This window comes from Panthera leo, chromosome A2 (assembly GCF_018350215.1).
Source record: "Panthera leo isolate Ple1 chromosome A2, P.leo_Ple1_pat1.1, whole genome shotgun sequence".
Taxonomy (NCBI): Eukaryota; Metazoa; Chordata; class Mammalia; order Carnivora; family Felidae; genus Panthera; species Panthera leo.
In genome coordinates, this window is record NC_056680.1 from 83,120,035 (window position 1) to 83,264,213 (window position 144,179).

Sequence of the window (144,179 nt, forward strand, 5' to 3'; positions counted from 1 at the left end):
ATTTCATAAGATTTGAACTTATTCTTTGTCAGTTCCTTTCTGCGAGGATTCTAGGGAGGAGAATCATCCAATTTTCTGGTAAGATTTCCAAGAGAGGGAAACAGAAAAAGTGACAAGGAAGAGGGATAATTATGCTAGGGCTGGACACTGGGAAAAATTTCAGAGAGACAGAGAACCATTGCAGATCTGAGAGTGAGCAAAGAAGTCATACTAAGGGAGCTTGAATTGACTCCACTGTCCAGTTCCATGCCCATAGCTACCAGCTCACGTCAGGTTGCCGTTCACACCGTCGCCATATCTGATTGTGATCCAGAATCTCCCTCTTAAAATGTTTGACACAGAACTTTCAAAATAATCTTCCTATTGAATTATGTAACTTACCTTCTTGCAAGAAGGAAGGAGCCTTTCAGTATTCCTCCCTGTACTGGGGTACTTGTGTATAGGGTTTTAAATGAATGGATAGACACACCCAATCAAAACATATTAATGATGGAAGGTTTTTGTCCACATAAAACTTCTTTATCAAAACATGGCATGACTGTGGGATGGGTGAGAGGTTTTGTCAATGGTAGAAATTTTTTAAAGTGTATAACCTTTTATACTAGACATAGAAAACAGTCAGCTGTTTTTACTTTGCTATCTGAATACTCAATCATACTTAAAAGTTTCATAACTTAAATTTCATTTCTCTTTCTTGGTTTAATTTGTTTTAATGTTTATTTTTGAGAGAGAGAGAGAGAGAGAGAGCTAGCAGGGGAGGGGCAGAAAGAGAGGGAGACACAGAAACTGAAGCAGTTCCAGGCTCTGAGCTGTCAGCACAGAGCCTGACACAGGGCTCGAACTCACAGACCACGAGATCATGACCTGAGGTGAAGTCGGACGCTTAACCAACTGAATCACCCAGGTGCCCCTCTCTTTCTTGGCTTTTAGATAGGGGATGGTTTGGGGGAAGATAAGGGACCAAGTATGGACAAAATAAGATGAGAAGTAAGAAAGAGGTAGAGAGGAAAAGGAAAGGCTCCACAGAAAAGAAAGGCACAAGAGGGAAAAAAGAGAAAGCACTAGGAAAGCAAACGTTATTTTAAAATACAACTAAGATTGGGGCATCTGGATAGCTCAGTTGGTTAAGCTTCTCACTTTGGTTCAGGTCATGGTCTCACGGGTTTGTGGTTGGAGCCTGGCCTAGGGCTCTGTACTGACAGCTCAGAGCCTCGAGCCTGCTTCAGATTCTGTGTCTCCCTCTCTCTCTGCTCCTCCCCTGCTCACGCTGTGTCTCTCTTTCTCTAAAAAAAAATAATAAATTAAAATTAAATAAATAAATAAATAAATAAATAAAAACATTAAAATACAACTAGTATTGCAGTTAATAATGTTACAAAATAATAACAATACAAATAAAGTATTTTTAGTTTTATTCCACCTTGAGAGCATAAGACAGAATATAGTATATATTATTTGTGACCCTATCAAGCTAAGGTGCTGATAAGAGAGGTGGCAGGTATCATGAGAAGTAAAAGTAAAAAGATTAAGAACAAGGTATCCTTATCTGATCTAGATGGGAGCTTGATGGTAATTGATGGCATATGAAGAAAACATGTAAGCAAATTATATAAAGTTACACAACTAAGAAATAAAATAATTTAAATAATTATCAAATTATCAACATATTGGGAGAAGGGGATAATGAGAGATGGAACATAAGTTAAATGATAAATTTCTTGGCTTCTGTGAAGGAGAGTTCATAGCTAACATTTACCTTCCATAAAGCAAGAAATTGGCGAAATGTATACAAATAATTCAGGGTGAGAAATGACTAAAATATTTTATCTATGTGCAGTGGAAGAAGGAGGAAATAATGGCAAGGGTGCAAGGATTGCTACTATTTTTCTTTATGATGTCTGCTGTACTCTATGAATGCATAACATGCCATTATTTTGATTAAAGTACTTACTATTAATATAAAAAAATCATACATCAAAATTATTTTTGAAATAAGATTTCTCTGTTATGCAATATATTGAAAAATTCAAAGGTATCTAGAACTGAGAACAGTGGGAAATATGTTTTATTTTTTATGTTTACATTATTCATCAAGAGAAATGCCAGCTCATCAAATGTTATCAATTAATCAATGCATGGTCCAACTGTATCTCAATAGATGTTATTATATGTTATTTCAATCTTATCTACATACTTGCCTTAAGAAGGGAATGAGTGAAGGAATGCTCTGTCCAATTTTCACATATTTTGCCAGTTTAATACTGTACAAAACTCATGTATTAATCTCAAAAAGGAAAAAAAGAAAATCTAAATTTTCCTCATTAAAACATGTGGTATAGAAAAAACCAAATAGTTGAGATTAGGATCATTGTTCTGACACCTATATTTTTGTGCCCTCACTCCTTTGCTTCTCTGCATTATTTTTTCTATAAGTGTATACTATGAAATGTGAGAAGTTGGTACACAAACACACATAAAACTCTATGATCCACTCATTTTGAACTCTGAAATTCCATAACTTTAGAAGAATTTCTTTAAAGACTATCTTTTTTTTCTATTTAATTTTCAAATATTATTTTAAAACTTGCAAGACAAGAAAAACTGGTTCCATACCATCACCTCAAGTGGATTTTCAATACAATTCCTCACAGCTATTTCATGTCTCTGGGATAATAGTATGATCCATTCTGTGACAATACTTAATTGTGCAATGTTTGTTTTTCTTTTCTCTAATGTGTTTTTTTTTTGGGGGGGGGTATGTATATGGTAATGGATACTTTTTTTTAAAATATATGTATTTTAAAAATAGGCACTATTTTGAATATATACCATGGACATCCTTAGTTAACTGAGAAACAAAACCAGAATATATTAAGGGGACTAAATTAGTGTGCTCAATTTTAATGGGTCTCCAAATATTTGCTTGTTATAGCATACTGGGCTTATGGGGAAAAGTGTTCCAACTGCCGGCTTATTATTCAGGAGAATGTACGGGAAAACCTGTTTTTATTAGCACCTTTTCCCAAACACTAGCTTCAAGATATTAGAATAAAATAGCAATGTGTGAGTTTAAATGTTGAAAACTATGCTGGGTTGCTGGTAAAGAAATATGTTTAACAAAGTATTTGCCCTTTGAATTAGTATTATTTTCCCCCCAGGAAACCAGGTGGAGAATAAAGCAATATTCTTCCACTTTGTTACCAAATTACAGAATTCATTTGTGTCCTATGGGCAGAGGTAGACACAAAGTATTCACAGCTCAAAATCTTATTCAAGAAATGCCCATCAAGCACTCTAATGATGTCTTGTTTATCTTGATGGTTTATTGTTTTCCTCCAACACATCTGAGATGTTTTACCATTCAGCTGATTTTAGCAGTTTCTAAGCACATCCCCAGTCTCAGAGAGTTGTACTCGCCTTGCCTTCTGCAGAGCTTGCTGGTGAAGGCAGTGTCCTGGCCTCTGGCCAGTTGCTTCTCCCTGGGTGTAGACCCTGAGTCTCTGATTAGACCAGTGAGCATTGAGCACAGCAAACCTAACAGCAAATTCAGCTGCAAAGATATCATTCAGGTGGATGCTATTCTAGCTTAAGGAAATATACACTTTCCACTTTACTTTTTTAAAGAAATGGTTTGAAGGAAAATATACGCTCTGTACTATCAAGACACACAACTAGACTACAATGCAAAGGATGTTTATAAACCTTCAAACTGAAGGTTTATGAAAATAAATAATGAGTAAAAACTTACGAGGACACATTTTGTTTTGTAAAGAGATAGAAAACTATAGAAATGTTGCCTGCATTTTATGAGCTTAGTAAGCTTTAAATATAAGACATTTAATGAAAATAAATTCTGTGTTTATCTCACAATATCTAATTCACTTTTATTATCTGGCTGTTGGTCCTCTGATAAGCTGTGATGATCAAAATCCTTGTAAATTTAAAATTTCCAATTTAAAATTTACAAATTTAAAATTTCCAATACCTTTTTTAGTATCTCGATACTTGAAAACTAGTATCTAGTTTGTAGATACTAGAAAAGGTATTGGAAATATTTCTTAACAAATTATTCTTGGATATAACGTAATAGAAAAATCTTTATATTTTTATTCTAATGTTCTATAAATAAATTGAGTCTAGAACCTTAACACAGAGTGATAAAATAGGAGAATAATTGGTAATGTTTGAAATAATAACTAGGTCAGAAGATTTCAAAACAGAAGGCTTCATTATGTTCTCTCATTAAAAATTCTTTCAAACTACTGTCAGAAATGAAATGGACTGTAAGTCTAATATACAACAATATTTCTTCCATTATTACACAATATAAATATGAGTTGGAAACATAACTCTCTGCTTTGATATGTTACAGTCCTAATGCCATGTTTCATCAACAAAGATTAGACAGTTTAATGACCACTCCATTTTCTATACATAAAGGTAACAGTTCAATACTACCCAGCTTTTCCAAAGAATGCATGAAATGTTACAGATTACTTTTATAAATTTTAGTCATTGAGGTATATTTTATTACCATTAGTCTCTAACATGGCTTTTCTCTCATTAAATGAAGATTGAGTAGAAATTTGGATTCAATATCAAATGACTCATAACCAATTGAAGTTAGAATTTCATCCAAGCACTAAATCTCAAAAAAAAAAAATCTTGAGATAAATTAATAGTTATACCCATTTTAGTAATGAGGTAAATGAAAGGATAGAAAGGTAATATTTCACAGTTATAACACAGTTATTATATTTCAAATGGACCCAATTTCATTGTACTACATGCTATTCAACTATGGGATTCTTGACCAGCTACTATTCTATATGACTTCAGATAACATCTTTTTTGGCATTCTCACCAAATCTAATTCAAGATCAATTGCCTAAAATACTCAATTGTCCATATTACCAAAGAAATAGGCCTTCACTGTTAAAAATACAAGCTATTAAAGACATTGTTTAGTTTTAAAGTGATAGAAGAAAAAATAAGTCAATAGAGAGCATTAAGGAATTTGTTTCATCTGTAACTTATCCATACTTGATTTTCAAAATAAATGAAAATATTCATTTCAGCTTCTGGATCAAAATTCTGAATGTATTTCCTATGAGGAATTTTAGTTTCCATGAATAAAATATTCATAGTCATAGAATATAATAGATAACTGAAAGGAAGCAGTCTTGTTGATACGGTTCTTGGGACTAGATACGCATCTGATAAAAAATGAAATTATTCTTTAAAAGGAGTCCATGGACACAACTTTAACTGAAGAGGAAATTGTGTTTATACATGTTATCAGTTATGAGAAATTAGATTCTTGAGAGCCATGTGTTTAGACAGCCTGCCTCTCTCTTTTCCTGTCTATATGACATACAGTTTATATTGTGCCATCTGGAAGGGGTACAGGCAACGACCAAAGCAAAATCCAGTTCATAAAACTACAAGCTATATATCTACTTGGAAAAAAATTAATGCTATTTTAGGGTTAAGATTTTTCTAACTCTGCTTTTTTTCTTTAATTCATTGCTGTAATTCTTTGTATTTTTGGATGCCTACTTTTTGAAAATCTTGTTTTTGATAATCGTCTAATCTCTCAGATAATCTTTTTACAGAGTGCCATATGTTTTGAAATCTATCCAAGAGACATATTATTGCCTTCTGAGAAAAGAATTAAATTGTTCTATCCCAAGGAATTCCTCTTCAAGTATATCAAAAATGCTTCCAAAAAATGAATCACTTCAAAGATAATAACCATAAAATCAGGAAAAACTTTTTGGAAACCTGAAAGTGAGAAAAACCTGTATATTTTTTTGGAGAACATGTAAAACTTAAAAGATGGTTACATCAGGGGGTGTTTCTCACTTTTATAAATTAATTTCAAGGCAGGCCACTGTCCCAGTGTGACCTAGGAAAGTTAAAACACAGGTAGAAACCTACATTATCTCTACCTTAAAGAACCAAAAGGTAGAATCAGAGCAATCATACTCCTAGAAGGTGACAAGGGAATCCTGGAAGGGAATTAGTCCTAAGTTTTATATATAAACTCTTTCCAAATCCCTGGCTAACCACTGAGCCATGCAAGCATAAGGAAGACTTAAAGCAGCTTGTGGTGAAGCATAAAAAGAGGAAACTCAGAGTTGAGGTGCTTTCCCCAGGCAAGAAGAATTTGCAATTTTATCATAAGGAAGATAATTTTTAATTTATAGGAATATAACAGAATGTGAAGCCTCAACAACACAACTCTGACAATTTCCAGAATATAATCCAAAATTACTTAAATATGAGGAATCAATACAGTGTGATCTATTCTTCTGACAGGAAAATAAAATAAACAGAGATCAATTTCAAGATATTACTAAAGTTAGGTTCTCAAACAAGGACTTTGAAACAGTTTTTATAAAGATAATCAATGAGGTAGAGGAAAATGCATGTGGAAACAAATGAAAAAAAAAATAGAAGTCTCAGCAGACACATAGGGAATACTAGATAGAAATAGAAAATGCCAAATAAAAATATAATTGAAAATGGAAACTATAGAAATTAGGAACAAAGACTAGACGAAACTTAGGCAGTCAGGAGGTAATGCGTATCCTTCTTCTTTATTTTTCATGGCATAAATATATGAGTGTTTCAAACAAAAATTATAAAACTTTCTTGCAGACTTTATAATGTATACTGATATATATATATATATATATATATATATATATATATATATATATATATGAATACTAACATAAAATATGTAAAGGAAGGTAAATAAACCAACATAATTTCAAGGTTTCTATACTTTACATGAATGTGTATAATATCAACTCTAATTAAAATGTAAAAAGTTAAGTGTACATAACATACCTTTAGAGAAATCATTAAAAAATACAAAATTATATATATAAAACCAATACACATGTGTATGTATTATTTGAATAGCTTATGTATAATGCCACTATGTGGAAACTACTCAAATAATGAGAATAATTATTCAAAGAAATAAAAGGAACAGAGCAACACAAAAAATAAGAGGTACAAAAAGAAAACAAATAGTAAATGTGTACAACAAAATCCAACTATGTTAGCATTACATTACATATTAATGGACTAAACACTCCATATATGTGGCACAGATCATCTGAAAAAATTAAAAAAATAAACAACGAGGGGCACCTGGGTAGCTCAGTTGGTTAAGCGTCTGACTTCGGCTCAGGTCACGATCTCTCAGTTTGTGAGTTTGAGCCCCACATCGGGGTCTGTGCTGACAGCTCAGAGCCTGGAGCCTGCTTCAGATTCTGTGTCTCCCATCTCTGGGTCCCTCCTATGCTCATGATCTGTCTCTGTCTCTCAATAATAAATAAACGTTAAAAAAATTTAAAAATTTATAAATAAACAATGAAATATATGCCATTCAAAAGAGACTCACTTTCAATACACAAACATAGGTAAGTTGAAAGTAAAGAGATGAAAAAATATATACAATCCTAAGAGTAAATATAATAGTAGATATAAATCAGATAAATATATAATATAACAGATAAATATAAAATCAGATAAAAAGATTCATCAGGACAAAAGGAACTACCAGAGATAAAGAGGGTTATTTCATGATTATAAAATATTTTTATTACTAAAAGAGAAAACAAAAATCACAAGATTATATCAATACGTGCAAAGAAACCATTTGACAAAATTCAACATCTATTCAAAATAAAAATGTTCAGTAAAGTAGTAATAAAAAAACATATTCTTTGATACAAAGCATCTATAAAAACCTACAGCTAATACTGTACTTTGTAATAAAATATTTAATGCTTTCCCTCTAAGATCATATGGTAGTTGATGACACTCTGATTTAAGATTGTAATAGAGGATGTAACAATGAAAATAAAACATTAAAAAAGAAATAGGAGGCAGAGGGATTGGGAAATTAGAAATAAAGTTCTACTTGCTGATGGCACAATTGTTTCTATAGAAAATCCTAAGAAATATACAGAAGAACAAATAGAATTAAGCAAATTTAGAAGGTGGGAGTATACTAGATTAATATATACAAATCAACTGGATTTTATATACTAGCCATCAATAAGTGAAACATGATTTTTTAAATTCAATTTACAATAATATCAAAACACATTGAGTTGTTATTTAACTGTTTTTTGTGTAACAAATTAATAAAATACATGTAAGAACTCTACACTGACAACAATAAAACTGGAATGAGATAACTAAATAAGACTTAAGTAAATGAAGATGTATATATCATGTTCATGGATTGGAAGATGCAATATTGTTAAAGTTTTTAATATATACATCTATATTTTTCTCACAGCAATGCCAATAAATCCTACAAGCATTTTAAAAAACTATTGACAAGCTAATTTTAAAACTTCTATGGGAATATAAATGACCAAGAGTAGCTAAAGCAATTTTTTTAAAAGAACAAAGTTGGAGGATCCATACTACATGATTTAAAGACCCACTACAAAGCTCTAGTAATCAGGACAATGTTGTAGAGTTGAAAGAATAGACACCGATCAATTAAACAAAAGTAGGGAGTACAGAAATTGACCAACTGTATATATGATCACCTGATTTCTGATAAAGTTTTCAAGGCCATTTACTGGGGAGAAAAGAGGTCCAATAGTGCTGAAACAATTATATGTATCTATGGAAGAAAAAGGAATATCAATCCTTACCTCATGCTATGCACCAAAATTAACTTGATATGGAACATAGTCCTATATGCAAAAATTAAGGCCCCATAATGATACTAAACAAAACAGTGTTGTGTGAACCTGGAATAGGCAAGAATTTAGATAGAATATAAGAAACAGAAACAATAAAAATAATCAATTAGATTTCATCAAAATTCCTTTTGTTGTTGTTTCTCGAAAGATGCTATTAAAAAATAAAAAGGCAAGCTGTGGAGTGTGTAGAGTGGGAGAAAATGCTCACACTACATGTGTCTGACAAAGGATTTATATGCAGAACATAGACGAATTCCAAAAACCAGTAATAGAAGACAAATAACAACTGTACAATTTAAGTATTAAATCTAATATAAAACCATTCAAAATGATTGAACACACACCTCGCAAAAAAGGCATGTACATGGCAGATAAACACATGAAAATGTCAACATCATTAAATATTAGAGAAATTACAATTAAAACAAAAAAGTAACCCCTGCATGCTAACAGTAAAGGTTAAAAATTTCACTTATTTGTGAGGATGTGCAGCTATACAAACTCTCATGCGCTCCTGGTGGGAATGTAAAATGGTACAATTACTTTGGAAAACTGACAGTTTCTTAAAAAACAACAATATATACCTACCAAATAACCCAGCTACTTACTCTAGTTACTTATTTGAAATAATTGATAATACATATCCACACAAAGGATTGACATGCAAATATTCATAGCAGTTTATGCAAAATAACCAAAAACTTCAAACAACTCCAATGTCTATCAATGGATGCATGGATAAATAAAATGTGATTTAATCTTTACAATTGAATATTGCTCAACAATAAAAGTGAATGAACTGCTGATATACACAATAATATGTATGAATCTGTAAGTCATTATGCTGAGAGGAGCCTGTTTCAAAAGAGTTCATACCATCTGATTTCATTTATAAATATTTAGAAAATGCAAACTGATCTATAGTAACCAAAAACATCTGTGACTGCTTGAGGCAGGGTGCAGAGGAAGGGTTGGACTCTAATGGGACTTAAGGAATCCTTCTGAGGTGGTGCAAATGTGTATCTTGATTTAGACAGTGGTTTTACAGTGTATATCTCTATCACAATTAGTTATACACTTTAGACGGGTACAATTTCTTATATGGAAATATACCCGAGTAAGGCTAATAAAATTGTGAAACTTCTAAGTCAATTTTGTTGATACACAAAACAGTTCTGTCAACAGAAGTGTAATTTATGCCATATTTTAACTTCCCTTTTTAGGAAGAGTCTACTGATAACTATTGTAACATTCATCTTACAGAAAAATCATTTTTTCTTGTGTGTATATTTCAATTATACATTACTTTCTAAGGTCCAAAATCAGTAACATTTTTGACTTTTTGCTGCTTTCATGGCATGTTAACTTTATGAAGTATAAAAGCAATTAAGAAAAGAAAAGAGGGGCGCCTGGGTGGCTCAGTCGGTTAAGCGGCCGACTTCAGCTCAGGTCACGATCTCACGGTCTGTGAGTCCATGAGTTCGAGCCCCGCGTCGGGCTCTGGGCTGATGGCTCAGAGCCTGGAGCCTGCTTCCGATTCTGTGTCTCCCTCTCTCTCTGCCCCTCCCCCGTTCGTGCTCTGTCTCTCTCTGTCTCAAAAATAAATAAACGTTAAAAAAAAAATTAAAAAAAAAAAAAAAGAAAGAAAAGAAAAGACAGAAAAGAAAAGACCAGGGGCACCTGGTGGCTCGGGCGGTTGAGCATCCAACTCTTGACTTTGGCTCAGGTCATGATCTCATGGTCATGAGATCGAGCCTCACGTGGGTCTCCATGCTGGGTGTGGAGCCTGCTTAAGATTTTCTTTCTCCTTGTCCCTCTGTGCCTCTCCTTCTCTCTCTCTCCAAACTAACAAATAAACAAACAAAAGAAAATATAAGACCAATTCCCCCAGACGAGTCAGAAAATTAAGGGTAAAAATGTTAAACCAAAAATGGTATAATTGGTAGTGTTTCTCTCTCATTGCACTAAAATGTGCTTTACATTTCTGTAAATATATCTATCTTTGGGTACATAATGCTAACTGATGTAATTTTATGTTTAATGTTTATCAGGTGCTTATTTTCATGTACTTACATTTTATTTTAATCTCAATACATATTAAAATCTGAGAAAGGGAACATCATCCCTTAACTGCAGCATAGAAATATTAATGTTGTCAATCATAGAAACAAAAATGAATGATGCAAATCCAGCTCTATTCTTCTGTTTCCTTGACCAAGAAACCATTTCTTGGGCTGCACCTTAAAAATAAAAGACATGTTAGTGCCCTCTTCCCATTTCAAACTGTGAGTTTTCATTTAGATTGGAAGTTAGCAGCATATTTCCTTTTCTTTGATATAGTAAGTCTTTTAACTTAGTAGAAAAAGGTTTTATAAAGTTGAATTTAAAAAGAGAAATATGCACATGTATATGCTATTGGGTTAGTTGAAAGAGTAATGCTCCCATAATCTTCTGACCTGGGTTCAAACCTGAGCTCTATTATTGCCCTTCTGTGGAATGAAAACAATCCCCATCTCACAGTGTTGCTCTCACGAATAGAGAACCTAAAGGATTTTATAGTCTGCATGTTGAAGTGCAAAGACCTTGATTTTTGTGCCAGATGTAGCTAGAGTTAAAACTTGTTTCCTCAATGTAGTATTGGTATGGTTTAAGGCAAGGTGCTTTGCCTCTCTATTGGTTTTCTTCATTAATAAAATGGGACTAATAATATCTACTTTACAGTGTAAAGGTGAGATTTAGTGATGGTGTAATTTGACACAGAAACATAATGGTGGGAACATAGTAGACATCAATTTTTTTATAGCTATTATAAGTGGTGAGTTAAAATAGTGACAATCGAGAGAACCTCATCAGCTTTTTCCAAATAACTTTAAATGACCACGAAAACAGACAGAAAAGACAATTACAGATAGCACACAAACACATACACACACACACACACACAAAATGAAGAGCCATTTTTTCAAGTGATGCATATGTTGCTCCACAGAGAATTGTCCCTGCCTGCCACTTCCACCACTGTCCATGAATATTGTCTGTAATTACCAGTCATTTTTCCTCTTTCTCCCATGAATTAGCACTTCTATGGACAAGTCTATTTATATTATTATTCACTACATCTCCAACCCCACTGTCAGTGTACAAAAGATCAGGGAACAGAGGGATGTAGCCATAGCGCATGGAACATTTGCTGAAAGACAGGTTGAATGGATTTCACTTATAGTATTCACTCTACATTTTTGTTAGACAATTTCTTAGATCTAAAGCTTTAGAAGGAGTATGGATCATTAGTGTGACTATTGGTGAGTTGATATGCAAAACCTCTGTTCTAATTTCTGCAGTGTAGGATTAAGTTCATCTAGTTCAACTTGGTGGTATTTCTATAGAATTTTCTCCTGACCCCACTGTTTACTATTCTTTTGAAGAAAATAAGTGGCCTTGGAAGGTCTGAGGAAATGTGTATTTTTCTTTCCTTTTTTTTTTTTAAATTTTTTTAACGTTTATTTATTTTTGAGACAGAGAGAGACAGAGCATGAACAGGGGAGGGGCAGAGAGAGAGGGAGACACAGAATCTGAAACAGGCTCCAGGCTCTGAGCGGTCAGCACAGAGCCCGACGTGGGGCTCGAACTCACAGACCGTGAGATCATGACCTGAGCCGAAGTTGGACGCTTAACCAACCGAGCCACCCAGGCGCCCCTTTCTTTCCTTTAATAGATAAGTGTAATATTTTATTTCTTGAGCTGAATGCTGGTTACACAGGTGGGCTCAGATTGTTAAAATTCATTGAACTTTACATTTATGACTTATGCAGAATTCTGGATGTATGCACCTCAATTTATACAGTTAAATGTATTAATAATGATTAGGATAAGTAATATAATAATATTTCTCTGCATTTCATGATGTAGAAATTATATGAACTTCTCTAAGAAAGAGGGAAATAAATTGTGAAAATTAAGAATGATTACACCTCCCAAATAATATTTCACACTTTGTATCATGTAGAAAAGTGATACTTACACAAAAAACTTTGGAAGATGGTCTATAATATACTCCAACTTGAGAATTCTTGGTTCACAGGAGCAGTTAAAAAACCCTGATAAGGTTTACCATCAATGTACTTATTGAACTTCATTTAATGCAGCCTTTAAAAAAATGTATGTACTCTATAGAACACTAATCCTTGTCATATTAATATGTGATATAGAAGAGGAAAAAAATTCTGTGGTCAAATAATTTTGAATATTAATCAGTTAACAAATTGACAGTTTTCTTTACTATAGCATTTCTTAAACTGAAATTTGCCATCTTTTGCAGAATATTTTATTTCACTATAGGAATGAACACAATATTAACTCTTTTAGAGACATATTATTTTCTCTGTCCATCATCTAAAATGAACTGGAAAAAAAATCATGAAACAAAGTGAAGGTTCAACTACTAGAGTAAGCTATGCCATAGGGACAGATCATTTCCCGCACTTCTAGAGTTTCATTGTAGACATTTGTAGCTGAATCTTTCAGGATGAGGGTTTCTTGGGAGACATTATTTTTATAGCATATGACCCTTTGCATGAAACAGCTCTAAAAATGGAATTTCCAGCATCTCTAGCATTCGCCTATTCTCAAAGGAGAATAATACATCAGTAGCTTCTGGTTTCTACAAATCTGTACAACAGCAGTAGGGTCAGAATAGGACATAACAAAAATAAAAATGTGCTGATGAACTCAGCCATTGTACAAAGAACTGTGATGAAATAACCTAAATTTAAGGACTGGTATCTAAAATACTACAGAGATTTGCGTAAAATTAGCATACCAAAGCAGACACCTGACAATGCCCAGTTTAGGTGAACTAGCATAGCATATATAAATATGTAAATTAGACAAGGAAAAAGCTTGCTTGTGACTAGAATGAGATCAGAGACACTTAAGATAGTCATTCCATATTAGAGGTATACCTTCATGTGCTGATATGTCACTAAGCATTGTAATACTAGTTTCAATATTGCAGCATTACTTTGGTCTTAGTAATGTTACTTTTGGGGAGGCTAGCAAAAATAGAAGCATGCTAAAAGTGATAAAGAAGCTACAATCTTTTAAAGTATCTTGTTTTATCATTTTGAATTTGGAACTTTAAATGTTTTTCATAAATTATAAAATACAATTTTAAAAAATACCCCCAAGTCCCACATCAGTTTGGTTACTACATAACCACTTACACAAGAATTGTTTAACATGATTTAAAAACACAGCATTTTAACTAACACTGTTATTGGGATACCTTTAAGGATTAAAATAACACCAAAGAAATTAAGAGCGAATTAAATAGTCATTGTCAGTAAAAATACTGGTATTAAGTGAACATATATTACAAAGAACAATATAGGCAATATACAAAGCAAAGATGTAATCAATATTTTTAGAATAAAAGAAAAAGCAAGTAAAAAATAAATAAATTGAGAAAAATCCCAATAATATTTCTTTTGATTTGAAAATGTCAGCATACTTATTATTGTTAATCGTCCTTTAAAAAATGCATCTTTCCAAGCTCTGTTTATTGAGAAAGCATAAAAGCAATGACAAGATGGAAGCAATCATCTTCCATAGCTATTTTAGTGAGCAATCACACCATTACTCACTAAAAGAAAAAAGGCAACTTTGAAAAATTACTGTTTCCAGATCTGGGAGGAAGAATATATATATAAGATGAACACGAAGTATCTTGTCTAAGAAAGCAAGGAATCTATCCAAGACTACGAGATCATCTTAAAAGGACACAGGAGCCAAGGTGAAATGTATCTCCATGGTCAAAGATAAAGCAATTGGGGCATCAAAAAGAATAATGGTTGCAATGAAGTGAGACAAAATACATAAGAATCAGTGAATTTTAAAAAGTGCTCATGGATCACCTTTGGATAGATTTGCCTGGAACATTCTCAATGACTACTATGTTAAGTTAATTACTTAAAAATTTTTTTAATTTTATTTTAGAGAGAGAGAGAGAGAGTGTGGGAGCAGGGGAGAAAGACAGAAGGAGGGAGAGAGAGAATCTTAAGCAGGCTCCATGCTCAGTGGGGAGCCCTAGGCAGGGCTGGATCCCACAACCCTGGATCATGACCTGAGCTGAAATCAAGAATTAGACAATCAACCAACTGACTGACCCACTCAGGGCTTCAATGTTAGGTTGATTATTAATACTACCCTATTTCACTCACAAGTGTTTCAGTTTGGAGGCTAAATTATACTTTTACTTTTGAAGAGTGCTGGTATAATAACTCATTATTTTGCAAATTGGCAAATAAGAAATTATTACTAATTTATAATATAAACTGTTATAGGGTAGCCAAATATTTGCTAAGGTTAATTTCCTTTATAGAAGTCCACCTAATTTGGGAAAAAAATAACTATAAAATCATCATTTTAAGCCCAAATTAAATAATAGATCTAGGTAACAGTTCTTACTGGATACTATAAAAATCACATGAAATGTTGCTAGCAAACTTAATAATGGATGGATTGGCTAACAATTGAAAACACAAATCTTGGAAAAAACCAGTCTATATGTGCCCATGAAGTAATAATAAAGATAGATAATAAACCACCTACAAATTATTCTTGCCAAAAATTGAATCTGAATCTACAAACTTTTAGATTTAATCCCAGGAAATATAAAGGAAAGAAAAGACATGTTGAATAGTATCAAAAGAGCAATAAGTCAAATATAGATTGTGTGAACATGCTACACAATGATTAACTCAGTTCCTTAAATAAATAAATGGCTTGGGAAAAAATGTACTTACCTGTGTGTGGGATCTCTTTTATTGTTATAGAGAAAAACATATTTAAGAGATTTAAATATTTAAAACATATTTAAGAATATTCCCAAATATTTGGAACCTAAAAGTTTTAAAATCATTTGTGGGTCAAAAGACATCAAAGGGAATGTGAGAGGTGACATCAATAAATATTCTACAGATATTTAGAAAATAGTAAGATATGACAAAAAATTTATGGCAATAAATTCAACAACTTAAATGAAATGGACAGATTCCCTGAAAACCACAAATTATCAAAATTCAATCAAGAAGAAATAGATAACTTGAATAGCCCATGCAACTATTAAGGAAACTATCTGTACTTGAAAACTTTCCCCGCAAAGACAACTTCAGGCCTACATGACTTCCTTGGTGAATTCTCTTAAACGTTTGAAGAAGAAATTGTACTAATTCTATGCAAAATCTTCCAAAATATAGAAGAGACGAGGTTTACTCTGATACCCAAGCCTAACAAAGACTGGTTTCTCTATGGAGTAAAATACTTAATTTGAGGGATAAGAGCAAACACAATGTTGCTGGTATGGCACTGAAGAAAACCCATGTACAGGGGGGTAAGAAAACAGAATAAAACCATAGCCTGGGGAAGGAGCAGAGGTATATCTTGAGGTCAGAATTCCAGACCGGGGAGAAGCAGGAGTTCTAAGGAGACACACCTCTGAATGTTTGACCTCAATATCTAATTGAAATTCTCTTCCAATATAGCTAATTTGTAGGCTCATAAGGGTAGAGCTGTTTCTCAATTGTAGTACCTTCTAATTGAAAGATAAGGAAACCTATCCTTTATTCATCTGTAGGGAATTGATCTGACATGGGTGTTTATCCATTAAGGCTACAGCTCACTTGGCATATTACAGTAGTTTGGGGAACCACTTTAGACTATAGGAAATACCTCAAGATAGAAAAAAAAATTGTTACAGGTAGCTTTGGAACTCTTAACTCTTCACTTTATTCTGAATCTGAAATGACCTTCTGTCTCCTTTACATCCATTTGAACCTCTGACTCTTGATTTTGGCTCAGGTCATGATCTCATCATTTGTGGGATCCAACCCAGCATCAAGCTACCTGTGGAGCTCAACTTTGAGCTCTCCCTTCTTCAAGACCCCCATGGAACCCAGCCCCCATTAGAGCCCCCCAACTGAGCCCCACTTTTGGCTCCTTAGATCAGCACACAGGGAGCCTATTTGGGATTATCTCCCCCCCTCCAAATAAATAAATAAACATTAAAAATATAGAGCTAATCATTTATTCATGTATGCATTGCCAGATATTTGACAGCATCTTTTATAATGCCTGGCCCTCTTCTAGGCCCTGAATATCTATTTTAAACAAAATAGACACCCTGCTCCCATGGATATTACATGCTAGTGTTGGCAAAGTTTGAGGGAGACTGAATATCACAGAAATAAGCAAAGAATATTGCAATGTTAGTAATTGCTATAAGGAAAAGTAAAGCAGTATCAGGGATTTGGGTCATCAGGAAAATCCTTTCTTAAAAAGTGGTATTTTAGCTGGAACATGATTTAAATGAGGGAGGAAAACACACTAACATTCAAGGATAAAATACTATAGGCTGAGCAAACAGTATGTGCAAAGGCCCTGTAGAAAGCCACTCTCAAAGTAATGGGTATAAAATAGGTGACTCCTCAAGTCATCTTTCTTCTTCCAACACCAATATATAACTTAAAAATAAGGAGAACTAAATATACAAATTGTGAATAGAACATAAATAGCTTTTGTTCCCACTATAGATTCTGAATTTTCTAAAAATCTCTTTTTATTAATTCCACTTGTGTATAAGACCTTTTAATTTATATCTAGAAAACAGCCACAGTGATAATTAAAATTTCCTCAGAAATTATTTAATCACTCAACTGTTAGCATAAATTGAATCAATTTTAAACTAATGGACTGTAGAAATAACAGTAAAATTATATGATGTTACACATGACTAAAATCTAGGCTGAATTAATTTACATTGAAAGCTTTGCTTAATTAAAACACAGGCTTTAAATAAATATCTTTTTTTTTGTTGTTTATAAGTCTCATCCAAAACAAGTAATGGTTTCTAACTTTAGTAGAGTAAGACATCCTTTTATAGTCATATAAAAAATGATAGGAATCCTTTATTTTCAGATGTTTTCTATCTTTAAAACTCCTTACATTGTGTCCTTACCTAAAAGTCATATTAATTTCAACTGCTTTGTAATTAATTTATATGAACAAAATCATGTTCTTAGATTATACTCTATGAACATATAACATTACATTTGCCATATTACCCAATTACTCAAAGCTTTTTAGTAATCAATCATATATCTGCCTTTTATTTATTTCATGGTTAATTGAAGATAACTAATAGATGTGTTTATCTCTCTCCATGTAAGTTTTCTAAGGCATCCATCATGAAGTACATGAAAAATTATATCTGTTTTTATTTTAAGATTGTTAAAACTCAATTTAGAAAACAAAAATTCAAAAATACAAATTTCTGAATAGCATACTTTACTTGTGGAGTTAGTAAAAAATAATCAGAGAATAATAACAGGAAAATTTCAGTTAATTCACATTTTTTTGTAAAACGGTTGTAAATTAATAAATCCTGTCAGTAGGATCAGATTCACTATAAAAAGTTTCCATGTTTTATCACCTTTATTACTAGGATATACTTGACAAAAGAAGGATGACATACATAAATTTGGCTTATGTATTAAATTTTAGATTCTATGTTTATTAGCCTTAACAAATGTTACCTTATCCCACTGGAAAGGAAGATGGTTTAACTTCAAAAAATGAAAAGTAATTAGAAGTGTTTATATTATCCAGAATAGGGTTAACTTTAGCTAATAGATTTTTAAATTTTTTTGATTTAACATTAGGTATGTTCTGCTAAAATTAATGTTGAATAAGGAAATGGATTATTATTTTTGATACTGTTAATAAGGCTTACTCACTTTGGGGGAAAATACCAGCTAGTGGATAAGAAAATATTGCTACATGCACATATTTCTAAAATATTACTTAGCAAGTTGGATGGTAATGGGTTGTCATTGATCGTCTTCCCTTAAATTCACTAGATCTTCCTGAGGATCTGTTAAAAGACTTTTTCTTCTCCGTGACTCCAAAATCTAGCATAATGCCTACAACAAAAATATTCTTGAGTCTAACACAGTAGGTTCTTCTTTAGGTCCCTGCTCTAATATCACTTGATTTGAGTCTTTTCTGCTCAGTCAATTTAAGATAAGAATTCCTCTCCAATCCCAAATACCTATTGGCTTCCCTACAATTTTGGGGTTTTTTTTGCTTTAACACCTAGTGCCATGTAGCAGTCTATACATATTATTTTTGCTTATGTCCAGTATCCTTAGCATTTGTAATAATGACTCACATTTATAGGGGCTTAGTAAATAGTTGTGGAGTTAATGAATAGATGAGTAAAGAATCCAAGTATTTTAAGAACCGATATCACCAGAATATTACTCATCCATAAAACAGAATGAAATCTCGCCATTTGCAATGACATAGATGGAGCTAGAGAGTATAATGACAAGCAAGCTAACTCAGAGAAAGAGAAATAAAATATGATTTCAGTCATATGTGGAATTTAAGAAGAAAAAAGAAAAACAATCAAAGAGGAAAAGAGAGAAAGAGAAACCAAGAAACAGACTTAACTATAGAGAACAAACTGATAGTTACCAGAGGGGACAGGGTTGGGAGTATGTGTTAAATAAGTGATGGGGATTAAGGAGTGTACTTTCTGTGATGAGCACTGGGTGATGTATGGAATTGTTGAATCACTATATTGTAAACCTGAAACTAATATATTACTATATGTTAACTAACTTGAATTAAGGTAAAAACTTAAAAAGAAAAGAACTAATACCATTATGTGAAAGAGTAAAGTGGCCTCTCCTTATTATCTTTCTGATATTCCCCTCCCCATTTTTTTCTCCTGAATCCTGATGTTTCCAATTTTGAGGTTCTTAAACAACTTCTACCCAGAGAGTTCTAGGTAGTTTTTAAAAGGGACTAAAATTTAAAACAGTAATTATTTCTAAAATAACAGTAAATGATCTAAAGAATTTAATCTCTATAAAACTTAAAGTGAACTATTAAAATGTAAAAAAATACATCAATATATAATGGGCAACAATTATACACAAGCCAGTTTTGCCATACTCTAAACCAGCACTGCCCAATAGAATATTCTGTGATGATGGAAATGTTCTATATCTGTGCTATCCCTCACAGACACTAGACACAAGTTGTTATTGACCATTTGATTACGGTTAGTGAGACGAAAGAACTGAGGTTTTAATTTTATTTAACTTTAATTCATTTAAACTTAAATAGCCACTGGCGATAATATCTATCATATTGGACAAACACAAGTTTAAACAATTATTCTACTTATACAATTTCAGAAATTGTAAAAGAAATAATGCAACAAAAATAATAAGGTTTACAAAAATATTAAAAAAACTAATTTTAGCAATGACAATTTTTATAAAATTATTATGGAAAATGAAAAAAGATAGCTATTGCTTATAAATTGTTATGAGGAATTTTGCTTGTCTTTTAATATTAAAATGTAAATTGAGATATAAAAGTGTTATAGTAGTGGATACAGTCATCTGAATGGTAAAATGGTAAAAAATGGTAAAAAAAAAAAAAAAAGGTAAAGTAGTTCTAGTTCATTATACCATGCTCTATTGATCCTTTCTCTAAAGTTTGGGATCAGAATAAATAATAAGTCTGGGTCCTACTACAATAATTTTTTTAATTATTTTCTAAGAATATAAGATATGGAGAAGAAAAGGTTTTTCTTTTTTGGAATTGTTATGATCCCTTCCCTTAGTTGAGTTTTAGTCACACCTGAATTTAGAATGAAACCAGCATTGATCTTATATGCTTCAATGAGAAACCAAGATTACTTCCTATATAATAATAGTGTTTTATCTGTGGTGGTGAAGATATCAATTTTTCTAAATTTATTGAGTAGAATTGTTTTGCAATGACAGTTTTTTTGGGGATATTTGCATTAGGTATAAGGTATATGAAAATAAATACTGTAAATAATGATAGGCTTGAGTTTTTAATGTTAAAAAGTGCTCAAAAGTTAAAACAAACAAACAAAAAGGAACAGAAATAAAAAAATTGACCTGAAAGACTTTGTTGCCATAAAATGAATGAATAATAGAAATTGGTAACTTGGTTTCTATATTGCACTCTGCTGAATCTAGCTCATTCACTAAGCCAACCACAAATTGGTGTGCCATCATAGCTATACCTGAAAGATGCAGATTTGTCACAATAGTTGAACACTTCTCACATGTACTTTCTTCCTTTATACCCAGCCTATTTCTGGAAGTCCCAGTTAATACAAGAATAACAAATTGTATTTAAAAATTGACTAAGGAGAAGAGAAGACAAAACTCTTGAATTGCAAAAGAAATGCTTGCATTTCTAGAAAATTCCTGAAAATCAAAGAAGTGTTATAATTAATATAATAATCTTGTAAAGTGTAAAGTAAAAAAGTAATGTACAAAAATCAGCATCTTTCCTGTTGACAACAATGACAATCAACAACTAGAAAATGCACTGGAAATATCCCAATGAAAATAGCACCGACAATGACAAAATACTTGCAAATAGTCATTGTAAGAGATGTTAAATATTTTACTAAAGGTCAAAAGGAATGACTGGAGAAAATGATCATGTTTTAAAATGAAAAAGATTCAATATAAAATAAGGGATTAATTGTTCTTACATTAAACGATAAAACCCATTCAATATCTTAATAAGATGCATATTTATTTGTGTGTATATGCATGCATGCATGTACATGTATGGTTTAGGAATAGATCCCAAGGTGTTTATTCTAAAGTTCACACAGAAAGTAATTTATAAGAATAGCCTTTGGTATTTCAGAAAAGGAAATAATGAAGAGGAGCTTTACTCTACCTCATGTCATAACAAAATATAAAACTATACAATGGAGTAATGTGATGTTTTATGAGCTAGACCAAGAGATCATTAAGGAAGGAATGGGTATACACATACATATATATTCAGAGTATATGGTTGTTTTCTAATAGGCAGGAAAAATATATAATTAAATCTATATTATTTGTATAATTGTCAATTTGGAGAAAAGTTAATGATAACCTTACATCATACATCAAATCAACATTCTTGATATTTGCATACTAAAATAAACTTTAAAGACTAGTTTAATACATTTATATTTATAAATATGACTCATAAATATAAAATATGAGTAAATATTCTTACAGGTTAAGGGAAAGAAGGCATTGCTAAATTAGAAACTCTATGGATTATTTACGAATGAAAAGATTAATGCATTTAATTGTCTAAACATTTAACATTTTGTATTAAAATACACATTATAGAAAGTGAGAAGTAAAACTATTCAGTGGAACAAAATATTTGCAAAGCGTATTAAGAAAAAGATGTAAACAAGTAATTCACAGAAAACGGAGTAGCTATTTCCATTAGGCCTTTGAGATTAATATTAATTCCATTGGTTAACAGGAAACTATAAATTAAAACAATGGAATAGAGGTGTTAATAACAGCCTCTTGCCTAGAAAATTTTCATAAAGTGGTTATCTCACCCTTTTGATTATTTAACATTTTTATTTTGTGTTAGAAATTGTAAATGTTGAAATGCTGTGAAGATGAAAAATTAATTTTATGCAATATCTAACAACTCTACTGTGAACTACTGTGTGAAGTGATGTCACCAGGATGGCAAAATTAAGTCATTTCCAACTTTGCTCCCACTCATAAGAAGAACCACTAACAGCTATTCAAGAAAAATATACTGAGAGAGTCCTGGGACATGGAGGTGAGGCTGAAGCATCCCCCTCACTACAGAGGCCAAGACAGACCACATTAGAAGGCTAAGAGAAACAGCCACACATTGACTGTACTGCCTCTCCTCCAGATCAGCACTGTACCATGCAGACAGGTCTCCCTGACCTTCTGGTAACTCTGATGGGAAAGAGATCCCTAGGGGGAAAACCAACGTCCTCCAGTACTGTGAGTTGCTTTGTGGGAGCCCCTATTCTGATTTTGCACTGCAGGGATGGAGGGGAATCTGCAGGACTCATTGGGATGCTGACTATAATGGAGAAAGGGAAAGGGCTTGCGACAATCAGCACATGAATGTTAGGAGACCTAATTCATATCGGCAGGGCCCAACTAGTAATCCCAACCAGTGGTTTTGCTCATATGTAGAGTCAAATTGGGGGTGCATTCTAACTAGGGAACTTGGTGGAGTGCAGATCTGCTTAATTCAGATCCTCAAAAAGAAGTTTTGCTGGCCCTAGAGCCGAATTTGCCCATGTCCAGGCAAGGTGTGAGTCACAGCTCCACCTGCAGTAGAGAATGCCTTCCAACCCTATCTGACCAGAAGGACTGTTGACAGCTCATGAAGCTGTGTGGCCTAGTGGTACTCTAGCTGAGAGACAGACAGATAGCATTGATTGCCCCTAGAGCAAGGCCAGAACTGGGCATGGAGCCTTCCCATGCTAGGCAGGAGGATTAATTCATAGCCAAGGCTGAAGGTAGCTCCTGGCCCCTCCCAATCACAGAGTCTGGAAAATTGAGAGTAGCCTGCAGCAACCCCTTCCCCCAAGTAAGGAAGCAGAGACATAGCCCCACAAAACTCCTTGACATGTATATTGGTAACCATTTTTAAAAATATAACACTAAAGCACAAGCAACAAAATCAAAATTAAACAAGTTAGACTACATCACACTAAAAAGATGCTGCACAGCAAAAGACACCATCAACAAAGTAAAAGTTATCGAATGGAAAAAAAGTTGCAAACAATATATCTGATAAGGAGTTAATATCCAAACATCAAAAGAACTCATACAACTCAATAACAAAGAACAACAATAACAAAATATCCCAATTAGAGAATGGACAAACGACCTCAACAGACATTTGTCCAAATAAAATATACAAAAGGCCAACGGATACATGGAAAGATGCTCAAAATTACTAGCCATGAGGGGAATATGCATTAAAACCACAGTGAGATATAACCTTACACCTGTTAGAATGGCCATGATCAAAAAGACAAGATCATTAAAAAAACACAAAAAACAAAAAACATGATATAACAAATGCTGGTGTGGAGAAAAGGGAGCTCTTGTGCATTGCTTATGGGATTGTAAATTGATACAGCCACTATAGAAAACAGTAGGGAGTATCCTCAAAAAATTAAAAACAGAACTATCATATGATCCTGCAATTCCAATTCTAGCAATATATCCAAGGGTAAAAAAATCACTGACTCAAAAAGATAACTATGTCCCATGTTCATAGCAGCATTATTTACAATAACCAAGACATGGAAACAAGCTAAGTGTCCACTGACAGATGAATAGAGTTGTGTCATACATTTAGATAATGAAATAATATTTTGCCAAAAAAACAAGGAAATCCTACTATTTGTGAAAAATGTGGATGGATAGATGGACCTTGAAAACATTATGCTAAGTGTAATAAGGCAGACAGAGAAAGAAAAATACTGTATGATTTCACTGACATGTAGAATCTTAAAAAAAATAAAATAAAAATTAAAAAAAACTAGAAAAAAGATTAGAATTGTGGTTACCAGAGGAAGTGAGTTAGGTGGGGGGAGGGGCATATGGAGAAAGGTGGTCAAAGGTACAAACTTCCAGTTAGAAGATAAATATGTATTAGGGATGTAATGTACAATATGGTGCCTATAACTAAAATGGCTGTGTGATATACAGGAAAGTTAAGAGAGTAAATCCTGAGAGTTCTCATCTCAAGGAGAAAAAAATTCCCCACTCTTTTTTTTTTTTCTTTTCCTCTTGTTTCTTTTTATTGTATCTACATTAGAGGATGGATATTAAGTGAACCTATTGTGGTAATAATTTCACAATCTATGCAATCAGACCATCATGCTGTATGCCTTAAACTTATATATGATTATGTCATTCATTTTTCAATAAAACTAGGGGAAATTAATTTAAAAAAATACTGTGTAGGTTATAAAGTAAATAACCCCATGAAAATACTTCCAAGATATGCTAATAGATGAATAATGCAAATATTAGAGCAAATTTTATGACATGATTTTATTATTTTTTTACAATATATGCTCACAGAACTATTATTAGTTCTCACTCTTTTGGGAATGGAAATATTGGAGAAATAGGGGAATATGGTGACCATTACAATGTGGCTTTCATGCTGTTTGATTTTATTTCAGAGAACAAGTATTTTTCTTAATTATAATTGTTTTAAAGATTTCCACCCCCTGGGGACACAAGGAAAGAAAGGAGAAAAATCTGCTGTTTTTTTAACTAACCCTAGATGTACATTTCACAAGTAAGCAAGGTGTGTTGAAGATGGGTAGGATGGAGGGAGGGATGGAGAATGAGTTCTGTCCCTACACAGATATGAAATAAGTACATAGTTAACCACTAGAAAATTCTGCTGTAGAGCCTCCAACTAAGCCCTGCCTCTTAATTGAAAAAAGAGACAATTTGGGTCACTAATGCAGATAATGCATGCAATTCATTTGTTTTTCCATTCATTTAACCAATTAATTTATACTGAGGGCCCACTATGTGTTAGGAGCTAAACTAGGAGCTAACTGCAACAGTATGTATATATTTTTACCACTAATCTCCCAGGTGAATTCTTTGCATCAAGCTTGTTTGCTGACATGAGCTTTAACAATTCTTCACATGGTTATTTATAACATTACCACTTCAATCTGTTACTTAATATTTTTATTCAATTTCTCATATTTAAAAATCTTATCTCCTGAATTATGTTATAACGTATTAAGCTGTCATGTCTTATTTCTCACCATATTTTCACAATAATAGCCATTCACCAAAACCATTGTCATATTGTGGAGTTATTTGATAATTTCCTTAGCTGCTTCCAGGCTTTGTTTTGAACTCGATGGTGACAGGATCAGTGGTGGACTCGAATTCATTATTAGTGAGACATAGTAAGAAACTTGTTAGAGAACATTTGAAATACCAGTGAAGTCATCCCAGTTGAAGATCCATCCTTTTTTAAATCTTTATTTTCTTCAAATTAGAAAACATATTAGTATGCAAAGGCAATAAATACCTTTAATAAAGAGATCCTTTGTTAACCTGAAAAAGATAACTCTTACAAGTGGGGCCATGTGTTCATCTCTCTGAAACTCACTACCCTTTTTACAGAAAACTCATTTCCCGATAATAGCGTGAAAGTTACATACCTTCAAAGACAAGAGGCCTGAAGGAAAGAAAATATTTAAGGGACTCACTGTTGAGAGATAATTCTCCATGGTTCTCTACCATTTCTGCCCAATTTGGAATTAGAGGCATTGACTATGTTATCAAAGACGTGTGGGAAGCAAACAGCCTTAGGAGTCTTTGTCCCTCTGGAGTAAGGGTCATGCAAGTCTATTGCCTACCATAAGAGATTGAAGTTATTTAAGTGCATAATCCCTACTGCGTGTGCAGCATCCATCTGGGCTCCTCCACATCATGCTTGGGACTTGAGAGACAAAGAAAATTGTCATGAACATGAAGTTTTTACTTCTTGCTATGCTGTGAATAATAAATTCCTTTTATTGTGACCTAGAGTCTCATATTTTCTATCAGCATCCATGAAAAGGTAAAAGTTATAACTTCTCAGCTTGTAAGTAGGATAAGATCTTAGATTCTTTACAATTACTGACAGTCAATACAACCCAATTTAGGGTTACAGAGTGGGTCTACTATAAGAAGAGCTACTTCTCCAAGATTGGGTTCCCAGACTATATGACACTAAGCCTCTGAGCTACACTATAGTACCATTGCTCAAGGAGAGATATTCTCACCCACCATCAATCATGGAAAGCTTATTAAAATTATTCTCCATTGATTCCTTAAGTCATTAAAACATTTTACCCTGTAGACTTTAACATCCACAATACTTTTTCTATAAAGTTAACACATGAGTACAAAATCCTACTACAAAAAACCTCAATGTGCTCCCACCCATTTAATAGCATTCAGTAAATCATTATACAGTAACCCAAAAATGGTTGATTTTAGCTAATCTCTCAGAACCTGCATTCAAAATGTTGTTCTAGAAAACTTAGAGAATATATGAATAGATATACTAAGTGTACATAACCAAAGTTAGAAAAAAATTAAATATGCATATAAACATATTTATATTTTATATATCATATATATAATTTATATATATATATATATATATATATATATATATATATATATATATAGCCCTTTGAGCATAATGAAGATGTGGACTTATCTTACTGATAAAAGTATTGATAATAATATAATAAATTACCAGTAAGAAACTTCATAAAACAAATACACTTGCAGCAGAGATATTAAAAGAAAAAGTGACCTTGTGTGATATTTTTGTTGCTGCAGGTGTTATATTTGATAGATGATACTTGTAAATCAGGGCTAATGTGGTAACATCCCAAATGACACATAAAATATAAGTGCTTCTGATGAACTTTATAAGTGCCAAATAACAGATGCATGCATTGGCTATTAGCATACATGGATTTTCTTATTAAAAAGAACAGTAGAATTTAAATATAATGTAATTGCTGGCCATACAGTGAAATTTCACAAAGAGCATGTCTGAGATATTACATTCTCTCAGAATAAAAGAAGAAAAAACATAGTCTTAAAAATTTGCATATAAACTAATGCCATATGGTTCTATCTACACAGTTATTTTGGAAGTATCCTTAAAATCGAAGACACCTTAAAAATTTTTTTTAGGTTACTTTGACATACACGACCAGACAAAAATGCCTGTGAAAATGCTACTTCTAAGTTCATGGAAAATAATACAGAACACCAAAGTGATATCTGAGAGTATATGTTTACCTAGTGATTGTATTAAGCAAATTTTTAAAACACATAATGCTCCCATTTATACCCAAATTGTAAAAATATTAAGAAAAGAATAATATCTGATTTCTTATAAACGTTAACAAATAAATCAGTTATTTAAAATTCTTTCAGAAACTCCATCTTTCTTCCTTCTTTCAATAATACATCTACCTAAAATGTATTATATATATAATATATATTATACATATTCTTAAACATATATATATTATATATTGAGTGGATTTGATTGGATTTGCTGGACACTTGGAATGCATCAGTGAAAAAAGCAAAATCCTACCCTCTGGATGTTTATAGTATAAAATTGGCAAAATAATTTTTTAACTTCATTTAAAATGGAAAAGATTTATTCCCAACTATATTCCAAATATGCTCAAGAATATAAATATTTGAGGGACATCTGCATGGCTAAGCTAGTTAAGTGTCTGACTCTTAATTTCAGCTCAGGTCATGATCTCACGGTTGTGAGGTTGAGCCTTGTGTCAGACTCCACACTGAGCGTGGAACCTGCTTGGCGTTCTCTCTCTCCCTCTCTCTCTGCTCCCCTCTCTCTCTCTCTATCAAAATAAATAAATAAACATTAAAAAATAATATAAGTATTTTAAAAATAACTTTAAAATATAAATTAAAAAGGCCCCTTGAACTCAGATAGTAAATAATAGTGACTACTTTTCTGGTGCCCTGAGGGTTAATAAATTTCCTAAGTGACCCTCTCCCATAAAGGTACTTGCCTTGCTATGTTGTAGGCATCCATTAAAATGCAGTTATAGTATTACAGTAAAAAAAGTAAGAGTAGAATTTTCTAGGTCACCTTCAGGTAGATGGAATGACTGGTCTTTGACAGAATGGAATTAACACATTCTAGGCTTCTCTTTTTTGGGATTTGGAAAGCTTACTCTAAGTGTTTAGACCTTCATGACCATATTAAAATGCTGACTCTCAATAAGTTTACTGCTGTGGACTGAAAAAAATGCTATACTTCTTTCTTCACAGTAAGTGATTTTTTAAAAACAGGATTTTTTAACTTCATTTAAAATGGAAAAGATTTATTCCCAACTATATTCCAAATATGCTCAAGAATACAAATATTTGAGGGACATCTGCATGGCTAAGCCAGTTAAGTGTCTGGAGTTGGAGTTGAAATGCTATGCCTCAACTAAATTATGTGAAAATTAACAATTTAACAACGTTTTATAGATTCAAGGTAAGTATGTGTTTTTTTAATTAATATTCCATGGTAGTCTGTGTTAATTTTGAGCCTCAACAATAGCCTGTAGTTTGGCATAAATGCTCTGTGTAAAGGTGCTTCATAATCTGGAGGAAGTTGCATGCAAGAAACAATAAGCATATTTAAAAAAAAATAATGTTTATTTATTTTTGAGAGAGAGAGAGAGAGAGAGAGAGAGAGAGAGCGCGAGAGCACAAATGGGGGAGGGGCAGAAAACGAGGGAGACACAGAATCTGAAACAGGCTCCAGGATCCAACTTTCAGCACAGAGCCCGATGCGGGGCTCGAACTCACAAACTGTGAGATCATGACCTGAGCCAAAGTTGGACACTTAACTGATTGAGCCATCTGAGCGCCCCTCAATAAGCATATTTTTAATTAAATGTACTTAAATGTTTTATTTCTGAGTCAGATTTTATAGAGTATATGATGAAGATAATATAGTAGATAATATACCATACACTATTTTCTAAAATATTAGTCAGAAATAACTTATATAAATTAATATAATTTACTATATTTTATGGTGTGAAACACTTAAGGAAGGAAGCATTATGTTGCAAATGGTAATACTGCCTATTCACTATTACTTTCCATTTTTATTATTATCTGTATAATAGCAGAATTATATACTTTTATTTTGAATTTTGACTTGAAACTTGAGGCTCCAAATTCTATATTACATCCAAAAGTTAAAAGTAGACTATTCTTGAAATTAATCTTTATATTGAAAACATAGCACTAAATTATATAATGAATATTTTAAGTAATTACTCCAAATACCTGAAGAGTATAAACACTATAAGCTTTTTTAGGAAATTAAAATGTTTGCCTATAAATTAAGATGTAAAATTATTAACTTCTATTTGCACAGCCTGAATGTGCATTATTTTTTCCTTCAAAGTACAGTGGTAACTGTTACTGAAAATACTGCTAGTTCAAAATATTGAAAGAAAGTTATTTGCATTATCCCCTGCTTCAGATAAATACCAACATCACTAAAATAAAATATTCTGAAATAGGAAGCGTGTCACCCTAACTGAATTGCTCTCTTATGTGAAGTGTCAGGGGAAATTGCTTTACTGTAGTACTTATCAGAAGTGCACACAACCCTTATCTCTGACTGGAATTATTAGGAGCAAAATAACTTTGAAACAGCTTGGTTTCTTGACTTTTGCTATCTTTGCTTTTTCTCTTAAAAGTATGGTGCACTTTGTAATGATTATAAAGAAGTGACAATCATTCAAATACTAATGGATGATGATATTTATTTTGCATTACCTTTCTTGAAAAACTTTTTATCAAATTGGCTATATTATAATATGATGAAAACATGAATAAGAGAACAAATACAATAAAAACTCTTTTACAACATTATTTAATAAGCAAAGTAAATGTGAATACCTTAGGAATAGGGAATTTATATGCTTCTACAATTTAGATCAATTTAGCTTAATTTAGATTAATTATTCAATAAGCTTCCATTATACTAGTTCCTCTACTTTTATTTTTAATGGAAATTTAATGTTGTCTAAAAAATAAAAATTAATCTAATGAAGGAAATGGAGTGGGGAAAGGAGCAGAAATTGGAATATGCAAGAAACAAATAATAAACAAATATTGAATAAATGACTATAATAAAATCATCCTAAAGATATCAGGGTAAAAGAAATAATCATAATGGAAAGAAAATATTTAGAAATTGTAAGCAATGAAAACTGTTTTAAAAAAACAAAATTGATGAAAATCAGTTACTAATGTTCAATTTAAGAAATTAGAAAAACTTCGTAAAATGCACCTAAAGAAATTAGGAATAAAAGGTAAAATCAGAAATTGTTATTATATGAAAGAAAAAAGAAAAAAATAGTTAACAAATTTTTTGAAAATCAGAAAAAATAGTGCAATAGACAACCATCTTTCAAGATTGATTTTAAAATTGAAAAATGAGAAAAATTTATATAAATACCTAGGGAACAAGAAGGAGGGGCATAACTATATGTAAATTACATACTAAAAATCATGAGATACGACCATAACTTAATTTATGCCAATAAGCTGTGTGAACATACATACACTAAAACAAATGACAGTTAAAATGCTGTAGGAACATAAAACCAAAAAACCCCGAAAAAACAAAAAAACCATGGCTCAAGGAAAAAATATAAATTAAAATATACCAAAATCCCTGTAAGAGGTAACATAACAAATTTCTCACATTTCCCCAGCATCCTGCATAAAAATAAGAGGAAGGTAGAAGTTACCTTTCAAGTACAAATGGCTTCACTAGCCATTCTTATTAATTCAAGCACACGCACACACACACACACAAATCCCTATTAGAGACAGTTCCCCAAACTATTTTATGGGGCTGATAGAATCTCGATATCAAAACTGTACAAGGGCATTTTAAGACACTTACCAATTTCTTCCATTATAAAGCAATTTTGTGTTTTGGTTTTTTTACAGGTTTAAGCAATTCTCCACTCCTCCAAGATCAGCAATGTTTTCTGCTATATTTTCTTTTCCTTTAATAATTTTAGAAGATTCACATTTATATTTTATTTTTTTACATTTTGATCTTAATTTATCTGGAATTTAAAAAATTTTAACTTCAGCATAGTCAACATAGAGCATTATATTCATTTCCGGTGTACACTGTAGAGATTCAACACCCAGTACTCATCATGGCAAGTGCCCACCTTAATCTCCATCACATATTTCACCCATCCCCACCTCTCATCTGGTAACCATCCATTTCTTCTTTGTAGTTAAGAGTCTGTTTCTTGGTTTGTCTCCTTCTCTCTTTTTTTATTTGTTTTGCTTCTTAATTTCCACATGTGAGTGAAAGCATAAGGTATTCGTCTTTCTCTGACTTATTTTGCTTACCATTATACTTTCTAGCTCCATTCATGTCGTTGCAAATGGCAAAACTTCATTATTTTGTAATGAGTTAATAATATTCCCTTATTCCCTTGTTTGTATATACCACATCTTTATCCATTCATCTATTTATGGAAACTTGATAGCCGCTATTGTAAATAAATGCTGCAAAAAAAAAAAAACAAAACAAAAAACATAGGGGTGCATGTATCCCTTTGAATTAGTGTTCTTGTATTTTGGGGGTAAATACCCAGTAGTGCAATTATTGAATCATAGGGAAGTTCTGTTTTTAACTTTTTGAGGAACCCCCATACTGTCTTCCACAGTGGCTGCACCAGTTTTCATTCCCACCAACAACAGTACATGAGGCTTCCTTGTTCTCCACATCCTCACCAACATTTGTTGTTTCTTGAGCTATTGATTTTAGCCAGTCTGACAGGTGTGGTATCTTCTTATGGTTTTATTTATATTTCCCTAATGATGAGTGATGTTGAGCATCTTTTCATGTGTCTGTTGGCCATCTGGATGTCTTCTTCGGAGAAATGTCTGTTCATGTGTCCTGTCCATTTTTAATTGGATTATTTGTTTTTTAGGTGTTGAGTTGCATCCGTTCCTCGTATATTTTTGATTCTTAGCCTTTATATATTTTGGATACTAACTAATATCTTTTTTTGGATATTTGCAATATCTTTTCCCATTCAGTAGATTGCCTTTTAGTTTTGTTGATTATTTCTTTTGTTGTGCAGAGGATTATTTCCTTTGTTGTTATTTCCCTTGCCTAAGAAGGGGTGTCTAGAAAAATGTTGCTTTGACCAAGGTTAGAGAACATCACTGCCTGTGTTCTCTTCTAGAACTTTTATGGTTTCAGATCTCACATTTAAGTCTTTAAGCCATTTTGAGTTTATTTTTGTGTATTATGTACAAAAGTGGTCCAGTTTCATTCTTTTGCAAGTAGCTGACCAATTTTCCCAGTACCATTTGTTGAAGAAACTGTTCTTCTCCCATAATATGTAGGTTCATTTCTTTTTCATTTTTTTTTTCCTATTCTGTTCTGTTGATCTATGTGTCTATTTTTTGTGTCAGTGCCATACTATCTTAATTACTGCAGCTTTGTACTATAACTTGAAGTCTGGAATTGTGATACCTTCAGCTTTGCTTTTCTTTTTCCAAATTGCTTTGGAATTTATTCTGGTGGATAATAGGAGGTAAATATTTATCTTTAAAGTTCTCTTTTTATCAATGGATAATTATATCAACACTATTTTATATAAACACTATTTATACTAAAGACTTAGCAGATTCCATTGATCACAAAACTCATATGAGCCCAAAATAGTGAACTAATACGTGCACACATTTGGCCTGTTATACTTGATTTTAAACCTGAACAGAAGAGGAATATTGAAACCATATCACATAATTTAGGGTGAAAAGTCTTCAGCTGCAGCCTTAAGAATACTAATGAGAGATATAAAAGCTTTAATGCAATAATTGTTAAGAGTTTTCATGATGAAAAATAAAATGGAATGAAGAATGAAATGCTCAGGAAGGTGTGAGTACTCCAACTCTCACCAATATCTCTGAAGTCCTAATTCCTGATTGCCAGTCCAGCTGTAGGAAGGTTGGATTTGATCTATGTGATCTCTAAGGTTTTTCTCAATTTGCTGAGTCTTTGATTCCCTGTGAGAAATACTTTTCTTACAATAAAAGAATTTGGATTAAAAACTTGTCAGTAAACTAATTTTCTTAAATATCTATGTAGACTGAGCCACTATTTTTCAAAAATATTTCTAATATATTAAACAATGGGTAAAAATTTTAACTCTAAGTTAGAATGCATAGGTGTAGGCATAAATACATATGCTTTAAATTTATTTTAGAGCACATAAGAACAAACTGTAAATACAGCAGTATTGATTCTAGTAGCAAAATGATTGTTGAAGCTAAATTGTCACTTAACATGTCAAAATTTTTGACATTTTAACCTGGATAATGTTTCAAAAAAATAACAACACAGGTCTATATCCAGCCAAAGAGATTCTGTGCATGGTTATAGATAAACTAGAAAGTAGAATAAATAAAACAGTGCCATGCCTTTTTAAAATTAATATGATATGTATTTCTGCCTTTCTAAGTCTCAAAAGCTGTAAAGTCTCAAAGCTGGCATCTACTTATTGTTAGGATGCAGAAGAAAGGATCCTCACTCATAATCACATCTAGATGGCATATGCTCTACCAATTGTGTTATCAACCTGACATAAGAAAGGAAGATGATTTGTTCCTTTAATCTCCATACTTTATCTGTATTCTGATACTTTGTTGTTCTTATTAAACAACATACACTTTCTAACCCAGTGAAGATTATTGGTGAAGCCTCAATAGAATTTTTTGTTTATTTGTTTTGCTTTTTGCTTTCATAAAATTTGAAAATGTTAAGAAACCTCTTATTTTATGGATAAAATATGATCACTAATACAAGTATAAAAAACCTAATTGCACTTTTTCAAAATACTTATTTAACATACAGTTTGTGAGTTGAGATGGGTCTTCTTTTTTTTTTTTTTATTTTTTTAACGTTTTTTTATTTATTTTTGAGACAGAGAGAGACAGAGCATGAATGGGGGAGGGTGAGAGAGAGGGAGACACAGAATCCGAAACAGGCTCTGGGCTCTGAGCTGTCAGCACATGGGCCCGATGCCGGGCTCGAACTCACGGACCGCGAGATCGTGACCCGAGGGGAAGTCGGCGCTCAACCGACTGAGCCACCCAGGCGCCCCGAGATGGGTCTTCTTAATTGCCTACAGTATCTGTAAAAATTTTGGCAACTAAAATTAAAAAGGGGAAATAGCTAATGAAAAGTGACATAATGTTAAAAGAAATGATTTGTATTAAGCATTTTTATTTTACGCACAGGCAATATGAATTATTGAAAATAATATATATCCCATATTTGGTCTTGAGATATTAATTCTTCATAGGGCAGTAGTTGCAAGATAGAAAAATAATATCAGATGAATAAAATAAAACTATTTAGAAGTCTTCTGTTTTATCAGTGTATACTTAAATGAAAAATAATGTAAAAAAAACAAAATCTGCATTTTTCAAAAATGAAAAAAAATTGAACATTTTATTTGTAATGGAGTAAAAGTTCATTTTGTTTTAACACATTCATCAGATTAACATGGATTACTAAGCGTCACATGCTGATTTTGAAGTGAATGTGAATGAATAGGTACATGCATGTTAAGTTGTCAAAGACAAAAAGTCACCGGGGCACTGGGCATGGACTGTTTGGAATACCTTTGTCTAAAGACAGTCACTGAAATAATTTGCTATTACACAACACATTAATATTATTGAGGCGATAGACATGAAGTGATTGGATCTACTTCCTTGAAAACATTATTTCAGTATTCCCTCTTCAGGCCTTTTATCAATCATAGAATATTTTGTGAGTGCTTAGTCATTCCACTTAAGTATTAGCATAAAAATTATACTTGTGGCTTAGTATTGATCACAAACCAAGTAATTCCTCTTTTTCCTTCTTGAAATAATGTCTATTTATCTCATTCAGTAAGTATATATGTTCTAGGAACCATGATGGCCTCTTGTCTAATGAAAATCTCATTAGGTAAAGACAAATGAACACATTTGTCAAAAGGTACTTATTATTAGAATGAAGAAATACTAAATCCATAAATCTTTAAAAGTGTATACATACATACATAATTGTATTTATACACAAATACAAATGCATAAATCATTGGAATGTATAATTTTTTATCTTTTTATAACTGGAGGCATTCATTTCAGGTTATACAATAGTAGTTTGAAATATCTGTGCCTGTATAAATTGTACTCCTAGCAAGCACTGACTGATTATTTTTATCTATCAATAAATTCATAAAATTACCATATCTATTTCAATTGCAGAATTATGAAAGTCCATGTGCACTTTCAAAAGCAGAAAATAGCAGTGTAAGCAACTTTATAAAGAAGTGAATTTTATTTGAACACTTCTATGTCCATTTTTTCTTTCAATAAGAGAAACATCTCTAAAACTTGTAGGTGTAGCTTCAAATATTTCACTTAATTAAAATATATAAAATACATTTAAAATATATAAAATACATTTAAAATCTTGGAACAAAGCATACAACTTCTTGAATTAATGTCTTTTCTACTTTCAATTAATCAGTTTGCATTTTTTAAAAAAAATTTATGTTTATTTATTTCTGAGACAGAGAGACAGGGCATGAGTGGGGGAGGGTCAGAGAGCGAGGGAGACACAGAATCAGAAGCAGGCTCCAGGCTCTGAGCTGTCAGCACAGAGCCCGAAGAGAGGCTCAAACTCACAAACTATGAGATCATGACCTGAGCCGAAGTCCGTCGCTCAACCGACTGAGCCACCCAGGTGCCCCTAATCATTTTGCATTGTAAAGTACAATTTCCAAATATTTAAGATGTCAGAAGAGAATAGTAGTTGCTGATAGAATTTCTTTTTCTCTAAGGTAGACGGTTTGTATATGTGGATCAATTCAAGACATTAAAAGAAGTCAAAAGAAGTAAGAATAGGTTACACTCATTTTTATCCTGCATAACACATACTGTTTTATTTTATTTTGGTTTTGTATTTGTGGACATCTATTTTTCTGGTCATTCACTCATCACTCAATCCATGCATTTATGCATCTATCTTTCCTGTCATTGTTCTATACTCTCATTAAACAACTATTTATTGAGTGACTATAATAGAAGAGGCACTATGCTAGTCTAGACATGAATATGGAATGAAACCTGCAAAAAAAAAGTTTTCCCACAGAGTTTCTGGCCTATAGCTGGAAATATTGACATAAAATAAATAATCAAGAAATAAGTACATTTTGTAAATTGTGAGAAGTACTAAAACTACAGAGGTACCAGATTTATAAGCTGTTCCTAATCAAAGAAGACAACATGTACACATTCACTTCTGTCAACATGAGAAAAGAAGAATGGAACAGATACAACCAGAATCAAGAATTGGTTACGGGAAGATGTGGGATCTCCGATTTAACGGCTTTAGTTCTTTTAGAAAAAAATATGAAACAGGATTATCAAATAAAAATACAATTTTTAGAAAAGTCAAAATTACTCACAAAAGGTATAAAATGCACTGCATATCATGGAAATTATATTTACTAGAAGAAGATACTGACACTGCTGGGCATTGAAGAGTACCTGTTTGGTATTGTTGGTGGTGAACACAAAATGCCCCGCTGTGATTTTCTGCAGCAACGTCTGACCACATGGTTACAGAAAGCTTGATGGATGATTTCTGGAATTGCTATGTAATGCAAAGAAAAAGGGGAGAGGGAGGGAACAATGGAAGAAAATGTTAAATAATCATGCAGATTGATTTAGTAAAATTCAGAATGGAAAAAAAAATCCACAACAAATAACCAGATTCCCTAAAAAATAAATTGCAAAGTAAATAGAAGAGATAGGAGGGTACAGTCACCAACTGACTGCAATGTATAGACTTTATTTGGATCCTAATTCAAACAAACTGTAAGAAAATAAAAAAAAATTAGTAAACAATTCCTGCAGTATGAATACTAAGTGGCTGTTTGATACTAAGGAGTGATTGTTTATTAAAATGTGATGATGGCAATGTTGTGCTATTATTCTTACCTTTTTGAAATAAATGCCAAAATGTATTTATATTACATTACAAATGGAATATCATTTCTTTGATTTCCTTCAGAATAATCTGTAATGATTGGAGGGTGGAGGAAGTAGGGGCAGGGTATAAATGAAACAATATTAGCGATAAATTGGCCATTGTTGAAGCTGAGTGATGGGTGCATGGTATAGTTTTTCTTATTTATATACGCATGAATTTTTCAAATAACAAGGTGTTTAAGAAGAAGAAGTATATCCCTCAGTAAAACTGCTTAAATTGATCTCTCACTACTTTACTAAATAAAATCAGATTTCTAAGGTAACCCTAAAAACAACTTATTCAGACATTATAACTCTCCATTAACAGTTCACATTTATCTATTGCTACTTCCCTCCAAGCCCTACTTCATTCATAAAGTACTGTCTTCTAGCCATAAGTATGTTTCTCCTTGTCACTTGCTGTTTTTTCTTGCCCTATTCCTTGTACTAGAAGACTCCTTTCTTTCCACTCCAGCTTCTGACTCTTCCAATCTCCTAAAGATCAGCTCAAAATGACATTTTTATCTATCAAGCCCTTCTCAATCTCCTATAGGTTGGTTGAATGATTTTCATGGTTCCAGTGCAAGTGACAATTACAGTATGTGAGGTTTGCCTGGTGTTAAAGGTATGTGTTCTACATATTATTTCATTTACTAAATTGTAAACTTAGGTTATAAGTTAGTGACTCTGCTTTTTTTTTACCTTTAAGTCAGCAGCAGAACTGTCTGGAAAGTAATAGATGCTCAATGAAAGTGACTTAAATTTTAAAAGAGTTATTTATTTAATATTCTACCCTACTCATTAAAATGAACTATAAATAGGGTCCAAAGTTATAAACACTTCTGTATAGGTGGGTTTCAATATAAATTTATAACTTTGGTTTGTAAAATAATAGTATACAATTATTTTTTAATTTCTTTTTAAAAATATTTTGGAGTGTTTTGGGAAATTTAAACTGTACACACACACACACACACATACACACAAAATGGAATATTATTCAGCCACAAAAAAGAATGAAATTTTGCCATTTGCAATGACATGGATTGAGCCAGAGTATAATCCTAAACAAAATAAGCCAGTCAGAGAAATACAAATACTATATGATTTCACTCATATGTGGAATTTAAGAAACAAGACAAACAAGCAAAGAGAAAAAAATAAGAGAGAGAGAGAAACCAAGAAACAGACTCCTAATTATAAAGAATAAACTGATGGTTACCAGAGGGGAGATGCATGGGGGAGTGGGTTAAATAGGTGATAGGGATTAAGGATTGCACTTGTGATGAGCACAGGATGATGTATGGGAGTGTTGAATTACTATATTGTACATTTGAAACTAATATAACACTGAATGGTAACTAACTGGAAATAAAACAAAAACTTAAAATAAAATAAAATACTTGTATTTTACATAGGAATCATGAGATGGCCTTATAACTTTTAAGGCTTAAATTGTTGGTAAAATAAACAGAAAAGAAATGCAAATCTTGGGTCAGTAGACAGTCATTCCCAAAGCTTCACATTATTAGAGATTCAAAATATTAAGTATATTATTAGATTTGAGACCTGAGAGTAGCTCGCCCAGGAAGGTTGTTTTACCAATCTCTGCTTTCAGGGGTCAGGACACTGAGGGAAAGAGGAGTAATATGGTAGGTGATGATGAACAATGTTACAGAGCTCACTGGCCAGACAGAGAGGTAATCTTCCAAGTTCACTTGACTCCTAGAAGGCTGCTCATTCCACAAAGCTGCCCCTTGGTTGACCCTAAAAAAGAATTCTAGTGACCTTTTAACTTTTCCAGTTATCTTCTTCACCTAGTATTGTTCATAATTTAAGAAAGACAACCCAGGTGTGATTATCACTTTACCAGATTGCCAGAAGGTAGAAAAAATAGCAATAACATTGAGTTGAAAGGATTCAAAAATACTTCTGATTCTGTGATGCCCATGTGCATCACTGAGGAATGCCCTCTTCTAACTGTGTTAGTTAGTGTTTGGCAGCCTGATTATAGAAAGTGGGTCAGCAGTTAGATCTGATTAGGGGTATGGAGCTGTTAACCTGGATAGAGTGTTAGAACAAAGGGACAAGAGTATTGAGGGTGTGGGCGAGAGAATTGATAAAATAATGGTTGGAATCTGGACAGAATTTGACCCAGGAAAAGATAATATATTTGAGTGATATCTTGAGTATTTGCCTTACTCCAGTTCTTACAACTTTAAAAGGAGCATCAGTAAACTCAAGCATATCCAGAGGACAAGGATAAGAAAAGTAAAGTTTGAGGACAACATAACATAAAAGGAATTGTTCAAAAGACAGTCTATTTAAACAGAAGAGTTAGATCATCATATTCAATATTCAAAACTTCTATCAATTGTCACATGAAAAAGTATTCAGACTTTCTTCTGTGGCTTCACAAGGAATCACTGGGACTTATTTGTGAAGATATACAAATTACATTTTGGCTTAATCTAATTTGCTCCCTATGGAAGGTACATAATTGGCATGGAAAGATGGCTTTATGTCAGCCTATCACTAGTGTTTTTCAATTGAATGTTCAATTATATTAATATGAATATAAGCAAACAACTTTAAGGTAAAGACCACTCTTCAATTCCAAATCTGTTAAAATATGTAAATTCTGGCATATATCTTTTATAAATAATAAAAAATTATACTACTATATAAATCTCATTAATTTAAAATTAGTTTAATATATTTATTTAAACACATGTATAAAGCTCATCAGAATATAACAGTATTATTTTCTCTACTAGTGGACATAAGCTTAGGCCCACCAAATAATCGTGTTTATCTCTTGTTCTAGAGTCCAGTGTGGAGCCACTAGCCACATGTGTCTATTGAGACCTTGAAATGTGGCTAGTCTGAACTGAGATGTTTGTAGGTATAAAGACATAGAAGATACTACTGTAGACATATTCAGGTAAACAAAATATATTATTATATTATAATTAATTTCACCTCTCTCTCTTTTTAAAATTTTTAACCTTTTAAAAAATGCTCCAAGAGGGTTGCCTGGGTGGCTCAGTAGGTTAAGAATCCAACTCTTGATTTTGGCTCAGGTCATGACCTCAGCTCAGGTCATGATCTTGCTGTTTGGGAGAGGGAGCCCTGTGTAAGGCTCTGCACTGACAGCATAGGGCCTGCTTGGGATTCTTTCTCTTCCTCTCTTTCTGCCCTTCCCTTACTCGTGCCCTCTCTCCATCTCCAAACAAATAAATGAACATAAAAAACTGTCATTTTAAAAAATAAAGATAAAAATGCTACTGGAGTGTTAAAAACTGTGGCTCAAACTGAATTTTTATTGGGGAGCCTTGGTGGATCAGTCGGTTAAGCGGCCGACTTCAGCTCAGGTCATGATCTCGTGGTCTGTGAGTTCGAGCCCCGCGTCGGGCTCTGTGCTGACAGCTCAGAGCCTGGAGCCTGTTTCAGATTCTGTGTCTCCCTCTCTCTGACCCTCCCCCATTCATGCTCTGCCTCTCTCTGTCTCAAAAATAAATAAACGTTAAAAAAAATAAAAAATAAAAAAAAATAAATAAACAAACTGAATTTTTATTTATGATGCTGCTCTTGAGTGGAGAATAATAGGGTTCAACAGTGTAGTTCTGTTTATAGTTAAATTACGACATTGCAGATGTTATCCTTTGCATTCCTCTATAGTGATTATGTTTATTCATTGATTTAATCCTGGCATATACCAAGCATTGTCTAGGCTTCAGAGAAAAAGCAATGAACAAAACAGAGTAGGGAAAAAAAAAGAATTCTAGCCCTAAAGCATTTTACTTTCTTACATAAGGAGAAAAACAATTAACAAATTAATAAAATATACAATACGCCAGATGATAACTGTTGTTGAAAAAATATGTCAGTGAATCAGAATTTGGGTTGCTGGTGGGAAAAAGCACCATAGATCATGGACTTGAAATTGCAGTTTTCATGATAGTCTGGGAGGGCTTCACTAAGAAGGTAATAACATGTGCAAAGTAGGGAGGGAATGAACCATGTGAATGTTAGGAGGAAGCATATGATGGGCAAAGGAAAGATCAAGTGGAAAGCTCAAGATGCCTGAGTTGGGTGGAGTATTCAAGTAACAGCAACTGCTAGGTCACTGTATGCAATTTCCCCTTTTCTTCTGGGCCCTGACATAAAATACAATTCCAGAATTTTAGCAGAGCAGGAACTTATTTTTCCTTACATTATAAATATAAAAAGCAAAGTGTGAAAATGAATCTTCCTATGGAGCAGTATATAAGGGGAATGAGTAGAGGATGATGACTAGTTAGGAGGCAAAAAATGATGGTGGCTTGGACCAAGGTGGTTATGGTGAAGGTTATGGCAAGTGGCCAGATTCTGGAGACAGAGCCTACAAAATTTGCTGATAGATTGGGTGTGTCCTGGGAGAGGAAGAGAGGCGTCAAGGATTTTTTTAGTGACCTTTCCCCTCCATTATGCTATCAAATTAATGTTAGGAAAATACACATAGTCAGTAGAATTGCTTTCATAATGTCTTTTATTTGCTTTATTTATTTGCTTATATTTGCTTTATAAAATTTTTATATAAAATGCTTTTATTTGCTTGTAATAATTTGCTTAATTGCTTTGTAATGTCTATTATTGGTTTTCAGTTATCAGTTACTGAACCTGTATTACTTAAGAAGAGCTTTCAAAAAGCACAATGTAGAACTTACTATCAAGCCATGTTATACTACAGTATTAGTTATTTTCAGCACTATTGGCATTTAGAGCCAAACCATTCTTTGTTATGGGGTTGTCTGTGCATTACAGGAAGTTTAGCATCATTTTTGGCCTTTACCCACCAGAAAACAATAGCCACTGTCCATCAAGTTGTGATAAACAAATGCTCCCTGATCACTAGAATCTTTTCTTAACATTATAACAAATGAATAAGGTCTTATTATTAGTTATCTAAAGTAGTAGCAGACATTTATAAAAAATACATTGTACTGATGAGGAAGCATAAGGCAAGCTAACACCCCACAGCCCACAGACCCCCATTCTTCAGGCACTCCTGGCTGCACAAGAACAAAGGAAAGGGAAAAACCAATGGTTAACTGATGGAAATCACAGTCATGCAGGACATTATTTCCATCAGTTTACAAATATCTTAATAAATTATAAGAAAAAGGCAATCTTATCAATAGCCTAACCTCCAGAAACCCATAGATTCAATTTCCTGGACTCCTAACATCTCCCTCCCTTCCATGGTGATGTGGGGAACAAAAGCAAGATGAAAATATAAATAAAATTAAATTTATTTAGAACCTGCAGCCCATTGGCAAATACTTGAGACAGGTGGAGTATAATATTCCTCCAGGAACTCCCTACCATCTTAACGTTACTGCTTTGGTAGAAGGAAAAACAACCTTAGCTTGTTGTTAGCTAGGCCTCCTATTAGTAGCTAAGGTCTTCTTCAGCATATGAAAGTTCTTTTGGAAACCTCCCTTGTGCCTTAACCTCCCCCAACTCCATAGTACGTTATCAGTCACTCCTCACAACCCCACTGCAGCTCTTTCTGCCTAGGGATCCTGTCCCTGTGCTTTAGTAAAATCACCTTTTTGAACCAAAGACGTCTCGAGAATTCTTTCTTGGCCGTTGGCTCTGGATCCCCAGCATCATTCCAAAATTGCATCATTACCAGGCAATTTATGATGTGTGTCATAGGTCATAATTCCATTTATTCACCATAGCCATACAATGAGGAAGTTACTATTGTTCTGTCATTTTACAACCGAAGAAATCACAGTGTAATGTATTCACTCACTTCCTCAAAGTCTCCACGTGAGTGAGTGAAGGAAGTGGGATGATCTAGAAATCTAGGCCCTTCTTAACATTTCTTTACAGAAGATGCTTCAAATCTACATTTGTTCAAGAGTTTGTCTTCATGACTTTAAAATATGCTGTGGATTAATGAAAATATCAAAGTTGTATTACCACTTAATATCAGGAAGAAAATTGCTTGGTTTAATAACTTTTTAAAACTTTCTTATTCATATATTGCAAACATAGAATTTGGAAAATATACCGTTGCCCAATCAAATTGTAACATTGTTAATATTCTTGAATGTTTACATTTAACCAAAAACTATATAATACCAACTTTTCAAACTAGTAGGTTTAATTTTTTTTTCTCAGAGGAAACATTTTAAATTTTAACCTGGATTTCATTAAAATATGTTTCTTCAGATGTGTGAAGGGCTGTGAAGAAGTGGGAGAAAGAACAGAGTGTGACAAAACTATGACAAAGGAGTTAGGAAAAACATTTCAGGAACAAAGAGAACTAATTAACTCAAGCATATGGTTCATCTCACTCTGGTAAGAGCTAAATGCCTTTTATGCACTTCAACTGTTCACAGTACTGTGGGGTGGCTACTCACATGATCATAAATAGATAAAAAACTATTAGAAAGCATTGAAATTCATAATGCATACTATATTTTACAAAATAGAAATCCTTTCCTTCCTAATTTGATGATCCAATATATTAAATTTCCCAGTTAGCTTGGAATTAAAAAAAAACAAAAAACAAAAAACCTAATGTAGATTAGTTTTTATTTTTCTTAAAAAAAATGCTATGACAAATATATGTCAAAGTTAGGTGGGTTTCTTTTAGTGTATCAGAAACATCAGTGGTTAAAAATAGTTACTGCTTAATTCTATAAAGAATGATGTAAATTATGCAGAAAATTATATCTTTACTATTTCCTGGACATTTCTCTAAGTGTAATATTTTGGATAGTTTTGAAAATTCTTGTGTGAACTACCTTTTTCTCTTCAATGCATATTTTAGAGTATAAGGAAGGCATGTAAGTTAATTGAGTTTTGAATGAGATCTACATTCCTATATAATCTCTTTTTAACACAAAATATTTCTAATCTAAAATAATTATTTCAAAGTAAAATTTTCAGAAGCAGAAACATTAAATTTTTTAATTAAAAAATTAAAATTATTTTTATTCTTTCCCAAACTAAATATTTCATTTTCTATTGATATTTACTGGAGAGTGTTATTACTGATAATTCTAAATACCTATGCCCTGCTATTGTCCTAAATTGACTAAGTAGTGAATGAAGGAAATATGCTCCTATTCTCTAAAAAATGGTTATTTTCTGCGTTAGGTATCTGCCAAAGTCTCCTTCATTTGTGATCTTCTCAAAAGTGTGACTCAAAAAAAAGAGAGTGTGACTCAAACCTCATCTAACTTTCAGTCATCTTCAGACTTGAGATTATATCAGAATCTCCTGGGGACATGTTCAAACACAGAGTACGGGGTTCCACCTTCAGAATTTCTGATTCAGTAGGTCTCAGGTGGGGACATAAGAGTTGTGTTTCTAAGGAGTCACAGATGACACTGATGTTGCTGGTCCTGGGACTACATTTTGAGAACCTCTGTGTTTGAGAAAACTGTCCCTGAAAAACCAAACTCTGATCAGTTGCATATCCTGACAGATGTTAGCATTAACCATCCAAGTGTAGTATATACATTTTAGCATTTAATGATACATTTAAAAATTATTCTCAAATATTATTTAATTTGTAAACTCAGTAACAAGAATGATCCTATTTCTTTTGTATTTTCCAGAGTATCAGGTATTTTGTCCCTCATAAAATGCAATTCAACTAGTAAGCAGGTATGATAGAAATATGAGAAATGTACAAAAGTGTTTTTAATACATTAGGTATTGAGATTCCACCTACACCTGCCTAAAGAACCCAGAAAACCGCCAGAGGATTAGCAGAAGGGAGTCTCCGGAGCCAAGCGCCGACGAGAGGCCCACGGAAGAGGGTAGGAAGGGCGGCGAGGCGGTGCGCGCTCCACGGACTGGCGGGAGGGAGCCGGGGCGGAGGGGCGGCTCCCCGGCCAAGCAGAGCCCCCGAGTCTGGCTGGCAAAAGCGGAGGGGCCGGACGGACTGTGTTCCGACAGCAAGCGCGACTTAGCGTCTGGGAGGTCATAAGTTAACAGCTCTGCTCGGAAAGCGGGAAGGCTGGAGGACAAAGGGAGGGAGAGCTGCTGAGCCCCCCGGACGGCAGAGCTCAGCTTGGCGGGGAACAAAGGCGCCAGCGCCATCTCCCCCGCCCATCCCCCAGCCAAAATCCCAAAGGGAACCAGTTCCTGCCAGGGAACTTGCTCGCTCCGCGCAAACACCCAACTCTGTGCTTCTTCGGAGCCAAACCTCCGGCAGCGGATCTGACTCCCTCCCGCTGCCACAGGGCTCCTCCTGAAGTGGATCACCTAAGGAGAAGCGAGCTAAGCCTGCCCCTCCAGCCCCCGTGCACCTTGCCTACCCACCCCAGCTAATACGCCAGATCCCCAGCAACACAAGCCTGGCAGTGTGCAAGTAGCCCAGACGGGACACGCCACCCCACAGTGAATCCCGCCCCTAGGAGAGGGGAAGAGAAGGCACACACCAGTCTGACTGTGGCCCCAGCAGTGGGCTGGGGGCAGACATCGGGTCGGACTGCGGCCCCGCCCACTAACTCCAGTTATACACCACAGCACAGGGGAAGTGCACTGCAGGTCCTCACCACTCCAGGGACTATCCAAAATGACCAAACGGAAGAATTCCCCTCAGAAGAATCTCCAGGAAATAACAACAGCTAATGAACTGATCAAAAAGGATTTAAATAATATAACAGAAAGTGAATTTAGAATAATAGTCATAAAATTAATCGCTGGGCTTGAAAACAGTATACAGGACAGCAGAGAATCTCTTGCCACAAAGATCAAGGGACTAAGGAACAGTCACGAGGAGTTGAAAAACGCTTTAAACGAAATGCAAAACAAAATGGAATCCACGATGGCTCGGCTTGAAGAGGCAGAGGAGAGAATAGGTGAACTAGAAGATAAAGTTATGGAGAAAGAGGAAGCTGAAAGAAAGAGAGATAAAAAAATCCAGGAGTATGAGGGGAAAATTAGAGAACTAAGTGATACACTAAAAAAAATAATATATGCATAATTGGTATCCCAGAGGAGGAAGAGAGAGGGAAAGGTGCTGAAGGGGTACTTGAACAAATTATAGTGGAGAACTTCCCTGAACTGGGGAAGGAAAAAGGCATTGAAATCCAAGAGGCACAGAGAACTCCCTTCAGATGTAACTTGAATCGATCTTCTGCACGACATATCATAGTGAAACTGGCAAGATACAAGGATAAAGAGAAAATTCTGAAAGCAGCAAGGGATAAACGTGCCCTCACATATAAAGGGAGACCTATAAGACTCGTGACTGATCTCTCCTTTGAAACTTGGCAGGCCAGAAAGGCTTGGCACGATATCTACAGTGTGCTAAACAGAAAAAATATGCAGCCGAGAATCCTTTATCCAGCAAGTCTGTCATTTAGAATGGAAGGAGAGATAAAGGTCTTCCCAAACAAACAAAAACTGAAGGAATTTGTCACCACGAAACCAGCCCTACAAGAGATCCTAAGGGGGATCCTGTGAGACAAAGTACCAGAGACATCACTACAAGCATAAAACATACAGACATCACAATGACTCTAAACCCATATCTTTCTATAATAACACTGAATGTAAATGGATTAAATGCGCCAACTAAAAGACATAGGGTATCAGAATGGATAAAAAAAACAAGACCCATCTATTTGCTGTCTACAAGAGACTCATTTTAGATCTGAGGACACCTTTAGATTGAGAGTGAGGGGATGGAGAACTATTTATCATGCTCCTGGAAGCCAAAAGAAAGCTGGAGTAGCCATACTTACATCAGACAAACTAGACTTTAAATTAAAGGCTGTAACAAGAGATGAAGAAGGGCATTATATAATAATCACAGGGTCTATCCACCAGGAAGAGCTAACTATTATAAATGTCTATGCGCCAAATACCCGAGCCCCCAGATATATAAAACAATTACTCATAAACATAAGCAACCTTATTGATAAGAATGTGGTCATTGCAGGGGACTTTAACACCCCACTTACAGAAATGGATAGATCATCTAGACACACGGTCAATAAAGAAACAAGGGCCCTGAATGATACATTGGATCAGATGGACTTGACAGATATATTTAGAACTCTGCATCCCAAAGCAACAGAATATACTTTCTTCTCGAGTGCACATGGAACATTCTCTGAGATAGATCATATACTGGGTCACAAAACACCCCTTCATAAGTTTACAAGAATTGAAATTATACCATGCATACTTTCAGACCACAATACTATGAAGCTTGAAATCAACCACAGGAAAAAGTCTGGAAAACCTCCAAAAGCATGGAGGTTAAAGAACACCCTACTAACGAATGAGTGGGTCAACCAGGCAATTAGAGAAGAAATTAAAATATATATGGAAACAAACGAAAATGAAAATACAACAATCCAAACGCTTTGGGATGCAGCGAAGGCAGTCCTGAGAGGAAAATACATTGCAATCCAGGCCTATCTCAAGAAACAAGAAAAATCCCAAATACAAAATCTAACAGCACACCTAAAGGAAATAGAAGCAGAACAGCAAAGGCAGCCTAAACCCAGCAGAAGAAGAGAAATCATAAAGATCAGAGCAGAAATAAACAATATAGAATCTAAAAAAACTGTAGAGCAGATCAACGAAACCAAGAGTTGGTTTTTTGAAAAAATAAACAAAATTGACAAACCTCTAGCCAGGCTTCTCAAAAAGAAAAGGGAGATGACCCAAATAGATAAAATCATGAATGAAAATGGAATGATTACAACCAATCCCTCAGAGATACAAACAATTATCAGGGAATACTATGAAAAATTATATGCCAGCAAATTGGACAACCTGGAAGAAATGGACAAATTTCTAAACACCCACACTCTTCCAAAACTCAATCAGGAGGAAATAGAAAGCTTGAACAGACCCATAACCAGCGAAGAAATTGAATCGGTTATCAAAAATCTCCCAACAAATAAGAGTCCAGGACCAGATGGCTTCCCAGGGGAGTTCTACCAGACATTTAAAGCAGAGATAATACCTATCCTTCTCAAGCTATTCCAAGAGATAGAAAGGGAAGGAAAACTTCCAGACTCATTCTATGAAGCCAGTATTACTTTGATTCCTAAACCAGACAGAGACCCAGTAAAAAAAGAGAACTACAGGCCAATATCCCTGATGAATATGGATGCAAAAATTCTTAATAAGATACTAGCAAATCGAATTCAACAGCATATAAAAAGAATTATTCACCATGATCAAGTGGGATTCATTCCTGGGATGCAGGGCTGGTTCAACATTCGCAAATCGATCAACGTGATACATCACATTAACAAAAAAAAAGAGAAGAACCATATGATCCTGTCAATCGATGCAGAAAAGGCCTTTGACAAAATCCAGCACCCTTTCTTAATAAAAACCCTTGAGAAAGTCGGGATAGAAGGAACATACTTAAAGATCATAAAGGCCATTTATGAAAAGCCCACAGCTAACATCATCCTCAACGGGGAAAAACTGAGAGCTTTTTCCCTGAGATCAGGAACACGACAGGGATGCCCACTCTCACCGCTGTTGTTTAACATAGTGCTGGAAGTTCTAGCATCAGCAATCAGACAACAAAAGGAAATCAAAGGCATCAAAATTGGCAAAGATGAAGTCAAGCTTTCGCTTTTTGCAGATGACATGATATTATACATGGAAAATCCGATAGACTCCACCAAAAGTCTGCTAGAACTGATACATGAATTCAGCAAAGTTGCAGGATACAAAATCAATGTACAGAAATCAGTTGCATTCTTATACACTAACAATGAAGCAACAGAAAGACAAATGAAGAAACTGATCCCATTCACAATTGCACCAAGAAGCATAAAATACCTAGGAATAAATCTAACCAAAGATGTAAAAGATCTGTATGCTGAAAACTATAGAAATCTTATGCAGGTAATTGAAGAAGATATAAAGAAATGGAAAGACATTCCCTGCTCATGGATTGGAAGAATAAATATTGTCAAAATGTCAATACTACCCAAAGCTATCTACACATTCAATGCAATCCCAATCAAAATTGCACCAGCATTCTTCTCGAAACTAGAACAAGCAATCCTAAAATTCATATGGAACCACAAAAGGCCCCGAATAGCCAAAGTAATTTTGAAGAAGAAGACCAAAGCAGGAGGCATCACAATCCCAGACTTTAGCCTCTACTACAAAGCTGTCATCATCAAGACAGCATGGTATTGGCATAAAAACAGACACATAGACCAATGGAATAGAATAGAAACCCCAGAACTAGACCCACAAACGTATGGCCAACTCATCTTTGACAAAGCAGGAAAGAACATCCAATGGAAAAAAGACAGTCTCTTTAACAAATGGTGCTGGGAGAACTGGACAGCAACAGGCAGAAGGTTGAAACTAGACCACTTTCTCACACCATTCACAAAAATAAACTCAAAATGGATAAAGGACCTGAATGTGAGACAGGAAACCATCAAAACCTTAGAGGAGAAAGCAGGAAAAGACCTCTCTGACCTCAGCCGTAGCAATCTCTTACTCGGCACATCCCCAAAGGCAAGGGAATTAAAAGCAAAAGTGAATTACTGGGACCTTATGAAGATAAAAAGCTTCTGCACAGCAAAGGAAACAACCAACAAAACTAAAAGGCAACCAACGGAATGGGAAAAGATATTTGCAAATGACACATCGGACAAAGGGCTAGTATCCAAAATCTATAAAGAGCTCATCAAACTCCACACCCGAAAAACAAATAACCCAGTGAAGAAATGGGCAGAAAACATGAATAGACACTTCTCTAAAGAAGACATCCGGATGGCCAACAGGCACATGAAAAGATGTTCAACGTCGCTCCTTATCAGGGAAATACAAATCAAAACCACACTCAGATACCACCTCACGCCAGTCAGAGTGGCCAAAATGAAGAAATCAGGAGACTATAGATGCTGGAGAGGATGTGGAGAAACAGGAACCCTCTTGCACTGTTGGTGGGAATGCAAATTGGCGCAGCCGCTCTGGAAAGCAGTGTGGAGGTTCCTCAGAAAATTAAAAATAGACCTACCCTATGACCCAGCAATAGCACTGCTAGGAATTTATCCAAGGGATACAGGAGTACTGATGCATAGGGGCACCTGTACCCCAATGTTTATAGCGGCACTCTCAACAATAGCCAAATTATGGAAAGAGCCTAAATGTCCATCAACTGATGAATGGATAAAGAAATTGTGGTTTATATACACAATGGAATACTACGTGGCAATGAGAAAAAATGAAATATGGCCTTTTGTAGCAACATGGATGGAACTGGAGAGTGTGATGCTAAGTGAAATAAGCCATACAGAGAAAGACAGATACCATATGGTTTCACTCTTATGTGGATCCTGAGAAACATAACAGAAACCCATGGGGGAGGGGAAGGAAAAAAAAAAAAAGAGGTTAGAGTGGGAGAGAGCCAAAGCATTAGAGACTGTTAAAAACTGAGAACAAACTGAGGGTTGATGGGGGGTGGGAGGGAGGGCAGGGTGGGAGGGAGGGCAGGGTGGGTGATGGGTATTGAGGAGGGCACCTTTTGGGATGAGCACTGGGTGTTGTATGGAAACCAATTTGACAGTAAATTTCATATATTAAAAAATAAAAACAAAATGTGTATAAAAATTAAAAAAAAAAAAAAAAAGACAGCATGGTATTGGCATAAAAACAGACACATAGACCAATGGAATAGAATAGAAACCCCAGAACTAGACCCACAAATGTATGGCCAACTCATCTTTGACAAAGCAGGAAAGAACATCCAATGGAAAAAAGACAGTCTCTTTAACAAATGGTGCTGGGAGAACTGGACAGCAACAGGCAGAAGGTTGAAACTAGACCACTTTCTCACACCATTCACAAAAATAAACTCAAAATGGATAAAGGACCTGAATGTGAGACAGGAAACCATCAAAACCTTAGAGGAGAAAGCAGGAAAAGACCTCTCTGACCTCAGCCGTAGCAATCTCTTACTCGGCACATCCCCAAAGGCAAGGGAATTAAAAGCAAAAGTGAATTACTGGGACCTTATGAAGATAAAAAGCTTCTGCACAGCAAAGGAAACAACCAACAAAACTAAAAGGCAACCAACGGAATGGGAAAAGATATTTGCAAATGACACATCGGACAAAGGGCTAGTATCCAAAATCTATAAAGAGCTCATCAAACTCCACACCCGAAAAACAAATAACCCAGTGAAGAAATGGGCAGAAAACATGAATAGACACTTCTCTAAAGAAGACATCCGGATGGCCGACAGGCACATGAAAAGATGCTCAACGTTGCTCTTCATCAGGGAAATACAAATCAAAACCACACTCAGATACCACCTCACGCCAGTCAGAGTGGCCAAAATGAAGAAATCAGGAGACTATAGATGCTGGAGAGGATGTGGAGAAACAGGAACCCTCTTGCACTGTTGGTGGGAATGCAAATTGGTGCAGCCGCTCTGGAAAGCAGTGTGGAGGTTCCTCAGAAAATTAAAAATAGACCTACCCTATGACCCAGCAATAGCACTGCTAGGAATTTATCCAAGGGATACAGGAGTACTGATGCATAGGGGCACCTGTACCCCAATGTTTATAGCGGCACTCTCAACAATAGCCAAATTATGGAAAGAGCCTAAATGTCCATCAACTGATGAATGGATAAAGAAATTGTGGTTTATATACACAATGGAATACTACGTGGCAATGAGAAAAAATGAAATATGGCCTTTTGTAGCAACATGGATGGAACTGGAGAGTGTGATGCTAAGTGAAATAAGCCATACAGAGAAAGACAGATACCATATGGTTTCACTCTTATGTGAATCCTGAGAAACATAACAGAAACCCATGGGTGAGGGGAAGGAAAAAAAAAAAAAAAGAGGTTAGAGTGGGAGAGAGCCAAAGCATAAGAGACTGTTAAAAACTGAGAACAAACTGAGAGTTGATGGGGGGTGGGAGGGAGGGCAGGGTGGGTGATGGGTATTGAGGAGGGCACCTTTTGGGATGAGCACTGGGTGTTGTATGGAAACCAATTTGACAGTAAATTTCATATATTAAAAAAAAAATACATTAGGTATTTCTTTGTACACTATTATTATTTAGATGATTTATTTTTATGCCACATTTTTATATTGAAAAATAAGTAACAAGTAATTAAGAGATAATTAATTCAGGAAAGTCATCTTGGAGTAAAAAGTTTAGAATCTCAAATCTAACCCTGGTGTTATCAATAGTTAGATTTATGATTTGGGACCATTTGTCCCCTCTGGTTTTCAGTTTTTTCTTCTATAAACTGAGGGTAGTGGATTAAATGAGCTCTAATCCTGGGAATAAGTTTTAAACTGGATGATAACTTTAAAAAAGCACAGACAGGGGCACCTGGGTGACTCAGGCACTTAAGTGGTCAACTCTTGACTTCAGCTCAGGTCATGATCTTATGGTTGCTAGGTTCAGTCCCATGTCTGGCTCTGCACTGACAGCACAGAGACTGCTTGGGATTTTCTGTCTTCCCTCTCTCTGCCCCTCCCCAACTCACGCACACACACACACTCTGTCTCTTTCCAAATAAATGAATAAACATTTTTAAAATAATAAAAATTTTAAAAATAAAAGCACACACACATATTGTCTTCTTACAGACTAATGATACTCTCTTGTTATACTCAAAACACTGTGGTATATGTACAAGAGAGTGAAGATTCCAAGTCTTCTCTTTAAAAATTGGCCACGTGATATGCCAACCTAACAGGGTGTGGAAGAATTAAGGGGATGCCATAACTTTGAGGAAGATGTATGCTTTTCTACATGCCTGAAGGAGTAGATTTGAAAAAAACACCTTTTTTTATTCCTCATGCATGGTACTATGTGCCATCTAATTATACGTAGAATTTCAGGAGGGTTTCCAATGCACTTGATAAAGATTCTTTTTTAAACAGTATCAAAACCCTCAACTGTAAAGATATCAGATACCATTAAAGAGTAATTTATAGTCTAAAATAAACCTATCATGTTGAGTACAAGAATCAAATGTGTTATCCTTAAATTAGATTTTAGTGTAAACCTCAATGTGTACTTTGTTCCATAGAATTAATGAACATACACGATTGCTTATTTTCCATTTGTTTTACTGATATAATAAATAAGGATTCTAAGTTGTACTTTGAAGAGCTATTTCTTTATTCTCCTTAACAAAAGGGTTTTATTTCAGTACTTTTGATTTCCCTTAATAATGTTAGTGTGGTTGGCATTTAATAAATCTTATAAATTAGTATAAAAATGGATCGGCCCACAGTCTTGTTTTTTATGAGTCTGACTTGCCTGTTGGGTATGCTGAAAGAAAAATATATCGGTATCACAATTCTTTTAGAACAGTTCAGAATAATTTTTATTTACCTTAACAGAGTAGGAATAAAGTAGGATCTGAGTCTATCTTAGAATTGTTTTTTATTAATGCTTAGAATATTTCTGTGGACCATAAATTCACTTTCATTTGATTAACAAACATCAAAAAAGCAACAAAAGCAACATACACAAAAGCAAATAAAAGCAACAAAAAGCTGAGCTTCTCTGTGTCATACTCCTATTTTGCCAAGTCAACACATTTGCTACATTTTCCAAGTAATAAAGATGAGCAACTGTGTTAATTATAAGACCAGGAGGAATGTACAAATAAGCTTTTTTTCTATTCATCCACTGCTTTGATCCCATTTGACCTGAGAACTGTTGGGATCTTTGGTTTCTCAAAGGCACTGCTGACTATTCAGAGAATGAATATTCAAACGGCTTTGCAGAATGGGTTAGCCATCGGCTGTGCCCTTTATTAGTTGTGTACACTTGAGAAATTTTCTTAATTTCTCTGTGTCTCAGTTGTTTTTCCTTTGCAAAGTGTAAGTACTTTTTTTTTTAAAAAAGGGTTTTGTAGAATAATTTTTGTATCCACTTTCAGTTTTTAAAATTTTTTCAGTTTTATTAAAGTATAATTGGCAAATAAAAATGATATATACTTAAGGTGTACAATGCGATATTTTCATATAGGTACACATTGTTAAGTGATTATCACAATCAAGCTAATTACATTATTCATCACCTCACATAATTACCTTTGTTTTTGTTGTTCTGGTAATGACAACATTTAAGATCAACTCTATTAGCAAATTTCAAGTACACAATACAGGATTATTAACTATAGTAACCCCTCTGTACATTAGGTATGAGAACTTACTCATCCTGCATAACTGAAACTTTGTACATTTTGACCTACATCTCCACATTTCCCCTACCCCCAGTCTACTAAAAAAGTTGAGCTCATATAAGCAGAGAATAAGTGGTAGTTATAAGACTATACTTACATATTGTAAGTATGCTTTAAAAATACTTCTCAACCCTATATCTCCAATGAGGAAGCATCCACCACCCCAATATTGTGACACCTAGTGCCTTATGCAAAGCATTTCTATTGCTCTTATCAACTGTATTGTAAAGATGAGCTTCGTATCCACTAGCCTCTAAAAGCAAACCAACTGGGGAACCTGGGTGTTTTAGTTGGTTAATAGGTTGACTTTTTATTTCGGCTCAGGTCAAGATCTCAGGGTTGCGAGATAGAGAGCGCCACATCAGGCTCCGGGCTGGGCTTGGAGCCTGCTTGGGATTCTCTCTCACTCCTTGTGCCTCTGTCCCTCCCCCCACCTTTGCCCCTGCTTCCACTCACTTTCTCTCTCTTTCTCTAAAAATAGAAAAAGCAGGGGCGGGGGCAGTGCCTGGGTGACTCAGTCCGTTAAGTAGCCCACTCTTGATTTCAACTCAGGTCATGGTCTCATGGTTCGTGAGTTCAAGCCCAGTGTCAGGCTCTGTGCTGACAGCACTGAGCATACTTGGGATCTCTCTCTCCTTCTCTTTCTGCCCCTCTTCTGTTTGTGCACTCTTTCTGTCAAACAAACAAAAACAAACGAACGATTAAAATGAAATAAAAAGCAAACCAAGCAACAAAATAACTTTAAAACTTTAAGAGTAAGGTCAGTGTTTAATTCTTCTTCATAACTCTAACAGCTCCTAGAACTTAAAAAGTGCTGACAGAAAGTATTAAATATTCACTTAATAAACAAAATAATTCTTTCTGATAAAATTAGTAATTTTTACTGATTTGTGGTAGATGCAGCTTTGATATTTAGGATCTTGTAAAGCATCAATGAAGAGTCCATTGGCTTGGTCAGTGTGGCGTTACAGCTGAATCAGAAACATATGTTAAAAGGGAATGAGCTTCCCAAGTGGGTAAAATAATCTTGAATTAATGTATGTAATAAAGCAGGCATGACAGAACTTGTGAACTCTCTAAAATACCATTAGAGCTCTTAGTGTAATCTCATTTTTGTACTTAGTAGCATCATTGTGTAACTTGGCCTGAAAGAATTTAATTTTAGAATGTCTAAATCACACTTATGGGGAAAATTTTAGAAGAATCTACATTGCGAACTAAGCTTTTCTGTCCTCTAAATTGATATAGGGAAGCATTTATTTTTGTTTCCAGAAAGAAAAGTGGTCAGAAGGGCAAATTATCCATAATTAATGAACTGAACAACATAAAGGATTTTACAATTTTCTTTTATTTAAAGAAAAGCTGTAAAGAAGAAATACTTCTATAAATGACATGTTTAATGGACAAGACTTTAAAAAAATGTCTCATCTGCATGAAGAAGCATGATTATTTCCAATTGGGATAAAACGTAGAAATATAATTGTTCCTTCCTTGTAATGATGCCAAGTACACACTAGTTTTGAATAAATTTTTTTTTGGTTAATTAATTGAAATGATCAAGGCATTCTGACATTACTTTGCAGTCTTTGTTAGCTGATGTTCAAAATTTGATCCACCTACCGTTTTAGTAGATTGGAAGTAGAAACCAGGTTTTGACTTACAAATTAATTTCATGTCAGCATTACTACATTTTAATCCTGAATAAATATATTTCATTAACTAAAAGGCAGAGCCACTTAAGGAAAATAATAATTGCCAATATGTATTTACATAAATACAAAGTTCCTCAATGTTATTTTATAAGTGTCAGAGCGAAATTCAATCTCAGGTCTCGGATGCTAACTCCCTAGGCCTATGCATTCTATGATACTGCTTATGCCAATAAAATTGGTTTTTTTGTGTGCCCCTACACCTCTTTTTATGTGCTCCTTTGCCTTCATTCTGCTTCCTTCCAAATAATCATCCTTGATGTACAGACAACTAGTGATATCCATCCAACTCTGCAGATGCTGACTTCAAATGTTACTCATTCTCTGCCCCATTCTTTCACTTTCTTTTGTTCTTGGCAATGTGACAATGAGTCTAGTGGACATTCTGGTAAGCTGGCCACTATTACAGGGCTAATAATCCATGTCGAAATTGATTCAGATCAATAAACCATGCTTATATTAAGATAATTAGTAGCAGATAATAGTAGTAGAGATAATCACTCTTAGTCATAATTATCTTTACTTTGTCATCCTCATCTTGCATTCTTCAACTGGCCAAACTACTTTACAGGAAATGTGTCATAAACTAAAATATACTTCTATTTAGCAAAAGTGGAAAAACAGACTATTAACTATTGAGAACAAATGAAAATGTATATATTAGGGTTACTTACAGCATCATTACCAACATTGGAATAAAATCTGAAATTCTGATTTCTGCTATATCTGGGTCGTGCTAATTTGACCATGTTTTTAAAAATTAGCCATGGTCATAATGTTTGAACATTGAAGGACAACTGGGTTATGTTTTCAAAATATATCTTTCAAACTTTTTTTATCATCTAAAACATAAAGCAAAATAAACAAAGCTCAAATAACAACAACGACCAAAAAAAAGCCCTATGCCTTGATTAATGATTTTTGAAATTATGTTTTAGTTATATAATAATTCAATGTAAAATAACTCGCACGTTTTTAACATCAGAACAATCCTTTCCCTATGGAGTTCATTTATACCTGAGATTCATGTGGTAGTCCTTGGCATTCCACAAAGAAATTAATGCCAGCAGATATTAGTTTGTCTAGACTTCTATTCCAAAAGGCAAACTATTTCCTCAGTTTTAGGACACATAAATGGCTAAGAGGATGATACCATGTATAAAGGAATGGGTTCCAGACATAAAATACCTATAGCTATAAAGGGAGAAACAGATGGTGTACATCAGAATTCTCCCAATAATAAGGAATGTACTATTTTATGTGGATCCCTAAAACCTGGTCTTAAAATCCTTAACAAGCTGAACACACTTGCTCATGGCTCCTCGATCATTAGACTGTAAAACAATGAAGCCTCCTTGATAAGGTAAAAGTGAGTTCTTAAGCTACATCGGTACTTTCTGACAAAATCCTGAGTTGAGTTTTAAGGTAGATGTGTAAATGAAAGTTGATAAAAATATAATAAAGAGCCCGAAACTAGAAATAGTCCTCAGCATTTCTTTCTTGCCTCCAGGACTCTTTGGCTTCCCCTCCTGCTTTCCCTTATTGCTTCTGTCGCTCCTCCATCTGCTCCATCTGTTAAGGTCCACTTAACAGTGTCGTGTTTGTTGGTTTAAGAAAAACCATGCCAAACAAAAGGCTTCCAATAAGTGATTTTCTGCTAAAATGCAAGGTAATTTGTAGAGCCATCAAAGTCCAAATGTTTTTTAACTCTTGTATCTGTGTGTGTACATATGTTCTTGGGCAATATATCCTGCAAGAAACAATTATGTGGTATGTCAAGGAGTCAATGGTGCCTTTTATAAAATTGTTAAGAAAACATCTAAAAAAAGAGATTGGAAGACAGGTTAACTACTTAATAACTAACTTATTTTTTAGGTCCACTTTAATCATGCTCTCTTTGCTCACAATTAGTGTCACAGAAGTAAATAAGCTACCGTGAGAACACTTTGATCTCAATTACTGTTTGGGTAGAAAAATAAGTTGTTCTTTACACCACCTGAACTGATTTTCTGAATTACTATGTGAGGAGTATTTTTTTTTCAAGTGATGTAATTGCCTTGTTTTCCATTTAGGGAGGAATACAGAAGAATGTATTCCTAAAAATGAAGATATACATATTATTACCAGGAGTAGAAACTTTGTATAATGGAGATAATATTGACCTAGGAATCAGAACTTCTGAGCTCTAATCCTTACTCTGTAACCACCAAAGTTACTTTCCCTTTGGCAAATGTCAGTTCTCTGGGTCTCACTTTCCTAAACTGTAAAAAAGAGCTTTGGACTTAGTCTTTAAATTACTGGCAAATTCTAAAGTTATTTTTATCTATCTTAATTCAGTTAAATGTGTTTCCTCAAGTATGCTTCCATTACCTCTTACAACACGAGTTTTTGTTTTTGTTTTTCCTTGAAATTCTCAGAGATTACAGACTTTAACTTAGGGACAAAGGATGATAAACTTGTTTTAGGTAAATGTAGAATAGAATTCAGCAACTCCATTACAAATCATCAACTCTAATATCATTAAATTTTCAGCCTCCTTGCTCATTATAAATTTAAATGTCTTGAAAATCCATGTATTAATTAAGTGAAGTGAGAGATAATTTACTGAATGTACAAGCAATGAGCAGATTCCTGTGTCAGCCCCATATGCAATTTGATAGTAGATTCAAGGAATTTTAGAGCAGACAGGAATTTTATTACTCTTTATTTTCACAAATATGTAAAAAGAAGTAGAGACAGTGAATGACTTCTGTGTGTTCTTTTACAACACTATTGGGGTAAAGTTTACATATAATAAACTAATTTATAGAGTATAATTTTGTGTTTTCACATAGGTATACACCTGTGAATGCCTCACTAAATCAGCATATTTGTCATATTCTTCACTCCCAAAAGCTTCTCTGCCTTTCTGTAATCCCTCCCTATCCTCCTTCTTCATCTCCTGGCAACCATTGACCTGCTTTCTGCTTCTATATATTAGTTTGCATTTTCTATAATTCTTTACAAATAAAACGATACACTATGCAATGCCCTCTACCCCCTTTTTTTTTTTTTTTTTTTTTTGGTCTGGCTTCATTCATTCAGCATATTTAAAAAATTTTTTTTAAATGTTTTTTCTTTATTTTTCAAAAAGAGCAAGAGAGAGTGCAAACGGGGGAGGGACAGAGAGAGAGGGAGACACAGAATCTGAAGCAGGCTCCAGGCTCTGAGCTGTCAGCACAGAGCCCGAAGAGAGGCTCAAACTCACCAACCGCAAGATCATGACCTGAGCTGAAGTGGGACACTCAACCGACTGAGCCACCTAGGTGCCCCATAGCGTTTTTTTTTTTTTTGTTTTGTTTTTGTTTTTTGTTTTTTTTTTAAGATGCATCCATGTTATTGCTATTGGGAGATAATCCTCCATGGGTCTCCCATGTTTTCTACATGTCTTGTGAGCAGAGTCACCAACTGCTTTTGTTCTGGATTATCTTTGCAGGGATATTTGAATAGAGGAGAGACTTGGAAGATGGCGAGTCTCCCTCCAGAGCAAAGGGCAGGTTTGTGTACTGTCCAGTATGATAAAGATATTGCCTTCCTACAGGGTAAGGTTAAGCAGGTTTATTGCCTAGTATAAAATACTTGAGTCCCTGAGCTTGAGGTCATTGTTCTGTAACATACTGTATTGCATCCCCCATCTTCATATTGTCCTGCTTGAATTGGCGCTAAGGGAACCGTGCTACTCTGCTATTGCTAATGTTGTGCATAAGAAAGTCCTTTGTCTCTGACCCGGGAGACTCTAGCTTGTTAGCTGGCAAATGCAGTGAAATATCAGATCCTTTAGAATTCTTTCCAGTTAGTTCATTATTTTTTATTAGTGACTTAATGCATTTTATGGCTATACCTCAATTTGTTAACCCATTTATCAGTTAATGGATATTTGGGCTCTTTCTAGTTTTTGGCAATTACAAGGAAAAAAGCTGTTATGAAAATTTATGTACAAATATTTATGTAAACTATACTTTCTCTTTAGTACATACATAGTAGTAGAATGGCTGGCACACATAGAGGTATATGGTTAACTTTTAAAGAAACTGCCACATGGTTTTACAAATTGGTTGTATCAACCAACATTTCTACCAACATACCTTGATAATAAACTTTATTCGTTACAATATCTTGTAGAATTTATTTCCATACTTTTTTTTTGTCTTTTGATAGATGTAAGTCCCAAAGGTAGTTATGTTTTCAAGGTGGTATGTTTCATAGGCTGGGCTCCCCTGCTGGGTAGGCTGTGGATGGCTCCACGGTTCAGTGGTACAGCGGGCTGTGTTCCAAGGCTGCCCAGGGTCGCTCTTCAGGCTCCCAGGTTATGTGGGACCAGAGACCGTGCTCAACAGCTGGGCAAGACGGCGGGCCTGGCTTTGCTCTGCAACTGCCCGGGTTCTCTGGCCAGACTTCCGGAATGGGTAGGATTAGAGGATCCAAATCTGCTTCCCTGCCAAGGGGCAGCAGTAAAACGAGTTGCTAGGGCCCTGACTAGAGGCCCGAATTAGGCAGAACTCTGCCAACCAAGCTCCCTGGCGAAAAGGGATGACCAGCAGAGACACCTGCTGGGATCTCTGCCCAGGCACAGCTGTAAGTAAGCTCTGGGTTCTGGCCGCTGTAAGCCCCACCCCCACCATCGTCAGCTCCCGCCCATTCCCTCAGTGATTCCGTCCCAGGCGAGACCCAGTGGGCCCCTGGGAAGCGTCCTGCAACGCTGGGGAAACAGGATGTCCACCTCTGGTTCTCTTTAACCCCTTGTGACGAGGTACGTCCAGAGCAGCCTTGAGGCAGAGCTGCGCCCCGGTTTGGGGGAGGGACGACGGGGCCAGAGTGGAGCCACTTCTCTTACCCTTCTAATATGGTCTGTCTTGGCGTCTGCTGTGCAGGGGGGTGCGTCAGCCTTACCCCTGGGTTCTGGGATTTTTCTCAGTGGTGTCTTGTCTGTGGATGGATGCTGATCGATCTTGTGACTGGGACTGAAGTCAGGATGATGTTACCTCCTCAGAGGATGGGGACTGGCCCAGCTGGAACACTGGTGGCAAGCTCCTAACAGCCCAGAGAGCTAGGTTGGTGGTGGTGGACCTTTGTAGGCTGAAAAGAAGCAAACTATTGATACACACAACTTAGGCGAATTTCAAAGCCTTTGTTAAGTGAAGGTGGTAAAACATTATATTCTGTATGGTCCCATTTATATGAAATTCTGGAAAAGGCAATGTTATGATAGCAGATCAGTACTGCTTGGGTCTGGGAATTGAGGAAGGGAATTCATTTCAAAGAGGCCCGAGGCAACTTTCTGAGGTAATGTAAATGTTTTGTAATGTATCGTGGTCATGCTTACAAAACTGCACACAGTTACCTAAACTTAGTAATCTGTACACTTAAAATGTGGGATGAGTTTTATTATATTTAATATACACTTTAGTAAATTTGTAGTGAGAGACAGAGAGAGAGAGAGAGAGAGAGACAGAGAGAGAGAGAGAGAGACGATTGGGAAGATTAAGGCTTGAACTGGATTGGACCATGAGGTATATCCAACTCTTGATAATTAAGTCCTTATAAAGTACTGAAAAGCCTATCTGACAGACAAAAAGGAATTTATAGGGGCACCTGGGTGGCTCAATCCGTTGAGCATAGTATTTTAGCTCAGGTCGTGATCTCAGGGTTTGTGAGTTCATGAGTTCAAACAGCACTGGGCTCCCTGCTGTCAGCACGAGAGCCCACTTTGAATCCTCGTTCCGCCTTTCTCTGCCCCTCCTGGGCTCACACTGTCTCTCTCTCTCTCTCTCAAAAAATGAAAGCATAAAAAAATGAATTTATAGTAAGCTACTTGTAAGGCTAGCCAAGGCAGACAAAAAAGATGCACTTCTCCACCCATTTGGTTTGACCAGAGAAAAACAGCCAAAAAGAACAATAAAGCTTCTGCTGAACAAAGTCCTCTGATTAGCAGGATCCACTTGGCATCTAGAAAATTTAGCTGCTTGAGAATCTCCTAAATGTTGTCTTTAGTTTGGTAACTATTAAGGTACAAAAAGAAACACAAATAGAGGAATTACAGTTGAATGAGCCAATAAATAGCATCTACCAGTTGTTGTTTGCCTTTTCTTATTGATTTGGATATCATTATAATATTTACCAATTGCAATATCCTGTAGCATTTATTTGCATACTTTTTTATCTTTTGATAAATGGAAGCTCTCAAGGTAGTTATGTTTTTCAATGTCTTTTTTATTATTTGAGCTTACTATGTATAATATAAGCAATCTGTTGCTATTCTGTGTTCATAATTGTTATTTTCTATTGTTTTCTAAACATGTATTTTACCTTTTATTTATATATCTTTAATGAAGTGTAATCGACATATATTATATTAGTTTCACGTGTACAACATAATGATTTGAGAATTGTGTACATTGCAAATTTATCACCACAATAAGTCTAGATAACATCCAGTTGGTTGACTTTTCATTTTGATGAAATGACCCAGAATTTATTTGCATGTGATTTGAGGCAAGGACTCAATTTTGTGGAAAAGTAATTATCTCATCATTATTTACGGAAACTCATTTTCTCCACTATCCTCAAAGCCATTTTTGTCATATGAACATGGTCTGTTTCTTGACACCATCCTGTCCCCCTAACTAGTTTTGTTTTTTTTTTAATGCAAGCTCTTCTTTAATAACAATTTTAAATTCAGCAATAATGGTAAATTCTTTCAGTAGCTTGATAATTAACCTGTAGTGTCTCTTGTGTTTCCTAGATGAAAAATCATGTTACTTGAGTATAGCTAGTGTTTGGTGTCTTTTCTTTTTCTTTTTTAATTTATGCTTTGTTTGATATCCAAGTCTGAATAATATATGTGTTTTTACTAAGCTGTCTGGTTTTTGTGTTCCCCATTGGCTCTAAAAATCAGTATGTTTTTTCTCTTCTGGTTCATGAGTTTTTCTTTCTTTTCTTTCTTTTTTTCTTTACATTTATTTATTTTTGTGAGAGAGCGAGATCAGCAGCACGAGCAAGGGAGGAGCAGAGACTGAGGGAGGGAAAGTCTCAAGCAGGATCCCCACTGTCAGCACAGAGCCCGATGCAGGGCTCTAACTCAGGAACTGTGAGATCATACCTGAGCCAAAATCAAAAGTCAGTTGCATAACCAACTGAGCCACACAGGTGCCCCATCGTTCATGAGTCTCATGGGACGTTCTTATTCCTTGGAATTTTTTTTTTTTTTTTCTGTGAAGACTCTTTGAAACCTGGCTTGAAGACAGGCTTCCCCAAATCGGATCTTAATTTGCTTTTTCTTAGGTTCCTAGGACACTATAGAGATACTTTAAACTGAAATCTCAGCTTGAGTTTTCGTTTATTTAGTATTTTTTAGACCAGTTAGGATAAACATATTCCATTGGAGAACTGACCTGTGGTTATGAATTATCACAGAAGTTTTATTTTGTCTCAGATCTGCTTTCAGCACTTAGATTCTTAAAGAAGCAGGCTTATTTCTTGTTCCTTTACACGTAAGCTATGGGTTTTTAGTGTCCCAGCTATAGGAGTGAGTTTGTCTGCTATTAGATTCTCTTCTGTGGAAAGGTGGCTCTTGGGCTTCTTCTCTTTGTCCTTCTCCCTATATCTTGGGAACAAAAAGTAAAATTTAAGATCACTCTTAGCAAATGCCCTTAAGGATGAGTTGTTTTTAATATCTTAGCAGCTCAACATTGACTTTTAAAAGGCTTTTAAAATATTTTATCAAACGTTTTTATTTTTTATTTATTTTTTATTTTTTTATTTTTAATGTTTATTTATTATTGAGAGACAGAGAGGCACAGAGCGTGAGCAGGGGAGGGGCGGAGAGAGAGGGAGACACAGAATCCAAAGCAGGCTCCAGGCTCTGAGCTGTCAGTACAGAGTCCAATGCGGGGCTCGAACTCACAAACTGTGAGATCATGACCTGAGCCTAAGTCGGTTGCTCAACCAACTGAGCCACCCAGGTGCCCCTATTTTTATTTTTTTTCAATCAGGAAGTCATTTAATGTAGTCATTCTCCCAAGCTGCAGAAAATGGATCTGCTTAATCTTTACATGACTAAATTCTGTATTTCAGAAGTTAGGAAAATTATTAATTTTCAAATATTACTTATAAGATTAAGATTAAGAGTTGGAAATTCTTATAAAAATTAACAGAATTAAATATATATTTGCTTCTCAGCCTATTAGCTAGGAAGATAATCATACCTGATTCAAAAATAAATATATTTTCACTTTATATAAACTTGCTATTTTTGATACATAATGACACAAATGTAGAAGACAAAAAATGCCAGAAGTTGTTTAAAAATGCAGATGAAAGAATTAGTATTTTTGGCACAAGGACACATTTTCTATCCTGATCTGATTCAATGAGTATGAACCTAGTTGTGCTCTACTCTTTCCTTCTCTAGAAAAACCATTCAGATTCTAAAGTGGTATGAAAGAGGAAAAAAAATTGTAAAATATCTCTCAGAACATCTTTATCCTTTCCATCTACATTTACATTTCCCATCAGTCCTTTATATTTCCTAATGACTATAATAATGAATATTTAATCTCAGTATGTACTCTGAACTGTAATCTCATAAAACTTAATAGCATGTCAGGTTTTAAATGCAATCTTTGGGTCTTGATGATGCATACCTTCTTTCCTTAAGCTTCTGCCTGGCACTTTTGCCCAGTTTACCACTATTGAGGCAAAGAACCTATCTGTGGAGTGTCTATATTATGTACATAATAGTTTGACCCTAAAAACAAAGGGATTTGCTGAGGATTTCTAGCTGATATTTCCTTCTAATTGTACTTGAAATGTATGGATTTCATAGAAACACAGCACAAGTGAATCTCAACAGAAAATGCATAAAGATTTTACTTGATCAAACCACTCATTATGGTCCAGAATGGTCCACATATTCCTGCCATGGGGGCAAATTATCTTTAATATTGATTTCATTTAAAAACTTATACTAAAGATCCACTTAAATATTAGTATTTCTTTATAGATTCACCCTTTCATTTTTTGATCTCTAATATAAATTTTGGGGAAGCAAAGTTGTTGATGAAAAATATTGCTTAAGTTTTAATATGATCTTTGAATTTGAGTTCCCTGCAAGGGAAAAAAAGATTAAAAAAAATAGACTGAAGACCAAAATTCAGGTTAGAGTTTAGTAATAAAATGTTCATCTTACATATTTTTCAAAGAAAAGGAAATATAAATTGAGAAAATTAAAACAGCACATATATAAGCTGCTTGACAGATTTCAGTATCTCAAAGAGGGTGACAGCAGCAATGTCACATTTCAAATAAACAGTTTTGTGAAATCGTAAAGCTTTTAAAGGAATTATTTAAAATAATGAAGCAAACCCAGTGCCCGATGTATCAAACACAACCTTGGTGGTGATAAGTAAAATTTCTGTGAATATGTACAATGGGTCAAAGTACCAAAATAAAAAATGATAATAATTCTGCCAAAAAATTCTTCATATGAAAGCATATTTTAATATATGACAGTTAACAACATCATACTTCACAGAGAATTTTGTTGTTGTTGTTAACTGGATTTTACTGGAATTCATGAAGGCACAGATTACTAAAAACTAAATTGAATGCATGTGCTTTTCTGGAAGCAAACTCATCTGTGAAGCTGATTGGAAATGCAGTTGAGTGTCGTATCTAAATGTGCTATAGGGGCGTATGTAGAAATTATAATCCTGCTGGGGATGAAGCCTATTATCTTATTACAGTTATAAATATAGTAAACAATAAATTCATTATTATTACCAGATTTGAACTGAAGTAAATCTCTATTGTTGCATGATAAAACCATGCAGCATAAATCAACCATGCTAGCTCTTATAATACTTTTTTCTAATGAAATATCTTGAATTGCATTCACATCAAACTGGAAACTACACTTAAACCGTTATTGACTATGGCTCCTCTGAGGACAATAGTGAAGTGTTACCATTGTTTTCCATTTCAAAAAAGAAAATAAATTGAAGGTCATGAATAAAATTTCTTTTCAGTTTTTGGCAAAATGGGTATAGAATTTAAAATATCACAGAAGCAGGGTAATAGTTTCATTTTTACACTGAAGTGGGAAGTGTTCTCAATATTCCACATTCTACCAAAATATAATCTCCTTGTGGGCGCCTGGATGGGTCAGTCGGTTAAGCGTCTGACTTCAGCTCAAGTCATAATCTCACAGTTCATGGATTTGAGCCCCATGTAGGGCCCTGTGCTGACAGCTCAGAGCCTGGAGCCTGCTTCAGATTCTGTGTCTGACTCTTTCTCTGCCCCTCCCTCTCTCTCTCTCTTTCTCTCTCAAAACTAAATAAACATTAAAAAAAAAAAAAAAGTACAGTGGTCTGTCTAGATTTAAAATTTAGTTTCCTAGGTAAAAACTAAACAACCATATAACTCTCTCTGGCTATCTTCAATAGGTGAATGTCTACTCATCTGCACTGCTTATGGGTCTATTCTCTTCTTTATGATCTTTAGGTAAGAGGGTTTTGGCAATCAAAGACCAGGTTTTTAAATTTCTCTTGTCACCTGTCGCTGTGTACAAAAACACCCCAGAATTTAGTGTCTTAAGACAACAATAATTTTATTTATTTGTTCACAATCCTGTAACTTGGCCAGGGCTATAGGGGAACAGATTATCTCCCCTTTACTTGGCATCAGTTAGGCTAATTTGACTGGTGCCAGGCTCAACTCCTTAGATACCCTCAGTTATAAGGTGAGGGCAAAGTGAAACTGTCTCTTGGTTAGAAGCTCAGCTAAAGCTATTAACTGAGGCTTGTATTCTCCTCTATGAGCTCTCTCCATGTGATTAGGCTGGGCTTTTCACAGCATCATCGTCTTAGAGTAGTTGAATTTTGTGCATGATGGTGCACTGTCCCCAAAGTGCAAAAGCAGATGTTGCCAAGCTTAAGCCCAGAACTCCCACAACTAGCGGTGTCCTATCACTTCTGCCATTTTGTGTTGCTTAGGAAACATGTTCAAATTCAAGAGGATTAGACTACAAAACATGTAAATACAGGGAAGTATCATAACAGATTATCATGTACCTCAGTACTACCCATGCAGATGGCACTAACTGCATAGTTCGTATATGAATGAATTATAGATTATCTGAATCATCTGATTTCAATGTTTTATTACCTTGATTATGTTTTTTCCTGGAGGTTAGCTGGAACTTCTTGTTTAATTTAAACATCTTTTCCCCAGTTCAAATTACTATAGCTTATAGCTAATAAATTGTCAACATCATCTTCACAAAGCATGTTTTTAGTTAAACACAAGCCATTTCCTTTCTGTCTGAAAAACAAACCCATTTTTGTTCCCATATAGGAAATAAGAAAGACAGCCAAATACTTGGCAAGTTCATGACTTGCCCTTAGAAAGTAGAAGAGTTTCTTTGAATCAAACACAAGATAGTTTGAGTACTTTTAGGGAGCTGTATAAGGAAGAGCCATTTCACAGGAATAATTTCATCCCTGGTGTCAGGAATGGGCCCTTAGTTGTAATTTAGGATTCCTAAATTTAAGTCCTAATTCTGCTGCAATCAAGCAATGTATCTTAATCAGCCCTGATCTCCAGGGGTCTGTTTTCTCAACCGTAAAATGAGGGAATTGTACTGAAAATTTCTGGAAAAGAAAATCTTTCAGCTACAACACTCTAAGGTTCTATTCATAAAACACAAAGCATTTGCAATTAAAGAGAGTTTTGATTTCTTTTTATTTACATAGTGTTTTATGTTCACACTATGAAGAGGAATGACATCCCAGATCTACAAACATGTACATTTTTGAAAAATATTTTACGTTATGTTTGGAATAGCTCTGGTTAAGTTTGAGATTTATTTTTCCAGGAAAAAAAAGATATCTGTATTTTATAATATATTTCCTTATAGATTGATTCTCTGTGGCTGTTTTTCTTAAAACCATTTCTATTTATATACAAAAGATTCAAATAAGTGAATGGAGTTTTTGAATTAGAAAACAAATTTATAGGACTATAAACAATTATTATGGTTTTACAATGTCTGAACATCATCTGATTCCCTCTGATTCTATGTTTATGTCACCATAGACCTGGTAAGAGATCCCCAAGCTCTATGCCTTACTAATAATGGGTATTAGATAAAACATTAATTAAGTTAGTAGGTGAGTAAAGTTCTTAACCAGTAGTAGTCCAGTGATATTCTGAAGGCTTGCATCTGCTTGTGAAAACTGATTGTGTCTATTTCTTCCAAATATTCATTCAATAAGGTCATGTTGGTAGGTGACATTAGCCATTATGGAAATATTTACACCATGGAAATCAGCAAATACTACATATCAGTGTTCTTTCTTTCTTTCTTTCTTTCTTTCTTTCTGCCAGTTGTTAAACAGTTTTATTCACAATACCAAGTGAAGTCAGGGAGTCAGATTAAAGGGGTAGAATGAAGATGGACAGTCAGAATCAGCCTTAAACTTAGACCTGAATGAAATGTCAGCCATATAGTCTTGCAAAAAACATTTCTGATAGAGTATTAAGGTGTGGAAAAACCATAAACCGGAAACGACACCAATAGGTTTAAAGATTAGCAAAGAGGACAGTAGGGATAGAATATATTTATCAAGAGGATAGTTCTATTAGAAGAGATTGGAAATGTAAGCAGGAGTCAAATCACATTAGTATTTATAAGTCATGATAAGGATTTTGAACATTAAGACTAAATCCAAAAGGAAGTTCCTAAGGAGTTTTAAGCTGAGACATGACATGATTATATTTATTTACAGAGAACAAGCTAGATTCTCTGTGCCAAATCAATTGGGGTTTGCAGGTGTGCAAGAAATGTAACCAGTTATGAAAATATTATAATGACTCAAGTGGGAATAAGGGTATCTTGGACCAAATTGATGGTATAAAGATGCGGAGATATATAGAAAGATTTGGTTATTGTTTGTAGGTTGTTTCTATAGGACTTAATGATGAATCTGAGGTATGGAATAAAGGAAAACTCTCATGCCTGAAGCATGACATCATTTACTATTAATGGCAAAGACTACGAGAGGAGAAAAAGACATAGATAGATGGTTCTATTTTAAATGCTCTATATTTGAGTTATCTATTACATATATAATGAGAGATGTCAAGTAGATAGTTGAATATATAGTACTCTGGCTCCAGAAAGAGTTCAGGGATATTGATATAATTTTGAAAATTTTCAGTGCATACTCTATATTTTAAAACTGAAAACAAAACAAAACAAAAAAACAACACAAAAAAAACAGTGGAATTACCTAGTGTTAAAGAAGGAGAAAGGAGTATCCAAAACAGATTCTTAGAACACTCCAACATTTAGAAGCGAAAAAGTAGTGGACAAGCCCACAAAGCAAAGTGAGATGGAGTAGCCAGAGAGATCAAAGATAAACAAGGAGAGTTGTCACTGAAAATAAAAGAATAAAGTTTAAATAAGAAAGATGTGTTCAATAGCAATCCTGCTGAGAGTTGATGAATATAAGACCTGAGCTAGACTGGGGGTTCCACAGACAAAAGGAGTGTCTAGGTAGTAAAAGGAGTTAAGGAAGTGGAGAGAGTTTGAGTTCTCAACTCATTCTATATACTTTTCCATGAAGGGGAACAGAAAAATGGGAAATGGGGGCTCAATGGAGGAATTGTCTTTAAGATCAGAACTGCTGAATCATATTTGAATATTAATGGGAATGAGAAAAGAAGGTGAAGTGGTTGATGAAAGAGGATAGGTAAGTTGAAGAGCCAAGTCCTAGGAAAGGAAAGGAAGACGAGATTCAGAGACCAAGCACTGGTTTTAGTTTTTGATTGGCATAGAAACATTCTTCTATGGTTATAGGACAAAGACAGAAAAAAATAAATACACACACACACACATAGAACAAACAGTAAGAGGATGAATTAGTGTTAGTTACATCTATTTTCTCAATATAAAACTGGATCGAGTGGGAAATGAGGTAGGAGAGACTGAGGAGAAAGCAGAAAGTATTAAACATTGGTGAGGGTAGAAAAGCAATAGACAGCTGTAATGAGATTGCTTGGAGCACGTTAGGGTCCTTTTGAGATTGGTGGCCATGAATTGAGAGTTTCTAGGTTGTATGACTTTCTCTAATAAATTTCAGCAACTCTTAAGGTGGATAATGCTCCTCCATGGAGAATCAGCCTACCTGGGGCTAGACTGTGATATAGGTGTGGCCAATGTAAGTCTGAGCTCAAGTGTTTGGTATTGTGGGTGTTAGTGCATGGGTGGAGGGTTTTTCTAGGTCTGTTTCAAGGATATATATTATCAAATTAACAGTTGGTGGGTCCCCTGGCTTCAACTAACTGAGAACATTAAGCAAGGAAAGTTAGGGAAATTAATCCATGAGGTCAAATGCCAGAAGAGTAGCTGAGAGTAGAGGGCCAATTAGAAGAATGAGACAGGGCAAGACTTGAAACAAAAACTATCTGAAACAAAGTTGCCAAGGCTGTAAGATGGGATAGATTGCCTGCAGACCATTTCACCAATGTCATCCAAAGGAATCTCCAACTGTGTGTGGGTATTCCTCTAATGTTCAGCTGGGAATTTGTGTCTAAAAAGGGCTGCAAATCCATCCAACTGTATGAGACCTTCTTTTTTTTTTTTTTATTTTTTAGAAAAAAAATTATTTATTTATTTATTTATTTATTTATATTTGTATTTTATTTTATTTTTTTGAGAGAGAGAGACAGAGACAGAGAGGAAGTGGGAAAGGAGCAGAGAGAGAGGGACACACAGAACCTGAAGCAGGCTCCAGGCTCTGAGCTGTCAGCACAGAGCCTGACGCAGGGCTCAAATTCATGAACTGCGAGATCATGACCTGAGATGAGCGCTTAACCAACTGAGCCACCCAGGTGCTCCTGTGTGAGACCTTTTGAAAAATCATGTTTGTGAACTCCACAGAAGTTGTTCCTGTCATTTATAATTGGATATTTATTATGTATGTGATACTTTGAATTGTATATAAAAAGGCTAAAATATTTTTTCAACACCACCATTTTTGTTATATCATAAATTCAAAACACTATTTTCCTTAAATTCTGTTATATTTCTCATTTAATAACAGAATATTCCTTCTAAGAGTATATTCTTTTATTATATACATTAAATATTAACCATTTTTCTCAAATTTTGTCAAAAGTATAAATAAATACTCTACATGGAATTTATTGTATGGTATGATGTAGGGATGTTCCTCCACATATAATTAATTTCCCAAAAATTTTATTTAAATGCCCATATTTATAGTATTAATTTTTGGATATTCTGTTTTATTTTTTAATTCTTCTATGACCACTAAACAATCCAAACTGTTATTCTTTTATGAGGTATATTCTCTTTTCTTTTTTTTTTTTTCCTGTCAGGTCAAGATATCACAGCTCTGTTTTTCAAAGTGTTCATTTTTTACTTCACATAAGCTGTAAGTCATCCAGTCCAGTTATGTTTAAAATTATATAGTTATATTTGATAGGAATTACATAAAATGTATAGATTGGTTTGAGTCTTTACTCCAGAAACATGGCAGATGTCTGCATTTATTCAGATATTATTTTATTCTTCAGTAAACATTTGTTTTTAGCATAGCCCTATTAGTCTTTAAACATTTTCTTATTTTCTAGAACAACAAGATATTCCAGCTCACTTTCCCGTTTCCATGCCAAAGATCTATAATCAAACATTTCATTAAGGACTCTAGTTCATTTCGTGGGGAATAGTACTCAGACACAACTATCTGAGCACTAGGTACCCTCTCTTTGGAATTACTGTGGCTTTCCTGGTTGAAGGGAAGAAAGCTACATGGGAGAGGCATAGATCACCCAGGCTACATGTTAGGCCTACTTCCCTCTCAGACTGAATTTGTGCATATTAATTTAATCCTCCTTAAATTAAATGTTAACTATCATTTCAAGGATTTTCAAAAAGTTGCTCAATTTTACTCCCCCCCCCCCCAATCTGGTTGTGTATTTTGGCCAAAAGTTTTTCCAAAATCTCTAGAGGACTTCATTTTTGTGTTAGTGCTGGAACAGTTACATATTAAACATGTCTTAATAAATCAGTGCTAGTAAATATTTCCAGAGTAATAATAATTTGAAAGTGGCATCTTTCAAATCTTTTAGGCAAAGAGAGCATTTTTATACATTTATCAGATAAAGACACCCACTTATCCTCTACTTTTGATGTCCTTATACATCACATGTTTTAGAATTCCTTTTGATGTCCTTAAATTCTTATTTTGTCTAATTTCTAATATATAACTGACTTGCCACACTTAAGAATTCAAGTACATTCATTCCTCATGAGTCTTCATATTATACTATGATTGCCTCTACTTTGATGTAATATTTTCCCCTGAATATTTTAATATTAAAAAAATCTTAAAAGTGTTGTTCAAGAATGTAAGAACATCTTCACTTTGAACTTAATATTTGAAAAAGGTTGCAAAAGCATTTACTGGAGCCATATTTTAGGATTGCAACGAGGTTAGAATACGCAGCCTCATACCAAAGATGGAAAGGAGGTTTTCATTGTAATCAGTTTTTATGACTAAACCAATAAAACTTTAAAAAGGAACAAAGAAAGAGGGAAGGAAGGAAGATCAGAGAAAGCTTAAATGTTCCCCATGCTTTAATTATAGCATACACTTGGCATTGAGCACCCGTTTGGATCCCCACCTCCCAAAAATATAAACCAGGGCAAAAATACAGATGTAAGAAAGGAAAATACAAAGAGCAGTGTATTATTTCATTTTTGAAGGAAAACTAATTTGACTTCTATAATGAATAAATACCATCGCTTCTTTTAGTATGCTTTCAAAGCTTTTTTAACTTATAAAAATTCAAACTGATTCCTTAATTTTTATGTTTTTTAGGTCCTCAAATATGTGTGCTAGGAAAAATATAGTATGCCTTAAGGCAATATTTGGCATACATTTCTAATTTTAATATCATTACCTATATTAGCACAGTTCAGTGTTTTAAGTAGTTTTAAGCATAGAATATCAAGCAAACTAATATGCATCACAAGTATAAAACTTGTGGGAGAGAAATATTAGAATGTATTAGGGTAATTCATTCCTGAGACCATTCTCTTAGGTGGTTCAGTAGATCCATTAGAACAGAGTGAAGTGAAAAGTGATTTTTTTTAAAGAGAAAATGTAGGGAGAAATACTGAGATAAAATTCGACTTCTGACATGAAAAATGGAATAATGTAGCAGCACAAAAAAGTACATAATTTAGGCTACTTTTGTAGAGACTGGACTACCACAGTCTTGATGGACATTGTTAAATGTCAACAATGGGTGAATAATGTAGCAACAGGAACTTGATATACAATGATAGATATCAAAGATAGAGAATGGAACAGATCAAATAATAAAAATTATAATCCTTGAAAACTTCCATTTAAAAAAAATATTTGAAATTAAATACTGAGACCATGAACCTTGAAACAGACCCAAAGTAGCCAAGATAATCACATGCTATAATATCTGTTGTTAATTTAAAAAAAGAAAATATATTATTTGGCTACTCAAGCAAAAAGTCACATAGAATGGTAAGAAAACCTGACTTTCAGCTACACATTATGCCAAAAGATAAAAGAACAACATATTTAAGAAATTCACAGGGGCTCCTGGCTAGTTCAGTTGATAGAGCACATGACTTAATCACAGCATTGTGAGTTCAAGACCCACACTGGGTGTGGAGCCTATATACCAGCCAAACTTAGAATCAAGAATAAAGATTGCAGAGTACCAGTTAGGAAAACCACAACTCAGAGAAAATAGTTCTATGAGCACTCCTAGGAAATTTACTAGAGGACATGATTCAAACAACCAACATGACTAGTATAAGGACTGGTATTAAGCAAAAGAGTGTATATACCTAACAATGTAAGATTAAAAGACATAAGGGAGGCAGTGTAGAATGTAAGGTCTACCTGCCCTGACAGTGTAGATCCACTGTAGTAAAATAAGTGTGCCAATTGCCTATAGATATTAAGAGAGGTCATAGGAAGGAGAAAGCAAGGACAGAAGTTAGAGTTCCTTAATATAACATATTTTGTAGATTTTATTTTGTACACATATAACTATTTTACATATCTACAAAAATAAGCTGAGTTTTAAAAAATTCCAAAAAGCAAAAGCAAATTAAAAACAGGTGAGCCTAAATATGTACTAATCAACCGCATAGAGAGTTAATATTATGAGTGGGCCTAAAACACAATAATTTGTCTGTGTATTCTTGGTGGAATTATACCTAAGGATGAAGAAAAAATGGCTGCAAAACCTTAAACCGATTTCTATAACCATATTGTTGGGGGGTAATGTTGATATTGCCACTCTGAAACGTGTTTGTTTGTATGTAGTGTCAGATACATTAAATGCCATTATGGTGGTAGAGATGAAAATCAAGATTTTCAACATGGATGAAAAGCAATCAATGAATGCATGTAAAAATCATGTAGTTCTGATTTTGATTTGGAAGTATCAGTGTGAAAAATGTTATTCTACCCGTTGAAACAGCCTAGAAATAATGATCATAATGGTAACAATAAGCTCTCCTAATTCCCAGATTTTGTCATCTAACTAATACTTTTCACTAAAAGAAATCAGGCTCCTTAGAAAGATAGTTAATTCCATGTCTAGGACAGGAAATATCAACATTAGACTGAAACTCTTGTTCTAAACAGGCAAGGAAGCAAGCCATCAAAGCCTTCTAGAATTATGTCTAAAAAACCAGAAGCCAACCTGAATAGAGCTCCACTAGCCCCAAATCAGAAAATTTTAGTACCCCTAAGAATAATACATTGAAAGTATTAAAAAACATCAAATATGATTAAATTGACAAATTAATAATAATGCTGAATCAAAATAAGAAACTCATTGGTCATTTTTAGTAGACACTTGAAAACTAAATCAGTATTATGAAAACAAGTAAATAAAAGAAAAGAATCTGGCAGTCCCTCTGTACCTTCCCTCTACAAGAATCTGTACCTTCCCTCTACAAACCATATCCTCTGGTTTTCATTTAATTTAAACTTTATTTTTATTTTTTTTAAATTTTATGATTGAAGTATAGTTGTATACAATGTTATATTAGTTTCAGGTGAACAACAGAATGATTTGGCTCTTCTCTACATTATTCAACACTTACCACAAGAAATGTAGTCACCATCTGTCACCATACAACATTAATACAATATTACTGACTAATATTGCCTGTGCTGTACTTTACATATCTGCCGGAGTCCAGCTCCACCAGGTCCAGGGGTTCCCAAAGAATGAACGGTGTCGGCGAAAAAGTGAAAATAAAACAAAACAAAAATAAAAATAAAAATAAAAAACTAAAATAAAAATGGACACAGACAACAGCAGTGGTTGAACTGGCCGATCTATTGCAGTAAATGTGGCATTATATTTGCTAGTGATTTCTTTGTAACATACGTCATCTGTGTTTTTCTAACATTACCTAAGTCTAAAATTGTTCTTTTGTATAATCATCCAATAAGGAATAACTTGATTGTTTTGTCATAATGTTCCCTCTTGCCCTTTGCTTATTGATTAATTTTTATTGTTTTTATTATGTATCTACGTTTATCTATAATTTATAAAGTATTTGCTTTGCTGTTTTCACGAAAGGTCATTTATCTCTCAACATCTCAAGTGCAACAGTTACAGGGACATGACCTCTTAGTTGTTTCCCTGAACCATTCGTGGTTTTGAAGAACAAAAGTGTTCGCCTGAGTCCGAGGAAGGGGGCCAAGAGGGCCTTAGAAACCCACGCCTTATACATTCTCAGAGAGACAATGCACCTAGGAACCAATGAACAATTCTGTACTTTAACCGACTAAGTTCAATCATCATCTGGAATGCCTCCTGGGGGCCAGGTGGGCCCAGGGGTCAGAGTGACCTGTGTCCATAGATACACTCCTTAGTTACCGGAGTGGGGCTTTCGGATCCCTATGTCTCTCCTTCGTTGGCCGCCTTTGCTGGCAACTGCACGAGGCTGTCCTTCCTGCAAGTAGAGGAGTCTCCATGGGGAATGGCAAGGGCTACACATAAGGCCGCACAATTTCTTGCGGAACCTTATTTTCTTCCCTAATGGTTCTTTTCCCAGCGGGCCTGCCAAGGGCAATTCCCCAACAGACAACACCCCAGGTACTTTCAAGGCCAAATTACCTAAAAGCAGGAGTACAAGAAGCTTCACTGTCGGTGGGCCGCCTTGCAGTCACCAATCCGTCCACAGCCCGGGCTTTGCCACTCAAGTTGGGTAGCTCGGCTTCCAGCACATATCCAGGACTTATTTTATTTTACAATTGGAAGTTTATACCAGAATATCACAATTCTGCCGTACCTAATTTATTAATGGATATAGGCCATGATAATCAATTCATTAACATAAATAAAAACAAGAAAAGCAGACGATGTGCCTGCTTTGGAACACCACCACACTGCTTGATCCAAACATAAATAAAATCAAGCTTCTACTTTCACTGAAAATTCATTAAAAATAAATGGCAAGAGGAAAATGCTGAATGATATGATGGGGGATGCAATCAGCAAAGTCCAGACTGTGGGAAACTACATGACAAATTGCCTGGTTTCCTCAATAACAATTACAAAAACAACACTAAAAAGCAAGAAGTAATTGTAAGGGGTTAAAAAAGACTTTGGAAATATATCACTCTATGACAGTTATGGCATTACTATTATTATTTGGATCCCAATTCAAACAATCAAACTGTGAAACAAATGCATTAGAGAATTGGGGAACTGTGTCAGTTACTGAAGATTTGATAGTATTATGGAATTATTGGTATTATGATTGCTTTTTAAAGAGTCATTAATATTTATGGATAGATTCTGAAATATTTATGAATGAAATTATATAGTATCTGGATTGGCTTCAACGTAACTGAAGATAGAGATGAAATAAGATTAACCAATTACATTGTAATTATTGAATTATCAAAGATAGTTGATGAGGGTCTTCATTATACTGTTCTCTGTATTTTGGTATATGTTTGCAGTGTTCTGTAATCATAATTTTGGAATTTAATGATGGCTTGTATGTTGAGGTAGTGATGGGAATAGAGAAAAATGGAAACCACGAGTAGAAATTGGAAGTGTTAACAGGTAGGATTCAGCAGTTATTTGGAGCTAGATAGGGAGGGGTATAAGGACTGAGAGGAAATAGCTCCCAACTGATCCAGCTATGTGCCCCAGCAGCTTGGGCTCTAGACAACTATAACATGCAATGGATTTATTCAGATGATAGATTTTGCTTAGAGTTGAAATGAGAAGATGGTGGAATGAGAGAGTGCTCTAGACTTTTGTATTGCCACCAGCAGGCTGTTTCATATTGAGCAAATCATTTAATATATGTTTTATTTGGTTTCCATCTGAAAATTGATAGTGGACTTAATATATAGTCATTTACAGCTCCCAAATATGTTTCTCTTACCTATGTATCTTCTTTTTTTGCTGATTAGTATTCTCTACATAAAGAAAGAACTGCTTGAATGTATATATTTATTAAGGTTACACCAGCACACTATGTTCTCTTAAATATCTATTTCCCAGCATAGCCTCAATTGTGAGGAAAGCATGTGGTAAATGACGTTTATTTTTTGAGTGTGTGTTTCATACTTTCGTTTTAAAAGGACTCTGTGCCAAGGTTAAAATCTCTAGCTAATAATCTCTGCAGCTCCAGTATTAACCATGGTAAATGTTACTATAGTAACCATAATCTGGGGCTGTTTGCAAAGCTGTATATAACCTTGCTTTTAAATTCGGAAGTGATTCTTTATAATCGTAAGAAATGGTGCTATAACGCTATTAACAAAAATTCCACTTCATAAAATTTGTGTTACGCCACTTCAGCTGAACTGTGAAGTGTTAATCATTTTATTGACTTAATTTTCAATGATGGTTCAAATCCCAACCAACTAAATGTGCCTGGTCTATGGGAAAACTTATTATGTGCCTCAAAACATGGTACAAGTTATTCCTTTATCCCTTTATCTTACCATAGAGGGCTGAAGATACTTCCTCCATTACTTATAATGAAATAGAATCACCCTCTGTTTATTTTCTCTACCACATTCCCACATTCTTGTGGGAAAGGAAATTTACCTTCTTGTGGAGATGATGATAGACTGGGAATCATCAGGTCACATTTTTAAAGTTCGTTCTTTATGTATAGCCCCAGTTTCGTGAAGCTGATTTCTTTTTTTTTTTTTTTTTTTTAATTTTTTTTTCAACGTTTTTTTTTTTATTTATTTTTGGGACAGAGAGAGACAGAGCATGAACGGGGGAGGGGCAGAGAGAGAGGGAGACACAGAATCGGAAACAGGCTCCAGGCTCTGAGCCATCAGCCCAGAGCCCGACGCGGGGCTCGAACTCACGGACCGCGAGATCGTGACCTGGCTGAAGTCGGACGCTCAACCGACTGCGCCACCCAGGCGCCCCTGATTTCTTTTTTTTAACTTTATTTATTTATTTTGAGAGAGAGAGAGAGAGAGAGAGAGGAGAAAGAGAATCCCATGCAGGCTCCACACGATGTGAGGCTCAGAACTGTGAGATCATGAACTGTGAGACCATGACCTGAGCCGGTCAAGAGTCAGATGCTTAACTGACTGAGCCACCCAGGCACCCCTCATGAGGCTAATCTCAATCACAATATTAAGTAATTTTTTTCAGTTAAAATTAAAAAACTCATAACGTGACACAATGATTCTTATTTTGGAAAGACAATCAGTGGTTCCTCCCTTGAATTTATTCATTCCCCAAGCCTCTGATATATGCCAATCACTGTTCTTGGTGTTGCAGAAATGGCTGTGACAAAAATCCCTTACATTCTGTGTAATAAGCAAAAGATTGATGTTAGAAATCTATGAAGGCTTCAGTTTTTCTGAAACTTCTAGTATTTAACAGACCCTGAAGTTAGGAGGGGCTCTCTTAGGTACCTTGGAAGAAGACCTATCAAAGGAATTTAGACCCCCACATTGAGAAGTCAGGATCCATAGCATTTCTCACTTTAGACAGCATTTAATTACTTAGGCTCTTTCTATCATTTGCTCATGCAAAGGAACATTGCTCTCATTACTGTGTGTCTTGGATAAAACAGCAGGCTGGGGAATATTAGCCCAGTGAAGTCATTTCTACATTACCTTTTCATTTTCAAAAGCTGCACAATTAGTATGTATTGCCAAAAGTATTTCTCTCTCTCTTTTGATTTAAGTTGTATCCAAGGCCAAAGGGTGAATATGACTTGATTTACTTCTTAAATTATCAGGGTTGTCTTAAAATCCCCACTGTGACACATCCACATTTCTTGCTATATGATCACAAATTAAATCGACAAAATTATGATACTTGTGGATTTCATAGAGAGACTGGTTCAAACACAAGACTGACACATTTTTGGTCCTTATTGGACAAGTAATCTTGAACGGAGGTATAGAAAAAATATGGCATTAATTACAATGCTAAGCAGAAAAATTTTAAAGCGTATTCCTGTATTTTGCTTCTAGAAATTAGCATTTCTCAAGGACACACAAGATTGGTTTAAAAGCAGTATTTCTTTTTCTTATAATGCATATAAGAGTAGTAAGAGAAATAACAATGATTATAATGGAACACATGTTCAAGGATGGGAGTTTGCTTAGGATAAAATTTCTATCTAGTTGGCCAGCCTAGACATAGAGAAGATATATGAACATTCCTAATTATTGTTAAGGATGGATCTAGGAAAAAGGCATGTATCATGGCAGGTGAATGGACCACCATTTGTGGGAAGACCTCAAGAGTCCAAATTTGCCTTCAGAGGCAATTTGAATACAAGAAGCCAATGAAGACAACTTTTGGAGTGCCAGAGAGGTACTAGGAAAACTCCCATGGATAATTAGGATAGATAACTAAGCAGTTTCATAAAATACGAACATATTTTAGAAACAAAGTCTTCAATAATAGACATAGACTATTTATACATCATTTATTAAGTTTCAAATTGACAGAGCTGTTGTTTGAAATGAGGTAAGTATGGGAAGTATACTGAGGGGATGAAACCAGGGTATTTACAGTGTTAGGTTTCTAAAAGAAGGTGCAAGAAGGATATAGAAGCAATTCTGGGAAGTGCTAGGAAGCAGCCTTACGTTTAGAACAGGCTTGGATTAAATCTTGGTCTGATGGAAGGTAATTTCTTCTCTTTTTATTGAAGTATAATTAACATACAATTGTGTAGTAGTTTCAGGTGTACAACTTGTTGATTCAGCAATTCTATATATTACTCAGTGTTCACCACATTAAGTGTAGTCACCATCTGTTACCATACTTTAGTAAAATATTGTTCACTATAGTCTCTATACCGTACTTTCTATTTCCATGGCTTATTGATTTTCTAACTGGAAATTTATACCTCTTAATCCCTTTTATCAAATTCACCCATCCCCATCCACTCCATCTCTGGCATTCCAGTTTGTTATCTGTATTTAAGAGTGTTTTTGGATTGATTGTTTGTTTCCTTTAGTTTTTAGATTCCACATGTAAATGAAATCGTATGGTATTTGTCTTTCTCTGTCTTATTTCACTTAGCATAATACTCTCTAGGTCCATCCATGTTGTCACAAATGGTAATATCTTATCCTTTTTTTATGACTGTGTAATATTCATATGTATGTGTATATCACATTTTCCTTTTCCATTTTTCTACCAATGGATGTAGATATGTTGCTTTTATATCTTGGCTGTCATAAATAGTGTTACAATAAACATAGGGTTGCATTTATCTTTTTTGAATTAGTCTTTTTGTTTTATTTGGGTAAATACCCAGTAGTGGGATTACTAGAATATATGATATTTCTATTTTTAAGTTTTTGAGGACCCTCCATACACTTTTGCACAGTGGCTGCACCAATTTACATTCCTACCAACAGTCTATGAGGGTTCTTTCTTCTCTACATCCTCACCAAGACCTGTTATTTGTTGTCTTTTTGATTCTAGCCATTATTTAAAAAAAAATTTTAATGTTTATTTATTTTTGAGGGTGGAGGGAGGGACAGAGAGAGAGAAAGACACAGAATCTGAAGCAGACTCCAGGCTCTGAGCTGTTAACCCAGAGCCCAGACACAGGGCTCAAACTCACAAACTGTGAGATCATGACTTGAGCGAAAGTCGGAAGTTTAACTGACTGAGCCACCCTGGTGCCCCTCCTCTACTTACTTTTTAATCAAATAATTTCTGGGTATTTTGGCGTGGAGTTGTATTAGTTCTTTATGTATATTGGATATTCACCCCTTATCAGATATATCATTTGCGAATGTCTTCTCTCATTCACTAGGTTGCCATTTTGTTTGTTGATGGTTTCCTTCACTGTGAAAAACCTTATTTTGATATTGTCCTCGTAGTTTATTTTTGCTTTTGTTTCCCTTGCCTGAGGACACATATCTAGAAAAATGTTGCTAAGGCCGATGTCAAAGAGATTGCTGCCTACATTTATGGTTTCAGGTCTCATGGTCAGGTCTTTAATCCATCTTGAATTTATTTTTGTGTATGGTATAAGAAAGTGGTCTAGTTTTTGTATGTGGCTGTCCAGCTTTCCCAGCACTATTTGTTGAAGAGATTCTCTTTATCCCATTGTATATTTTTGCTTCCTTTATCAAAAATTAACTGGCCATCTAAGTGTGGGTTTATTTCTGGGCTATATATTCTGTTCCCTTGATCTATGTGTCTGTTTTTGTGCCACTACCTACTTTTTGATTACTATATCCTTGTAGTATAATTTTAAATCTGGGATTGTGATACTTCTAGCCTTGTTCTTCTTTCTCAAGATGGGAGGTAATTTCTGAATGGATATTACTTAAAGGAGGTGAGGATGTCATCATATGTTCAATTAGTGAATGCTTTTGATTGGGACACAATGTAATGAATCCATACACATTCCGATGGAAATCACCCAACCAGAATCTGGGAGGACATTTTAGGAAAACTATGTTAGATAATGAAAGAAAAAATATTTAGGGAAGTAGTTTAAATTTTGAAATTTTCTGAAATTGAAAAAAGTAGTGAAAAGCAGAAGAGAGAAGATTGGCATATCCATGGCTATAGGAAAAAAATGTGGCAAAACATGACATGTTTATTTTCACTGAAGTAGCATTAACTCCTGAAGGTACTAAAAAATTACTACAGCTAGTTCCAAGCTACTTTATAATAACGGAATCTGTATAGATCCCAATCATTCCACACCTTTTCCAAAATACCACAACCATTAAGAGAAGTTAAATTAAAACACCAATAATTTATATTTACAGCATAATCAGAGAATAAGGAATATTACAAATTCAAATTTATGAGGAAATATGCAACGGAGACCAGAGTTGGTACCAGAGTCCACAGTTTTATGTGAGTCGGCTGGGAGCTAATCAGAAGTGTGGGTAGTGGGCAGTAGTGGTGAAATCCAGGAAATGTTACCAAGGTTTCATCTTCAGAAACAGAGAACCTCACCCTGAGTGGAGACTACAGAGAGCAGTTCTCAGGCTTCTAACATCATAGCACAGGCAACAGGAACAAAAAGAAGAGGCTTAAAAAGACAATTTTAGGAAAGTATTCAGGAAGAGAGTTGTTAAACTCCCTCAAAGGGATGCCTTGCAGCTTGCCTGGGTATCTGTAAGCTTATCTCCAGGGAAACCTGGAAATCTAGGAGTAACCTTTGGCCAAAGAAAAGATGAAATAGACTAGCTCTTGATTTATAATGTGGTGTGTAAAGTCAAATTCTACTGGAGACATGCTGTGCTAGCTTGTTATCGACATTGGTTAGTGAAAGCATATAGATTGATAGTTACATCTGGCTTAATGAATTATAAAGCCTCATTTTAGCTATGTGACCAGCAGGGTATAAAAGACTCTACAGTAAATTTGCTCCTTGGTTTAGATAAACCAGAGGTATCTTGGACGTATCTCAGTGGTTCACAAACGAAACATGAAGCACATCCTGTGTGACTGAGGTAGGACCCTGGAGGTCTGCACCTGTACATCTTGGCCTATCCATGAATGTCTACACTTTCTCTCTCCTGCTGAATGTGTCCTTTCCCTTTATAAAAGTTTTACGTAACTGTACCCTGTGGAGGTTCATTAGGTCTTTTAATTATCTGATGGTGTGTGATTTCTGCAGCAGTGATTTCATTTGGAGTCATCAGCTGGTTTTAAAGAGAGGAAAAGAAGCAGTTGATGACAAGTATCCTACAATAACAAAATAGAATATAAAAATGCAAACTACCCCACCACTGGATAATGATTAAATATATTAAAACTGCCATTCCTTATTGCAACAAAAGCAGAGTCCTTGATGTGAGAATATGAAAGAGCAACCTTCCTAGTGTGCCTCACAGAAAATGAATATCCTCCTAGTCACTACTCCAGAAAAATAAGACATGCAAAAAAAGATAAAATCATGGCATTCATCCTATAAAACAAAAAGCTAAAATAAGAATTAAAACAGTTCCATAAATCAACAAAAGCAAACATTCCTAGAAGTAGGATTTCTCCCAGAATTAAAAATGGAATAAAGAAATTGTAGATGTGAAAGAACACTAAAAGATAGTGGTCACAAACTTTAAAAAGAGATCAGTAATGAGAAATAGATAATAGATGATGTTAAATGTGAAATGATAAAACTTGGAGATAATTCAAAATTAATTTATAAATTAAGATTAAATTTCAAGGTCCCCAAAAGAAAATATAAACTACTTAAAGGACAGGAAATAACATAGGAAGGATATAAATGAGAAAAAAATAAATAATAGAGTTGGGGAGAAAAATATAGAAGGCGGAAAGAGAAAGAAGATTGAAGGCACATAAACAGCAAAGGGAATACAGTGTACACATAGCAGGAATACCAAAAGAAAAAAAGAGCAAAACATAACACCAACAACAAAAACAAAACTGATATATTTTAATCAGAATACAGGAAATCTTCATTTTTAAAATACTTGAATCTGGGGGCACCTGGGTGGCTCAGTCAGTTAAGTGTATGACTTTGGCTCAGGTCATGATCTCACATTTTGTGAGTTTGAGCCCTGCATTGGGCTGTGTGCTGACAGCTCAGAGCCTGGAGCCTGCTTTGGATTCTATATCTCCTCCTCTCTCTTCCCCTACCCCACCTGTGCTCTGTCTCTGTCTCTCAAAAATAAATAAATGTAAAAAAAATTTTTTTTAAATACCTGAATTTGTATATAGAAACTGTGCACAGTGTACCTGAGAAAGTTGCCTTGGGATGCTAAACATTAACACTTAGCTTACCAAGATCATGAGATTTTAAAGATAGCAGAAAAAAAACTATAAGTCTCTAATCAAACACAGATCAATGCACTGACAAAAAAAAATCATATTGACATCAGACTCCTTCAGAGGAAACTTAGGGGCAAGAATATAATGACGCAGTATCTACCAGATACATGGGGGAAGAAAATGTGAGCCAATAATTTTGTGTCCAGGCAAGTTTTCTTTCAAATATCAAGATTACAAGAAAACACTGTTAAACGTGCAAGAATTCAAGTATATGAGGCCTTCCTGAGCAATCTTCTAGACTGCTGGAGCAATCTAGGAGCTGATTGAAGACATTCTGTATTAAATTTTAGTTTTGAGTATTGAATTTGTAAAATTATACTTGTAACACTAAAACAAAGGTGGGGGCTGAGAGTAAATAGTTTGCATATATTGTATATTTTAAAAAGGAAAGAGGGAGAGAAAAAGAAAAAAGAGTATTGTAAGTCATTGCTTTATAGGTGGTGGTTGGGAGCCAAAGGAAAACATTTGAGTACAAGAAGCTTAAGTGTTGTATCAGTCAAAATTCTCTAGAGAAGAAGAACCAACAGGATGTACATAGAAATTTATTGTAAGGAATTGGCTGACACAATTACAGAGACTAAGAAGTCTCGTGATTTGCCAATGGCAAGTCAGCGGCCCAGGAAAGCCTGTGCAATCTCTGAGTCCAAAGGCCTGAGAAACAGCATGGCTGATGATGTAGATTCCAGTCTGGTTCTGAAGGCCTGAGAACTGGAGCACTGAAGGCAGGAGAAGATTGAGATCCCAGCTCACCAATCAGGTAGGAAGAGCCAAATTCTTCTTTCTTCCAGTTTTTTGTTCTGTCCGGGCCCTCAATAGTTTAGATGATGCCCAGCTACTTTAGGGATGGCAAACCACCTAAGTCCACTGATTAAAATGATGATTTCGTTTAGAAATGTCCTCACAGACACACCCAGAAATGATGTTTAGTCAAATATCTGGAACCCTGTGATCCAAAGTGACACATAAAATTATCCATCACAAGTACATTTAAGAATAAGGATATAAACATTAAGAAAGATAATATGATTGACCAAAATTAAATGGTGGAAATGGTGGAAGACAGAGAAAGAAAGAGAAGGAAAAGCTACCACATGATATTATATTTGTTCATAAAAGGCCCCATATATTCCTAAGGAAAATGGAGGCAGAGATATTCACATAAAGGTAAACATTAGAACCAAAATAACAAGTTTTTCTAATACTGAAAGACAAAAATTTAAAAATGCGGATGACGTAGTGAATTTCTAATTGCTAAATGTTTATAGGCTTAACTCACCTACCTAAAAATACAATTTCAGATACACTGACAGCAAAATTAAACTTTATATCATATGCAAAAGTACCACCTGAAAACATGTTTTCTGACACAAAAATTAAAGAATGGAAACAAGAATAACAGGAAAAACAAGAAAGCAGGGATAGCAACTTGATATCTGACCTAGTATAATTCAGCCTAAAAAATATTAAATGAGGAAAAGAGCTCTATGTTACAGTTATATCATCACAGTAAAGATAAAAGCGTTATGAATCTCTAAATGGCATATAACATACCAACAATTTTCACAAAGTTCTACAGAAGATGTATTAAAAACGTACTAAAAAATATTTTAATACGGTAAAACTATCTTAGTCCAAGATAGGTTGAGAACAAAAGTATTATGTGAGGATCTATAGTTCACATTTATTTGTATATAATTTGTTATATATCCTAATAATAAAGAATATAATTTCTCATCAATTGTACATGAAACAATCTTGAAAATTAAAAATTATTCAGGCCATAAAGGATACCCCGGTAGGGTGTGTGAGTGGCTCAGTCGGTTAAGTGTCCAACTCTTGGTTTTGGCTCAGGTCATGATCTCATGATTCATGAGTCTGAGCCCTGCATTGGGCTGTGTGCTGACAGTGTGGACCCTCCTTGGGATTCTCTCTCTCCCTCTCTCTCTGTCCCTCCCACACTCTGTCTCTCTCAAAATAAATAAACTTAAAACAAGAATACCTCAACAAATTACAAGAAGTTGAAAAGCAAACATTTTCTGACTACAATGCAATAGAATCATAATATGACACCAAAATTAAAATGAAATTAGAATCTTTTACATGGAGATGAACTGGCCTTGATAAAATAACTAATGGAATAATATAAAGTACAAATTAAAATAGAACACAATAAGTAAAATAATACATATCAGAAATTATGGAATTTATATAAAATAATGCACAGAAAAATTCATATTAAAAATTAATATGACTAAAAGCAAAAGAATGAAAATAATAAATATTCAATCCAAATGTCAGGAGGTAGGGGAGGGAAACCAAAAGAAAGCAAAGAAATAACGAGCAAAGTCATAAATAATCTAATTTTAAAAAAATAACAAAAGGAGACATTTTACTATACCACCATATTAGGAAAATGAAGGAAGTGAGGAACATATGTACCTAAAATAATGAAACAGAGATGACAAAAGAAAATAACACCAATTCAATTATTTTTAATCCTGAGAGACTAGTAGGGAATCTCATGAATAAATGTTTAAATTTACATGACATAGGTAATTTTCTAGGAAAAAATAACTTACTTAAACTGACCTCACTAGTGATAGAAGAAACCAATTTTCATTTAAAAAATTATCAAAGATCTATTTGCACAAGAAACAATAGATTATGATGGACTCATAATGGAATTCCCCAATTTTTAAAGACCAGATAATCCCAATACTGTTGTCAATTGTTCCAAACCACAGCAACGAAACAAAACAAAACAACAAAAAGGAAAATTTCTGAATTATTTGTAAATACCAAAACCTGATAAAAATTGCACAAAGAAATCAAAATCATTCTCACCTGTGAAAGCTGATGTGAAAAACATTCTAAATATTCAAAACATAATAATACATAACATTAAAATAGGGGTGTAAGCACCCTTCAGTACTGTATTGTTCATTAATGTAATTACTCATATTAGCAGATCAAGTATCTGCATCAAATATTAACATCATAAAATATTAAGAATATCCTGAAAGTATCTCCAGAAATGCTGAAAATGCATGTGACAAATAAAAATGATTCTTTATTCTAAAAAAAATAAAAACATTAAAAATGATTCTTTATTCTTGATGAAAAACTGTCAATAAATTAAACATTGGTACATATACAATGAACATGATAAAATAATTATTTCTCAGTCTGCCAGTCAACTTCTTACATAACAGTGAAACAATGGAGGCAGTCTTGAAGGCAGTCCACATCAGAAACAAGACACAAACACTGTTAATAATATTAATAGCATTAGGTTATCAATTGCTAAAATTAAACGTACTGAGTAGAGACATAATATGAAAGGAAGAAGTAAAAATGTTTGCAGATGATTTGATCATGCCTGCAAAACCTCCCAAAAAAATACAGTAAAACCTTGGATCACGAGTAACTTATTCTGCAAGTGTTCCACAAGATGAGCAAACATTTCTAATAAATTTTTACTTGATAAACAAGAGATGTCTTGCAATACAAGTAGTACATTACACTAATGCCACATGATCACAACTGAGACAATGGTTCTTGAAATTCGCTTTGATATTCGAATGTTTTGGATTACAAGCATGTTTCTGGAATGAATTATGGTCAAAAACCAAGGTTTTACTGTATTATAAAAACAATAAAATTATTTACTAAGCTAGTGAAATATGATTGAAAATTAAGATATGATGAGAAAGGAGAACCTATTTCAGACAGATTAAAAAAATACTTTTGATGAAATGTAACAAAATATAAAAATGTAAATGAGGATAAGTTGAAACGTTTCTGAAAAGTCTAAAGGTAGACTTGAACAAGCTGCAAGCTTGTTCAGCTTGTTCCTAAAGAGAACTCAATATCATGAAGATATCAATACTCCCTTAGTTGATATCTAAATGTAACATCACCTCAGCAAAAATTCCACCTCTTTCTTTTTTTAGTTTTTCTAAAGCTAGATACCTTAAATATAGCAAATGTTATTTTTATGTACCCTTCTCATCCCCAAACTTAATTTTTTCCTTTCTTTTCTACTCCAATTCAGTTGATCAGCAAGTCCTAAAGTTTTAATTCCAAAGTATATCTTAGTTCCATCACTACTATCTTTCTCTTATGCTAACATACAAATCTCTTTTTCTTAGGTTTTAAGTTTTTACTTATTAATTTTTTTAGTTTGTTTACTAGCTAGCTCTGTGCTCACAGTGCAGACATGGGGCTCCATCTCACCAACCACGAGATCATAAACTGAGCCAAAATCAAGAGTCAAACACTCAATGGACTGAGCCATTGAGGCGCCCCTCAAGTTTTTATTTAAATTCTAGTTAGTTAACATATAGTGTAATATTAGTTTCAGGAGTAGAATTTAGTGATTCATCACTTACATATAACACCCAGTGTGCATCATAACAAGTGCCCTCCTTAATGCCCATCACCCATTTAGCCCATTCCCTTGACCACCTCCCCTCCAGCAACCCTCAATGTGTTCTCTATAGTTAAGAGTCTGTTTTATGGTTTGCCTTTCTCTCTCTTTTTTCCCCCTTCTATGTTTATCTGTTGTTTCTTAAATTCTACATGTAAGTGAAATCATATGGTATTTGTCTTTGATGGACTTACTTCACTTAGCATAACACACTAGCTAAGTGGCATGTCATTGCAAATGGCAAGATTTTATTCTTTTTAATGGATAAATAATATATATTTCATTGTATATATACATATATATATATTGCATATATCTATCTCTATCTATCTATCTATCTATCTATCTATCTATCTATCTATCTATTATACACCACATCTCCACATCTTCTTTATCCACTCATCAGTCAATGGACATTTGGGCTCTTTCCATAGTTTGGCTATTGTAGATAATGCTGCTATAAACATCTGGGTGCATGTGTCCATTCAAATCAGTATTCTTGGATCCTTTGTGTAAATATTTGGTAGTAGAGTTGCTGGGTTGTAGGGTGGCTCTATTTTTAACTTTTTGAGGCTCCTCCATACTGTTTTCCAGAGTGGTTGCACCAGGTCCAACATAAAGGTCTAAATCATCATCCTGTATTTGGACTTTGTGACAGCCTCCACAGTGGCTCTTCTGTATCTTCTCTTGCTTCCTCCATCCCTTCTCCACAAAATAGCAAGATTAACTATCTTAAAAATATATAAATCTCATTTTCTTCCCCTTTACACCTCCAAATGGCTTATTATTGCAGCTATAACCAAATGTCTGATCCTTTGCATACCATGTCCCTTTTCAAAATCTGTTGTTCCTTGACAATGCCAAGCTCTTACCCATTTCGTGGTTCATTTTACTTTCTTGTCTCTGCAGAAACTTCCTCTTCCCTTGGCTATTCACATAGGTGCTCCCTCTCCCTCAGAGGAGCCTTCCTGACTATTCCATATCAAGCTTTCCTCCTCCATTCATTTGTCTATCCCACCACCCCTTTTATTTTGTTTTTCATAGCACTTACTAGAATCTGGGTTTGTTGGGTTAATCTGTACATTCATTACTTATTTCAATACACGCACGCACACACACACACACACACACACACACACAAGCATATATATATATATATGCTTACATAAATTAGAACATATTATTATATGCTTATATATTATATTATATATTATATATTATATATATTATATTATATAATATAAACATATATTATATATGCTTATATATATATATATGCTTACATAAATTAGAACATATTATTCTTAATGGCTAAGAATATTTCTCTCTTCTTCATATCCCTTTTTTCAGTTTTAAGACCATGTCTAGCCTATAGTAGATAACTCACTCAAATACTTAATGAAATGAAATTTTTTTCTGGATTCAACTAGTTTCTGGACTTGTGGGAAACCTAAATTTGCACTGAACAGTATCAAACCCAGGCTTTCCGAAGTTTTTAGGTGCAAATATCAGGAATATTGTATTAAAGAGGAGAACATCCAATTATTTCAAGATTATGTGTGTATACCATTCCCTGGGTCATCATAATTCCTACATATGGATATCATTGGCCATGAGATAGAAAAAAGATAACACAATATAAATACTACCATCACATAACAAATCAATTTTTAATTGTCTGATGAAATCAATATACAAAGAAGTACAATATTATCTGAAAGGTCTTGTGTGAGGAAAATTATAGTTATTTGCTAAAACAAAAGTATAATTTGAGGATCTGAATGAAGAGTTATAATCCCCATATGCCTCTGAAATGTTTTTCATAAGAGAAATTAAATATGAGGTAAAAACGTGCTTACATTCAAAGGAAATCCCTGTTCCTCTAAAGCATCAGGAAAATCTGTTTCAAAGTGGCATGATCAGTAAGGAACTCTCTGCTCTCATATATGTAGGCACAAATTCATTCTTAAATTGCTGAGTTCAGAGCCTCAAGTGTGTACACGATGTGCAGAGAAAACGAAAGATGTTTCCTCTTCCGGCATTTCTCATTTAAGAGAAAGAAAATCCTTTCTCAGAAGCCTCCCTCAACTACTTCTTGTATTTCCTTAAGCCAAATTGGATCACATGTCCTCAAATGGATATAAGGATGCTTGGTGCTTGCCCTTAAACCAATCAAGCCCATTCTGAGAGTCCAGGATGGGGACAGTGCTTCTGAACCAGAAGAGTCATGTGGATGGGAGATCAAACTCTTTGGGAAGACAAATAAATGGATACTGATTGGGTACCAGCATTTTTCAGTGAAGCCTACACTAAAAAGCCCAGCTTCTGATCTCTGCATCTTAATCTATTTCCACACATCCCGCGTTGTCCACTTAGGTGCATGTTTGTTTGAAATTTAATAATGATCTCATCAATTCTAGTGAGCATTCCTGTTAAAATATTCCTAAATGTTCTGTGAAAATTCATGCCAGACTAACTCCTAACAAAGTCATAGAAATGAAAGCTTTGAAACTCAGTAACCTATTGCACTTTTACAGGGATGGGTGATCAGAAACTATTTGAGGAATAAGCATTCAGTCACAATGGCTGAAAGAATAAAGATTATAAAGCAGGGATGGCAGTTGTCCAGCAATTAATCCAGCCCCAATTGTTTCCTGAGTATTTTGCCATTTCTGTTTGCAAAGCAGTAATTGGCATTGTTTAGAGGAGACAAATCATTTTGCCTTCCTCTTGGCAGCTTTAAAATGACAAAATAAATTTTGCACAAAGATCTTGTTTTTCTCTAAGTTTATTTCTTGTTGAAACTAAATGTCTATTCATATTTTTTAGACATAATAGGTCCTAAAACAGTGCCCAAATGGTGACTACTGAAATATTATTTACAAAATCCAACTGAGTTTTTCTAAACACTTGAGGTTATTCAATGATATTTACCTCCAGACAATAGTATCTTCAGCTTCCTAGCATGTCATATTATCTTCTAAGGCCACAATAATAATAATAATAATAATAATGCTAAATGCTTCTATCCAGATAATTAACCCCACACGGAAACTAGCTCATTAAACATAGTATAGTTTGGTTTTTTTCTCAAGCTTTAAAATACCAACTGTGTTAAACCTTAAAAAAACCTGTGATATAGAATAATATTTCACACGTATTGTGTAACTATTATCTGTTAGACATAGTATAAAGTACTTACAGAATATAAATATAGAAGATTATTCATTTATATCACTATATCACAACATACTGAATAAAATTCTTTAAGTACCTTAATGAGAGGACTCTGTAGAGTTTGTTTTGTTTCTGTCTGTGTTGGTAAGAAATTGTTTTCTAATGAGATAGTCCCTATACATGGGACTTACTCTATAAAACAGCATCAGCGAGGAGATAACTATGAATGAATTTTTTGAGCAGTGTTTGATTTTTAAAAGGTGAACCTGCATGAGTTATGTAAGTAAAATAAATAAAATTGAAATGTGAAAAAAAACTTTATAAATTTATAAGAAACATGGTGAATAGTGAACAAATGTTACAACCATATGGAAAAATAACTACCAATATCTTTGGTTGCCAAGTCCAGGAGGTAATATTTGAGCTGGATTTTGCAGGATGAATAGGGACTCACCAAGCATAAATGAGAAATTGTCGGGGGAGGGCATTCTATGTATGTTGGTTATTAATATAAGTAGCAATTTCTTGTAGTAAAAGAAAAAACTTACCAGGGTCAGTTCATAGAATGGGTTCAGTTGGTGAATTCAAGGGAACATATCTCCAAGACATTATAGAAAAGGAGAGAAGATGCCTAACACAGTTTCATGCAATGGAGAGAAGGTTATAAGTGAGGCCAGCCCATGCCATCTTGGGAAGCTTGAGGGAGGCATTTGGAAGGAGAGAATGTGGGAGATAGCAAAGGAGATTGTTAGGGGACCGGCTTTGGGTTTTGGATGAAAACATAATATTGTGGCTTAGTGTTCAGGAACACTTAGGGTTCTGTAGGTCTGTGGTTATGAAATAAAACATAAGGTTCTGAGATGACTGTATAGAGACAGGATGGAAAAATAGAGAAATGTGTTTTGTTACTATCCAGAAAGAAATACTATACAAAAGTTATTCAGAGTCTAGGTCAGGTTTCCTTTGAAAAACTTTCCTTTTTCTTCTCTAGGATAAAAAAGAGTTTATTTTTAAAAGAAATTCCGTTTTTATAAAACTCTACTACAGAAAAGTGTGATCATCAATCTAATAGTAGACTTGAGCGTTCACTTTTGTATCCATAGATCTAGCAGTTCTTTTAGAAAATTAAAATGTAGGTCTTATCTCATTTGTAAGGAAAGTTGCTGTAATGAAACACCAAAAAAAATCACAAAAACTATGATTGTAATCTTTTCAGCTTATAAGGTTATATAATAGGCTATGGCACACAATCTGTTTCTGTTCATATTCCCTTAAAAAACAATGTGCCTGAAGATATGCACACACTCACGCTGTTTTCATAAAATTACAAGTAAAATATTAATTAAAAAATCTAGAAAGGTGAGAGTAACTTGTTGATATCCTGCAGTTAGAAGTGTACCTCGCTGTTTATACCCTAGGCATTAAACTAATCATTATTTAGCCTTTATAGATAAAGCACTGCAGTCTAAGTTCCTTGAAAAGCTTCAGTTAATAACTGGAAACATGTCTGAATAAGTAGTAAAATGTAGCTTACACCAAATTCTAGAATAAAGTGCCACCTTGAGGTTTTGGTGATATTTTTTTATTTCGCATTTACCAAAATCTTTGGTCTTTATTTTTTAAATTCAGAGTTTTTCAGCTAGCCATTAGTTATTCTTTAGCCATTTATGGCATGTTGATACAAATCATCCAATTAACAATTAATGCTCAATAATACATCTTTGCTTCATATATGCCTCTCTAGAAAAATTATGGGAGGTCAGATGGATGCACCTTCTAAGTAGAATAACATTGTGATGACCTGCTTCGTTCATTGCTTCAACCCCTCAAATTCCTGAAAACTATTGCAGAATTAAACATTTAAGTGAAATAATACTTTAAGAAAATTAATCCAAGCATTATAAAATTATTTTTCCTTATGTACACAACTCTTTTCATATATTTATAATGCATCATTTAAAAATATTTCATGTAAGGAGTTTTGCATAAAGTTATTTTCACAAAGATTTTACTCTCCAAATTAGCTTATTTCACTTCTGGAAAAATTCTTGAATTTTTACATTTAAAAAATTGGCATTATAGTATGAAATATAGTTTTATGAGCTGTCACAGGATTTTTTAATTTAGGGGAAATGAATATAATGTGTCTCACAGAAAATGTCCTTAATAATGTTTCTGCAATTTGGGGATCTTAAGTAAAGTGAGAAGAGGTTGGAAGCCTAGTCACCTATGTGTACCATTCTTCATTCAATAGTCAGGCTCCTAATGCATGATTTTAGATGGCTGAGTGCAGTGTAGAAGCATTATCTTGCCATTAAAGGAAATGCAGGGGAACCGTCATTTAGTTAAGATACTCCCATCATTTAAATTGGACTTAGTATTAAATACTGAGTTTCCTAGAAACTAATATGCACACTGAAAAAAATTGGAAAATTGCAGTATAATAGTTCCATTCCATACTTTGAATGTAACGGAATTACCAAACCAGCAGTCACTTACTCTACAGTGCAAGGTCATAGGACATATAGGACATGCAGCTTAGGAGTGTACCTGAGCCAAATTCGAGATGGTAGCCTATGAAAGAATGTGAAGATGAACAAAAAAAAAATGAAAGATATAGCCTCTTTTCAACTGTTGGAGTGTCAGCGTGGCAGAGCAAAGGATCAAGGTGTGGGTGGCAACCACTCTGCAGTCACATGGGTGGGAATAAATACTAAAACAAAATATACAAGCACATACAGTCACATCACATACCAGACCACCATGTACCTGCTCGTCCCAAAGCAAGGTGACACAGAACTCTAAGAGGAAAAATAAGACACTGTCCCAAGGACAGAATACCTAGTAAAGGTAGTGAGAAAATGACCAGAATACCATATCTAAATGTAAGCTGGCTTCTTACTCTGCACAGTCTTCTGGCCATCTCTAAGCTTCAATTAATAGCTGGTGCAGAATGAATGCTCACCTTCAAAGCAGGGTAATAATCAAAAAGAAAATACCATGGAGGTATTGCTGGTTCCCTAACCAGCATCCACTTCCCTATTTCCAAATTGTGTCTTATATTTCTAAGTAGCCATCCCTCCCCATGTGGCTCCCATATTGCTAGAAGTCAGTGTTATCACCTATATTCAGTACATCTGTTCTATGCAATTATCACATGCTCTTCTCCTAGAAAAACCAATTGGTTCAGCCATGGGCATGCAACAGTTTGATTCAATGACGTGCAAAGAGTGTGATAGGGATATTGGGGGAATGTTATCTTTCTCCTGAGAGGCTGCTGCTGAAAGAGAGGAGAGCTGTTCATATTCCTCTCGACATTATAATTTTATGTACATGTGAAGCTCAGAGAAGTTGTAGGCATCTCCAGGCACGAGGGTAAAGATGATAAATGGAAAAATTGTGCTTTAGCCAATACCAAAGCATGCCCTACATCTGCCTTTCTACTTATGTTAGCAATTTTGAGTACAGAACAATTCAGGAAATACAGCATTCATAAATATAGCCCTTTTTGGCAATAATAAATGATAAGGAATTCCAGTCAAAACAAAAGAAAGAGAAAGGGGAAAACCATGGTAATGGAAATATGGTAAGAATTGAATAATAATTGAATAAATTTAAGTATAGAAACAGAACAGAAAAGGGAAAGGCAAATATTGGTAATAAAAGTGTTGAAGACAAAAGAAGCATTCTAACAAAAATTTGAAAACAGGCCTAAGAGCAAGTATATCCATCATCACAATAAAAGAATGATTATGAAAATGACATCCACATCGAATCAAATAATAAAACCAACTTTTATACATTGGACAATAATGATTTACATTTTCTTCAAGTGTGCAGGCACATTTACAAAGACCGACCACATCATAAGTCACAAATAAAATTTCAACTAATTTCAAAAATGTGAGAAAATATTAGATCAATTTATGGTTACAGTGAACTAAAGCTAAGAATTAAAAATAGAAACAAATGGCATAATAAACAAAAATAACTATAAGGAATATACTATATATCAGAACTCATGGCATATAGTTAAAAAGAGCTCAAAAGAAAATATCTTAGCCTAGTGTCTCCATTACTAACAAAGAATATAAAAATAATTGACTTGAATATTCAATAGAAGGAGGCAGAAAATATTGTTAGGAAAGGTGTTAGAAGAATTTAACAGTGACAAACATGAGTGAAGAATTAGAAAACAGAAGACTGATAGAACTAACAAATAAAACAAAAAGCAGTTTATTATATAAACTCATAAAATAAATTGACTTCTAGGTAACATAATAATAAAAAAGAAGAAATCACATGTAGAGAAACCTGTGTGTTTGTCAAAAACAGTAGCATACACAAAACCAAGTGTGAAACCTAATGTAACCTCTGGAGTTGGTTAATAATAATGTATTAATATTGGTTCATTAGCTCTAACAAATGTAGCACATTATTTCAAGATGTTAATAGTAGGGGATTTGTTTGGGGGAAGGATATTTGGAAACTCTGTATATGCTCAATTTTTCTGTCAGCCTAAAACTCAAAAAATAGAGTGTGTTAACTTAAAAAAATAATAATAAGGAAATAACTACCTATTTATAAAATATTTGAAATAACATGACAATACTTTTATTCATTCTACAAAAATTATACATAACAATTGCAATCTAGGTGGAATTGCTAATTATTTTCCAGATAAATGACCAAAATTCAACCCTAAGATGTTAGAAACTTTAAATAGATCAGGGGTTATTGAATCAATCACATATTTGGAAGTTTTGTCCCCCAGAATGCGCTAGCTAGGTAAATGATATTGATCCTTTAGAAAACAGAAATGCACTTAAACTGTCCCAAAGAATGAGGAAAAAAGGTAAATTTAAAATTTATTTTTACCCAGGCATCATGACATTAAGATCAAAACCAAGATTTCCCTCACAACCCAGTTCTGGATTAGCTTCAACATGTAACTGATCAGGACCACAAAGATTAGCATCCACACCCGGGTACCCATGATTTCAGAATGTACTAATGTCGACTGTAGAAAATCACAACAGTGCTATAAATAACTTTAATCAGATTAGCTTTGTGAAGGAAGATGATAAATTAGTTACAACAATAACTTTAAGTGGATGAGAACATTCATTGATCACATGCCCCTTTTCTAACAATTATAAAATATGATCACAGATCAGGGAATATTTGTTAGAAAGTGGAAGTATCTGGACTATCCTTAATCTTGTGAAATAATTTGTTCCAAAACTGGAATAGGACCATTAACAAATGTGTGTGTGTGTGTGTGTGTGTGTGTGTGTGTGTGTGTGTTTTAACTACAAACTTATTATTTATACTCATAAAGTACAAAGACATTCAGGGACACCTGGGTGGGTCAGTCGATTAAGCTATAACTTCAGCTCAGGTCATGATCTCACTGGTTCGTGAGTTCAAGCCCTGTGCCGGGCTCTGTGCTGACAGCTCAGAGCCTGGGGTCTGCTTTGGATTCTGTGTCACCCTCTCTCACTGCCCCTACCCTGTTCATGCTCTGTCTCTTTCTCTCTCAAAAATAATAAATAAAACATTTAAAAAATTAGAAAAAAAAGACTCAGATTGGTTTTAAAAAATCTCCAAATATAAGGCACTGACCTAAAATGAAGTGACTAAACTAATAAAAGAAATTAATATACAATAGGAATTTGATAGTAGAAATAATTTTTTTCTGCAATCAGTCATATAACATATAATTAGTTATTCCTTTAAATTTTGGTAGAATTTATGTATAAAGGATTCTGTTTCTTCCTCTCTTTTTTAAGTTTTATTTATCTAATCATGGTTTCTATTTCTTCTTGGGAAAATTTTGGCATTTTGTATCTTTCTAGCATTTTTCCATTTTGTTTGGTTTTCAAACATATTACCTGGTCCATAATCCTTCTTTATTTTTTGTTAAAATGTCTGTCTTAACAAGTTATAAGAAGTTTTAAATGAGGATTTCTTTCACAGTAAATATTACTGCCTTTGGGGGCTACTGGTTCCGACAAATTATAAAAACCTTTCCCAGCAAAAATTGCCAAAAATTTCAAATAATCCCTTGTAAAGTCTTTCTGAGCTGGGAATGAAAGATGAAAGAGCAAATCCACAGGGTGAGGATATTGACTAATATAAGTCTTTGCTCAGTTAAATATTCGTGCAAAAATTTCTGGGGTAACACTTGAAGAACAGAAATAGATTCCATAGTTTTTGCAAGTATTGAAATAAATAAATGGATTTAAAGATGTGATTAATCAAAAAAAATAGAAAACAGAAAAAGCAGGAAAAAGAAATATAAATGCACATATTAGATATGAGTTAAATTACATTAGCAGTTATGATCTGTATAAATGGACTAAACTCCAGCTAATAGTAAAAAATTATACACAGAATTTTAAGAAAAATATCCATATGATATATGCCATAGGCATGATTAAAGCAAAAGGAAAAAATTTTGAAGCTGATATTATATAAAAAAGAAAATACTCCAGGAAAGTCTTTGGTTTCAATTTTATTAGATGAAGTCATTCTGAGGCATAAATTAATATAAGAGATAGCAAAAGGGAGGGTAACAATTTATCACTAGAAAGTTTGAAGTGAAATGTCATATTTTATGTATGATAAAATGATTTCAAAATACTTAAAAGTACTATAGGAAAACTTGAGATACTCATAATAATAGCAGAACATTTTAATGAACTTTTAAGAAATAGATGACTAAATCTATTTTTACAAATATCAGCAAGGATAGAAATATTCAAACAACACATTTAACCTTTATCTCATAGCTACCTATCCTTTCTATATTCATTTTATTTTTTTTAATGTTTTACTTATTTTTAAGACAGAGACAGAGCATGAGCAGGGGAGGGGCAGAGAGGGAGAGGGAGACACAGAATCCATGGCAGGCACCAGGGTCGGAGCTGTCAGCACAGAGCCCAATGCGGGGCTCAAACTCACAAACCGGGAGATCATGACCTGAGCCAAAGTCGGAAGCTTAACTGACCTAGCCGCCCAGGCACCCCTATCCTTTCTATATTCAAAAGCTGGAAAATATACATCAAGGACATACTATATTTTTTAAACGTGACTGAAAAAAAATGTTTAACCTAAAATTCAACTTGAGAAGTTAGAAAAACTGCAGAATAAGCCCAAAAAGAAATAGAAAGAAGGAAATAATATACATAAATATAGTAACTATTTCTGAAAAGAAGATAATGAGTAAAAAAACTAATAGGTGATGCTTCAAGATGATCAATAAAATTGAAAAGTATCTCAAAATGGATGAAGAAAAGAGATAAATATCTTAAACCATATAATGTATTAATGAATAAATAGGATAATATACTACTAATGAATAAATAACAGATATTGAAAGATAATTCAATAATATAATAAAATATTTGTCCAAAATAATTAGAAGTTAGAAGAAATGCATACATTGCTTGAAAAATATAAATTCCCAAAATTATTCAAAAAGAAATAGGAACTTTGAATTAACCTATTAACTTTGAAGAAACTTAATAGTTTAAAGCCTTTCCACTAAGCAAACATGGGGGCAGGAATTTATTACAGGTGAACTATATCAAATATTCCAGAAATAGCTAATTATAACCTTATACAAACTCAGAGAATAGAAGAATCATCTTTTAATAGTTCTGTGAAGTGTGATAAACTGAATTCTAAAATGGCTTCCCAAAGATCCCGTGCTCTAATCCTTGGAAACTATGAGATGTAATTAAGGTTACTAATTACTTGACCTTAAATGGGTATGCTATTTTGAATTATTTAGATGAGCCCATGAAATCACATCAGCTCTTAACAGCAGAAGAGAAAGTCTGAAATAAAGTACTAGGAGGGTTCTATTCCAGAGCCTCCAGATAAAAGCCCACACTGGCTAACACATTGATTTTAGTCCAGTGAAAACCAGAGCAGAGAATTCCACCCCATTATTCCAAATTTCTGTTTTACAGAACTGTGAGATAATAAATTTATATTGTTTTAAGTTCTGTGTCCATGCCCACATTCAGGCAGAGCCATGAGAAAATTATAAATAAAAAATGGAGGACTCTTGTCCTTGAGGGTTGCTTCTCTGAGTTTGGATTTCCCTTTCTAATCTGCCTGATTTTGTTTATTTTTCAGAGTCTTCATATACTTTTTGTAGTTTATCCAGCGTTTTTCATTATGATTAGTGGAAAACACAGGTTATAGTTGGTTTAGTCCATTTGGTCAGAACTGAAAACTATTCTGTCTGTTCTTATTAAAGGACTGTCAGACCTTTTCATTTGATTCTTTATGTATTTTACTTTCTCTTCAGTGTTTCTCATAACTTTATTTCTCTAAATTGCAAATTCTGGTTAATTTATTCAAATGTATCTTATGATCATGAATTTCCTCTTTGGCTGAATTAAATACTTTTTAACCTATTCTTTAGGTTTGGAGTATCAACAATAGTGTTTTGCATTTCTATAGATTCATTTAATGATCTTTTAACTGCCTGATTATACCTGATTTTCCTCTAATCTTTGTGATTCAATCTTTTGTTTATTTAAATACTTCTTATTTTTTGTTCTATAGTCTATAGTTGTAAACTTCAATATATGCAATATGTGAGAGTAAATCTGTTATTTAATATTCCTCTTCTGACTACTTGTGGTGGCTTGTCTCTTTTTGTGGTTGGTGGTTTTTGATTATGAGTTTCTTGGATGATCTGATCTATAAGAAATCTTTTTTTAAAGTTTATTTACTTTTTTGAGTGATTTCTACACCCAACATGGGGCTCAAATTCGCCACCCCAAGATCAACAGTCACATGTGCCACACCGACTGAGCCAGCAGGTGTCCCAGAAATCTTAATCCTAAATTGAGGGTCTTTGCTTCTGACAGGATCTAGGGAATGCCACCAATCTGGGATGACTGTACAGCTCCCAAAATGTACAGCTCCTCAATATGAGATAAAAATATTTGTTCAATGATTTCACCATTGCCCGAGGCTCAGCCTCTAGTTCAATGTTAATAGCAGCTTCCAAACTCATGGAATCTTGCTTTCAAATCTACTCATTGCTCCCAACCTCAGCCCCAGATCACTGATTTGTGTGAATGTGTGTGTGTGTGTGTGTGTGTGTGTGTGTGTGTATGTGAGTGTGCTCTTTTTATTTTGTTTGTTTTCTCAAGAGGGGTGGATAGTTTTCTGTGAAGAAATTCAGCAATCCATTGAAATATAATGTATCATATCAAGGACCTAATTGTTCCATTACAAAGCGGTCCCTCTGAGCAATTTGTCTGTCATTTTGCCAAAAGTTAAATTTTAACCAACTCCTCTCTATCTCCCAGTATTTTTCATGTGTCATTCCTTCTCTTGTTTCCTTTGTCTTTTGAATTTATAATTATTTTATTTTATTTCCTTTATGTTCATTTAACAACTGCTCTAGTGGAGCAGTGATAAATGAAAAAAAAAATCATTCTGCAATTTTGAACCAGAAGGTTTTCTTTTTCATATAATTTTTAGAAGTTGTACCAATACATACACACACACACACAATTGTATATGGTTCCTATTAACATAACTTTAACTGATGAGTACTTCCTGTCATTAAAATTATTCAAAAACATAATACTAAAATAGCGCAAACTCTACTTTAGAGAATCTGAAGTCTTATTTTGGCTATTTAAGTTTTTTCCCCCACTAAGTAGGATTTACTACAATGAACACTATGAATATCTTTGAACAATAATCTTTGTGCTTATCACTGATGGATTTTTATTACATAATTCTCAATTACTTTTAAAAGTGGTTTAAAGAATCCATATTTCTATCAACAGATTATAGTAATAGCTCTTTCTCTATATTCTCCCTTGCATTTCTATTATTAAAAAAATTCCCAGTCTGGTTACCAGCATAATGTATAAGTATAATGTGTGTCTTTACTGTATACTTATTATTTTATATTTAATTGCTTATGTTTCAAAAATTTTCTGAGCTTTGTTCATTTTCGTATAAATCATTTCTTTACATGATTAGAAATTTTCCCAATTTTAGTTTCTTAACCTTGTATATTAATATACTGTAATTAGAAATGTATATATTATTACAAATAATGAATTTTTAAAAGCAAAAAACTTCTTTGTGGAAATATTATTCAACCACCATTAAAATTTAAAATTTCATTTAGCATCTGTTTTATGCAGTAAAAACCTACAAATAAAAGTTATTTTTGCTGCCTTTGGTCTTGTAAAACAAATGAAGGACTAAACATAACAATAAAGTATACATATCTAAATCATTATGAGACACAGAGAAATGAACACCCAACTCAGACCTGGACTCTAAGAAAACCTTTAAGCAAAATAGGACATTTATTTTTTCTGAGTTTATAGAATTTATTGCAGACCAGCTGAGGATTGAAAACTAATCTGAAGATAATACTTATTTTGAGAAGCAAACATAAAACCAGCTGCATACAACTTTCACACCATCAGTTCATATATGTTCACTGAGCCATACAATAAAAAATGGGAATAAACATTCAAGTCAATATAATTATACTTGATTTTTCTTAACCTAATACATGTGTTAACTATTGTTGCTCAGAGCCTATTATTCCTGTGAGCAATTGTAGAAAACCACTCTGTTTCAGCCACATAAGAGATAAAAGAATAACTCATCCTAGAAATAATAATAATAATAATAATAATAATAATAATAATAATAAACTTTCCTGAAGCTGATAGCTCAATCATAGAATATAATGTTGAGTACTTAATAGAAGTGATTTCAGATCTAATTCAGCTATTTAAGGGGTTTATGTTTGGACATTTAAGTGTGTATATAAACACACTCATACATGTGTTGTACAATAAATCTCTTCTAATAACTAATTTGTGTTCCTCAGCATCTGCTTTCTCCAGGGGAACAATTTCCAAGAATTGTGCTAAGTAGGTTTTGTTTCCTGTTCCTTTCAGGGGAAGCTCTGATTCTGGTCTCTTTATTGTTTACAATCTCAGTAGTGCCACAGAGCAGCACTGAATAGCTGTGGCTGTGAATGTGCATCCCATGTAATCTCAGGTACGTAGTAAAAATATTATTACCGCAGAACAGTACCCAAACTCAGCCCAATCCTTGCCCACTTGCATTCAGTCAGGATAATTTTACAAAATGTACTCTTAATAGAACTTGGTTAGGCACAGGTTTTAAAGAGCACTAAAAGCAGAAAGTACTTTAGAAAAAGGCATTCCTTGCCTTACAGTGACTTCTAATTTTAAAAATCAAAGAACTAGCAAGAACATTCTGAACCAAAGGTTGTATCCTCTTACTCTGAGTCCATGTTGGTCACACACATACATGCAAATATCACCCACACACCAGAGCCAGAAAGGGATTTCTGACAGGAGTATTCATTCCGCCAATAAATGTTTTGAGTATCTTCAAGGTAATGGGAGGTTTGGTGTTTAACTATTTAACAAGGCAGACACAGTCCCAAAAGTCATGGCAATTCAGATTTGTGAGCTAGACAGGCAACAAACAAAACAAACAGAAAGAGAGTAATCACAAATCAGGACATATGACATAAAGAAAGTGAACAATTTTCTATGATAGTAAGTATAGGGAGAACTAGTTGAGATATAACTGAGAGAGACAACTATTTAGAGAGATGGCACAATAAAGAGGGGAGGGAGGAGGAGTGATCTAAGTAATAACATGTATAAAGGCCCTGGGGGTGAGTATAGGAACTAAAAGAAGAACAGAAAAGAGTACAGCTGACACATGGCGATCACAGGGAAATGGGAAAAAAAAGAGAGAGAGAAAGAAATAAGATTGGGAAATTAGTTTTTACTCTAATGGAGGTGGGGAGCAAGGTGTGCTTTGTAGGCCTCTATAGGAGTGTATATTCTATTCTAAACATAAGGGAGAGCCATTGAGAAATTTAAAGCAGAGAAATAAAATGATCAGTTTTATTTTAAAAATATCAGTGTGATCACTATGTGGAAATAAACTGATTAAAGTTTGGCAATTATGAAAAATGGGTCAGAAATGATGGGTTACACTAGAATTCAGTAATAGATATGGACAGAAATGGACAGATTTGAAATATATTTTGAAGGCATTAATGAACAGGTATTGTGAATTAAATAAGTATGAGGATTCTGTGGGAATAATTGAGAATGAGCCCAAGCTCCTAGTTTGAGAAACTATAGAAATGGTATTGTCATTCTTGGAAAAGAATAGACTTGAGAGAAAAATATTTAAAGAAGGGATTAAAGATAAGAAATAAAAAGTTTGATTCTGGATGTCTTATATTTAAGATATTTGTAACACATCTAAATTGAACTGTTTTGTTAATAAGAGGTTATACAGATAGTGAGTCCAAAAGAGAGGGTGGGACTATAGGTATGAAACAGTATCTGAAGGCACGATAATGAATGTGATCATTAAGGTAGAATTTTTTTAATTTTTTAAATTTTTTTCTTTATTTTTGAGAGAGAGAGAGACAGAGTGTTGGTGGGGGAAGGGCAGAGGGAGACACACACAGAGAATCCAAAGCAGGCTCCAGACTCTGAACTGTCAGCACAGAACCCAACGCAGGGCTTGAACTCGTGAACTGTGAGATCACGACCTGAGGTGAAGTCGGACGCTTAACTGGCTGAGCCACCCAGGCGCCCTAAGGTAGAATTTAAATTAGAGAAGAACGTTCCATCTTTGGATGGAAAATTTTCCCAGCTGTGTCAAAAGCTGTTGACAAGTGTCCATTGCATTTTATATGAGGGAGATCACTGATGATCTTGACAACAGCAGTTTCAGTGGACAAATGGCACAAGCCAGTTATAAGTGGGTTAAGGTTGAGGAGTGAATAGGAGGTCAATAAATGGATTCACTGTGTAGACAACTCTTGAGAAGTTTGTTCTGTGAATGGTGAAACGAGAAAAGAGTGGTGGGAATCAAGACAGGGTTTTATTTTAAAAGCAGAAAATACTAAAGCACATTTATAAGCTGCTTGTAAAGTTCTAGTTTATCTAGTGGTATCGGTGTTGCAGGAAAGAGGATGAAGGACTAATGAGCCAAGTTTTTTAAAAAGTGAGGGGATAGAAATCAGAGCATGCATGGAAAAAATGGATCTTTTTCAGTAGAGAGAAATCCTTCATCCAAAAAAAGAGGAAGTAGGATCACATAGGGCAGCATCCAAAAGATAGGCAAATTAAACATGGTGAATTTTAAGAAATTCTGAAAGCAACATTGACAAAATGTATTGGTCACTGTTAAAAATCAACTTGGACAAGATGAGCAAACAGAAGTTGATTTTATTCTAATACTGTTGCCAGTGATAGAGGAGAAAGCACAGACCAAATGAGGACGCTCATGTTCTCAGAGACAAAAAGGGCAGAGTTTTTGGGATTTGAGGTGAGGGAACCATAAGCCATCTGCACTTCCTAAGTAGCTTTACCCCCAAGAAAAAGTAAACTTTCTCCTCCGTTGGTAGGGTCCTACATAGAATAGAAGTTGGGGTGTTATCTTCCTTGATTTTATTTCAAAAGGATGGCTCCCAGGTCTTTGAGAAAGACGTTCCTGGCTTCTATAAGTGGCAAGAACTTTTTAAGAAGACTTATATCTCAAAGGGACAGAGGAAGGATTCACAATTACAAGTTTTCTAAAGTAAATGTTCAAGAAAAGGGAAGTTGGAACCTAGAGGCAGGAAAGAAACTGGGTAAAGTTTTGTCAAGGTGAGGGGAATGTTAAGGTTGTCTTGGTCTCCAAGTAGAAATGTCTGGACATCTAAAATTAAACACCATATGTATTGGTAGTCAGATATTTTAACTGTTTTTCTTTCAAGTCATTGTTTTTCTCATTAATAAGGTGATATGGAAGGAAACATATCTAAATTGAATGCATGACCCATGATATAAATTCTTTTTAAGTTTCTTTTTTTTTGAAAGAGAGAGAGAGAGAGAGAGAGAGAGAGAGAACATGCACAAGCAGGGGAGGGGCAGAGAGAGAGAGAAGGAGACACAGAATCCAAAGCAGGCTCCAGGCTCTGAGCTGTCAGCACAGAGCCCAACATGGAGTTTGAGTCCATGAACGATGCAATCATCACCTGAGCCGAAGCCAGACACTAACCGACTGAGCCACACAGGCACCCCCATGATATAAATTCTAATGGCACCCTCCGAAGATTTTTTGGCAGATTGTATGTTTGCGTTTGCAAGATTGTATTATAACTATGTGTACATGTCTATCCCTTCTCCTGCAGGGTAACTCCTGGTCCTTTAGCATGTTCTGCTTTGTCTCACCAGTTCTCAGCAGGGTGCTTGGTATGTAGTAGATAATGTTAAAACAACCTTCATTTTGTGAGTCCATTGACACATACACTCACTTGCCATACCAGCCCAAGTCTTTTGCTTTTTTCTGGGGTGGATTCTCATAACCAGGAGGCCATACACTTTCAACTCCCTTTTCAGACTTTATCCCCAGCACTCCATTGGTCTCAAGCTGAGCTCCATTTTCCCTGCCTGAATGTGCCATTCTCATTAATATGTGGCCCTAGAAAAATATTTCCAGACAGGATGGCTGAAGAGGTGATCCTTTCCTACTCACCACCCATGCCCAATATGAATGCAAGTGCTATGACCTGCAGCCAGGACCTGTTGTCATGGAGCTTCATCTCTTGCCAAGACTTCATTTCTTACCTGGAACAGCCACTTTTTGTGTCCTTATTTGTTCATAGCATTGTTAAGCATTTGGGAATGATCTTATCTTTATTCTATAGATGTGGATATCAAATCAGAGAGAGATTAAGTAACTTCTCCAAGATCATTTTTAGAAAATGATAATGCTGGGATTCAAACCCAAGCAGTTTGGTACTAAAGCCTGGTTCTTAACCACTGTCATACCCTGCATCCCCATAACAAATGCGCTAGTTCAAGAAATGTACAATATGTGATTTAACAAGTTTGTAAATATTTACTTTTTAAATGCCAGTGAATCTCCAAGTGTTTTAGAAAACAAAACCAAAAACAAATAAAATGTTGACTATGCAGCTACTACAGATTACTTTTTTATGTAAGTCAAGGATCTTCTCTCATTGTCAACTCTTGTAAATAATCCATTTAATATTCTTTAATTTTAAACATCATTTTACATATATTGATGTACATCATAGGAAACTAATATAATCTTTCTAATTAAAATTCATATGTTTCTTGACCTAGTAAAGCAAGTAGGAAACAATGTGTTACTAATGAATAAAAACTTTATGTAGCTTTCAGAGAGAAGTATAGGATAGGAGCCTTTCACAGGCCAATAAAAAAAAATCACCAAATTTACTATTACCAAATATCAGGTTTTGCAGGATTTAAGTCATATTTGTTTAAATATTTCTTTTTTAATTAAAATATGATAACCAAGAGAGAAGGATAGACAGAAAAAGGCACTTTAAACTTCACATTTTCAACTTTAACATAGTGATTACTGCCAGTGGACCCTAGGAAACTAAGGCGTCATCACCCAGTGACTTGGCATCTGTTTGTTTTCCATGTTTCAAAAGAATATGCATTTTGTGTTTAAATATAAATTTATTTACTAATAAAACCAAATTGTGCCATTGTAAAAAAATAAAAATAAAAAATAAATAGTTCTTTTGCTTTCTAGTTTAGAGCCAGACTTTGCAAATGTCTGTTAAAAGCCTAGGATCACTACATCAGAGTGAAATACCAACCATTAACGACAGCTAGAGTCACTCTTCAGTCAGGAACAAATGGATCATGGACAAAGAGGTTGGCACAATCTTCATTTTCTTTTCCTTTTATTGACCTCCTCAAAATGAAAAGCCCTCCTGAAAACAGGTGGTCCTGAAAATCTGTAGATAATTAAGCAAAATGAGGCTTGTTGACAGCTTGGCATGAATAGTGAATCTTTAATTACATTTTAATGACAACTCCTATTATTTTACATAACTATGTTAGGTGGTGTAACATGAGATTAATCTGCTAATGCAGATTTTGAATTGTTTTTCTCAACATTTAGAAAACTGTGAGTAATAAAAACATGTTTAGTGATTCAATGGTTTGTAGAGATCCCTTTTTTATATGTAGCATATCTTATCATTGTTGTTATCATATATATATATATATATATATATATATATATATATATATATAGCCTTGCATAATTATTAAAAATATCATTACCTTATATCAAGGATACCTAAATTGGAAGAGTGTGTTCTGGCTAAGATGGTACCTAAAATCACTTCTAGTGGAATCCTCTGTAACATTAGGTAGTCACATTATTTTTTAGCAAAACACAAATTACAAAGACCTTTAAAAGTCTCTTTAAAGACTAAATTTATTTGACATTATTGGTTAAAGAGTTTTAGTTCTGCAATAACTTCAACAAGAGTTATAATTAGCGTTTGCATTTTTTATGCTTAATGCGTTAAACTGCTAATAAACTTATTTATTTTGAATTCCATGTAAATTATTCTAAGCAGCTTATATAGATGAAGTTGAATCCAAGCTTTTCCCAAAGTGATTTCAACCATCTGTGAAAATATTGTACCATATCATGGCCCTCATTTATCCTAATTAGGTCTTATGTAATAAATCATCTTTTTGTCCAAAGTGCTCTGATTTTTTTCAAACACGTCATATATTCCAAGGCATTGAAATAAATATAATTTAATAGGTTATATTTTTAATAGGATAGCTTTAAACATTAAGAAATAATATAAATCTGTGTTCCCTTTTTTGGGTAAATTGTGAGGATCTGCTACTTAGTATTTTAGTTCAAGGGAAGGGCAGATTTGGAAAATACAAATCCATTTGGTACTTAGCAAAACGGGCTGCACTTCATTTTTTTTTTTCTGGTTCTGACAATGTATAAATTGACGCAAATCAGCTAATTGCTATTCCAAGAGAGAAGATGGGCACATCAAAGTGCACGGGTTTAAAATGGAGCTCAGGACTTGTCCTCTAAACATGGTACCTCATTAAAACTCCATCTTGGTTTAATCATACCACCATCAACCCTTTGTTTATACCTGAAACTTGACTAATCCATCTCCCTTGCCCTAAATCCTGTCCACTACCAAGCCTTGTTGATTCTATCTCCTAAATACATCTTAATTATATTCATTCTTATCTATTTCCACTAGCCGCTATTATGCCCAAACATTGCATTTCTCTTCCCTTATTTACACTTACCTGTCTCCAGGCCATTCTCTATCCTATAGGCAACATCACTCTACAAACTATTAAGTTTATGAGGGGACTGGATGGCTTAGTTGGTTGAGCATCTGACTTGATTTGGGGTCAGGTCATGATCTCAACTCAGGTCATGATCTCACCATTTGAGGTATAGAGACCCACAACTAGATCTGAGCTGACAGCATGCTGACAGCATGGAACCTACTTGATATTCTCTCCCACTGTCTCTCCCCACCCATCTCTTTCTTAAAATAAATACACTTAAAAAAGAAAACAATTAAGTTTATGATACAATTCCTTTGGAATAAGGTCTAGATTAAAAAAATAGATAAAACTAAGCATATATTACCCCCATAACCAAGAAATTCCAATCCTAGATATTTACTTAAGAGTAATGAAAAATGTATATTTTACTAAAATCCTTGTATAAGACTGTCCATGATAACTTTATTTATAATAGCCAAATTGGAAATGGCTCAGGTAGCCTACAAGAGTGTTATATATTGATACAACAAACTACTACTCAAAAGTTAAAAAAAAAAAAAAACTGATCAGCTCAGTATGTCTGAATCTCAAAAATGTCATGCTAATTGAAGGAAGCCTTACATGGAGCATATTCTTGGGTTCTATTTATCTGAAATTCTAGAATAGGCAGGACTAATCCATGGTAAAAAAATAAAAATCAGAATACTAGCTGCCAATGAGAAGGGGAGAGTGGGAACAGGAATTGACTGCAAAGGAGCATACAGCAATTTTCTGGGTGATAGAAATGTACTATATCTTTTTTTATTGACATTTCACATATGACATTATACTAGATTTATGTGTACAGTGTAATGATTTGATATTTGTATATACTGAAAAATGATCACCTTAATAAGTCTAGTTAATATCTATCAACTATATAGTTACAATTTTTTGAACTCAGATCATTTCATAGGGGTTGCAGTTTAGGTTTATGCATTTGTCAATGCTCGTAGAAAGGATATCACTTGTGTTTTTCACAGTTCTTTTTTCTTACCTTAAGAAATAGAAATAATCTTAAATAAATCTTGAACCCTAATTAAATGATATGCATGCTACAGATCTCTTTGTACTTGATGATGGCTGATTTGTGACCCGGTATGGGATCTATTTTGGAGAATGTTCCATAGTCACTCTAGAAGATGTATATCCTGTTGCTTTAGGGTGAAATGTTCTGAATATATCTGTTAAGTCCATCTGGTCCAGTGTGTCATTCAAAGCCATTGTTTCCTTGTTGATTATCTGCTTAGCTGATCTATCAATTTCTGTAAGTGGTGTGTCAAAGTTCCCTGCTATTATGGTATTATTATCACTGAGTTTAAAGAAACTCATAAAGATGTTTGTGATTAATTGATTTATATATTTGGGTTTCTCCATGTTGGGGCATAAATATTTACAATTGTTAGATCTTATTGGAGATAGAAGGCCCCTTAATTATGATATAATGCCCTTCTTCATCTCTTGTTACAGTCTTTGGTTTAAAATCTAGTTTGTCAGATATAAATATGACTACTCTGGCTTTCTTTTGATGTCCATTAGCATGATATATGGTTCTCCATTCCCGTAGTTTCAATCTGCAGGTGTCTGATTTTTGGGTTTTTTTTGTTGTTGTTTTGTATTGTTTTTTGTTGTTTTTATTTTGTTTTTTGTTTTTTGTTTTGCCTTCCCAGTTTCTTTTTTTTTTTTTTTTAATTTACATCCAAGTTGGCAAATAGTGAAATAATGCTTTCAGGAGTATAATCCAGTGATTTTTCCCCTACATATAACACCCAGTGCTCATCCCAACAAGTGTCATCCTTAATACCCCTTGCGCATTTAGCCCATCCCTCCACCCACAATCCCTCCAGCAACCCTCAGTTTATTCTCTGTATTTAACAGTCTCTTGTGTTTTGCCCCCCCTTCCTGCTTTTATATTATTTTTGCTTCCCTTTGCTTATGTTTATCTCTTTTGTATCTTAAATTTAACATATGAGTGAAGTTGTATGATATTTGTCTTTCTTTGAATAATTTCACTTACCATAATACACTCTAGTTCCATCTACATTGTTGCAAAAAGATTTCATTCTTTTTGATCACCGAGTAATCCTCCATTCTATATATATATACACCACATCTTCTCTCTCCATTCATCTGTTGATGAAGATTTGTGCTCTTTCCATACTTTGGCTATTGTTGATACCATTGCTGTAAACATTGGGGTGTCTGTGCCCCTTCAAACAGCACACCTGTATCCTTTGGATAAACACCTAGTAGCAATCTGCAGGTGTCTTTGGGTCTAAAATAAGTCTGTTGTAGGCAGCATACATATTGGGTCTTGTTTTTTTTCTTGCGTTTACCCATTCTGACCCCTATGTCTTTTGACTGGAGCCTTTAGTCCATTTACATTTAGAATAATTATTGAAAGATATGAATTTAGTGCCATTGTGTTACCTGTAGAGTTGTTTTTTCTGGTGGTTTTCTCTGGTCTTTTCTAGTCTTTGTTGCTTTTGGTCTGTTTTGTTTTGTTTTGTTTTGTCCACTAAGAGTCCCCGTTAGGCATGCCTGGGTGGCTCAGTCAGTTGAACATTCGACTTTGGCTCAGGTCATGATCTCACTGGTCATGAGTTTGAGCCCTGCATCAGGCTCTGTTCTGACAGCACAGAGCCTGCTTCAGATCCTCTGTCTCTATCTCTCTATGCCCACATTGCTTGCTCTCTTTCTCTCTTTCTCCCTCTCAAAAATAAATAAACATTAGGGGCGCCTGGGTGGCTCACTCGGTTAAGTGTCTGATTTCGACTCAGGTCATGATCTCACAGTCTGTGAGTTCGAGCCCCGCGTCGGGCTCTGTGCTGACAGCTCAGAGCCTGGAGCCTGTTTCAGATTCTGTGTCTCCCTCTCTCTCTGACCCTCCCCTGTTCATGCTCTGTCTCTCTGTCTCAAAAATAAATGTTAAAAAATTAAATAAATAAATGAATAAATAAACATTAAAAAAAGAGTCCCCCTTAAAATTTCTTACACTGCTGGTTTAGTGGTCATGAACTCCTTTAGTTTTTGTTTGTCTAAGAAACTCTTTATCTCACCTTCTATTCTAATTGCTGGATAAAGAATTCTTGGCTGCATATTTTTCTGATTCAGAACACTGAATATATCCTGCCACTCCTTTCTGGCCTGCCAAGGTTCTGTGAACACATCTTCTGCAAACCTGATCTGTCTTCCCTTATAGGTTAAGGACACTTTTTCAATTGCCGCTTTCATGATTCTTTTCTTGCTTGTATATTTTGTGAATTTAACTATGATATGCCTTGGTGATAGTCGGGCTTTGTTGAATCTAATGGGAGTTCTCTGTGCTTCTTGGATTTTGATGTCTGTGTCCTTCCCCAGATTAGGAAAGGTTTCAGCTATAATTTTCTCACACAAACCTTCTGCCGCTTTTCCTCTCTCTTCATCTTCTGGGATTCCTGTGATATGAATGTTATTCCTCTTTAATAAGTCACTGAGTTCTCTAAGTCTTGTATCATGATCTTTTACCTTTATTTTTCTCTTTTTTCTGCTTCATTATTTTCCATAATTTTATCTTCTATATCACTGATTCATTGCTCTGTTTTGTCCATCCTTGCTGTCATGGCATCCATTCGAGATTGCATCTTGGCTATAGTATTTTTAATTTCAGCCTGACTAGATTTTACTTCTTTTATCTCTGCAGAAAGGGATTGTCTGGTGTCTTCTATGCTTTTTTTCAACCCCAGCTACTATTCTTCTTACTATGGTTTTAAATTCTAGTTCAGACATCTTACTTTTATCTGTGGTGATTAATCCCTGGTCATTATTTCTTCCTGTTCTTTCTTTTGGGGTGAATTCTTCCATCTTGTCATTTTGGAGGAAGAAAAAAATTAATAAAATAAAATTAAAAAAATTAAAAACAAAACAAAGCCAAAAAATCAAATAAAGGAAGCTAGATCCTAGGTGGAATTCTGTCTGCTTGTTGGGAGAACCTTGATAGAAAAGGGAAAAAAGAGAAAGGAAAAATAAAAGTTTAAAAAATTGGGGGCATCTGGGTGGCTCAGACACTTAAGTGTCCAACTGGCTCAGGTCATGATTTTGCAGTTCATGACTTCGACCCCCATGTCGGGCTCAGTGCTGACAGCTCAGAGCCTGGAGCCTGCTTCAGATTCTGTGTCTCCCTCTCTCTCTGCCCCTTCCATGCTCATTCTCTCTCTCTCTCTCTCTCTCTCTCTCTCTCCCTCTCTCAAAAATAAAAACATTTAAAAAAGTTTTTAAATAACAGAATAGAGTGAAATTAAATGAAGAAAATAAAATAAATCAATAAAACTAAAATAAATTTGCTCTTTCTATATCCAAGAAAGAGAAAGAAAAAAAAAAGAAAGAAAAAAAAATAACATAAGCAAAACAGAAGCAAAGAAACTGAACAAATTAACGAGCAAACAGAATGAAAGCTGAATGAAGTTACATCCAGTTTCCCCTAGAACTGAAACTTGGCAGCACACTATAGTGGGTAGACTAAACACTGGTCTTCTGAGGAATGTGCATGAAGGAGGCAGGTGGGTGGGGCTTGGTGTGATGGCTCCATTCTCCACTTGTTGGCACTGCTTAGCTCCCTGGGGTCTATCTGTGTGTGTGCAGGCACGTGCATACTGATGTGCATAGGGTGAAATGTATTTATGTTTCAAAAAACTTTGAAATGCATTAAAAATAAACTAAATTGTGTATTTTGATTGTGGTGGCAACAAGACACCATGCTTTGTCAAAGTTCATAGAAGGTATACTAAAAAGAGTAAAATTTTCTATTTGTAAATTATACCTCAGCTTTTAAAATGCCTCAAAAGATAAGGTGGATCAGTAGATGGCTAAATGAATGGATAGATGAGAGGGTTAGGGTAAATATAGTGAAATATTTACAGTTAAAGAATCAAGGTACTGGATATTTGGGAGTTTACTGAACAATGATTTTAACTTTTCTGGATATTTGAAATTTTCCCATAACAATATGTGGGGGGAAATGTATAAATCTGGCAGGATTGCATTGTCTCCATGCTTAAAACCCTATAATAGGGTTTTAGGATTTGCTCTAGAATTATTAATAAACATGGAATAAAGATTCCACATGCCTGGATTTCTCCCTGAGCTCTAAGTCTTACAGGTCATTTATTCTTCATATACCATTTTCTAATCATATCCTTCTTTGTCAGTTTTTACAAAAGAGCACACTCTTCTTCTCAAGGACCTTGTAATTAGGAATGGTGTAAATCATTGTGTGATACTCTGACTCCTCCGGTAGTTTTTAAAACCCATTTGACCATTATCCATTAATATGTCTCTAGTGCATACCTCCATGCCCAGGACTTGGCCTAATGTAAGTACTAAATAATTACATTTCAAAATACATATGAAAAATAACTGAAGAGATAGTCCCCTGAGTTATTTCAAAGTGAATCATGAATTATTTGTGTGGTCTAACCATTGATTTTTAAATATCTCTTCATTTCTTAAAAGGGTAGTGATTTCATACAGTGATAATGAAGCCATGTTAAATAAGACACTAAGAAAAATTATTCTTGAAAATTAAGGACACTTTTTCAATTGCCGCTTTCATGATTCTTTTCTTGAAAGTTATCAATTGGAAATGTTTCCCAGGTGTTTTATTTTATTATGCAAAATAAATATTTCTGACAAGCAGTTTATCTGATTATAAATTTTTGTCTTAGTATATTTTTGAAGACTTATGTAAATAGATGTTGACTCAAATATTAATTTTCATTCCACATAAATTTAGTTGCTTATAAGTTGGTAAAAGAAAGCAATGAATTTGCATTTTGACATGAAATAATATATAAGTTGTCCTTCCAGAGAACAGGTGGCAAGTGGGAGGGGGTCAAGAGGCTCCTGCCTATTGGAATAGCTATAAAGATTTTCTGATTATAGTATTAGAGCAAATCTGTGGGATAATGGTTAATTTAAATTGCTCTATACACAAATCTCAGTGCTAATAGTACTGATTAATACTCTAGTGATATTTACCATTAACTCAGCTAAGAGAAATACCAAGAACAGTCTCATTTCCCAATTTTCAGATGTGTACATCAGGAAACTCAGTAAGCAGATATTTCTCTTTAAAAACATAATAATGAGGGACACCAGGCTGGGTCAGTCAGTGGAGCATGTGACTGATCTTGGGGTTGTCGGTTTGGGCCCCATGTTGGGTATAGAGATAACTTAAAAATAAATGCTTAAAAATATATAAAATAAAAAAGTAATGACCAGGAAACAAAATAAAAAGTATTTAAAGAACTATGAAATAATCTTTCAATTGAAATGCAATAAGATAAAGTCAGTTTTGAGATTATTCTGTAGTTATATGTGAGGAGATTTCACAAATTCCTGTAAAATCTGATGGGTTAATATTTTTGTGACAGGTACTAAAAATATTCTAAATTTTATATAATCTCGGATGTTGGATTAGAGGGAGAAGTAAAGCAGAAAAGACCTTTTTATCTCAGGAAGTTCCTAGGAAAGAACTCACCGCTGGAAGTATTAAAAATTATGTATACTTTAATTCACATTACAATTGTCTATAATAACTACATATTTTTCCACTGGGTGGAAATGACCTGCAGAGAAAACATCTAAAGTTAACACTGACTGAACTAAGCAGTTTGAGTCCCAACAGAGATATCCGTTGGAATTGCATGAATGAGCCAAGTTTAACCTAATGATTCTAGATGAGGAACAGTGGGAATTATATTTGCAAGATTTAAGAATAGAGTATAAGATATTCACTCAGTGTAACTTCCTTTTATTCCTTTATTTTGCCAGAGTTCTGAAAAAAAGCAATAAACGAAGACACCAATTCTCAAGTGAATAATCCCTTCAATAAAGCCTGTTAAACATGGAGCTGACAGCAAATGGCAAAAACTAAATTTACTTTATTCTCCAAACAACAAAAATACCCTCATTAGAAATAAGACTGATGGTCTGATACAAATCTTTATATTGAATATGTTGCATTTTGAAGAGAAGCAAAGAGAGAGATGGGGGTTTGCCTGGGATGCGTTTTGTAATGGTTTACCAAAAATCTCTTGGGGTTACATTTAAAGCGTGAATTCATTACCCAGTGATTCTGGGTTATACTGAAACTTCTTTACCCAGAAAATCAATTGTGTAGTTCCTTAGATGTGATCAAACTCAGGGATGTTAATTTACTATAAACTGAGAGACTGGAATGTAATAGAGAATACTAATTTGTTCATTTACAATAAGAATTATGAATTTATTCTGACAAAAATGCATACATTGCTATGATCAAGATAGGCTTTCTTTAGAATAACATAAAAACTAAACCAGAAATTTACTTATTATCCAAGGAATCAACACTAGGAATTTGGATGATTCTTAAAGCTTCTCTCAACTTAACACCTTTCTCCCCCAAAAGACAGAACCTTGCTAGACAATATTACTCTTGATGTTTGACAACATATTCTTCTATCTAATGCTGTGTACATTGACAATTATTTCTGTTCATTGTTTTGCAGGTCCCTGTGATGAAAAAGGAACATTTCTTCAAATATGGTTATAAAGCTTATATGACCATAGTCCAGTCTACACTAGTTGTTACTAAATGTGACTTTACATATTTTTAATTTCATCCACTAAGTGTTGAATTCTTTTTTTTTTCACTCACAAAGGCTACCTGATTTTATTTCCAACTCTTTCAAAAAGAAGGGCTCAGGAAGGCTTCTTACAGTACCTGCACCTGTCACAGACAATCTTTAGCCATATGAAAATCTTTTAGTTCCTATAATCGGATTTACTTTGGAAGACACCTTGTCTCAGCTGCTGTCGACATTGCCATCTGACTGATCTTTCTCCATGTAAGCTGCAAGTGTGCCAATGAGAGGACTTTTAGACCAAAGCAGTAGCCTGAATTGCTGAAAAGATATCAGGCTTAACAAGAAAGCAAGATGGGGCTTAGTTCTCTGTGAGGAAATTCTGCAAGATATTAATAGTTGACCCTTACTAAGAAGATTCCAGAATCAGAATCTTGGGAAGCCTGATTAAAACAAAGCTACATAATTCTGTGTGCAAGCATGTGTCTGAAATTTCTTAAGAGAAGACAAAGTATTATCACATACTATGTCAGCAATTTGACCATGGAATTCTTTTCTTGTACAATACCCACTAATGGCCAATGGAACGAAAATTTGGGACACACAGCCAAAATTAAATACTCACATTCATATATAAATACAAAAATCAATTACAGTAATATATAAAATGCTTTGGATCTTCCTTATTACTGTTCTCTAATTCAGAAAATTATAGAGTTGATTGGAAGTGCATATCTTAGTAGGGAAATAATAACAATAATCATAATTATAATAAGTGATAGTAATAGCAGAGAGAAGCCATAATCTCTATGGCAGTGTTTCTTCAAGTGTGACCTCTAGAGCACCAATATCACAATGATATGGCCTGCTTTACAAGGTGCAAATTCCTAAGTCCCTGTGAAGACTTACTATATCAGAATCTTCTGAAGATGGACCACAGAAATCTGGATTTTAAATAGACACAGCATGAAATCTTGATGTACGCTTGAGCTTGAGAATTATTGAATTGGGATCTCTATTTAAGTTAGAAAAAGACATAACATCTAGGCTCAAAACATTTTAGGCGATTTGATAGACCCCTGGCATCCACCATGCCATGGGAATCAGACAATGTCTTAGTCAAAAAGAGAGGGGAGGGGCGCCTGTGTGGCTCAGTCAGTTGGGCGACCAACTTCGGCTCAGGTCATGATCTCGTGGTCCGTGAGTTCGAGCCCCGCGTCGGGCTCTGTGCTGACAGCTCAGAGCCTGGAGCCTGTTTCAGATTCTGTGTCTCCCTCTCTCTGACCCTACCCCGTTCATGCTCTGTCTCTCTCTGTCTCAAAAATAAATAAACGTTAAAAAAAATTAAAAAAAAAAAGAGGGGGGGAAAAAAACAACTTTTGTTAAGATTTTGTAAGCTCCAACTTATATCTTATATTGTGTCTTATATTTATTTCTCCAATACCCCTCCAATTTTTTCATTCACATTGTATCTGAAGAGACTAGGAAAGCCTCTTCATCATATAATGGCACACATGAAAATCTTAAACTAAGTAGACTATTTATACCAAATAGAGAAAAAGTATACAGTCATATTTCTTTCTTATTTTACCATTTTATTTGCTATTTCTGTAATTCATGGGAGAACTATAGGGACCCCAAAATTATATCAGAACTGAACAGACTTTCAAATTTGATTACTTGAAAATAAAAAAGGAATTAAATGAAATTTCTGGCCATTCAGGGACAACGTAAAAGAAAATGAAACATTTTTGGCAATTTAAACATGTATTTCAGCATTTCCTTTAATCAAGCTGAAGTATTACACCTTCTATTATTAATATTAAAGTTCTGTAACCTCAGATCTCTAGAATCTTAACTTTATGTACATGTCTCAAAGATAAATATGTCCCTTTCCATTTCTCTGGCTCCTTCAAATATTTACAAACATTGCAAACATTACAAATATTTCAACTTATGAGATCTTCCTGTTTTGCATTCAGAAAATTTGTGATTTTTCCACTGGTGACTAATATGAAGCTATAGGTAGATCTGGCCAAATCTATTTTCCTTCCCTTTTCAAACCCTTATGCAGTAATGGTTAGTTTAACATCTTTGAATAAGCTGTCTGAAATGCATATTATTCTATAGTTCCCTGCACTAGACAAAAAAAAGCATATTTGAGAAAGATAAGAAATACTTTTTAAATTTATAATTCTTTATTAAGTTTTGGTTCTAAGAAAAGTAATTTAATGTCCAAGAGAACTACTGTTTAAATGGGATCACTGGTGAGTTTAGATGGGTCTCTGGTTGAAATGCAAATAAGCCAATTATAAGGGTATTTCAAATTTTTTATTTTAACGTTTACTTATTTTTGAGACAGAGAGAGTCAGAGCATGAGCAGGGGAGGGGCAGAGAGAGAGGGAGATACAGAATCTGAAACAGGCTCCAGGCTCTGAGCTGCCAGCACAAAGCCCGACGCGGGGCTCGAACTCACGAGCTGCGAGATCATGACCTGAGCCAAAGTCGGACACTCAACCGACTAAGCCACCCAGGCGCCCCTATAAGGATATTTAAATATAAACATGAAATATGGGATGCATTGATCATATGACTATGTTACCTCTATAATCACAATGGTCATTGCTAACATAAGCTGAAAAATTACTATAGGCCAGCATTATGTTAAGCACTAAATATGCATTAATTTATTTAATCTTCATAATAATTTAAGTATATTGATATTATTCCCATTTTATAATTTGGAGAATTATAAAAATGCGTTCAGAAATGTTACATAACTTGCCCAGATGATTTAGCAGTTCTGCCCATTGTAAATAAGAACAAATCTACTCTGTCTTATTAAGAAATCAACATAGCAACCCACAAAAATATTTAATGTGGTTAATTGTCTAGTACTTTAGCTCACAGCTACAGATACTGTTTTCCAGAGTACATCTGCATGTCTAGCTATCTACATGAACTACTGACATTTTTCTGTAACTAAGACTTATCATCTTTAGGTAGACAATTATACCATCACCGTTTCTGAAATATGGCACATGACACGTCTGTTTCTATCTCTTCAGCACCCATCCCCACTTTTTTTGGGTATTGTTCCCCTTTTTAATCTTTATTTGGGAGAATGGCATATCAATTAAACTGAAAACCAAGGGAATGCCCAAATGGTCCAAAAAAGATATCTCACACTCTCTGTCCTAAAAATGTAGATCTTCAGTGGGTGGTACAAGAGCAGAAAGTGATAAAATGAATCATAAGACTGATCTTCCTGAGGAAGCCTGTACTTGAATCAGAGCTGTTCTTCCTGTCATTCCTTTGGCTTTTCCATCGTTTGAGTTAGTTTCTGCTTCAATTAAAGAACACCAACTGAAACATCAATGAAGGAATAGCTCAGGAGAGTTACAAATGCTGTTAATTGCTCACCACAATCAATCAGTAAGTCTTTATTAAATAGAGTTATCTATTCCATGGATTTTTAAAAAAGCATAAAATGTGCACTGGGTTTATATATAAGTGATGAATCTGAGTGTTATATGTAAGTAATGAACCACTGAATTCCACTCCTGAAACCAACACTCTATGTTAACTAACTAGAATTTAAACAAAAACTTGAAGCAAACAAAAAATATCTCTGTCCTGAAAAAGACTGCAATCTAATTGGAAAGACATGGCATATTCATATACAAAACAATGCAACTCATTTAATACCATGTAATTTAAGACAGTTTATGCTAAGTACGAAATAATTTGGATAACATAGCAGTGTTTTCTGTTGTTCAGAAGACACAGAAGTCACTTACTGCAGGGTTCAATGGGCAGGTTTTGTTTCATAGATGGGCTTCAACTGACAAAATTAAATTTTAAAAGGAAAGTGGCATGGACAAAGTTCTAGCAGCTTAAATGCACGAAGTTTGTCCTGGGTATATTTAGAAAACCAGTTTACAGAAAAGGTGAGAAAGATAGTACATCTGAAGATTTCCAAAGTGAAATGCACACATCCTGAGGGATAATCATGATAACCTATAAGACAAATGCCAGAACTTCTTCTTTAATTACTTTTATCTTCTTATTTTCATTTTTACATTTGCATGTTTTAACACATATGAAATATTATTATAGTACGATGTGTATATACTAGATTGATAAGTATGCATATATTGGGAATGTTTCAATATGTTTTGCTTTAGGAACAGATGGTCAAAAGTTTCTTTTGACATTAATACAGTATCCACAAAATTACAAAAAGAATAATCCAAATAGTTTATTATAATATCCTACAAAAAATTAAAAATTCAAAAATCTCTAGTTGTCTACCATTGTTTTTCAAAGTGCCACACATTTAGGACCCAATTTAATTTCCATTCTTATATTTTACTCATTTTAATACACCCTATTCTCTACCCTACCTGAGCATGTTATGCAATTTCTTATCTCCACACTTAAATCCAACAACTACTATTTATGGTCTCTCTTTCTTCCTTTCCTTCCTTTCTCCTTTCATTCTTTCCTTTCTATTTTCTTTCATCATTTGTTCTAAATAGATTTTTAATACTAAAATGGACCAGGCCCTGTTCTGGTTATTGAGACCACAATATGAAATAGTAATGCTTATTTTAATAATCTAATATTCTAGTAAACGAGCTCATAGTCAATGTTTTCCTGTTCCATAACCTCCCATCAAAATCTTCCCATTCCTCTGCATCTCTTCCCTTCATGCATTATGGAATTCCATTTCATGAATCTTCTCAGGACTTGATGAGGTAGCTGCCACTAGTAATCGCTTTCTACATGTAAGGCCATTGGGACAAGAAGCAGGTAGAGCTGGCATATAAACCCAAGCCATCTGTCTTCAGACTCACTTTCCTGCATGACACTGTGCTAATGCTTAGTGACGCAGGATTAGAAAGGATAGGTTATTAGTTTGCTAGGGCTGCCATAACAAAATACCACAGACTGCGGGTGCTTAAACAACAGAGATTTCTTTCCTCACAGTTCTGGAGGCCGGAAGTACAGGATACAGGTGTTGGTAGGATTGGTTTCTCCTGAGGCCTCTCTCCTTGGCTTGCAGTTGGCCGCCTTCCCACTGTCTCCTCACTTGGCCTTTTCTCTGTACACACACATCCCACGTGTCTCTACCTCTTCTTAGGACATCAGTTCTATTCGTTTAGGGGCCCACCCTCATGTCTTTGTTAACCTAAAGGCCTTGTTTCCAAAAACAGCCATATCCTGAGGTACTAGGGGGTAGGACTTCAATGTATAAATTTGGGGGGACACAATTCAGTCCACAACAATGGATAATTCACAACTGGTTCAGATGCTGATCAGAGCAGGGTCCTGGACCCAAACCCAAAATTGAAGATTCTGAATCTATACCATACAACCCTAATTTTCCACTTGCTTTAGCTGTTTTGTGCTTTTTCAACCACAGAATACATTCCAAGGAGGGAGGACACAATACATTGCTCCTATTAAAATGTTTCACTTTGAGAACGGAATGCAGTTATTCTCTCCTTTCTTTTGAATACCTTTGTTCTCTCCTTTATTCAGATTTCTTGGACTCTGTCTTAGCTAAGGCTGCCTGAACAAAACACCATATACTGGGTGGCTTAAACAACAGAAACTTATTTTCTCACAGTTTTGGAGGCTAGAAGTCCAAAATCAGGGAGCCAACATAGTTGGTTTCTTCTTGGTTTGTATGACAACCATTTTGCTGTGTGCTCACATGACTTACTTGTGTGTAGACAAAGAACAAGGTCTATGGTCTGTCCTCTTATTAGGGCACTAATTCCATCATGGGGACCCCACCACCATAACCACATCTCACCATAATTACCTTCCAAAGGCCCCCTGTTTCCCAATATCATCACCATAGAGGTTAGGGCTCCAATCTGTGAATTTGGGAGATATGCAAACATTCAGCTCATAACAGAACCGCACCTATGCCAGAAATCACATTTGCAGATTTGGGGAATAAACACAGAGAATGTCACTGTATAATCAAATAATCAAAAAAGTAAAACAAATGAAGCTCCTGATCCAGAAAATTGTTTTGATTTTACATATGCTAATAAATCTGAAAGAGCCAGTTCCATTTCTAAAATAGTACATGTGTTGGAAGGAGATGATAAAAATCTGAAGATTTTCTCACTTAATTCTGGACAGGGACTCCTATAAACTATTATGGATAATACCATTCTCCTTATTATATTTTAGGCTTGTAATATCAAAGTGCAATACTTAATGGCACTAATATCTTTCTCACCTCATGATCCGTAGCTGTGCTGTGAAAGGTAATAGTGGATGATAATGTATTAAGTGGACCTGCTCTCTTGTTAAAGAAGGAAGAACAAAGAAACCTACATACTAGATTTTGGATATTACCTATACTTTTAAAAATTAATATAGTTCTAAGGGTAAACTTCATTCCCAACATTTTGCTGGGAAAGAAACCAAGTTAGTTTGAATTTTTAAGCATCCTTTGCTCATAAAAGTTACAGAACACTCATCTTTTCTTTTTAATTATAAACATGATATGTTTTACTGAGCCATTATGAGTGTGAAGATGGGGGATATAATGCTAAAATAACCGAAGCCTTCAAATGTTTGAAAGGATCAATTTTTAACTGTCCTTTGAAGCTGATCCAGTGAAGAGTTTAGTCAAGCTATTTGATCATGAAGGCCAGTGATTTGAACCACAAATTACCGAATACGAAAAAGATGGCTTATGTAAAATGTCACAAATTCTAATGTTAATTAAGACTTTGAAATTTAAATAACAACTTAAAGGAAGAGTTTATTTTTACTTTTTTAAAAGATTTTATTTTTAAGTAATCTCTACACCCAACATGGGACTCAAATTCACAACCTTGAAATCCAGAGTGGTGTGCTCTATCAACTGAGTCAGCCAAGTGTCCTGTTTATCTTTTTTTTAAGTTCATTTATTTATTTTGAGAGAGAGCACAGGAGGGGCAGAGAGAGAGGGAAAGAGAGAGAATCCCAGGCACAGAGCCACATGTGGGCCTCAAACTCACAAATTGTGAGATCATGAATTGAGCCAAAACCAAGAGTCAGAAGCTTAACCAACTGAGCCATCCAGGCACCCCATTTTGTTGTGTTTTTTTTTTTTTTCAAGTTAAAGGAAGAGTTTAGATGAGAGTAACTGTGTTCTGAAATACCAAAAGTATATTACCCCAAAGAGTGAAGTATATTACCCCAAATAGCACAATTCTTAGTGCTTCCCTCAACAACTCTTTAATATCTCATCACTGTATTTTTAAATAATTTTTTAACATTGCTTTATATTTGAGAGACAGAGTGTGACCAGGGGAGGAGCAGAGATAGAGGGAGACACAGAATATGAAGCAGGCTCCAGGCTCCAAGCTGTTAGCAGAGTCCCATGCGGGGATCAAACTCATGAACTGGGAGATCATGACCTGAGCCAAAGTAGGATTCAACTGACTGAGACATCCAGGCGCCCCTCAATAATGTTTTTTAAAAGGTGATAATTGTTAATATTTTCTCTTCTTCTTTGGGCAAAGTCAGTTTGCCCTACGTATGGAAAAATTCCTACTGAATGATCCTAGCAGAAAATAGATCTATCTATAATTATAATTTTTTTCTTTCTGTGATTGAGAGCATTTTTCAGGTGAAATTAGGAATTTTAAAACCTAAGAGGAAGAATCATCAAAAGGTATTAATTGAAACCTGTTACATCTAAGTTTCTACACAGTGGAGATTAACAATTATTTAAAAGTACTTCCATCTGAGAACTCTATGGTATGTGAAGAGAATTGATGTTCGCAACTAAGTTCCTAATGAAAAAGTATTTTCTTTAGTAAATATACTGTCAACACTTACATGAGTCTAAGAAGATTAAAATTAAAAACTGTATTTTCCAGCTTTAATATTTTGTTGTAAAGTGTGAAATAGAGAATAGGTATATACAATGAGTGTCACAAACTTTTAGCTATTACTTATAACTGCTGGGTTAGTTGTATTTTATTGCCAAAGACTTTACAGTTATTTCAAATGAAAACCATTTAGCATGGGTAGCCAGCCTCTGAGATTACCCACAGTAATGCCTTCCTTCTAGAATTCACATTCCTGTGTTGTCCCCTCGCACACTGCATCTGGATTGGTCTCTGTAACAACTGGAATACATTGGAGGTGATGATAGGCCATTTCACAGGCTTCTTCCTTGCTCTCTGTCACTTGTTTTGATGAAAGCCATGTCAGAACGACATTCAGGCAGCCAGTAGAGAGGCCCACAAAGACCAGGAGCTGAGGAATTTTATTTTATTTCACTTTACTTTATTATTTTATTGTCTCAAATATTGGTATTAAAAACCTATCCTTGATAATAGTCTGAAAAAATTCAATCATTTACTCATAATTATCCTTATGGAATATTTATCACCTCTATATATATTTGAGAACTGCTTTTAACATGTTAAATCCAATTTGAAATTTAAGTGCATATCATAATCCAAATTTTATTTCCTAGTTAAATCTAACCATCTATGACCTTAGCAATACATTAGTATATAATTAAATTATAAAACCTTAGTCTAAAGCTCTTTTAATGTGTATTTTGAATCAAGACATTCAAGTAAATGTGGTGCATTATATTATGAATTTTAAAGTAGATTTGGTCTAATAATTCCTTAAACACTTACCTTAGTTGCAATTCTAATATTGTTATCATGAATGTCAAAAGATTCATTTTCAGAAGCAAATAACTTACAAACTAATCTAGTCTCAATGTTATAACATATTTTCACCAAAAACTTTGTTTTCATAGCTTAGCTCTGTTAACATTAATTATTCTACTGGACTTGACAGAGAGGATGTGAGGGTCACCATTTATCTGAGCACCTGCCTAAAGACCAAACATCAAATGCCCATATATCCACAGGACTTTTGAAAAAAAAAGCTTGTTTATTCATTTTTCAAGAGACAGAGAGAGACAGAGTGTGAGAGGGGAAGGGGCAGAGAGAGGAAGACACTGAATCTGAAGAAGGTTTGAACCCACAAACCATGAGATTATGACCTGAGTCGAAGTCAAGTGCCCAACCGACTGAGCCACCCAGGTGCCCCTATCCACAGGACTTTTTAAAGAAACTCATAAAGTGTGTGTGTGGGGGGGGGGAGGGAATGGGGTTCGTCTCATGAAAATCCTAATGAGAACATTTCCTGCCTGATACATCTTCCCCCTTGCAGGGACTGTTACAATTAGTTCCAAAGAATCTTCAGCAAGGAATCACAAGAGGAGTATTTAATATACATTTTTGAACTGAATTTTGAAAGCTACAAAGTTCTAGTACTTTGCTGTCTGTCACTTTTCTGACATGTTGGCCTCTGGGGCATTTAAATAAAGCAAGCACAGGATTATCCCCAAGTTAGAATGGTACAGTAATAGATTGCTCTCAAGCAGCTAAGAACCTGCAGTGAGCAGTGATCAAACAGGGTCATGCATCTTAGGAGAAATTTTCTATCTAATTCTCTTAGTTAACTAAGACCAGGAGAAAAAAAAAATTAGTTGTACAAAGTGTTAAGGTATTATAGTTCTATTTTGACTAACTTTGGGACTAATGTTATTAATGAGCAGCCTTTTTCTTTTAGAGCACTTTTCAGTTTACAGAAAAATTGAGCAGAAATTACAGAATTCACACATTATCCTCTTGTCCTCACCACATATATGATTCTATTATTAACATCATTCATTACGTGGTACATTTGGTAGAGTAGATAATTTAATGTTGATACATTATTATTAACTAAAGTCCATGATTTACATTACGGTTCACTCTTGTGTGTTGTGTTGTGTTCTATGGGTTTTGCCAAATGTATATTTATGTATCCATATCACAGTATCATACAGAGTATTTTCACTGTTCTAAATCCTCTGTGCTCCACCCATTCATCCTTTCTCCCACGCCAGCCCTCACAACCACTGGTTTTTTTACTGTCTCCACAGTTTTGCTTTTTCCAGAATGTCATAGAGTTGGAAAGACATAGTATGTAGCCTTTTCAGATTGGCCTTTTTCACTTAGAAATATGTATTTAAAATTTTCTATGTCTTTTTATCACTGAATAATATTTCATTGTCTGTATATGCCATAGTTTATTTACCCACCCACCTATGGAAGAACACCATGGTTACTTCCAAGTTTGGGTATGAATAAAGTGGCTATAAACATTTATGTGCAGGATTTTATGTGGACATGTTTTCAACTCCTCTGGGTAAATACCAAGGAACATGTGGATCATATGGCAAGACTTTTATAGGAAACCACTAAGCCACTTTCCAAAGTGGCTGCACCATCTTACATCCCCACCAGCAAGGAATGAGAGTTCCTGTTGCACCACATCCCTGTCAGCATTTGGGTGTTATAGATGTGAGGAATTCTAGTAGGTTGTAGTAGCATCTCATTGTTTTTATTTGCAGTTCCCTGAGGGCTCGTGATGTTAAGCATCTTTCCATATACTTTTTGCCATGTGTATATCTTCTTTGGGTGAGAGTGTCTGTTCAGATCATTTGCCCATTTTTTAACTTAGTTGTTTTCTTTACTGAGTTTTAAGATTTTCCCACATATTTTGGATACCAGTCTGTATCAGATATGCAGTTTGCAAAGACTTCCTCCCACTCTGTGGCTGTAACAAGTTTCAAAAATATCACCTTAAATTTTGTATTTTTTACTCTCTAGAAAAATGTAAAATATGCATTTTTAAGAGACATATATTATTGAGTTCATCAAACTAGAGATAATGACTCACAAGTTTGATCAAATGTGTGGATTATCCAAAGCATAGGGTCTGGCATATAGCAAGTGTGATGTAAATGTCAACTCTCTTTTATATTGTTTCTATATAAATACTATAATGTTTGGATTGTGCCTTTATATAAACAATGCTTTTCCCATAATATAATTCTCATCAGACTAACACAAATAAAATAGATAAACTCATGTGACAAAGTACTTCCATGTTGATGAAATTAACTTAAAAGAACACTATAAAAACATCTAGATGTGACATTTTGTGTTCAAAATTTACAAAGAAGCTCATCTCATAATGATAATCTAACATAAATAATGTTTCACTTAAATTTAATTGGGTAGTTATGCCCTTTTGTAGTTTTGTAAAGATTGAGCAGTGATCACACTATATTGACAAGCATAAGTGTTTATGAATGTCGAATCAATACATGGTTTAGAAAAAGCCAATTTCACATATTTCGTTTGTAAATTGTCCACAAAGTATTTTATTTACTCTTTTATGAAAGCACTTTAGCTTTGGGGAGAAAATCAATATTTTGTCATCTAAATGCTTATCTTCTAGTTCCCGATGACCTCAATTTATTTCTGAGTGTTCCTATTAATATAGATGTTGAATAGAAAGACTCCAAGAAATAAGATTCTTTCTGCAGGAGGAAGTTATAACTCCATAGTTTGGGAAGGTACTAGGGAGATCAATTTCACCTAAAGACCCTGCCATGGAGCCCCATGGTAAAAAGCCTGATATTCTGTCTTTGCTTGAAATACTGAAATACATTCCCTGTGGTTACAATGTGGTCCTTTCCAACTCTTTGTGGGACAGAGGTATAAGATAGTGGAAATATACGCTAAGGTGGGCTGTGAAAGGACCTATGCCTTTCTGAGGAGTTTGAACAGTATTTTATGAAAATATGAAGCAGCAAGTGTTTTTTCAGTAGGCAAACAACATCTTCAGTCTTTTATCTTAAAAGACTGTGTTGGACATCAATTTGTAGCATGTGCTAGAAGGTGTCCAGAATGAAGACTGAGAAACAAGGTGAAGTAATGCTCCAATAATCTAGCCAAAGGCATTGATGTCTTCACCTCCCAAGGCAGTAGTAATGGAACATAGAGGAGATGACAGATGAAAAAGGCATGAAATACGTGTAATGTGCTGGATTGACAACTGATTGGCGATGGAGGAATGAAGGAGGGGAAATGAAATTAAAGATGATTCTGAGGTTTTTAATATGCCCCCTGAAATGACCCAAGTTGCCCTTATCTACTATTGATAATAAGACTAATACAGATAATATAAGAAATACAGGTTTGAAGGTAACACATTTGGAGTACTGAAAAGGTTGGAATGTACTTGCAATATACACTATTCTTTCCCTTTCCATTTGATAAACTTTGTGGAAAAACATCTACTTAAGAACCTTAGAATTTTTCTATTATATATAATAGGAATTATTGACTTAAGTTGAGCCTAACTAAAATGTTAATCAGCAAATGGGTGAAATAAAATGGCAGAAACTCTGTCCACTTTCTTAAAGATATTTCTGATAAGCTCTCATGAAAAAATATTATTCTTATATCTAGAAGTCTAGGGCTCAGAATATAGTCCACTCTCCAATCACTGGATCTAATGCGAATCAAGGATAACTTTTCCACCCATCCCCACCCTGTTCAACACTTTAGATGGATCTAGTATTTATTTCCTAGGAACCAAAATTAAACATCCTTTATTACTTTCCAAGTTCTCATGTTGAAGAGAGTTGGAACAAAGTTTATTCAAACTATGAATATAGTTTCTGAAAATCAATTTTTCCTTATTACTATGTACCCTAAAAATCCCTTTTCTAATTACCCCATATCAGAGGTTCATAACCCTAGCACACATAAGAAAAAATACAAATTCCTGGGTTCTATTTGTCCGATTCTGATTCAGTAAGTCCTACAGAGATCGTAGGAATCTGTATTTTTAGTAAGTGCCTTAAGGATTTCCAATTGTATATGTTTCCCGTAAAACAAGGGAGCAACACCTTAAAGACTAATCTTAGAGTGCTTTATGCCTTCGCTGTTAGAGTTTCTGTTTTGAAGTTGTAATTTAGCAAATGTTTCATTCATTCATGTATTCATTTGTTCATTTATCTTGATTATAAACTCTTCCCTTTTTGTCTTGATGCCTTTGAATGCAGAGAGGCACTCATGTGGAAGCATTTTCTTTTTCTGCCAAGAGGAACTGTCTCCCATGGGCCACATGACAGGTAACATTTTATCTCACTCCCATCCTGTTTCCCACAAACACTGTAACTACACTTTCAAATTGGCCCTCAATGTGTGCGGATTTTCTTTTCTTAAATTTGGCAGCCCAGGTTAAACATGTTAAATCCTGGACACCCATATCCAAAGTATGATTAAAACTTTTTTTTTTCATCAGTATGGCTGAAACTTTACTTTTTGCTTCAAGGTCATGTAAATGCAGCTCTTCCCTCCTTCGGGTAAAGAATGTTGCAGCATCTTTCAATGAGGAGATTCACCTGCAAATCCCTTTGATTAGTGAAAGCAGCTGTTCTCAAACTTCGACGTCTCTAAGTTTGATGATGGAAACTAATAGACATACAGAGACCCAGGTTTGTTGAAGTAGTATTAGAGTCTGAATGTTTGTGTCTTTAACACATTTTCTAGGTGGCCCTGATAGACAACTTCCTGTAAGAAACTGGGATTGAAGCATTATTCTCCAAGTTGGCTGCTCCTTGGAATCTTTGGGGATTTTAGAACTACTGATGGCTGAGCACTCATAGCAATTTTAATTTAACAAGTATGGGCTGGAGCCTTGGTGTTGCAAGTTTTTTATCCTCCATTTCTTTGCCTAGACTTTGCTTTTTCACTTATGTCAAGCATATTCATAATCGCTTGTGGAAGCACCCTTATAAAGGCCAGTTTAAAATCCTTGTCAGTTAACTCTAATGTGCTTTTCATATTAGTGTTGGCATCTGTTGATTGGCTTTTCTCATTTATGTTGAGATTTTCCTGTTTCCTAAAGGATGAATGATTTTTTATTGAAACCTGGGCTTTTGGGGTTTTATTTTATGAAATTCTGGATCTTAATTTTTCTGTATTAGCAGGACTCCTTTGCCAGTGGCGGGGGTGGGGGGAGGGGAAGCACTACGTCATTACTGACAGGTTGAGGTGGAAATCTAGATTATTTATTGGCCTCAGCTGATACCACTGTGGGGGTGGGGGGGAGTGGGAAGGAGTGCCTCATTACTATCACTCACGTGGCCTCCACTGATGCCCTGCCTTTTTAATGGCTGAGTGATGGTGAAAGTTCTGAGATTCCACTAGTCTTCCTCTGATATCCTGGCATACCAGCTTTCCATTCAGCGCTCTCTGATACCAGGAGGATGGTAAGGTTGGGGCATCTCCTTATAGCCTAATGAAGGCAGAATTTAGTTTCTTGGTTCTGCGGGTGGGAGTGAGGGTGGGGGTACGGTTGTTTTATGTGGTGTTTGGTGGGAGTAGAGATGTTATTGTTAAAAACTTTCTGACAATGCATGGCTGCCCTTTTGAAGTTCTCTGGCTGTAGAAAGCAGGCTTTTCTTGGGATTTCTTTATCATTTGGCATTTCTGGATCTCTGGCTTTTCTAGAAGCCAGTCTGGGATATGTGAGGGAAAAAGAAAACTCAGGGAACTCAACTGCCATGTCACTCCCTGAGTACTGATATCCCCGGTTGGTCTGCCTTCTTTTTTCTGTCTTCTAGAGTTTTCTCAGGCTAGTTTTACATATAATGCCTGGAGTTTTTGGTTGTTGTTGGGAGAAATAGGGACAAATATATCTACTACATCTGTCTGGAGCCTCATTTGTTTTTGTTATGCTTTAATCTAGCAAATGTTTTCATTGTATATGTTCTGCAACATGCCTTCTTAGGACTTTAGACTTCTCCTTAATGTCCAGGCTATCTGGGACCTGAAGGAGGCCAGTGTAATACCATATTTGCTGCCGGAAACATCTCCCCAGGATACCGAAATCACTCTCACTTCTTGTTAAGAGTATATAAAACTGGATAAAATAGTTGTGAACGATTGGAAAGATGAGTTATTATTTTACTCTCATGTAGCTTTTACATCTTAATATTTGCCTGAGAGGTTTTCTTTTTTTTTCCAGCAAAAAGTTGAATGAATTTCTTTTTAGATTTAACAGTGATATATTTAGGAGATAAATAACAGCAAAGTCCACCCACTCAGATCTTTCTGAATAGAGATCCATTGTAAAAGAAGCAATTTAGAAGCATTGATGAAACTCTTCCTGGTTATCTTCATGGGTTCTTTTCAAAAATCCTCTCGTTCTTTCATCACTCTTCCTAGTGTGTATCTCCCCAAGAAATGCATGCTACTAAAATATACAGAAAATAAACTTGTCACACCCTCAAGACCTCAAACTCAAACACATTCCTTCACTCGATAATTCTCTGCACATCTTCTGAACAGGTGCTGATTAGCTCTGACTCATCAGACTAGTAGTGACAAAGGCTCAGCAGATAAATACCAACACCTTCCTCTGTCATTAGTAGTGGCTGCCAGAATAATGAAACATCTGGCATCTTCCTTTACTGATTAAGTAGGTCATTCCACAGACCTGTCATCCAGCCTGTGAGCATGAAGCCCTGAGCCTACATTCATATATTGCGGATGCTGGAACATCCTACAAGTGAATTTGTTAAGATGAAGATAACATTAAATGATTACAGACTTAGTATATTCAGCAAGAAATTAAACCAAACTTGAAAATGCTTTAAACACTGTAGGGTGGGGAGTGAAATCTAGACTGAATATAATTTTGTTAAGATTTGACAATAAGTATCAATAACAAATAAACGAATTTAACATGTTCTTATGCCAAATTACATTAGAGTTTTAAAACCTGCATAGAAGTCTTTATAAGAATATTAGGATGATAGGGGCGCCTGGGTGGCGCAGTCGGTTAAGCGTCCGACTTCAGCCAGGTCACGATCTCGCGGTCCGTGAGTTCGAGCCCCGCGTCAGGCTCTGGGCTGATGGCTCGGAGCCTGGAGCCTGTTTCCGATTCTGTGTCTCCCTCTCTCTCTGCCCCTCCCCCGTTCATGCTCTGTCTCTCTCTGTCCCAAAAATAAATAAAAAAACGTTGAAAAAAAAAAATTTAAAAAAAAAATAAAAGAATATTAGGATGATAAATGAGAAGCTAGAGAGTTCTCTACTTTCTATTACTAAACAAATGATTAGTAAAAGGTAAATTCTGAACAGAACAAGTGCTTTTCTGGAATATCAAATCATGTTCAGGTGTAATTGTATGTTAAAGGAGATTCTTAAGATGTGTATTTCTCTTGTAAACTAAAATGGATAATAGTATGTTTCCTGATTGTTCATTAAATCTAAAGTTCAGTGGAAGTAATAGTATATAATTCATTCGGGAAAACAAATCCAAATCTTAATTCCAGTGTGATGGAATTTTGAGCTCTGTTACAGCACAGGAAATGAATCAGAGCTTGAGATTTTGTTAAATTTTCAATAAGATTTTGCAGTTGGGAAATAGATGGAACTTTGCAAAGGAAATACAAAATAGTGTTACCCTGTACAAACACAGGATTATATGCTTGAAAAATCTCTGTGTAGGGGTGCCTGGGTAGTTCAGTTGGTTGAGTGTTCAACTCTTGATTTCAGCCTAGGTCATGATCTCCTGATTCCTGGGATTGAGCCTGCATTGGGCTAAAGGCTGACAGCACAGAGCTTGCTTAAGATTCTCTCTCCTTCTCTCTCTGCCCTTCCTCTTTTAGGAATTGACTCTGTTCCCCTCTCTCTCTTCCCCTCACCCTCTCTAAAATAAATAAGACATTTTAAAAAAATCTATGTGCAGTTCTGGTCATCACTCCTTGCAAGAGACAAAATGGAATTGGTGGGAAAAACAGAAATTAAGAGTGATAAAAAAATCTTAACAGGTGTATAAGTTCATTAATTAAAAAGTTAGGTTTTCCTATATGCAGAAGCAATGACTGAGGGACTAAGTTCTTTAGAATAAATCATGAAAGAAATAGGATGAATCTTTCCTCTTTGGTAAAACTGGGAAAACTATCTCCTACTTAAGATTATAAGATGTAACATAAGTTTTTACCACAAAAAATACCCCCCCCCCAAAAAAAAAAAACAAATTGCCAAACTTTCTGATGAATCTCCACTGCTGACCAAGGGAGATGCTGACTTGGAACAATGTGACAGTTATGTACCTAATACTCGTCTTTTGAACAGGTGACAGGTCAAATCTTTAATAATAAAACTTTGTAGGAAAGCAGATAAAACTAAATTTACATATCAGGATTCTAAAATTTGTTCCATGGAAACTAAGTCCATTGAATATTATTATCCTTGGGACATAAAAGGGCTGTGTGGCCAAGTAAACCTAAGTTCTAAGATGAACTGGATTTATATTGGAGGACTTCTCAGAACTCTAAATATCCTAAAATATTTTTAACTTGTTATAGACTGTCTAGTACATAATTTTTAAACTTGATCACAAAACACTTTTATCAGGTATCCCTTAGAACTAGTTACCCAGAGTACATATTTGGGGAAATATCATCAAAAACTATAAGAGAAGTTCCCTGTTGTAGAAATACTTAGATCACGTAACATTGTAAGATCAACTTCCTGCTTTTCCTGTAACTGAGTATTTACCATATTTTTAAGGAAAATGTCTACTACTTCTATTACAGACACATTGATATGTTAACTATGATAATTCTCAGTGATTTGAGTACACTTGTGCTGAAGTATATTACACTTGAAGGGGATACTCCTCATGCTCAATAAGCTAGGAGGATGAAAGAACTGCCTGAGCTTCCCACTGTTGTACCTAAATAAGCTTTTCTCTTTGGCAACTGAATGAATTTTGGCTATATTTCATTCCCATTTCAAACATCCCCAAAATCTTGAATGTGAAATCTATCTAACAAACTCTTAAGTGTACAATACAGCAATATTAACTGCAGGCACTATGTTGTTTAGCAGGTAGATCTGACTTCCTTACCATGCATAACAAACTTCATATCCATAGAACAACTCCTCCTCACTCTGTTCCCCTAACCCTGGAAACCACATTTTATTTCTATAAATTTGACTATTTTAGCTATCGCATGTAGAAACCAGCAGTAGTTGTCCTCCTGTGATTGGTTTATTTAACTAAGCATAAAATCTTCCAGGTTCATCCATCTTGTCCAAATGGTGAGACGACCTTTCTCATGGCTGGACAACATTCCATTGTTTATATACCACATTTTCTTTGTCTGTTGATGAACACTTAGATTCTTTGCAGATCTTACCTATAAGTAAGGCTCTATTGAACATGGGGGTGCAGATATCTCTTTGAAATGGAGATTTTTGTTGCATTTAGGTCTATATTCAAGTGGTATTTCTGGATCACATGGTAGTTCTGTTTTTAACTTTTTAATGAATTTGCATATTTTCCATGTTAGGGTTGTAACATGTGGCATCCTGCCACCAGTGTACAGGGGTTCTAATTTATCCATATCCATGTTAAGTGTCCTTGCCACAATAAAATAAGTCCCCAAAAATCTGTCTGGAAAAAAATACACAGTAATCCTATCCTAAAACAAAACCTAAGTAATCAAGGAGATTGGAGGAAGGTAAATTAGGGCCCCAAAGTTTGTTCACTATCCACATCCTTTACTGTTTTTCTATGCTATGCCAAATAAACAAAATACCCAAGTAGACTTATTTTAAAATTTTTTGTTAAGCAGATTTTCAACTTCAGAACTGTATGATGAAAGCCTGTGTACCCATCATAACATCTACAGTTCCAAACCCTTGTCAACCTTGTCAGTTTCATTCAATGGAATTAGTAATTTAAATAAACTGCTTGGGTAAGAGACTCTTAAAAACTGAGAACAAACTGAGGGTTGATGGGGGGTGGGAGAGAGGGGAGGGTAGGTGATGGGGGGCATTGAAGAGGGCATCTTTTGGGATGAGCACTGGGTGTTGTATGGAAACTAATTTGACAATAAATTTCATATAATAAAAGAATAGAAATAAAAAAATAAAAAAAAATAAACTGCTTGGAAACCCAGTTGCACATTTATATGAAAAATGCCCCCAAATCCTCGGAGTTTACTGACAATGTTTAAGAGATTATGAAGCCTTAAAATTTTAAGTTACAATCGTGTTCTTCCTTTCCCGATGTAATGAACAAGAACTTCCCTTTTGCTAGGAGACAGAAAAAAACAATTAGCAAAACTCTGTGCCCTGCTTGAGAAGTATGAGGAGTGGATGTAATAAAGCTTTCTTGTTTTTGGAGTAACATTTTCATGAAAAGTTTCCCATAGCTTGGTTTATCCATGTATAATCTGTAAATAATCTTAAGTAATATTGGCTTTTACATAGACCCTAAAATCTATACTATACAAAAAAAACCCCACAAATCTTATTTACAATAAATCTTTAGGCTGACAGAATATTTAATATCATGTATAATCATGATGAAGAATGACACTTGAACATTGTACAGAGGAGATCTAAAAACCTTAATATCATTACCCAGCAAAAATTCTCAATGTATTTCTAAGACTCCTGTGGTAACCAAAATATCTAAATGGTTTTGACTAGAGACACCTGCTACTACATTACCCTCCCCAGAAGAATTCCATCCATAGCATTAATTTTCTAGTGCTTGTTTTCATAATATCTGACTTAGGAAATGTTAATAAAACTCTTCAGTTTGAAGATAGTTACTTCCCTTCTCCTGAATTATATATTTCAGCCATGGATTATATATTTCAGCATATGTTGTATATATTAATACTATTCAGTTAGGAGATTGAAGATTTTGTTTCATGTTCATGAAAAAAAAAATCCTGGAAATAACTGACAACATAGAAACTTAGAAACAACTATGAAATAATAGCTCACTTGTAAGGACCTATTTGTCTCAACAACTGCAGTCAGTTAGACCTTACTAATCTACTCCTTCTTGAGGAAATAAAAGATGTTAAGTGATTTATATAAAGTGATGGTAATAATAAACAGACTAAAATGTATACTCAGGCTCTGATTTTAGAACTAAAGCCATTAATTCCTGATTTACCTCTACTGTCAATAGTTCTCATGTAAATCAGGATAGGCTCTCTGCTGAAACAACAATCAGCTGAATACAACTAAAGCTTATCATGCATTCTTGTGATTGGCTGAGTCAGAGGAGAGCTCTGTTCTGTGTAGTCATTCAGGCACCCAGAATATTCACATACAATGTCCTCATCATCCTCAACATGAGGCCTCCCTTCAAATTTGCTATGAGAGGAGGAGGATGAAGAATCTCAAACACTGTCCAGAGACAGAAGGATATAAAAGGATCAAAAAATTCAGAGTAGGATTTAAAATGGAAATTAAAGATCCTATAAGCATAAAATAAGGAAAAGAAAATCTGAGCTTGTATAATTCCTAGATTTCAACTAAAGGTAACTGTAATGCATTTTATTATATTGCACATTGAAACTTAAATATCTTAAAGCTAGAAGAGAAAAAAGGCAGTTCCCTTGATTTCCCTGCCAACCTGAAAGCTCTCTAGCGGAGGAGCCCTGTCTACAGCGTTTGGCATCTATTCTTTAAGTGCTACTAAATGATCAGATAGCCTCACCCCTCATTATCTAAGTTTATGTCCTCACAAGTAATCATACTCTGTATTAACTTACAGAAAGTAACTTTCCAAAGTTTTTGGTTGAATCTGTATACTGTATTTACAGGAGAAAATAAGATTAGTCTTTGCTTGAAAATGAGCTCTAAATAAAAAGTATTTCTACATGATCATAGGAAACTGTATGTTAATAGGAACTTTGAATTCATGAAAACTAGATCAGGTGGTATCTATCTCCAAAAATAAAAACCTGTCTTCCAACTGTAAATATGTAATTCTTCCAGGTGTTTAAAATCTAGATATTGTTTAAAATCTAGATATTGTCATTGGCTTCTATCAAAATATTAGAATAGTGTAAGTTTTAAAAAGTTAACCAAAGGTCTATATTAGCTCCTTTGTTCCTTTCCTTGTTAGTCTTCAGATTCTTTATTAATTCTCAGTCCTACAGCAAGAGCTTAGATCTACTCTTGCCTGTAGGGACAGCATCAGATGGTGCATGTACTTACTGCCTGTGATTTAACAGTCGTTCCCTGAGGCAATGAGACAGAGTAATAAAGTGTCAGGGCTCTTATCCTTATTCTTGGTAATATCAAGAATAATTCAGAGGTAGTTCAATACTATAAAAGCATGATTGGATCCTTACCCACTCTTTACTCCAAAAGTCTGGTCCAGATGGGCAATTTTATTTTACACAATAAGAGCTCTGGCCAGCCATAGATGGAGGAGAGACACTCTGATAACTCCTTTAAACCAGCTAGAACACAGGTACATAAATGAAGAGTGATGAAGGCTGGGAGATAAGCTACTGTTCTGTGAACCAGACATCCTTATTCAACCAGAAGAGATCTCTCAAAAAAAAAAAAAAAAAAGTCTGTAGTCTACAAATCTGCAACTAGGAAGCTCAGTTTATGGGCTCAGTTCTAATGTTCTCATTTGCCCCTAGATTACAAATATATTTTACATCTCTAAAATTTTACTTTGTGTACATTTAAGTATTTAATCCATCTGTAATTTGCTTTTGTATGTCATATAAGGTAAATGTTTAACTCTTTTCTTCTAGATGAGTGGCAGCCAGTTGGGCCAGCATAATTTTAAAAATAGCCTTTCCCACTCAATACCAACTTTTACATACACTAAATTTTTGTAAATATCAAGAGCTTTTTCTACTCCATCAAACGATTGGTCCACTTCTATTACATTACCACATTGCTTGACTATAGGATCTTTGAAAGAAAGTCTTCTATATGATAAAGCTATCCTCCCTCACAATTAGAAAAGCATGGTAGACAACATTCTTGGCTGAAAGCCAAACATGTTTATAGTCACATTACCTAAAGCCAGGAAATGTAAAACCCTTCTTGACTAGTGCTGACTTGCTTGAGGGTTTCCAAAGGCAATATGGTATGAGAAATGTAAAAAAAAAAAAATCTGCATATCAGGAAGCTATGGGAAATGTTTTTAAATGTCCACTAAGTGTTAAACAGAAAAAGGTTACATGAAAAGTTAAACAGCAAAAGGTTACACTTTTGAGTGCTGATGAGACTGGCTTTTTCTTTTAAGGACAAAGGCAAATGTAGCTGCATAATACATACGGTCTCTGAACCTCCTGGCTTTAAATCACTGGAAGACCATGCAGTTATTTATAAAAATATATACTAACTAGCATATTGTTAAATAGAAACACACATGAAAAAGGTTATATATTGACCTGTTGATGAAAAGGCTATGACCAGAGGTTCATAGGAACCTAACCCTGTATTTTCATGAGGAGCAATGGTTCCGTATGGGCTAATTCAGTGTTCGAAGCAACTTTATAGAATATAACGGTCAAAATAAAAATGTTTCACTTTATCCTTGTTATCTCTAGTTTAAGATCTCTTGTCTCTTGTTCTGTAAATTCACTACATATGAATTGCCATAGAAGTTTGAGTTCATTGTGTTTTTATTCAGTTTGAGTTCATTGTGTTTCTCAAAGGATTGTTAGTTTTTGTTAATTTTGATATATTCTGAAGCATAATTTCTTCAAATATTCTCTTATTCTATTTTCCTCATCCAGGATTATAATTATATGTGTCTTGGACCTTCTCTATCTTTCAACTTTTTAAATACTTTTTTCCTTCTGTTGCATTCTGGGTAATTTCAGCTATTCAGGTATTCTAACACCTTTTCCTTCTCTGTTTTTAAACTTTTTCCAAGTTACTGAGATTTAGTGTTTATTAATGTATTTTAATGTCTTGAAGTTCTACTTTTTATTTTTGATTTTTATGTATTTAATGACTTTAACAAAACCTACGGACTATTTCTTTGTCCAATATAGTAGCCACTAGCTACATGAAGCTATTCAGCGCTTGTAATGTGACTAGTCTGAACTAAAAGTACTAATTAAAAGTGTAAAATGCACACTGTTCCCAAATGGTTCATATTTAAAATATCTAATTTTATTGTATGTTGAAATATTTATGCTTGAAGTGAAATTATATCAAAATATTTTAATGAAACTACTAAATTTAAAATTAAATACTTGCCTTTACTTGTCTTTATTGGGTAGTGCTAGTCTATAACCTAAAAGTGTATTAGCTCAAATTCTTAGCAATTTTGCTCTGCTCTTTAATGTTTCTGCTAACACTTACTTATGGTGATTTGCTTCCTCCAATGTCTTGGAATTTTATGGTTTGTGTTCTTAGCATGCTTTCCTGTCAGTTGTATCCTATTGTGTTAACCATGTAATGTTAATTACTTAATCTGTGGTACCCAAGCCAAGTGTAAATACTGTACATCTTGATCATAAGCCTTGTGCTGACAGGACAGTGGCTACAAACTCACAGAGGAGACCTTCATCCATACATATGCTCAAGTCAGGTCAAATAATATTAAGTAACCTTCTATTGGTCACATTTTCTTTGTTACTTTTCTTTTCTCTTTATTTTTTTAATTTATTTTTTTAATTTACATCCAAGTTAGCATATATAGTGCAACAATGATTTCAGGAGTAGATTCCTTAATGCCCCTTACCCATTTAGCCCACCCCCCCATAACCCTTCCTATAACCCTTTGTTTGTTCTCATTATTTAAGAGTGTCTTATGTTTTGTCCCCCTTCCTGTTTTTACTTTTGTTTCCTTTCCCTTATGTTCATCTGTTTTGTATCTTAAATTCCTCATATGAGTGAAGTCATATGATATTTGTCTGTCTCCGACTAATTTCGCTTAGCATAATACCCTCTAGTTCCATCCACATACTTGCAAATGGCAAGATTTCATCTTAGATTGTCGAATACTACTCCAGTGTGTGTGTGTGTGTGTGTGTGTGTGTGTGTGTGTGTGTGTATCGCATCTTCTTTATCCATTCATCCATCCATGGACATTTGGACTCTTTCCATACTTTGGCTATCATTAGTAGTGCTGCTGTAAACATAGGAGTGCATATGCCCCTTTGAAACAGCATACCTGTATCACTTGGATAAATTGCTGGATCATAGGGTAGTTTTATTTTTAATTTTTTGAGGAACCTCCATACTGTTTTCCAGAGTGGCTGCACCAGTTTGCATTCCTACCAGCAGTGCAAAAGAGATCCTCTTCCTCCACATGCTCCCCAGCATCTGTCATTGCCTGAGTTAATATTAGCCATTCTGACAGGTGTGAGGTGGTATCTCATTGTGGTTTTGATTTGTGTTTCCCTGATGAGTGATGTTGAGCATTTTTTCATGTGTTGGTTGGCCATCTGGATGTCTTCTCTGGAGAAGTGTCTATTCATGTCTTTTGCCCATTTCTTCACTGGATTATTTGTTTTTTGGGTGTTGACTTTGATAAGTTTTTTTTTAACATATATATGTATGAAATTTATTGTCAAATTGGTTTCCATACAACACCCAGTACTCATCCCAACAGGTGCCTTCCTCAATACCTATCACCCACTTTCTCCTCCCTCCCACCCCCCATCAACCCTCCATTTACTCTCAGTTTTTAAGAGTTTCTTACGGTTTGGCTCCCTTCCTCTCTAACTTTTTTTTCTTTCCCCTCCCCCATGGTCTTCTGTTAAGTTTCTCGGGATCCACATAAGAGTGAAAACATAAGGTATCTGTCTTTCTTATTTATTTTTTTATTTTTTTTGTGTCTGTCTTTCTCTGTGTGACTTATTTCACTTATCATAACACCCTCTAGTTCCATCCACATTGCTACAAAAGGCCATATTTCATTCTTTCTCATTGCCACGTAGTATTCCATTGTATATATAAACAACAATTTCTTTATCCATTAATCAGTTGATGGACATTTAGGCTCTTTCCATAATTTGGCTATTGTTGAAAGTGCTGCTATAAACATTGGGGTACAAGTGCCCTATGCATCGGTACTCCTGTATCCCTTGGGTAAATTCCTAGCAGTGCTATTGCTGGGTCATAGGGTAGATCTATTTTAAATTTTTTGAGGAACCTCCACACTGTTTTCCAGAGCAGCTGCACCAGTTTGCATTCCCACCAAGCATGCAAGAGGGTTCCCATTTCTCCACATCCTCTGCAGCATCTATAGTCTCCTGATGTGTTCATTTTAGCCATGCTGACTGGCATGAGATGGTATCTGTGTGGTTTTGATTTGTATTTCTCTGATGAGGGGTGATGTTGAGCATCTTTTCATGTGCCTGTTGGCCATCTAGATGTCTTTTTGGAGAAGTGTCTATTCATGTTTTCTGCCCATTTCTTCACTGGATTATTTGTTTTTTGGGTGTGGAGTTTGGTGAGTTCTTTATAGATTTTGGATACTAGCCTTTCATCTGCTATGTCACTTGCAAATATCTTCTCCCATTCCACTGGTTGCCTTTTACTTTTGCTGATTGTTTCCTTTGCTGTGCAGAAGCTTTTATTTTGATGAGGTCCCAGTAGTTCATTTTTTCTTTTGTTTCCCTTGCCTCCGGGGACATCTTGAGTAAAAAGTTGGTATGGCTGAGGTCGAGAACGTTTGTGCCTGCTTTCTCCTCGAGGATTTTGATGGCTTCCTGTCTTACATTTAGGTCTTTCATCCTTTTTGAGTTTATTTTTGTGTATGGTGTAAGAAAGTTGTCCAGGTTCACTTTTCTGCATGGCATTGTCCAGTTTTCCTAGCACCACTTGCTGAAGAGACTGTCTTTATTCCATTGGATACTCTTTATTGCTTTGTCAAAGATTAGTTGGTCATACGTTTGTAGAACCCATTTATGGGTTCTCTATTCTGTTCCATTGATCTGAGTCTGTTTTTGTGCCAGTTCCATACTGTCTTGATAATTACAGCTTTGTAATACACCTTGAAGTCTGTTCTATTGGTCACATTTTCTTTTTTGAAAGATTTATTTTTAGACAGCATGAGCAAGGAGAGAGGGGTGTCCTGAGGGAGAGAGGGAGAGAATGGATCCTAAGGCTCCACACTCAGCATGGAGCCCATTGAGGGGCTTGATCCCATGACTCTGGAACAATGACCTGAGCTGAAATCAAGAGTAGGTGCTCAACCAACTGACCCCCCAGGCTCCCCAGTTGGTCACATTTTTTTTGAAAGACAAGAAGTGCAAGTGGGGGAGAGGTAAAGGGGGGGGAGAGAATCCCAAGTGGGCTCTGCATTGTCAGCACAGAGTCTGAAGTGGGGCTTGAACTCAAAAAACCATGAGATCATGACCTAAACCTGCCTAAATAAATAAACACACAAACAAATAAATAAATGTCAGATGCTTAACCAACTGAACCACCCAGGTGCCCCTGGCATATTTTCTTAATCCAAGTTTTGATTGTATATTTTTTATGGGTCCTAATTTATCAAGAGTTTTCAGTTCAAACTCAGATGGATTCTAAACCTACTCCTTTGTCTCCTGGCTCCACATTGTCCTCAAAATATAAACCTCTTTTTACCAAAATGAGTGCATACCTCCAAAGCAAGGGCGTCATCACTAGCTTACTTTTCATTTATTTTTTTAAAATATTTATTTACTTTCAAAAGAGAGAGAGAGACAGAGTGCGAGCAAGGGAGGGAAGGCAGATAGACAGGAAGACACAGAATCTGAAACAGGCTCCAGGATCTGAGCTGTCAGTACAGAGCTGGACATGGGGCTCTAACTCGCAATCTGCATGATCATGACCTGAGCCAAAGTCAGACTCAAACAACTGAGCCACCCAGGGGCCCTACTAGCATACTTTTAAAAGCAGCTGTCTCCTTGTTTTGGTCTCCTGTGGATTTCCTTTTCTTTATTTCAAGCTCGAATTCATTTACAAGTTTGTATACATTTGGTTTCACAGTTCATCTAACATTTAAGTGCTTCCTACTGGAAAGAATCTTATGTAATCCTAGGCTACCCTATTGCTACGAGTAGAAGCCCTTGTAGTTATTTATCTATTAGGTATTTGATCCATTAAATCTGTCTAATGTTGATAGAGGTATATTAATATCACCCATACCAAGTTTTTTGTGATGTCTTCCTTTTACTAAAATGACTTTGCTGTATATGTTTGGGGACCATAAGTTTATTTCAAATAGCTTCATCATAAATTGTGCTTTTCATCACTCTTTTCTAACCTTAAAGTATATCACTCTCATGCTATCTTGTTAATCTTTATTTGTGTATTTTTGCCTGACCTCTAT

General features: G+C 34.7%; 1 long non-coding RNA gene across 1 annotated transcript; it reads left to right on the forward strand.

The window, feature by feature from the left end:
• The first annotated feature begins 43,127 nt into the window (after positions 1-43,127).
• LOC122213462 lies at positions 43,128-117,688 on the forward strand. Its single transcript, XR_006199525.1, has 7 exons — positions 43,128-43,168; positions 43,574-43,702; positions 103,294-103,396; positions 106,575-106,635; positions 107,972-108,096; positions 116,362-116,402; positions 117,078-117,688. It is a non-coding gene; the product is annotated as an uncharacterized LOC122213462 (long non-coding RNA).
• The last annotated feature ends 26,491 nt before the right edge of the window (positions 117,689-144,179 follow it).